Consider the following 144179-nt stretch of genomic DNA (forward strand, 5'->3'; position numbering starts at 1 on the left):
GTTTAGAAATAGAACATGTTTTATTCATATCGGAAGTTCCGATCGTCTGTGTGGAACTCCGACAGAGAAAAAAACAGGCATGCTCAGAATCAAGTTGACGCATGCTCGGAAGCATTGGACTTCATTTTTCTCGGCTCGTCAAAGTGTTTTACGTCACCGCGTTTTGGATGGTCGGAATTTGGTCTGACAGTGTATATTCTGATCGTGTGTACAGGGTATTGCAGTGTCTTCTGCATCCGACATGACCAGTTGGATGCTTGTCTCCCTTGCTTTACACCCTGTGGCTGCTATGTTAGTGCACTTCAGCCCCGAACCATTTGGCTGCCAAATGGCCTGGCTACTTTTTGCGATTATGAACTACGTTGATTTAACAGACAATTGCGCGGTCGTGCAACGCGGCTCCCAAACAAAGTTGACGTCCTTTTTTTCCCACATATAGAGCTTTCTTTTGGTGGTAGTTGATCACCTCTGTGGTTTTATTTTTTTTTGCGCTATTAAACAAAAATGGAGCAACAATTAAAAAAAAAAGCAATATTTTTTACTTTTTGCTATAATAAATATCCTCACTTTTCTTCTTTTTTTTTAAAAAAAGCTAATTTTTTCTCAGTTTAGGCTGATATGTATTCTTCTATATATTTTGGTAAAAAAAATCACAAAAAGTGTATACTGGTTAACAAAATAGGGGGTCGTTTTATGGCATTTTTATTATAATTTTTTTACTTGTTATGGCGGCGATCTGAGATTTTTTTTGTGACTGCGACATTATGGCGGACACATCGGACACATTTGACGCTTTTTTCAGATTCCACCTAATGGAGTGATAACGATACCAGCCCAGTGAGCGCTGCCGAAGCTGCTTGGATTCAGGAAGCAGGTTGCAGAAGTGGTCACCCTGACTTCATTTGGATATTGATATGCTCGTTTTTACACACCTAAATGTGAGTCCATATACTATATGCTAATTAAAGTGTTTATCCAACGTCTACTCTTAGAGGCGCTTCTCTTCTTGTTGTTTGACGCTATTTTTGGACCATTTACATTTATACACCTATCAGTGATATAAAAAAAACTGATTACTGTATAAATGTGACTGGCAAGGAAGGGGTTAACCACTAGGGGGCGAGGAAGGGGTTAAATGTGTCCTAGGGAGTGAGTCTGAGGGACTGTCACTGACGTCACTGATCGCTGCTCCCTATGAGAGGGAGAACACGATCAGTGTCCTGTCACTAGGCAGAACAGGGAGATGCCCTGTTTACAAAGGCATACCCCCATTTTACCGTTCCGTGACCCGATCGCGCACGCTACCTGCCCCAAGTTCAAAGCAACGTATATATACGTTGCTTTGCCTGCCCGTGCCATTCTGTCTACGTAAATGTGCGTGAGCCAGTCGGCAAGCAGTTAACCTCCCTGGCGGTATGATTCTGTCTGGAATTATGTACCAAAAGCGGTACAATTATTTGCAAGGAAATTTGGTGTTTTATACTATAGGCCTGTAATTTTTAGGAATAACTCACTTAAATCTGACCAAACAAGAATCTAATAGGCATGAGTATGACATTTTTTTAAAAACAAAATTATAAATTATAATATAATAAATAATTATAAATAATTATAACAAATAATAATCTAATTCTAATAAAAATTATTCAATAATGTAATCAAATCAAAATCACTGACATTTTCTCAGTTGCAAAATTGTCGCTGTCATTATTTTTATTTTTTTATGACGAATTTCCCCACAAATCGCTATCGCACAATTCTGCAAGTGATTATAATTTATTATCGCTGTTTTTTAGCTGATCTAAAACCATTTTTGACATAAAGGGACACTTTTGGTTGCTATGGACAATCTACAGTTTGCAGACAGAAAGAAAGGTTTTTATTATATAAAAGTACATGTAGGGCACTGGCAGACCACTAGGGATAAGGGGGGTGTTTTTTTACATACAGTACTGTAATCTATAAGATTACAGTATACTGTATGTACTGTGTTTGTTTACGTTTTTGAATTTGGCGCCGATCTCCGCTCCCGTGCATGGTAATGTCTCAGGGAACGGAGATCGGCGGCACAGGAGGACGCTGTGTGAATCGAGCGAGGTCCCGCTTGCTCACACAGCACGGTGACATCGCTGGATCCAGGACAAGGTAAGCCAGCGCACGCTGCAGGCTCTGCATAGCTTACCCCGAGCGTGACTCGGGGTTACCGATTTCAGCATAAAAAACCCACCCCGAGTCACGCTCGGGGATACCGCCAGGAGGGTTAAGAGTAGTTTTTAGCTAAAAAAATGCCTGAACACTCATAAAATGCTCATAAAACTGAATAAATTGTTGTTGCTATATAAGTACCTGTAATAAATAAATACATTTAGCTGGAGCCTGGTTTTCTAGATCAATCTTTGGCTTCTTATGTGTTAGTAAGATTTCCTTCCGTAATTCTTGACTTTGTTCCTGTTTGTGTGACCAATAATGGTGGCCACACTAAATATTGACACTTTGGACATTTTCACTTAGGGGTGTACTCACTTTTGTTGCCAGCGGTTTAGACATTAATGGCTGTGTTGAGTTATTTTGAGGGGACAACAAATTTACACTGTTATACAAGCTTTACACTCACTACTTTAGCAAAATGTAATTTATTCAGTGTTGTCACATTAAAAGGTATAATAAAATATTTACAAAAATGTGAGGGGTGTACTCACTTTTGTGAGGTACTGTAAATCAATGGGTCAATCTTGTTCAACCAATAAAAAAAGTGAAAAAAACATATAAAGAATCATTTGCTCACAGTTGATCCAAAGGAAAACAAAAAACCCTGTAAACCATGGTCCAATTTGATCCAGCAGGCGAACAATAACTTATTTTTTGAGCCTCCAGGAGGCAATTGGATATTCCATGGATTAACAATAACAGGTGTTATTATCCAGGTATATTTTGTGCTGTTAGTAATGCAACCAGCTCTTTTATAAAACAATCTACTGGGCTGGCCAGAACTAGTTCTTGAGGGAGTCTATACCACATTTCTACAGCTCTTACTGTGAAGAAGCCTTTCCGTATGTGAAGGTGTAATTTATTTTCCTCCAAATACAAATAGTGTCCCCTTGTCCAAATTGAATAAATCTACAAGTTCACTTTATGGACCACTTATGTATTTTCAATTGCCTATTTTCAGGAGAGAATACATTCAGTTCCTCTAATCTTTCCTCATAGCTGAGCTCCTTCATGTTTCTTACCAGTTTGGTTGCTCTTCTCTGCACTTTTTCCAGATCCTCAATTTATTTTGTGTGAACTGGTGCCCAAAACTGAACTGCATATTTCAGATTGGATGTTATAAATACATTGTACAGGGTACAAATTGTTTCACTCTCTCTGAAGTCTATAACTATTTTAATTCAAGGAAGTATTTTTCCTGCTTTAGAAACTTCATAATAGTAATTATCAAGCAGATTGGCAGAATTTACAGTATGTATGTAGCACTACCCCTGAAAGAGCTGCTGGTTTGTTTTGGGTGGCACGTTACCTCGTGGCTCCTCCGCCGTCTTAAGGGTGTATGGTGAATGTAGCAGTAACGGAATGTCCAGGACAGGTGTCTTTTTCTGTGCTCTTTATTACCCAGCTGGGTAAAAACAATAAAACTTGTGGTGAAGAGTAGAGATGAAGTAGAAGGAGAAATAGCAGATTCAGGCGTAACAATAGGGAAACAGTCCTGCCTCCAACAACACTTTGAATTCTTCGCCACTCTAGCCAGAGTGGGTATAGCATACCTGGACAGGCCTCTCTCACTGGCCTGGCAGCCAGAGTATCACTCGGAAATTAGAGGAAAAGTCTCTGCCACAGACCCTCCTTGGTAGCACTCAGAACTTAAGGGAAAAGTCTCTGCCACAGACCCTCCTGGAATGAAATTAGGGAAGCAGTCTCTGCCACAGAATTGTGATAGCGGAGATGATCCTCCTTAATAGATTCTTTTGCCTGGATCTCCTTCAGGTAGTTTGTAGGTTACCGACTGATAGGTGACCAGCCTCTCAGTGTCCGGTTACCTTGATCCCTGGTGGTTTGTCAAGACCCTATTGGATCGCCAGCCTCTCATTGGATCTCCTCAGATGGATACCCCACCGAACAGCTTCCTCGCTTGGGATCTTCAAGATTGGGAATCCAGTTGACTACTGGGCTCCCTGCCACAGCTTAAATGTTCCGGACCAACATGGTCCCGGAACCAGGAACACCACATGGCACGAGCACCTGGCCTGGAAGGCCATTATGCCGGGGCGCCGTGATACAGTCACCCTGAAGGTGGGTGCCAAACTCGAAGAAGAACCCAGACCAATGGCATCTGTCCCATAAATACCCTCCCCCAGCATGCACAACGAGGAAAACCCCTCCTGATAGGCTGCTGGGGAAGAGCACCCAAACCTCGACTCCACTCCTGCCATCTATCGCCCTGGGGTGGGAACAGCACCCCAGAAATCACAGAATGAGCCCAAAGCATAGCCAAGCTGAAACAGAGACCCAATTTTGAACATATCAATTGGATCAGAGTCAGTTAACACTCTGATCCCCCCTTAAAATTTAACTAGCACCGATAATTGGAAGTAACCAGGCGCTACATGTATGTTATTTTATCAATCAATTTGTTAGGCATTTTGACTACAAAAGTCTAATTACTTGAGAACATCTCTTGGAGCTCCTATTAGTGAGATCTCTGCACTTGACTTTCTTGATCTACAGGAACTATACAAGAATACAACAGAAAGAGATGGAACACAGAACACTGGACAGGAATGCCTGAAATGGGAACAAAGTCAAGAATTATGGCAGGGAAATCTTACTAACACATAAGAAGCCCAAGATTGATCTAGAACACCAGGCGTCAACTAAATGTATTTATTTATTACAGGTACTTAAAGCGGGAGTTCACCCATTTATTAAAATTTTCCCCTTTTCCCCTTAGATTCCTGCTCGTTCGGTCTAGGGAAATCGGCTATTTGTATTAAAATATGAGCAGTACTTACCCGTTTTCGAGATGCATCTTCTTCCGTCGCTTCCGGGTATGGGTCTTCGGGAGCGGGCGTTCCTTCTTGATTGACAGTCTTCCGAGAGGCTTCCGACGGTCGCATCCATCGCGTCACTCGTAGCCGAAAGAAGCCGAACGTCGGTGCGGCTCTATACTGCGCCTGCGCACCGACGTTCGGCTTCTTTCGGAAAATCGTGACGCGATGGATGCGACAGTCGGAAGCCTCTCGGAAGACTGTCAATCAAGAAGGAACGCCCATTCCCGCAGCCCATACCCGGAAGCGACGGAGAGGATGCATCTCGTAAACGGGTAAGTAATGCTCATATTTTAAAACAAATAGCCGATTCCCCTAGTAAAAACGAGCAGGAATCTAAGGGGGAAAAGTGCCCTCTAAGGGTGAACCACCGCTTTAATAGCACCAACAATTTATTCAGCACTTTTTACATATATGGTACATTGTATATTAACAACTGTCCTGGCCCTCGAGGAGCTTAAAATCTAAGGTCCCTAACCTACATTCATATCATACATACTAGGGCCACTTCAGACAGGAGCCAATTAACCTACAGGCATGTCTTTGGCATGTGGGAGGAAACCTATGCAGGCACAGGGAGAACATGCAAACTCCAGGCAGGTAGTGCCACAGTTGGGATTTGAACTGTAGCGGTTGGTTGCTACTAGTTACAAACATCCACCAAATCACCCTGCTGCTAGACCCCCATATATCACTTCTGAGACAATAAGCAGTCATTTGCGTTGTTTTGTTGCGTTTATTGCGGGATACAACTTATTTGGGGTAAAGGGAGATATGAGATGCCCATAGAACTTATTGAATTTCCATTACATGTATGGAGCATTGATTAGTAGAATTAGCCCTGAAAACAATGCACTTCTAACATTCACAGTCTCTTTCCCTGCATATCTACTCTCAGCCAGTCCCAACTGCAATTCCTGCTTTACCCGGCTGCAGCAATTTGCACTACTCTCTACAATCTTCCTCTTGCTCCAGTTCTCCACTGTAGTAGACACACTGACATTCTCCTGTCCCAAGTCCATGGTAGCAAACTTTATCCAGATACACATCTTAACAGCTCCTCGGGCCCTCCTCCACGTTCGGCGTGTCCCCCGCATGGGGACGCCCTGCAGCAGCTGCCTAAAACTCCATTCTTCTTTCTGCAGCCCGCCAGAATTCACCCTAGTAGCATGTGACCTCAGCTTATATGGGAGGTCTGCCCCCTGCCAATACCAAATGGGGATTGGTCAGATCTCCTTACATGAGCTGCCTGCCACTCCAAACTCAGGTCCAACCTCTGCTCCAGAACAATCTTCCTGTAAGCAGGGGTGGTGCCTTAGAGTCAAAGCACAGGTGATCACACCCACTGCTACACTAATCACTCCCAGCCCCAGATCAAGCAGGCCTAGCCCAGAGCACAGGCCTGCCCAAATTTGCCTGCACTGATAGCTTAACCCAGAAAAATCCCATTCTAGCACCTACCTAAAGGTAAAGGGTGCTACAGAACCAACAATCCTAGTGCTGCCAGGTGGAAGTTCTAATCACGTAGCCACTATACTGCCCAGAAATGTCACTTTTGGTGGCTTTAATATGGTTCATAACTGGGCATAAAACTTGCATTTCAGTATAAGCTGCAGTTCAGGATATTGAGTTCTACATTAACCTGTATTCTTATTACGTCAACTCCCATTGCATTTTGAAGCAGATCAATGAACTTAAGGTGTCCAATGCTGTGGTTACTGCTGCCTAATTGCAAAGACATGGGATGTACAGATGGTTAAGTAGTGAGTATTCCATCTTCTTTGTATCTGCACAGGCTAGAGCCTTTTTTCTGTGAAGATTACCTGTGTCATCGCATATTAATGGAACAGAAAAGGGCTTAAAAAGCACATTTTAAATATTAAATATTCATGTCAAGGTTAAATGCAGAACAAGACTGGTCGGATTCATCGGTACATCTTGTCAGTATGACCTATCAAGACTCTAATATCAGATGATATCTTCATCACTAAATCTCAGCTAGATTAAATGATGCCTAAAATATGTCCAAAGCTGTAGAACCACTGAGTAAATCCAGGCTTAATTGCTTTATTACCCCACAGGCTACCCTGGAGAATTCACAGGAATATCATTCCCTCCTGTCAGTATGGTCTTTTTCTTTCTCTTCCTAGGTCCACTGAAAATTAAATAAACGACATATACAGTACATAAATACAAGAACATGATATTGTCATTACTCAAAGCTTCATATAAAATGTTAGAATTTATTTTTAACCTTTTTTCACAAACAGGTCTCACAGCTTTTATACATGAACAACACTTAGAAATGCAGTATGTGTATCATATAGGATATTCAATGTGTCATGGGTTTTTGTAAATCCTCTTGTCCCCAAAAAAAGGTTGGGGCTCCCCCAATGCATAAAGTCTATGAAGAGTCCAGTGTTTGTTAGGGTGGTTTAGATTTCACTGCTTGCCGCTCCCTGCACACAGTTCATGCGATAACCCTTCTTGCGGTAGATTGTAAGTTGGTGGGCGACCAAAGAACCAGATCATAATGGAAATGTAAAGTCTGTAAACAGTGGCATTATTCGTCCCATTCCTTCCGCATTGGGGCTGCCACAGAGGCAGTTTAAGCACATAGGGCGTTGGGAATCTGACCGGTTTAAGCTTTATCTTCACCCTCACTTGGTTTAGGTGGGTTTTTCGTCAGTATTGCAATGTTCTGTGCTTAGTTGTTAGTTGGGTGGTGGTTTGTTCTATGCGCCGTATTTTTCTTTCAGATGGTGTGGCAGGTCTTGTATGGATATTGCGACACTCCTATGTCTTCTGGGGGGCCAAAAGGGTGGACGTCCGGCCAAACGGACAACAGTTGGGAGTTCCCAAGGAGACAGCCAAGGTTCGGTGAATTGGAGTTCCGGGCATGCTTTGGAGCAAAGTGCTTCCGGAAATTCATAACTATGCCCCGGTTTGACCGGGCCCTGGATGTCTTGATCTTACATGTTGGGGGTTATGACCTTGGGGGTCGGTCCATGTGTCATCTGATTAGGGATATCAAGTTCGATGTCCTGCGGATCCGCATGGATTTTCCTGAGACTGTGGTGGTATGATTGGACATTGGTGGCCGTACGTCCTAGCATTGGGCTAGATCGGTGGAGAAAATTAACAAGGCCCGTATTAAAGTCAATAAGGAGGTTGGCAGGTTCGTGGTGTGTAATGGTGGTCTAGTTATTCGCCATCAGGACCTGAAGGTGGATACTAGTCGGTATCTCAGGGGGGATGGCGTTCATCTTAACGCTGTGGGCATTGACTTCTGGTGCCTAGGCCTGCAAGATGGTATTAACAGAGCCCTGTGGTGTGTGGGGCATCCACAGGTGTAAGGTGTCACACCTGTGGGCCGTGGCGGTTGGGGATCTTCGGAAGGCAGTACAAATTAAGATCATTATGGCTTAAGTGGGGACCCATCACGGTATGTGATCCTCGGTGGATGCCGTTAACCGAGGTTTAACTGGCATTGGGAGATGGGTATCAGTGTTGGAAGGTAGTCCTTGAGTCGGCGTGCTGCGACTGTGGACCTGGTGTGGCCACGCTGATACGATAGAGAAAGTTTGGTCAGTGACTTTGATGATCCTCAACATTAGTAGTGACGTATCTGGGTTAATATTTGTGTTAAATAATGTTAAGGTTAAAATGTTTAATAAAATGGCCAGTTCGGGCAATTTAATCTAAAATGGGTGTCATTTGTTTATTTAATAATTATGCAGGGTTATAGTAGTTGTGTCAAGCTGTTGGCATCTGCGTGCCATAGTCAGGAGAAGCCCGGAGTGAGACGCAGGCTAGGCGAGGGCTGGCATGACAGGGCAGCAGGGAGGAAGCCGGCAAGGATAGGGTTTAAACCCAAGGGAGGATGGCTGGCCAGGGTAGGGGGTGGCCTGTTTTGTCACTTGCTGGGGGTAGGAGGGGCCAGGGTCCGGTGGTCAGTCTCTTGCCACTGGAATAAGGAACAGCTTCCACCCTCCCTCTGTATTTTGGTTGTGTATTGTGCAATTTGGGGTTGGGGGTAGCGGTTGGGGATCTTCGGAGGCAGTACAAATTAAGATCATTATGGCTTAAGTGGGGAACCGTCACGGTATGGGATCCTTGGTGGATGCCGTTAACCGAGGTTTAACAGGGAATTGGGAGATGAGTATCAGTGTTGGAAGGTAGTCCTCGGGTCGGCGTGCTGCGACCATGGACCTGGTGTGGCCACGCTGATACGATAGAGAAAGTTTGGTCAGTGACTTCGATGATCCTCAACATTAGTAGTGACGTATCTGGGTTAATATTTGTGTTAAATAATGTTATGGTTAAAATGTTTAATAAAATGGCCGGGTTTCGGGCAATTTAATCCAAAATGGATGTCGTTTGTTGATTTAATAATTATGTAGGGTTATAGTATTTGTGTCAAGCCGTTGGAACCTGCGTGCCATAGTCATATCCTATCCACACAGTTATGAATGCATGTTTATGTATAGGTTTATGGCAGGGTTGCCAACCTAATGCAGCATTTTTTTACTGACAAAACAGAGCACTTTTTTTTACTGACAACCTGAGAACTCCTATTGAAAACTAACACAGTGAATATGTGAACAGTATATGATATGGAAACACTGACAATACCTATAGCAAAGTCATTTGCTCGATTTACACTTTAAAAGTCAACACAGCATGAAATTATCAGCCCTGATATTTACTGGCAGTTCACAGATGTTTACAAACGGTCAGTAAATTTACTGGCAGTTGACCACCCTGGTTTATGGTATTCAGAATGCAGATACTGCATTCCTCCTCCTCTTTTTATATTGTATTGACTATTTTGTGTTCTATTATAGAGACAAAACAGAACACACATCTTTACTGATATCTAGATTAAACCAAGCATTATCCAGTTGAAAACCATGTGCCTCACTGCCTTTAAAAAAAAAAAGTGGGCATATTTTCAGGCCCACTCCCTTTGAAACATAATCATAATTTTTCCTGAGGCCTCCACCCCCACACCTTTGTAGGTCTGCGCCTGTGTTAAGAGTACAGGACACATGGAGCCAATGTGCAACATCATTAGCAATTTAAATATTTGGAATTCTCCTTTGAATCCTATCTCTACCGCCCCCACCCCAGCCAACATACAGAGCCGCAGCAATTAATCATCACACAGCCTGCCGCCTCCCTCTCCAACAGCACTGTGTTTGCACATGTATTGTGTGCCCAAGACAAAGGGGCCATGTGTCCCCAGGTCATGCATGTATACACACACACACACACATGCACACGGAAACACGTTCACGTAAATGCATGAAAAGAATCCTATTGCGTTGGCATGTACACTCTGATCTGCAACCTCTGCAAAACAGCCTTTGCCGTCTCCCCTGCCAGGTGTAGTGTAATTACATTTCCAGTTCTTTATATATAGAGATGTTCTCAGCCTTTGTTGTTTATAAGACACTGATTCAGAAGGTGATACATACAAATAGGAAAGTCTATTCTGCAGAGGCTGCACTGTTATTCTGTGATTCACCTGAAAGAATCTTCTCTCTAATCTGCTTACTTGGCAGAACGGAGGCATTCTGTGTCAAGCGGAAGCCAGAGTTGGCATACAGCGGCCTTATCAAGCGCAGTTGCTGCCCTCTGCTATCAGGGCGAATGGAAACATATTACAATTTTGCGATGCGTCCTAAAAAGACAACAATGAAATTTAGGGCTGGAAGGACCTTTGTATTTTTACCCTTGCCCATCCTCCGTCTGTGTTGATTACTATTAATTCATTAAAATCTTATCTAATACTTTATTGCACAAAACATAAAGGGGCAGATCCACAGAGAGAGTACGCCGGAGTATCTACTAATAGGCCGGCGTACTTTTTAAATTTCCCGCGTCGTATCGTTGTTTTGAATCCTCAAAACAAGATACGACAGCATTTGGGTTAGAGCCGACAGGCATACGTCTTCGTACGCTTTCGGATCTAAGATGCAATTCTTCTGCGTCCACTGGGTGGCGTTCCTGTCGTTTTCCGCGTCGATTATGCAAATTAGCTATTTACGACGATCCACGAACGTACGAGCGGCCGGCGCATTCCTTTACGTCGTCTCTAGTCGGCTTTTTTCGGCGTATAGTTAAAGCTGCTATTTGGTGGCGTACGCAATGTTAAGTATGGCCGTCGTTCCCGCGTATAATTTAAAATTTATTTTTTTGTTTGCGTAAGTCGTTCGTGAATGGGGCTGGACGTCATTTACGTCCACGTCAGTACCAAAAGGTACTGATAAGGGGGCACTGATGAGATAACACTGATAGGCACTGATAGGTGGCACTGAAGGGCACTGATAGATGGCACAGAAAGGCACTGATAGGTGGCACTGATAGGTGGCATTGATGGGCACTGATAGGTGGCACTAATAGGCACTGGTAGGTGACACTGATAAGCAGCACTGATAAGTGGCACTGATGATGAAGCACTAATAGGTGGCACTGGTGGGCATTACTTAGCAGTACTGATATGCACTGGTAGGTGAGATTGGCGGGCAATGGTAGGTGGCACTGGTGGGCACTGTTTGGCTCTCTATTTTTTTCTCCTTGCGCTGTCGAGGTAGGCGAGTATAAAATGGATTAACTATGGTAATAATACAATTTAGCAGACAAAGTGATTAACAGTAAAGACTAAGCATAGGATAACATTTGGCATGCAGATCAGCATAAACAGTAGCAAGGCCACATCAAGTGCAGCACTGAGCAGTAGTAAAGTTTAGTCTAAGTGATGGAACTATACTGCCAGAGCACATTGATGGAGGCGATGCTAGTCCTAGACCAACTGAGTATGCAACCCAGCAGGAACTGCCTGAGGTTCTGAAGCATGAATGGGCAGGCAGACATCCCCAAACTGTTCCCACAAAGTTGGGAGCATGAAATTGTCCAAAATGTCTTGGAATGCTGACGTCTTAGCAGTTCCCTTTACTGGAACTAAGGGCCAAGCGCAACCCCTGCAAAACAACCCCACGCCATAATCCCCCCCTCACAAATGATTTGGACCAGTGCACAAAGCAAGGTCCATAAAGGCATGAATGAGCGAGTTTCGGGTGGAGGAACTTGACTGGTCTGCACAGAGTCCTGATTTCCACCCGATAGAACACCTTTGGGATGAATTAGAGTGGAGACTGTGAGCCAGGCCTTCTTGTCCAACATCAGTGCCTAACCTCACAAATGCGCTTCTGGAAGAATGGTCAAACATTCCCATAGACACCCTCCTAAACCTTGTGGACAGCATTCCCAGAAGAGTTGAAGCTGTTTAAGCTGCAAAGGGTGGGCCAACTCAATATGGAACCCTACGGACTAAGACTGGGATGCCATTAAAGTTCATGTGTGTGTAAAGGCAGGTGTCCCAATACTGTTGGTAATATAGTGTATATACACTGTCAAGATTTTGTTTAATGCTGTCTGTATACCTATATAATAAAATTGTTCTTACTTCCTGTTCCACAGACACCACGACAGGAAGTTAGTGGATATCTCCCTACTTATGAAACAGGAATAACAACCTAAAGTAGAATTCTTATCCTTCCTTCATTTAGCTGGAGAGTTTCCCTTTACTAAGGAGATAACATATGGAGATAATATTTGTGGCATTTACAAGGATTATGTGAGATTACCCAGACAGCGTTAATATAATCCATATCACTGATGGCAGCATCACTGTCTATACAGGCACATGTAGAGAACATAGTGTGAAAAATATCCACATATTACATTTCTGTAAATGGAAAAACTAACTTGCACCCTTCTGTGTTTTTCATTAAGCGAAGAGCAGGTACAGCGTAGGCATCATTATTGTACTCATTATTTTATCTTGCATAAACATGGCTTGGCAGCATCTCAGGGGCCATTCCCGGAACATACTGGTTAATTAAAGAAACATTAATATTTATCAGTCTTACTCTGGAAGGAATTACAGGCATCTCTTAGGACAGTGAGGTTAAATACTTTTAAGTAAAGCAGGTCAGCCTGGCACAGACGCCAGGCAATATCACTGACACCCTCATAATATTATGATGAGATGCGAATCTCGGTTATGATTGTATATTGTAGTCTGCTGATCTCAGGTGATCTGATGTTATTAAAGGGAAACTATAGCTATAGCATATTTATTTTAGTTGCACACTATGGCCCGGATTCACAAAGACTTACACCGACGTATCTAATGATACGCCGCGTAAGTCCACGGATGCGCCGTCGTATCTATGCGCTTGATTCTGCAAAGGAGATACGCCTGAATTTCGGCTCCATCCGACCGACGTAAGTCTCCTACGCCGTCGTATCTTTGGCGCAAATTTACGCTGGCCGCTAGGGGCGCTTCCATTGATTTACGTATATCTATATATAATATGTAAATGACCTAGATACGCCGATTCACAAACGTACTTGCGCCCGTCGCAGTAAGCTACGCCGTTTATGTAAGGCATACATCCGGCGTAAAGTTAAACCACCAAAAAGTTGGTCTAACATGTAGGGTATGGACGTCGGAACTGCCGTCGGATTTTACGTTGTTTACGCAAGTTGTACGTCAATGGGGCTGGGCGTAGGTTATGTTCACGTCGTAGGCATTGAGCTGACGTATCTTAGGGAGTAAATTCAACGTGATTCTGAGCATGCGTGCGCATGCGCCGTTCGTTCGGCGCTTCATTTACATGGGGTCACGCTTCATTGTAATACATCACGCCCACTACCTGCCTACTTTGAATTAGGCGGGCTTATGCCGGCCCATTTACGATACGCCGCCGTAACTTAGGGAGCAAGTGCTTTGTGAATACTGGTCTTGCCTCTCTATGTTACGTCAGCGTAGCGCATATGAGCTGCGCTACGCCCGCTCAAAAATACGCCGATGTATGTGAATCTGGCCCTATGAGATTATTGTAAAGTAAAATCAAGTTTATATACTTGCACTGACATATTTCTTTTAAATATTTGATTGAAGTATTTTATACAATAGTACCTTGGATTATGAGCATAATCCGTTCCAGAAGCATGCTTGTAATCCAAAGCACTCGTATATCAAAGCGAGTTTGCATATAGGAGTTAAAGGTGGTGGGGGTGCCGGTGTATGCAGTACTATATGTGGCCAGAGGTGCGAGGGTGCTGGTGTATGAAATACTGTATGTGGCCAGAAGTGCGGGGGTGTATGAAGTACTGTATGTGGCCAGAGGTGCGGGGTGCCGGTGTATGCAGTACTGTATGTGGCCAGAGGTGCGGCGGTGCCGGTGTATGCAGTACTACATGTGACCAGAGGTGGGGGGTGCCGGTGTATTCAGTACTATATGTGGCCAGAGGTGGGGGGTGTCTGTGTATGCAGTACTATATGTGGCCAGAGGTGGGGGGGGGGGTGACGGTGTATACAGTACTGTATGTGGCCAGAGGTGGGGGGGGTGATGGTGTATGCAGTACTGTATGTGGCCAGAGGTGCGGCGGTGCCGGTGTATGCAGTACTACATGTGACCAGAGGTGGGGGGTGCCGGTGTATGCAGTACTGTATGTGGCCAGAGGTGGGGGGTGCCGGTGTGTGCAGTACTGTATGTGGCCAGAGGTGGGGGGGGTGCCGGTGTATGCAGTACTATATGTGGCCAGAGTTGGGGGGGGGGGTGACAGTGTATACAGTAATATATGTGGCCAGAGGTGCGGGGGTGCCGGTGTATGCAGTACTGTATGTGGCCAGAGGTGCGGGGGTGCCGGTGTATGCAGTACTATATGTGGCCAGAGGTGGGGGGGTGCCGGTGTATGCAGTACTGTATGTGGCCAGAGGTGGGGGGGGGGGGGGGTGACGGTGTATGCAGTACTATATGTGGCCAGAGGTGGGGGGGTGACGGTGTATACAGTACTGTATGTGGCCAGAGGTGGAGGGTTCCGGTGTGTGCAGTACTGTATGTGGCCAGAGGTGGAGGGTGCCGGTGTGTGCAGTACTGTATGTGGCCAGAGGTGCGGGGGTGCCGGTGTATGCAGTACTGTATGTGGCCAGAGGTGGGGGGGGTGACGGTGTATGCAGTATTGTATGTGGCCAGAGGTGCGGGGTACCAGTGTATGCAGTACTGTATGTGGCCAGAGGTGGGGGGTGCCGGTGTATGCAGTACTGTATGTAGCCAGAGGTGCAGTGGCTTGAATCCCGCTCGTATTGAAAAATTCTCGTGAACCGCATTACTCGCAATCTGTGGTTTCACTGTATATGCATTCATAGGTGCTCTCTCTAATATCAGACAGTGCAATCAGCATCGTAGATATAAGTTACTAACTGTCTTCTTGTATTCAGTGAAGCATTATGGATAATCCGAATATTTGCATTGCAATACAAAATGAATTAAAGTAAAGGTAAAGTGCAACAACACTATGGAGAAAGCAATGTTTATTTACGTACCGAGTCAACCTGGCTACGCAATGTACTCATGCATTTATAGCTATAAACTATACATACTGTACATACAAACATTAACACATGCAGTATAAACACAACTACATACGTATTAAATCTATAATTAGAAACGCATGTAGGCTGACCTCTTCATCTGAAAATGCTAATTTCCTGGATGTTATGTTGAAGCTTTGGCTTTATTACTTTCTGACTCACTGCCCCAGGACAAGTTTAGAGATAATGGGGTTACTTTACTAGAGGTAAATAGACTGTTCACGTTGCAATTAAATTGTCCCTTAGCTTACTGAATGTGGTGAAAATCCACTTTGCAAAGAATACCCAATCATGTACAAGAAAAATAAAAAAAAAACAGATACAGGAATTCAGTAATGGTGGCTTCCATAGTTCTTTAATGACAGGTGTACTTTAAAAAAAAGTCTGTAGATCCCTTAAACAAGAAATAAAGGCAGGAGTTTTTCAATCAAATTATTCACTTTCACATTAAAACTAGCATTATGAGTCACCCACCGTGTGATACATAAATGTCCAAACAAAATGTCAGTTTATTACTCACACTTTAGGCCCAAATATTTGCTTTATGGGGAAGTGCACTTGGAAGTGCAGTCGCTGTAGATCCGACGAGGACATGCAGGGAAAATAAAAAACAGCATTTTAGCTTGCACATGATTGGATGATAAAATCAGCAGAGCTTCCCCTCATTTCACATCTACCCCTCAAATCTACTGCACTTCCAAGTGTACTTTCAGTGCAATTTCAAGTGCACTTTGCACTAGTAGTTTGCACTGGATTTGCCTTTTGTAAATACCCCCCACTATCTTTTACTTTTTGCTACAATAAATATCCCACATTTAAAAAAAAAATGTCCTCAGTTTAGGGTAATTTTTTTTTTGCAATAAGCGTATATTGATTGGTGTGGCCAAAAGTTATAGCATCTACAAAATAGGGGATAGAATTATGGCATTTTTATTATTATTATAATTTTTTACTAGTAATGGCGGTTATCTTTTATTGGGACTGGGGGACACATCAGAAACTTTTGACACATTTTTGGGATCATTCACAATTTTACAGCGATTGGTGCTATAAAAATGCACTGATTACTGTAAAATTGTCACTGACAGGGAAGGGGTTAACACTAGGGGGTGATCAAGGGGTTAATTGTGTTCCCGATGCATGTTCTAACTGAAGGGGGTGGGACTTACTAGGGGAAATGACAGATCGCTGTTCATACAATGTATGAACAGACGATCAGTCATTTCTCCTCTTAGAGAACTGGGATCAGTGTGTTTACACACACAGATCCCGGTTCTGGCTATGTCACGTGCCATCGAGGGTGCCCGGCGGGCATCATGCCTGGGGGCATGCCTCCGGCAGGGCGCGTGCCCCCCTAGTGGCCACAGGGCGAAGCAACGTAACATAACGTGGCTTCGCTCAGCCAAGCCATGTTGCCACAGTAAAACTGCGGCGGCTGATCAGCAAGTGGTTAATGAATATATCACCGTGCCCTCAATCATGGGGCACCTTTTCTAAAAGGGATTGATCATGCAAATATTCTGTCTGCATATGTACATATTTCTGGCTCATAGAACCTAGGGTCATTGGTTCTAATTACAACCGGGGCACTACTGGCATATTTTGCATGTTGTCCCTGTGGATGGTTGGCTTTTTACTCCCACACTCCAAAGACACAATGATGGGTTAATTGGCACCTGGCTAACTTGGTCCTAGTATGTGTGCATGTGAGGTAGGAACCTTCGATTGTAAGCACCTTGAGGGCAAGGACTGATGTAAATGTACAATATGTAAAGTGCTGCATAATTATTTTATTGTAACGCTGCAATATATATATAAAATCTCTGTTTGACTATTTATAATTCTTTTTATTATTCTGTTACTAAAAAATTTAAGAACCCGAGTATCGACGTCTAAAAGGTGAATGCCGCCCGCCATATAGCAGAATAACGGCGGCAAAGTGGTTGTGATATCCTGACCGGACGTCATATGACGTGATCAGGATATCACAGCCGGTGATCTGCCGATATGGTTCCTCCTATCGATATGGTTCCCCCCTTGACTGCGCAGGCAGGAAATCAACGAACCTGATCAGCTGTTTTCAGGTGTAGCAACAGGTCCAGGGCGACGTGGAATTTGCTGTAAGTGGCCAGTCGGCCTCCTGGCTGCGCTCGCTCGGCCTCGCAGATCTTTTTTTAACATCCTCCAGGTCCACAGGGATGGTAAGGAATGAGCCTGGATGCCATGCATGCGCCATGTACACCTGAAGAACAGCTGATCAGGTTTGAAGATTTCCGTGGACTTCGTCTACGCCTGCGCAGTCAAGCAGGGAACCATATCGATAGGGGAACTAGCTTGACAAGACACCAGCGCGCGCCCTCAGGGGTGCGCAGCGCGGCAATCGGAGGTGCTGTGTGTCAGTCTGACACACAGCATCTCCGATCTTGGTATGAAGCCTCTGACAGAGGCTTCTTACCACGTGATCAGCTTTAACCAATCACAGCTAATCATCGTGTGACCAATCACAGCTGATCATCACGTGAACCAAAAAGTTCGGTAAACAGCTTTCCTCGGTTTACGCTGACAGGGAGAGCCAATCGCCGGCTCCCCGGAGGTCTGTGCTGATAATCAGCACACTGATTATCAGCACAGCCTCCATAAAAAGGTGCCAATCAGTGCCCAACACCTGCCAGCCTGTCCCCTAGAAAATGCCTGTCAGTGCCCACAACAGTACCGATCAGTGCCCACAACAGTGCCAATCAGTGCCCAAAAAAGTGCCAATCAGTGCCCTATCAGTAATGTTTGTCAGTGTCCCATCAAATGCCACTCAGTAATGCCTGTCAGTAGATCCTCATCAATGCTACCTATCCAGTGCCACCTACCAGTGCCCATCAGTGCTGCCTATCAGTGCCCATCAGTGCCACCTATCGGTGGCCATCAGTTTTTGTTCTTCAAATTTACGATTTGTTTTGTTTATAGAGCGAAAAATAAAAACCGTAGAGGTGATCAAGTACCACCAAAAGAAAGCTCTATTTTTGGGAAGAAAATTATAAAAAATGTGTTTGGGTACAGTGTAGCATGACGGCACAATTGTCATTCAAAGTGCGACAGCGCTGAAAGCTAAAAATGATACTAAGCAGAAAAGGGGGAAGTGCCCAGTATGGAAGTGGTTAATTAAAAAAATGGTGTTTAGGACTTTACTGTCTATTTAGTCTACTTGTTCAAAACGTATACCTATCTACATATTGTAGAAGAACTAATCCAAAACAAACGCTTGTCCCCTAAGAACCTGCGATGTGTGATGCATACAGTACATGTCAAAAAAATGACTATCTGCACTGTATAAGGTAATATTAGACTGTGTACAGTACAGTAGGTGACCGCGATATTGTGTCAATCTCGCTTCTTTTCTCGGCGAGATCGACCACCTATCAGCCCATTCGCGGGAGCCAGCGCCGAGCTGGCTCGCCGGGAAGGGAAAAATGTGTTGAAGCCGACATACGTCCGACTTTCAATGAACGGGGATCCAACTTGGATTCCCGCCAATACCAGGCACTGTGTTTGGTATGAATCATGAGGGGGGACTCCACGCCAAATTTTAAATAAACAACCGGCATGGGTTCCCCTCCAGGAGCATACCAGTCCCTTAGGTCTGGTATGGATTTTAAGGGGAACCCCCCTACGCCGAAAAACATTCCCCCTCATGATTCATACCAAACACAGTGCCTGGTATTGGCAAGAATCCAAGTCGGATCCCCGTCGCTTCTTTCTCGCGCTCGCTGTAATGTTTTTTTCCTATTGCAGCCAGCTCGAGATGTACAGTACCCTGTCGCCGAGAACCAGCGCAATGCGATCGCGCTGGAAACACATTCTCGTGGGCAGGTACTGTATTTACCATTTTGGATCATTATATCTCTACCTAATAGATAAACTGCTGAGCAAATTATTCCCAAAGGCCAATCCTGCTGATACAACTGGGGGCAACAGATGGAAAGCTTTTAAAAAACATTGCTTGGCATGCTCTTTAACAAGGGGTCAATTCCCTCCTATAAAAACATTTCCTGATAATCACACCTCCTCAAAGCTTTAACATTTCTATTTCCATGGCATCAATCCTTGTTATTGGAAACACATGCCCCTCTGCTTCTGTAAGGGCCTACAAGGCATTTATGGGACAGCAAAGAGGTTAACTACAGCATCGCTTTAGAGCCTCAGCAAGGCCCTGGTCCTCCTGAACAGCTTCCTGTAATGCTCTCTCACCCCGTTCCCAGCGCTATTCTTAGGACACAAATTTGTGCATGTGTATGCATTTTAAACTCCAATTACAAATCCCATCTGCAGGCAGAGGCAGACATGAAGAGGTCTGGTGAGTTAGCAGACACCTCTTAATATTAATCAACCCCTCCCTTCACCACATCCTTCCCTCCCAGCCTCACGTCATCCTCTCTTTCACCCCCTTCTGCCTCTTCTTTTCCTTCCATTGCAGGATGGAGCAGATGGAACATAGGACAATAGGGTCCATATTCCCAGCAGAAGGCTGGCGTGGAGCTCACACCTAATATATTCCTCCTGATCCTTCTCCAGTCTTTGCATAAAATCAATGCCAGGGCACAAGGCTTAAATATTTTATGAAGACACTGCAGCCTGAATGCAGCAAAGAAAGTAAACCAAGTATCTGCCCTCCGTAAAAAGTCTGTGATAACTCTTAGTTCCAACTGTGGCAATCTCTAGTCTTTAATGGTAAAATGTTCTCAGCACTTCTTAAAGGACAGCTACTCATAACATGCAAATGAGTTGAGCTTTGCCTGTTTCAGGGTTTCACCCGTAATAAACATTTCATATAAAGGAAAACGTTTTTGGGGAACATTTTGCTGCATGCAACTGGTGATCCAACATGCGAGTATCTACTACCTTATAAATAATTACTTTGGAGTGAACATGGCCTTTAACCTCCCTGGCGGTATGATTATTTCAGATTTTAGGTGCTGAAAGCGGTACCATTATTTGCAAGGAAATTTGGCGTTTTATACTGTAGGCCTGAAATTCTTAGGAATAACTCACTTAAATCTGACCAAACAAGAGTCTAGTAGGCATCCCGGGTATGAATTTTTTTTAAAAAACAAAATTATAAATGATAATATAATAAATAATTATAAATAATTATAACAAATAATAATATAATTATAATAAAAAATATTCAATAATGTAATCAACTCAAAATCACTGAAATTTGCTCAGTTGCAGAATTGTCGCTGTCATTACTTTTATTTTTTTATGACGAATTTCCCCACAAATCGCTATCGCACAATTCTGCAAGTGATTATAATTTATTATCGCTGTTTTCTAGCTGCTCTAAAACCATTTTTGACATAAAGGGACACTTTTGGTTGCTATGGACAATCTACAGTTTTCAGGCAGAAAGAAAAGTTTTTATTATATAAAAGAACATGTAGGGCACTGGGCAGACCACTAGGGACAAGGGGGGGTGTATTTTTTACATACAGTACTGTAATCTATAAGATTACAGTATACTGTATGTAAGGTGTTTGTTTACCTTTTTGAATTTGGCGCCGTTCTCCGCTCCCGTGCGTCGTAACGTTGCAGGGAACGGAGATCGGCGGCACAGAGAGGCACTGTGTGAGCGAGCGAGGTCCCGCTCGCTCACACAGCGCGGTGGCATAGCTGGATCCAGGGACAAGGTAAGTAAACACTCCCTGTGGATCCAGCAAGGCAAGCTTGAGTCTGACTCGGGGTTACCGATCGTAGCTGAAAAATTTAACCCCGAGTCAGACTCGGTAATACCGCCAGGGAGGTTAAAGAGGAAGTAAACCCTCTCTTAAAAAAAAAAACCTGCAAGACAAATGCATAATGAGCTAGTATGCATAGCATACTAGCTCATTATGAATTACTTACCTGAGAACGACGCCCGAAGAATGATTAATTATGCAATTGGTATCTTGCATACAGGAACCTAATAGATTTACCTCCTACTGTAATCACCCTGTATAATGTAGTTTTCTGGTAGATCATAGGGTAAAAGGGGAAGCTAATCTACATGGGTCGAATTTCAAAAGAATTTTCTTTCAAAAATCTAACAATTTTTCGTTTGTATTTCGCACCATTAGTGGGCTGCAGCAACAGCCAATTTTCGTGTAGCCATTGAATTTAAAAAATTGGACATTTTTTTTTTTTAAACTATTTTCTAATCAATGATGGTAGAATCGTGCGAGAAATGTAATCGAAAAAATAAATGCGCATGTGTAAGAAAAGAAGATTCCCGGAAAGAAAAGAAGATTCCAAAACACAAAAATTATTTTCTGTAGGAACATGATATGAAATTGAAAGCTTGGTTGGTCGAATTTCGAATTCAATGGTGGCACCATCGGATCACAAAACGCACACATTTTCTGATTTTTCAAAAGAAATTCTTTCGAAATTTGACCATGCCTAAGTGAGACTGAAAATGGATTTTGCACTGACAGGTCACAAAGTGAAAAGCAGAGGAAGGACTAGGAGGTATGTGTATAATGGATTTTTACATTGGCTGGGCAGAGACCGAAAGGCAGTAGCATGGATGCTAAGATGTAGAAGATGTACAAACAGTCAAGAAAAAAAAGATTTTTGTGCAGGCAATGGGATTTACATAATCGTGTTATTTGTGTACTTATTCTGATGTCCTAACTTTGTGAGTTGAGCCTGTTAGGGTCATTTAAAAAAAAGTCAACAGACCAGGATAAGTATCCTTATTAAAAAAAAAAAATTACAGTTTATTTCAGTTGAGTCAAATAAAATTTGAGAAATTGGTCACCTGGTTGAACAAAGGCTACTGTGGGTTGAGTTAGGGCTCATTTACTTGCTAAGGCTTCAACACACAATAACGGCTAGTTTACACTCCTGTTTACACCTGCTTTTGCTTTGCTTCGGCTTTGGTTCAAAAATTATAACCCATCTAGCTTTAGTGGTGCTTCAAAGCGTCTTCAAAACCTCCATAGAAGTCTATGGCAAAGCTCACATGAAGACCCACTGAAGCCCCAGTGAAACCTCATCCAAACCCCACTGAAGCCTCACCAAAGCCCCACCGAAGCCTCATCGAAGTCCCACAAAGCCCCACCGAAGCCTCATCGAAGTCCCACAAAGCCTCACCAAAGCCCAATCAAAGCTCCACCAAAGCCTCATCAAAGCCCCACCGAAGCCTCATCGAAGCACCAAGCAAAAGCAGGTGTAAACAGGACCCTAAAGGGGTTGTAAAGGTACAATTTTTTTTTCTAAATAGCATCCTTTACCTTAGTGCAGTCCTCCTTCACTTACCTCATCCTTTGATTTTGCTTTTAAATCACTTAAGGACCGCCTCCTGCACATATACGTCGGCAGAATGGCACGGCTGGGCACATGTACGTACAGGTACGTCCTGTACTAGTACCCAGCCATGGGTCTCGGCGGCGCGCGCCCGCGACGCGGTCCGAAGCTCCGTGACCAGGACCGCGGGACCAGTGGACCCGATCGCCGCTGGAGACCCGCGATCGGTCACCGGAGCTGAAGAACGGGGAGAGCCGTGTGTAAACACAGCTTCCCCGTTCTTCACTGTGGCGGCTGCATCGATCATGTCATCCCTTTTATAGGGGGACACAATCGATGATGTCACACCTACAGCCACACCCCCCTACAGTTGTAAACACACTTCAAGGAACACATAACCCCATCAGCGCCCCCTGTGGTTAACTCCCAAACTGCAACTGTCATTTTCACAATAAACAATGCGTTTTAAATGCATTTTTTGCTGTGAAAATGACAATGGTCCCAAAAATTGGCCGAAGTGTCCGCCATAATGTCGCAGTCATGAAAAAAAACGCTGATCACCGCCATTAGTAGTAAAAAAAAAAAATTAATAAAAATGCAATAAAACTATCCCCTATTTTGTAAACGCTATACATTTTGCGCAAACCAACTCATAAACGCTTATTGCGATTTTTTTTACCAAAAATAGGTAGAAGAATACGTATCGGCCTAAACTGAGTAAAAAAAAATGTTTTATATATTTTTGGGCGATATTTATTATAGCAAAAAGTAAAAAATATTGCATTTTTTTTCAAAATTGTCGCTCTATTTTTGTTAAAAGCGCAAAAAATAGAAAACCGCAGAGGTGATCAAATACCACCAAAAGAAAGCTCTATTTGTGGGAAAAAAAAGGACGTCAATTTTTTTTGGGAGTCACATGACATGACCGCGCAATTGTCAGTTAAAGCGACGCAGTGCCGAATCGCAAAAAGGGGCAAGGTCCTTTAGCTGCATTCTGGTCCGGGTCTTAAGTGGTTAAATGTCCTTATTTCTTCTGAGAAATCCTCACTTCCTGTTCTTCTGTCTGTAACTCAACACCGTAATGCGAGGCTTTCTTCCTGGTGTGGGGAAATCCTCTTGAAGGGGAGGGGGAGAGCAGGCAAGTCAGGACCCTCTCTACTTTGCAGATAGAGAAAGGAGCTGTGTGTTAGTGGGCGTCCTGACACTCCTGCTCGCCCCCTCCCCCTCAAGAGGCTTTCTCCACACCAGGGAGAAAGCCTCGCATTACGGTGGTGAGTTACAGACAGAAGAACAGGAAGTGAGGATTTCTCAGAAGAAATAAGGACATTTAAAAGCAAAATCGAAGGATGAGGTAAGTGAAGGAGGACTGCACTAAGGTAAAGGAAGCTATTTAGGGGGAAAAAAAATCCTTTACAACCCCTTTAACCTCTTGCCGACCGCGCTATAGCAAAAATACTGCTACAGCGCGGTCGAGTTACTGTGACAGGACGTCCCTGGGACGTCCTCGTGCACTTCCGCGTTTGCGCGTCCCCTGGGGCGCGCTCGCGGAAGTGTCCGTGCTCGCCGGGTCTAGAAGACCCGGCGCATCACGGATCACGGTAAATTGCCGCGAATCGCGGCTGTTTACCACGTGATCGCTCCGTCAAATGACGGAGCGATCACTTGTAAACAAACCGGCGTCATTTGATGACGCCGGTTCCTCCCTCTCCTCTCTGTACCGTTCGGTACAGTGCGAGAGGAGAGGAGAGGAGGGGGGGGAGCGCGGGGTGTCAGCAGCTGCTGTGGGCTGGATCTGTGACAACTGCAGTCACAGATCCAGCCATCCCTCCCTGTGCAATACTCTGCAGTACCATCAATACTCTGCAATACCCCATACTCTGCCATCCCTCCCTGCGCAATACTCTGCAGTACCATCAATACTCTGCCATCCCTCCCTGCGCAATACTCTGCCATACACCATACTCTGCCATCCCTCCCTGCGCAATACTCTGCCATACCCCATACTCTGCCATCCCTCCCTGCGCAATACTCTGCCATACCCCATACTCTGCCATCCCTCCCTGCGCAATACTCTGCCATACCCCATACTCTGCCATCCCTCCCTGCGCAATACTCTGCCATACCCCATACTCTGCCATCCCTCCCTGCACAATACTCTGCCATACCCCATACTCTGCCATCCCTCCCTGCGCAATACTCTGCCATACCCCATACTCTGCCATCCCTCCCTGCGCAATACTCTGCCATCCCTCCCTGCGCAATACTCTGCCATACCCCATACTCTGCCATCCCTCCCTGCGCAATACTCTGCCATACCCCATACTCTGCCATCCCTCCCTGCGCAATACTCTGCCATCCCTCCCTGCGCAATACTCTGCCATACCCCATACTCTGCCATACCCCGTTACTCTGCCATACCCCGTTACTCTGCCATACCCCGTTACTCTGCCATACCCCGTTACTCTGCCATACCCCGTTACTCTGCCATACCCCGTTACTCTGCCATACCCCGATACTCTGCCATACCCCGTTACTCTGCCATACCCCGTTACTCTGCCATACCCCGTTACTCTGCAATACCCCGATACTCTGCAATACCCCGATACTCTGCAATACCCCGTTACTCTGCAATACCCCGTTACTCTGCAATACCCCGTTACTCTGCAATACCCCGATACTCTGCAATACCCCGATACTCTGCAATACCCCGATACTCTGCAATACCCCGATACTCTGCAATACCCCGATACTCTGCAATACCCCATACTCTGCAATACCCCATACTCTGCAATACCCCATACTCTGCAATACCCCGATACTCTGCAATACCCCAATACCCTGCGCAATACTCTGCAATACCCCAATACCCTGCGCGATACTCTGCAATACCCCAATACTCTGCAATACCCCCAATACCCAAATACTCCGCAATACCCCCAATACTCTGCAATACCCAAATACTCCGCAATACCCCAATACTCCGCAATACCCCAATACTCCGCAATACCCCAATACTCCGCAATACCCCAATACTCCGCATATATAATGTTTTGGGGTTCTATGTAATTTTCTAGCAAATAAATGGTGATTTTTCCATGTAGGAGAGAAATGTCAGAATTGGCCTGGGTGCTCCAGAACGCCTGATGGCGCTCCCTGCATGTTGGGCCTCTGTATGTGGCCACGCTGTGTAAAAGTTGCACACATGGGGTATCGCCATACTCGGGAGGAATAGCAGAATGTGTTTTGGGGTGTCATTCGTGGTATTCATATGCTGTGTGTGAGAAATAACCTGCGAATATGACAGAAACAAGTTATTTTTTTTTTTTTTTACAGAATTTTCGGTCGTTTTTCTTTTATAGCGCAAAAAATAAAAAACCCAGAGGTGATCTAATACCACCAAAAGAAAGCTCTATTTGTGTGAAAAAAAGGACAAAAATTTCAAATGGGTACAATGTTGTATGACGGAGTAATTGTCATTCAAATTGTGAGAGCACCGAAAGCTGAAAATTGGTCTGGTCAGGAAGGGGGTTTAAGTGCCCAGTGGTCAAGAGGTTAAAAATAATGCCGCATACACACCATCACTTTATGTGATGAAAAAAAACGACATTTTCTGTGAAGTAAAAAACAACGTTTTTGAAACATCAATTTTCAAAGACGAAGTTGCCTACACACCATCGTTTTTCTCACAATGTTCTAGCAAAGCGAGGTTACATTCACCACGTTTTTCCATTGAAGCTTGCTTCATAACTAGCTTCTGGGCATGCGCGGGTGTAAAAACGTCGTTTTAAACGACGTTTTTTGCTACACACGGTCAATTTCTGTGAAGTAAAAAACGACGTTTTGAAAAACGACACATAAAATTAAAGCATGCTTCAATTTTTTTTGTCGTTTTTCAGAAGACATAAAACGACGTTTTCCCCCACACAAGTCATTTAAAGTGACGTTTTTAAAAACGTCGTTTTTTTTCATCACATAAAGTGATGGTGTGTATGCGGCATAAGACTCCAACAAGAATTTCTTTACGTTTGATTAGGGTCAATCAATATCAATAATACCTTTCTTAGTGATTGGCACTCAAAATGACGGTATAGGGAAATCTTCAGGGCAGGGACAAGTACACCAATATTAAAACCTCACATATATTCTACGCTTCACTAATCTATCCAAGCACAAAAAAATAAGAAATTGGGCTTGAGTTTCACTTTAGTGTTAAGACTGAGGTGACCTTTATACCAAATGTGTTGCCGTCCCAAGGAAATGGACACGCATGCAAACACCACCAAAATGGTTATCAAACCGCACATTTCTGAATCTGTGGTTTCCTAACTCCAAAGGAAAAAGAAATAAATGAACAATGTGTTTTATTTCATGCAGACTATTCATTTGAAAAGACAGATGGAGATGGTCTGCAAAGGATTACACAGTAAGAATTTAGGATATGAGCGTGTATATCTAACATCGACGTGCACACCACTCCTCTGTCTGCTTGTGTTTGGAACACCTTCCGCGTCATTTGTCACACATGGGATCAAATGTTCAGCACTGTTTTACCTACTGAAGGCATTCACAGTACATTTATTATATACCATATCCGACTTAGACTCCCCAAACATAGCTAACCGCACCTCTGCATTCATTCACCAAGCCCATAAATAATGCTTTCTTCTTTTTACTGACTTGTGGTCTTCTCTGAATGCTCACACAACATCTACTTTTTAAGGCATTTGTTTCTTATCTAATAAAAAATATATATTTTACCAGACTTCAGACATAGATTGAAACATGTTTCTTGTTTGAGCTTTGCAAATACATTAAAAAGATGTTTTAAACAAGCGTTTTTTTTCTGATGAGTGCGATTGCCCTTTTAAAGACAAGCAAATGATTGCTCCATTGACCTCATCACTGCTAGACAGCAGTTTGCCGAGCATGCAACATTTGCCCTTGTAACTGCTTACTATAGGAGGCTGCGGTACAGTCCCCGAATCCCTTGTGCTCTCTGTCTACTGCAATTATTCTATAGATAAATATTAATCTTGATCTTGGCTTGACTTAGTGAAAGCAGCCAATTAGGAGAATTCCTTGCATGAAGGAATAATAGCGATTTACTGGATTCTGTCTCAAAAGGCACACAATCAGATTTAGTCAAAGTGCTTGGATACCAAATCTAAATGGAGGAAAAAAAATAAAAAATCAGTGTCACTTGTTCTGTGTTTTGAGATGATGTCAGTACAAATAATTGTTCTATGTAGCCTCTTAGGTTTGCTGAATTTTTTATTTTTTTTAAGCCATTTTAGATAAGGCTTTGTTAGATGAAGATGGATTTATTGGCACGGATTCACAGACATTGGCGCACATTTATGCCGCCGTAGCGTATCTCCTTTACGCTACGCCGATGCAGCGCAGAGAGGCAAGCACTGGATTCACAAAGCCAGTGCTGCCAAAACTGCGCTGGGTTTCCTAGGTGTAAGCCGGCATAGGTGGAAGTGGGCGTGAGCCATGCAAATGAGGCGTGACCCCATGCAAATGATGGGCCGAGCGCCAGACAGATACGTATAATGAACGGCGCATGCGCCGTCCCGTGGACATGTCCCAGTGCGCATGCTCAGAATCGCGTCGGAACTACTACCTAAGATACGTCGGATCACTGCCTACGGCGTGAACGTAACCCACGCCTAGTCAATTGTTCTATGTAGCCTCTTAGGTTTGCTGAATTTTTATTTATTTTTTTAAGCCATTTTAGATAAGGCTTTGTTAGATGAATATGGATTTATTGACCCGGATTCACAGACATTGGTGCACATTTATGCCGCTGTAGCGTATCTCCTTTACGCTACGCAGCGCAGAGAGGCAAGCACTGGATTCACAAAGCCAGTGCTGCCAAAACTGCGCTGGGTTTCCTAGGCGTAAGCCGGCAAAGGTGGAAGTGGGCGTGAGCCATGCAAATGAGGCGTGACCCCATGCAAATGATGGGCCGAGCGCCAGACAGATACGTATAATGAACGGCGCATGCGCCGTCCCGTGGACGCGTCCTAGTGCGCATGCTCAGAATCGCGTCGGAACTACTACCTAAGATACGTTGGATCACTGCCTATGGCGTGAACATAACCTACGCCTAGTCATATTCACGTCCTACGTAAACTACGTAAAATACGTTAGCTTGTGTTCCCTTTGCATGGATGCTGCTGAGCTACACCTCCTTTATGAGGCATAACTTTAAGCCAGACGTATGAACGGACGGACGTACGTTCGTGAATCGGCGTATCTCCCTCATTTGCATATGTGAATAAAAAATCAATGGGAGCGCCAAATACGTCCAGCGTAAATATGCGCCCACTCTACGCCGGCGTAGGCAAGTTACGTCGGTCGGATGAAGCCTATTTTTAGGCAAATCTTAGTTTGTGAGTCCGGCGCATAGATACTACGGCGCATATTTGCACTTACGCTGCGTATCTGGAGATACGTCGGCACAAGTGCTTTGTGAATCCGGGCCATTCTGTCCTACATAAAACTAGAGCAGATGCCCATACGCGTTCTCAGGCTTCTTTTAATTTTAGTGTGCGCATGTGCATTTGTGTGCATGTGTGTAGGTGAGAGGTTGTAAAACAAAGCTAAAATCAGATTGGCTGCTATGAGCAATTTTTGTTGTACATATGAAAAGTTAGGTGGCTTATATAAAATTTTAGTTTAAAGCAGGATTTTTTTTTTTCCATTTCTTTAGATAAGGATATGTTAGAAATAGAAGCATAGAGCAGATACTGTTCTCTTGACCATATTGTATCATTTGTCTAAGATCTCAGAAAATAATTCAGACTCTCTTGGAGGGGCATCATACCTCCCAATATTTTGAGATGGGAAGGAGGGACACCTACTTGCAAACGTATGTAGGCATAGAACACGCCTCCTGCCACACCCCCTTAAAGGAGAATTAGACCTTCAAAAAAAGGTTAATTAAATCCACAAGGGCTTTTTTTTACCACTACTATTCCTTTAATTGGCTTTTAAAATTTACAAATGCAGTAATTTAGAATTTGGATGAATGATTTAGCACTGGGGAACACTTTTTGAAAGATTAAAAAGTGCATTTTATATACAACTATATAGATCAGACCAAAATGAGGGACAAATAAGGGGAAAGAGGGACAGAGGGACATTACTCCAAATCAGGGACAGTCCCTCGAAATCAGGGACAGTTGGGAGCTACGGGGCCCCCATTTATTGAGGTCTAGGGAAATCCAGTTTGGCCTAATTTTTAAAACGACCCTGAATCACATACAGTTACATCACAATTTACCTACATTTAGAGGCACCCTAAAAAGCTGCAAGGTTCTGTTGTTATCCAGAATGGGGTCCTGTATGTCTCATAGGACAACCTTCCATGGTCCCTTCTAGACCGAGAAGAAGTTTTCAGTGCTGCAATTTTTGTGCTGGTATTCCTCTGTCAGGAAGGGATTGGGCATTGACATTTTTGGCACACGGTATCGCTCAATAGTCCATGTCATAATTTAGATTTAGGGCAAGGGTGTCGAACTCAATTTCATTGTGGGCCACATCAGCATTATGATTGTTCTTAAAAAGGGCCGGTTGTATCTGGAAGATTAGATGTCCAGCGCATCCCTTTCCCTTACATTAGATGTCAAGAGCCACCCCACCATCAGAAGTTGAGTCCCCCACTCTCCCTTACATCGCAGTGCACCCCCTTTCCTTATGCTGCTCCTGGGAAGAAGCTGGATTGCTTGAAATCAGAAAGTAGGTCTGGAGGAGGACCAGAGGAGGGCTGGAGTTCTCCTGCAGCTGCAGGAGAGGTGTGAGGGCCACATGAAATGGCCTGGAGGGCTGGAATCGGCCCGCAAGCCTTGTGTTTGACACCTGTGATTTAGGGGCAGCACCGTGACTAAGTGGTTAACACTTCCACTGGCAGCACTAGAAGGGGTCAGGAAATTCAAAATATTACAATTGTTAGTGGTACTGGAGGAACTATTCCAACGGTGACACCTGTTCAAGAGGGGATTTCCTCTCACTTTAGTGAGATTTATACCCACTTCCTGTTGTCTTCCCAGGACACGGGTTAAAGGGAAAATTCACCAATGATATCCACACAGTAAACAAAAGAATAAATGGCAAGTTTTAATAATTTTCTCTTCTAAAACTAAAGGTCTATTTGTAGAGCAGAGAATAGGACTTTCACCAAAAATCCTCTAAAGGGGAATCTTCCAGGTCTATTTTTTAAATATGCCTTTATAAGTCTTTATCGAATTTAGAATGTAATAAAGTACAGACAATGAGGTCACACTGCATTTATATAAAGAGGTGGTTACAGATACATATACTTCAAACCAAATATAGCATCACCAGAAGACAGAATATTATTGTAGCCGCAATAATATTATGCTTCATAAGAATCAGATGACTTCATTAAAAGAAAAATTAAAAATAAATAAAAAGGGTGGGGTTAAGGGAAAGGGAACGAGGGAGCCGAGATCTAGGAGGCGGTGGGTGGGAGGTGAAGAAGGGGGGGATAAAAATACAATATACAAAAAAAGACCCATTAGGGTCAACAAATACCAGTCAATTCAAGTAATCTGGAGTAGTGCAAGTCAACAGTCTTAAACAGGAATTTATGATGTAGCCACAAAGACTTATGCCGCGTACAGACGGTCGTTTTTTGTGATGAAACAAAACAACGTTTTATGTGATGAAAAAAAACGACGTTTTTGAAACTTCATTTTTAAAAACGACGTTGCCTACACACCATCGTTTTTCAAAATGCTCTAGCAAAGCGCGTTGCGTTCAGCACGTACGACGGCACTCTGTTCCATTGAAGCTCGCTTCATAACTTGCTTCTGAGCATGTGCGGGTTTAAAAACGTTGTTTTCAATGTCGTTTTGCCCACACACTATCATTTTAATTGACACAAAAAACGACGTTTTGAAAAACGACACAAAAAATTCGAGCATGTTCGAATTCTATTTTTTTGACGTTTTTCAGAAGACATAAAACAACGTTTTCCCCACACCCGGTCATTTTAAATGACGTTTTCAAAAACGTCGTTTTTTTTCATCACAAAAAACGACCGTCTGTACGCGGCATAAGAACAGGCACATTTTTCATATGTTAAGTTTTTGCATGCCAGTCACCTCTTCATTTCACATTGGTGAGTAAGGTTTTTAATCATGTTGGTTAAGGTCTTTTCACAGTCTAGTTAGATTAAGTTTAGCTGCAAGTAATAAGTGGATGATAATGATTCTGCAGTTGAGTGGCAGCCTCTATATATCTATGTGTAACTAAGCAAGGGCTGGGGCGATGATCCCCATGACTAAGCTCCAGGGGGCAGAGTGAAATGCATTGGGGGGCATGGCCTGGTCAGAGTCCAGGCTGAGGTTGCTACTCCATTCATTGCAGCAGTGCGACGTCCAGGGGTCACCCTTCCTTTCTTGAACCTTTGCAGGAGCTAAGACAGGCTTTATCCCATGTCAGCACTCTAGCAGCAGCTGCGGATGCAGTGTCCACATACCCCCTCCCTATTGAGCCTGAGCGACCCGCACACTTTTCCCAAGTCACAATGGCTGGGTTGAGTTGGATTTGCGTGCCCGTTATGTCGGAGGTGGGGGGGCCTAATTCCAGTATGATCGAGCAGATTTGCAATACCACAAGACGTGGGAGAGAGAGCCTGTTTCTCCACATTGTATCCAGTTTCTCAAGGACTGGGTTGGATATAGTTTAGACATTTTTTAAGGGGTAAGATTCAAGTAATTTTTTTTTTATACAGTTCCCAGTGATTTGTGCAGTGGGAAGTTTTATAGGTGGAAGTAAAAGCTTTTGTCCACATGGATTCCTTTAATGTCCCACCCAACTCTAATGCCCCGTACACATGATCGGAATTTCCGATGGCCTAAAATCCAATGGAATTTTTCGTCGGAATTCCGTTCAAGCTGTCTTGCATACACACAGTGAGGCCCCGTACACACGTCCGAGAAACTCGACGGGCAAAACACATCGTTTTGCTCGTCGAGTTCCTTGTGAAGCCGCCGAGGATCTCGGCGAGCCGAAATTTCCCATTGAACAACGAGGAAATAGAGAACATGTTCTCTATTTGGTCCGACGAGATCCTCGTCGGCTTCCTCGGCCAAAAGTGTACACACGGCCGGGTTTCTCGGCAGAATACGGCTCCGATCGAGATTCTGGCTGAATTCTGCTGAGAAACTCGGTCGTGTGTACGGGGCCTCATACCAAATTCCGACTGTCCAAAATGTGGTGATGTAAAACATTACAACGAGCCAAGGAGAAATGAAGTTCAATGCTTCCGAGCATGTGTCGACTTGATTCTGAGCATGAGTGGGTTTTTTTCTCCGTCGGAGTTGCACACAGACGATAGGAATTCCCTATCGTTTTTTAAAACATGTTCTACTTCTAAACACTGATGGAAAAAAGTCAGACGGGGCTCACACACGATCGGAATTTCCGATGAAAAAAGTCCATCGGATAATTCCCACTTGCACACTGTTTTGGTTTTGAAATCAGTGGTCTGGTTGTTTAAAAGGGTGTAGAACAAAGAGATCCCCTTCCTTAGTAGCTGTTAAAGGGTGACTAAAGGAAAAAAAAATTGCCTAAAATTAATGTCTGCAAGGTAGACAGACAGAATAGTGTAAAGATTCTGTAAAAAAACAAGTAAATACCTATTAAATTCCTTCATCTATATCACCTCCGGCATTCTAGTTTCTGTTCTCTCATTCACTTCCTGGTTTGCATCGCTCGTTCATGTAAGAACTACATTTCCCAGTATGAATTGCGGCACGCCCAGTAATTCACACCTCCTTGAAGTCTCTAACACGTAGAGAGCGTCCTGCCGCACAGATGTAGCTCCCAGGAGGGGGCGAGCACGTTACTGACCACCGCAGTAAAGCCTCCCATCACGGTGGTGAGTGAAATCAGACAAGCAGGAAGTGAACAGAACAGAGAAGAAATAGAGCAACTTCTGAGCAAAAACCAACAATGAGGAAGTGAAAAGAGGAATGTCTGCAGGTAAAGGATGCTTATTATGAGAAAAAAAAGTTTCCTTTATAACCCCTTTAAGGATAGGTGTATAGATGCAGATTTAGATACATGTATGGGGATCTTGGTTGTCTGGAAGAGATGTTGAATACAAAAGTAGGTAAAGTAATCTGACGGAGTTAGGGAGAACTTGTGCATAAACGTTCGAAAGGTTTTATATTCCGATTCAAGGAGAGATCATTTAGAAGTGTAATGAGATGGGCCTTCCAGTGGTGTATACTCAAATCAGGTATATGTTGGTGTAGGAGGTCTATGGGCAGGAAGGTTTTATGGATGGGGAGAGTTTGGCATGGGTGAGAAAGGGATTCTGCCCATATGTTAAAAGAAGCCCTGAATGAGGGATAATCCTTTATGGGCAGAAGTGTTATGACGCGTACACATGACCGTTTTTCATGACGATAAAAATGCAATTTTTTTAATTGGTCATGAAAAACGATCGTGTGTATGCTCCAGAGCATTTTTTTCGACTAAAAAATGGCTGAATTTTTTTTAGAACCTGCTCTATTTTTTCTTGTCGCTTTTCACGTCGTTCTTTTTCACGTCATGAAAAACAGTCATGTGTACACTTTAACGAGAGGGAAAAAAACGTGCGTGCTCAGAAGCAAGTTATGAGACAGGGAAATTAGCAAAAGCAGCCCAAAGGGTGGCGCCATTCAAATGGAACTTCCCCTTTATAGTGCCGTTGTACGTCACCGTGCTTTGCTCAAGCATTTTATTCACGAACGTGTGTATGCAAGGCAGGCTTGAGAGGAATCACGTCGAGAAAAACGTTTTTTTTTCATGACTTGAATAACGGTCGTGTGTACGTGGCATTAGTCTGTGGCTATAGGATGGGATTAGTCCACCAATGGGAATAACGCATTACTGCAGTGCAACATTGTGAAGCCATTTTACTCATCCAAAACCCAGAAAAGGTATCCTAGCTGTACAAATTTGTCACCAAGCATCCAAGCACCACCTATTCTTGTACAAGCTAGCAAGCTGAGTTTATGCTATTCACCCCGCAAGTTGTAGTTTAGTAATCTAATCAAGCATACATTTGCAAGCATACTGAAAAATATCTGTCCGCAAACAAAGACTGTCCTAATTTTTAAGTGTCAATTATAGCTTGTTCTTGACTTAGTTAAAGAGGATGTAAACCCACTCTCATCCTTTCCAAACTACTGCCATAGTGCTGATCTATAAGGATATAGATGCCTCCTGCATGTATCCTTACCTGTCAAATGTCTTCCCTCTGTCTGTTATAAGAACTGAAAAACTGCAGATTTTGTGGGTGGGTCTGTTGTCTGGGGCTCGGTGGGTGGAGTCGTGATGTCAGTAGACTCCCCGCCCACCTCTACACTCCCCTTGTCAACATGCATTTTCTCCAGTGTATTCCTTATGCCGCGTACACACCATCATTTTTCGGCATGAAAAAAACGATATTTAAAAAAAATGTCATTTAAAATGATGGTGTGTGGGCTTCACATCATTTTTCGGGTTCTGAAAAACAACAAAAAATGTTTGAGCATGCTGCATTTTTTAACGACGTTTTAAACAATGTAGTTTTTCGGGTTGTAAAAAATTATCGTGTGTGGGCTAAAACGACATTAAAAACCCGCGCATGCTCAGAAGCAAGTTATGAGACGGGAGCGCTCGTTCTGGTAAAACTACCGTTCATAATGGAGTAAGCACATTCATCACGCTGTAACAGACAGAAAAGCGCAAATCTTCTTTTACTAACACGGAATCAGCTAAAGCAGCCCCAAGGGTGGCGTCATCCGCATGAAACTTCCCCTTTATAGTGCCGTCGTATGTGTTGTACGTCACCGCGCTTTGCTAGAGCATTTTTTTTAAAACGATGGTGTGTGGGCAACGTCGTTTTAATGATGAAGTTGGAAAAACGTCGAAAAATTTCCTTTTTTTTAATGCCGAAAAATGATCGTGTGTACGCGGCATTACACTAAATTCTGCTATGATCACTAACATCCAGTTAAAATCCAGAAAAGTAACCATATGACTTCAGAAAAGGAGTGGGGGTGGGAATTAAAAAAAATGCCTGTCTCAGGCTAGTGCATGAGATATTATTATCATTATTATTATTATACAGGATTTATATAGCGCCAACAGTTTGCGCATCGCTTTACATCAGGGAAGACAGTACAGTCACAATACAGATCAATACAGGAGGGATCAGAGGGCCCTGCTCGTTAGAGCTTACAATCTAGAAGGGAGGGTCAAGTGGAACAGAGGGTAGTAGCTGTGGGAGATGATCAGATGGACTCAAATGAAAATACAGTTGTTAGGTGTGGGAAGGGTAGGCTTCTCTGAAGAAGAGGGTTTTCAGGGATCCTCTAAAAGCTAATAGAGAAGGAGATAGGCGGATAGATTGGGGTAAGGAGTTCCATAGGCTTGGAGAGGCTCTGGAAAAGTCCTGGAGACAAGCATGGGAGCAAGTGATGAGAGAGCTAGAGAGTAGGAGGTCTTGAGAAGAACGAAGAGAATGATTAGGTTGGTATTTAGCGACTAGGGGGCAGATCCACAAAAGGAGTACGCCGGCGTATCTATTGATACGCCGGCGTAATTTTAAAATTCCCACGTCGTATCTTTGTTTTGTATCTACAAAACAAGATACAACGGCATCTCGGGTCGATCCGACAGGCGTACGTCTTAGTACGCCGTCGGATCTTAGGTGCATTTTTTCCGCCGGCCGCTAGGTGGCGTTTCCGTCGAATTCCGCGCTGAGTATGCAAATTAGCTATTTACAGCGATCCACGAACGTACGTCCGGCCGGCGCATTGTTTTTACGTTGTTTGCGTTTCACTTTATCTGGCGTATAGTTAAAGCTGCTATATGGTGGCGTACTCAATGTTAAGTATGTCCGTCGTTCCCGCGTACAATTTTGAATTTTTTACGTTGTTTGCGTAAGTCGTTCGCGAATAGGAATTTGCGTAGAATGACGTCACCGTCGTAAGCATTGGCTTGTTCCGGTTAAATTTCAAGCATGCGCACTGGGATACCCCCAGGGACGGCGCATGCGCAGTTAAAAAAAAACGTTGTTTAGGTCGGGTCACGACGTTTTTACATAAAACACGCCCCCATTACATCCATTTGAATTCCGCGCCCTTACGCCGCCAGAGATACACTACACCACCGTTACTTACGGCGCAAATTCTTTGTGGATTCGAAATAAAAAAAAGTTAAGGCGGCGTAGTGTATCTTAGATACGCTGCGCCCGGCGTACAGATGCGCCACTGTACGAGGATCTGCCCCTAGGTCAGTGATGTAGCTGGGGGCAGAGTTGTGGATGGCTTTGTAGGTAATTGTTAGTAGTTTGAATTAGTAGTTTGAAGTAGATATGTAAAAAATCTGTCATTCACAGCAAGGGGGAAGAACTGACAAAAGTTTTCTCCTGTTTGTCCATTTGTCTCACTGAAAAAAGAAAAGAGGATTGCTCAGAGCTGGATTAACTCTTTGTGGCAAGACTGGGCACAGATGATAGGAAATCTTATGCTCTAAAAAAAAAAAAAAATTGGTTTTACATCCACTTTTGGAATTGAATCTTGCATTATTTGTAGAAAATTGTATGCTGCATGGCCATTGTTACATATACTCGCCATAAAAGTGTACATAACATATCTTTAGAAATATGATAAATAAAAATTGCAAACATATCCAATGAAAGTTGAATCAAGTGGCTCCCCAAACCTGATGTGTAACTATAAGATGGATTAGCTCATTAACATTCACTAATTAACATTCAGCAGTATGTTATAATTAGTTGTTCTCCTTTGTTTAAAAGAAAAAACCGCACATGCACATTGCTTATCATGGGAATCATTGAGCTTTACCAACAACGCTGCACTACAAGTCCCATCATTAACAGTCAGATGAATGCCTGATTATAATGAAATCCATAAGGCCCTAGTTAGCTGGGCATGTTTGCAGTTCTGTAACAAATGAAGCGTTTTTCTAACCCTGCCTTACATGTTGTCAAACAGGAATATTATACTAATCTGTCTATGGGGGCAAAGATCTTCTAATTGCCAGATGTTTGAGTTCTTAGCACATCCTAGAAGACCCTTCAGCTATAATGTACCATTATCCTTGAACTGAATCCCATTCATTGCAATGCTTGCCAGGAAAACGGCTCAATCCCAGTGTTTCTATTGCTCTATTAAGTTTGCCTTGGCTGTCATTTTTTCCTCTTTCTTGGTACTGTTTTTCTAAAGAAAAAAAAAAAAGAGGAAAGGCTAAAACACAAGTTGTTCCTGCATGAAAGAATATATTGTTGATGTAAAAGACGTAATAACTTCACGTAAATTCAAATGACCTGAAATCATTTTGTGTGCTGTTTCTTGCAGACTCGTGTGGAAGTCATTTCCTTCGCCATTCATCAGTTTGTGATTTCTTACAGGAGAATTTCACTGTAATTACAATAAACCCATGGCTCTTGGCATTGTTTTTACAAACAGCCAGCAAAGCAGAAGGGGATCGTTATCATTTACATTATTATTGAAATCGCTTTGGGTTAAAGGAGAACTCTGATGAAAACATTAGTCCCTATTCACACCTGAGTGTATTGAGGCATATTGTTTGCAGAAGCGTTTCAACACTTGACACTTAGATTTCCAAGTTATTCTATTTTGTCCGCTCACGTCTGAGCAATATGCTGTCACTCAATGCTCGTAAAAGGTATATCTAGTAGCTTCTTTGGAACAGGTTCCCATTTTTTGGCACTAGCTAGGGTTGCCACCTGTCCAGGATTCCCTCGGACAGTTCGGGTTATGAATCATGTGTCCGGGTTTCAGATCACCTGAAACCCGGAGACATTATTCAGACTGGACCATGGCTTTCCAGCAGGATTTCTGGCTGCAGTTGTCTAAGTCGAGAGTGTCTGTTAGGCCCCGTACACACGACCGAGTTTCTCGGCAGAACTCAGCCAGAAACTCGATCGGAGCTGGATTCTGCTGAGAAACTCGGTCGTGTGTACACTTTTCAGCGAGGAAGCCGACGAGGAATTCGTTCTCTATTTCCTCGTTGTTCAATGAGGAAAGTTGGCCCGCCGAGATCCTCGGCGGCTTCAACACTGAACTCGACGAGGAACTCGATGTGTTTGGCACGTCGAGTTCCTCGGACGTGTGTACGGGGCCTTACACTCTCTTTTACACTGCCCAATGCCAGCACTAATCTCCCCCCCCCCCCACAAACACATACAGATGGGAGAGGAGAGAGGGCTTGATCTGCTCCTCTTCCTCCCGTCCCTATCCCTCTGTGTCTGCTCACATTAAAATCCAATAAGAAAAGGGAAGTGGGGGAGGGACATTTAAAGCCCAGCAGACGCAGATACATTTGGATGAGAGGTGCTGACTGCCAAGGGGTGAGTGAGCTCACCATCCATCCCAGTCTGTGACTGTCTCCTGCCTCTGAGTGAGTACACTAAGGTAAATCAGGGTTCTCAGAGCACCCCTTACATCAGAGTTCCCCTTTACACCAGAGGCCACCGTGTTCCCCCTTACATCAGAGTCCTCACCGTACATCAGAGTTCTCAGTGTTCCTCATTAAAGTGGAGTTCCACCTGTTTTTTTGTTTTTTGTTTTACCTACAATCTGAAAAAATTGTTTTGTTTTTTTATATACTCACCAGAAAGGGCAGTTGCTATGCGGAAGTAGCTGTTCTGCCTCTTCCTCCACCGCGGTCCTCTTCTCCTTCGTCCTCCGTTGCGGTGTCTTCTGGTAAATGGGGCGCGCTGCCTTCTGGGAGTCGCGCATGCGCAGTAGGAAACGCAGTAGGAAACGGGCAGGCTTCACTGCCCTAGTCTGGATGGATGCGCCGGACCGAGCGATCGCAGTCGGGGGCCCATCATCGTGGGCGCCTAGGACAGGTAAGTGGGGGGACCCCCCGTTTTACTTACCTGAGCCAGTTCACCTGCTTTGTGTATCCATGCCGTCCTCTGATCCACAGAGTCTCGGCGTTGATTGAATAGATTGAAAGCAGCACAGCCATTGGCTCACGCTGCTGTCAATCAAATCCAATGACACGGGCACCGGGGGCGGGGCCGAGTCTTACACTCGGCGGCTATGGACGCCGACTTTATGACACTGGGGGGCTTTGACGAAATATCAGGGGTGCTGCCTATTATTTATTATTCTTGGGTGTTTCTTAGGGAAACCCAATCTATGGTTTCAGAACCTTTATTTATGTAATTAACCCCTATGCAATGATGTTGTGAATTGGGTGTCCATTACCTTACCTTTTGTTTTACTAGTGTAAATGCACTAGCAGATTTAGATGCACTGGAATAACAAATTTAACTCCAGCTACTACCTCCTAAGCAGTTACATCAATATATATATATATATATATATTTTCTTTTGGGATAAAGATATTACATATTGAATAAAAGATGACCATTGTAAGCACCTTTGTCAGTGTTAAATGGCTTGTCTCAACCCTCTAACTGCCACTTTGTCTGGACAGCTTGGCCTGTTAAAGTGGTAGTAAACTGCAAAAAAAAATTCCTGCACATTAATGTCATAATGCATTGCATACTAGCACATTATGAAAGACTTACCTGAAAAACAAAGCCCTCCAGCAGCGCGCTGTCATCGCTGACAGAGAATCCATCTTCACCCAGTCTTTCTTCAGGGTTCGCGGTCAGACTCTGTTTGAGTTTAAATACGCTTACATCAGATAACATATGTGGCCAACAGTTTTAAAAATTATATTGCTCAATAAAGCCTTACATTATAATGTCACAATGGCAATAATTTAGTACTTCCATAGCCAAGGCTATAAAAAGTATAACAGTAGCTAATAGATAAGAATAATAATATTAAATCAGTTTATTTGGAATCTGCAAACAATATATATTTTGATTTACAATCAGCTAGAATTGAAAAGCAACAAAGTACATTCAAAGATGGGGAGCAGAAAAGATAGTTTAGAACAGATGTGAAAATATAGCCTGGGGTCATATAATAAACTCCCACAAAGAACAGGACGATGACATAAAAAAAGGGCCAATCAGGGCATGCCAGGAGGATATGACGTCTGAGGCCCCTTACACACGACCGGATCTATCCGCTGAAACTGGTCCGACGGACCAGTTTCAGCGGACAGATCCGGTCGTGTGTAGGCCCGACCGGACAATTGTCCTGCGGATCGGACAGTTTCCAGCGGACAAAAATTTCTTAGCATGCTAAGAAATCTGTCCGCTGGAAATCTGTCCGTCGGACATGTTCGGTCGTCTGTACAGACTCACCGGACACGTCCGACCGACCGCCATCCCTCGCATGCGTCGTACTGATTCGACGCATGCGTGGAAGCATTGAACTTCCAGGGCCACGCACGTCGCCGCGGCCACGTCGCGTCGCCGCGTTTGTTTTCCGCGGGGATTTTGGTCTGATGGTGTGTACAGCCATCAGACCAAAATCCGGCAGCGGACATGTCCGATGGAAACGGTCCGGCGGACCGTTTTCATCGGATAATCCGTCCGTGTGTACGAGGCCTGAGGGTAAAATAGGCAATATGACAAATAAGATCTCAAGGCAAACACACAAAATGTCACATGAAAAGTAAATACATAGTTCTCTGTTTTGTCTTTTTGGCTTTGGATGCGATATATGTACAAATCTGTTCCATGTTTTTATCCTGTAGAAGGAATTGTAGTCTTCTTCAATACAGTCTATATAAAAATGCAAGATTAAGGGCCAGTTCACACCACAAGCAGTCCAGTGCGCTTTTTTTTCTGCATCAAAGTAGGTTATATGGTTTCCAATGGCATAGTTCACACCATTGCTTGTAGTTCCAGTGCGTTCCAGGAAAAAAGTAGAACATGCTGTATTTTTCCTACACTGGACTGTACTGAAACGGTTTAAAACGCATTAAAAACACACTGGAACGCAGCTTAACGCACTGGAACGCACATGTCCTTATTTAACCACTTGCCGACCTGCAGGGCCGATCCTAGGCAGGGTGCACAGGGTGCTTTGCACCCAGGTGCCTGCACAGGTGGGGGTGCCAAAGTGGCAGAGTGCTCGCCTCCCTCCTTCTCTCCTTGTTTGTGTTTGTCCAGAACTAGTGTTCTGAGCATAGGTGTGTGTCCGTCCAGAACTGATGTGTCTCTGACCATCTCTTGTACTATGTCTGCAGTCTCTGACCATCTACTTTACCATGTCTGTAGTCTCTGACCGTCTCCTGTACTATGTCTGTAGTCTCTGACCATCTCCTTTACCATGTCTGTAGTCTCTGACCGTCTCTAGTACTATGTCTGCAGTCTCTGACCATCTCCTGTATCATGTCTGTAGTATGTCTGGCGGCTCTTTCTAACAGACTCTCTAACAGAAGCCCTTTCTGTGTCCATCAGAGAGGCCCCCTCTAGGTCCCAATAAAGTTCTCTGCTTCTCTTCCTGTATTTTGTTTATTGTTAAGAGATCATGTAAGGATTAGGGATGAGCTTCGTGTTCGAGTCAAACTCATGTTCGCCTGTTCGTCGTATTAAGAAAGTTCTGGGGTGTCACGGCCCATAATTCACTGCGGCATCGCAGTGCATTGCTGGCTGATGATTGGCCAAGCATGCACTATGACCCACATGCTTGGCCAATCACAGCTTGCAAAAAACAAAGAGCCATAATTGGCCAAAGCCAGGGTGGCTTTGGCCAATTATGGCTCAGGGGGTTTAGTACACGCCCCACACTATAAAAGGCCGCCTGCAGGTCTGCCTTGTGTAGTGTGTTGCGGCGGTGGTTAAAGGTAGAGACAGAAAGAGAGAATGCCATTTTTTGTAGGTAGATAGAGCAGGCAGGCAGGCTAGTCAGTTAAAGTTACAGTGTGTAGAGGATATATATGCATCCCAGGTGTTGTATATATATTTATACACTGTATAGTTTAGCTAGATCCGCTCTTCCTAATTTACTGACAGGCAGGCAGGTGATTGTGCTAGCTGCAGTATTCTCACGTTGTTTACTGCCTGTGTCCTCTGCAGTGTGCACCTAAAGCTACGTGGTGTGTACTGCCTGTGTCCTCTGCAGTGTGCACCTAAAGCTACGTGGTGTGTACTGCCTGTGTCCTCTGCAGTGTGCACCTAAAGCTACGTGGTGTGTACTGCCTGTGTCCTCTGCAGTGTGCACCTAAAACTACGTGGTGTGTACTGCCTGTGTCCTCTGCAGTGTGCACCTAAAGCTATGTGGTGTGTACTGCCTGTGTCCTCTGCAGTGTGCACCTAAAGCTACGTGGTGTGTGTACTGCCTGTGTCCTCTGCAGTGTGCACCTAAAGCTACGTGGTGTGTACTGCCTGTGTCCTCTGCCGTGTGCACCTAAAGCTACGTGTTGTGTACTGCCTGTGTCCTCTGCAGTGTGCACCTAAAGCTACGTGGTGTGTGTACTTCCTGTGTCCTCTGCAGTGTGCACCTAAAGCTACGTGGTGTGTGTACTGCCTGTGTCCTCTGCAGTGTGCACCTAAAGCTACGTGGTGTGTACTGCCTGTGTCCTCTGCAGTGTGCACCTAAAACTACGTGGTGTGTACTGCCTGTGTCCTCTGCAGTGTGCACCTAAAGCTATGTGGTGTGTACTGCCTGTGTCCTCTGCAGTGTGCACCTAAAGCTACGTGGTGTGTGTACTGCCTGTGTCCTCTGCAGTGTGCACCTAAAGCTACGTGGTGTGTACTGCCTGTGTCCTCTGCCGTGTGCACCTAAAGCTACGTGTTGTGTACTGCCTGTGTCCTCTGCAGTGTGCACCTAAAGCTACGTGGTGTGTGTACTTCCTGTGTCCTCTGCAGTGTGCACCTAAAGCTACGTGGTGTGTGTACTGCCCGTGTCCTCTGCAGTGTGCACCTAAAGCTACGTGGTGTGTGCACTGCCCGTGTCCTCTGCAGTGTGCACCTAAAGCTGAGTGTCCAACTGCAGAGTTCATGAGCATCATTGGTAGTTTCAAAACATCTGGAGTGCCAAGGTTTGCCATCACTGCCCTAGGCAAAACCTCATTTTGCCACCCCCCCATTGGCTTCACCCCTGACTCCATCACCTTTGCCCTGCCCATGTGAGAGGAGTTGGTATTGGCTCTGCTTCCTCTGGTGCTGGCTCCAGTGCTACGCTGCACCTCTAATTACACTTACCGGTCGGACAGAGCAGCTGCCTGAGACTGAGTTAGTTACATACTGCAGCCTGCAGACGCGGAGGGAAACCCGCGGCCAGGCACCCCTAGGCAGCAGTGCACCCTAGACGGCTGCCTGGCTTGCCTAGTTGTAGCACCGGCCTTGGTTGGCTCACTAAAGCCTCATACACACGATCGGATTTTCTGCGGACAAAGCGTAGGACTTTTGTTCAAAGGGCGTTGCCCAGGAACTTGTATTGCATACAAACAGCAAAGAATTGTCGGGCAGCAAACACAAAACTTTGTGGTTTTTCAGCTCTTTAGCACCACCCTTTGGGCAACTTCTGATAATGTTGTGTTATGGTGAGCATTGCTTCTGGGCAGGCATGTTTGTACTTTGGAGTTTTGCCCAACAGACTTGTGTACACATGATTGGATAATCCGACAACACACATTTGTCGGCAGACAATTTTAAAGCGTCCTATCCCACATTTGTTGGCGGAAAATCCGACAACAATTGTCTGATGGAGCATTCAAACGGTCGGATTTTCCGACAACAGCCTGTCATCACACAATTCCCGTCGGATAATCCGATCGTGTGTAAGAGGCTTAAAGTGGTAGTATACTCTGTACTACCACTTTCACTTACAGGTAAGCCTATAATAAGGCTTACCTGTAATGCCCCATACACACTATCAGTTTTCCTGATGGTTTTCTCTTCAGGTTTACCAAAACCATCTAATATGAGGTCAAACCTTAAGCGTTTCAATTTGAATGCAATCAGGCAGGTCCTTGTACTACATGGTTTTGGTAAACCTGAAGAGAAAACCAGCAGGAAAACTGATAGTGTGTATGGGGCTTAAGGCTCCATGCACACTGAAGCTGATAAACTGCAGTTTATTGGCGTTTTTGGCTTTTTTTTTTTTAAAGCCCATAAACTGAACTCTATGTTAGCCTATGTGCCCATGCACACCTGGGCGTTTTTTAGTGTTAATGAGCTTTGGAGTTTATTGGCTTTTTTCTGAACGCCCGAAATTTGCGTTCAAAGTGCCGTTTTTTTGCGGAAAAAAACGCTCAAAAACGCTCAAAAACGCCCGTGCCAGCTTTTTTTGCGTTTTTTAATCCATTGAAAAAAAAAAGTAAAAAAAAAAAAAGCTACTCTGAAAAACGCTGATTAACCACCCTGGCGGTATTCCTGAGTCTGACTCGGGGTTAGATTTTTGTGCTAGGATCGGTAACCCCGAGTCAGACTCGGGCTCGCCTCGCTGGATCCACAGACTGTGTTTTCTTACCTTGTCCCTGGATCCAGCGATGTCACCGCGCTGTGTGAGCGAGCGGGACCTCGTTCGATTCACACAGTGTCCTCCTGTGTCGCCGATCTCTGTTCCCTGTGACGTTACGACGCACGGGAGCGGAGAACGGTGCCAAATTCAAAAACGTAAACAAACACATTACATACAGTATACTGTAATCTTATAGATTACAGTACTGTATGTAAAAAATACACACCCCCCCTTGTCCCTAGTGGTCTGCCCAGTGCCCTACATGTACTTTTATATAATAAAAACCTTTCTTTCTCCCTGCAAACTGTAGATTGTCCATAGCAACCAAAAGTGTCCCTTTATGTCAAAAATGGTTTTAGAGCAGCTAGAAAACAGCGATAATAAATTATAATCACTTACAGAATTGTGCGATAGCGATTTGTGGGGAAATTCGTCATAAACAAATAAAAGTAATGACAGCGACAATTCTGCAACTGAGCAAATTTCAGTGATTTTGAGTTGATTACATTATTGAATCATTTTTATTATAATTATATTATTTTTTCTTATAATTATTTATAATTATTTATTATATTATAATTTTGTTTTTAAAAAAATGTCATACCCGGGATGCCTACTAGACTCTTGTTTGGTCAGATTTAAGTAAGTTATTCCTAAGAATTACAGGCCTACAGTATAAAACGCCAAATTTCCTTGCAAATAATGGTACCGCTTTCAGCACCTTTTTTCTGAAAGAATCATACCGCCAGGGAGGTTAAAGCTATTGCAAAAACGCTTAAAAACGTTGAAAGGCTCCCTGCAAAGCTACTGGCGTTTTTTTATCGCTTTTATCAGCTTCAGTGTGCATGGAGCCTTAGTATAAAGAATATCTCCTCCACTTGACCCTCCCCTCTAGATTGTAAGCTCTAACGAGCAGGGCCCTCTGATCCTTCCTGTATTAAATTGTATTGTAACTGTAATGTCTTCCCTGATGTTGTAAAGCGCTGTGTAAACTGTTGGCGCTATATAAATCCTGTATAATAATAATACTAATAATTATGGCGTTTGCTTTACAGGTATGAGAAAAAAAAACAGCAGCGGCTTTACTACCGCTTTAACAGAAGTTAGGAGAACACCGGATTTCTGGCGGATCAGCAAGTATTTTATTTTTTTTGGTATTTGGAGCATTTGTAAAGAGATACAACATGGAGAAATATGAATGTAATGCAGATATGTACTAAATATATTCCTTTTTTTTATTTTTGCCTAGACATACACTTTCTGAACTCTTGTATACTTGTTTAAGGGCAATGCTGATCAGTCAACATCCCAAATCACTTAATGCTGACTAAAAAGCTCTGTGTTACCCTTAGCTGGCAGCAAATCACACAATGGAAAAACAATATCACATCCTCACATGTTACCCAACATTTTATTGAACATTCTTCTACTTAATTACAGTGCTGGTATGGTCATAGGTTATATATATATTCATTAGTAATTCCTATTTATTTTTAATTGCAAAGGATCAAAAAGCCTCTGGAGCACTCTGAGCTATGAGGATAAATATTTTTCAGGCTCGTAACATTGACACTTTCCCGCTAGAGCTGCCTCCCAGCCTTAGAAAGTTGTTACTCTGCAGATAACATGAACGCCTCGCACACAGCGCTTTGTCATTTAATCTCCCATCGAGGGAGACAGGAGCTGGATGACATTTTGATCCTGGAGTGAAAGCTGGCATTTCAAAGTGCTGAAGCCCTGATTTGTACTTTAATTCCGCTGTACTGTTCTAACAAAGTAAAATCGTTTTCTTCTGTCCATGCCTTAGGTTCCCTTAGTAGGCCTAGTGTGAGAACATGGGGAAATGTCCGGCAGTTTTACTAATACATACAGTATACAGTATGACAACCTACTTATTAAACTCTCACATAAGCTTTAATATCTTACTGGAATTTTAAAAGTCATTTTCTTTTTTAAAGGGGTGTTCCAGTCATTTTTAATGTTTATTAAAAGTCAGCAGCTACAAAAAGTGTAGCTGCTGGCTCTTAATAAACATACACTCACCTGCTCCACGTTCCAGCGACGCGCCGGCCGGGGCTCCGCTCCTCTACCCCCCTCTCCAGCCAGCGTCTTCATTCCAAGTGTGGGCACCCGGCCGTGACAGCTTTCGGCTTCACGGCCGGGCACCCACTGCGCATGCGCGAGCGTCACTGCGCCATTCAATTGGACAGACGATCGCCTGGGACCTGTCACGTGTTCCAGGCGATCGCCTACAGGGAGGGGCTGCAGAAAGGCGATTAGACTATTCGCCTTAGCAGCCCCTTCGCCGGAAGGAGGGAGTGCGACAGGAAGTCCCACTCCTCCTGAAGCCCCCACTCCCCGCCCAAAAAAATTACATGCCAAATGTGGCATGTAAGGGGGCGAGGAGTGGATTAAGCGGAAGTTCCACTTTTGGGTGAAACTCCGCTTTAAAGAGGAAATAGACTCCCTTTATCAACATTGCCTAGGTATAGTCTATTTACACATTTTAAACTTTTTTTGTTGTACTGCTTCAGTTGCTTCCTTGTTTCTAGCCTAGGCCAAATGATGTCATACATCTCTGGAGTGTTCATGGGCATTTTTTGTCTCTTTCATTTAGAGGAGGGAAGAAAAAGCTTTCTAAGCTAAGCACACCCTGCATGCCTGAGCTTAAAGTGGATGTAAACCCCAATATATATATTTTTTTATGCTGTCATAATGCAGAGTATAAGATTTTCTATCATCTGTGCCCAATCTTGCCACAAACAGTTAATCCAGCTCTGAGCAATATTCTTTTATTTTTTCAGTAAGATAAACGAACAAACAGGAGAAAACTTTTGTCCGTTCTTCCCCCTTGCTGTGAGTGACAGGTTATTAACATATCTCATGCTCTAACCTGAGACAGGCATTTGTTTTTAATTCCCACCCCCACTCCTTTTCTGAAGTCATTTCTGGATTTTGACTGGATGTTAGTGATCATAGCAGAATTCATTGTAAAAAAAAAACAGTAGAAAATGCATGATGACAATTGAAGTGTAGAGGTGGGCGGGGAGTCTACTGACATCACGACTCCACCCACAGAGCTCCAGACAACAGACCCACCCACAGAATCTGCAGTTTTTCAGTTCTTATAACAGACAGAGGGGAGACAATTGACAGGTAAGGATACATGCAGGAGGCATTTATATCCTTATAGATCAGCACTATGGCAGTAGTTTGGAAAGGATGAGAGTGGCTTTACATCCACTTTAACCACTTCCCGCCCGGTCAATAACAGATTGACGTCCAGGAAGTGGTTCTGAAATTCTGACAGGACGTGGGGGCGCGCAGCGCGGCGATCGGTTATGCAGGGTGTCAGTCTGACACCCTGCATCTCCGATCTCGGTAAAGAGCCTCCAGCGGAAGCTCTTTACCACGTGATCAGCCGTGTCCAATCACGGCTGATCACGATGTAAACAGGAAGAGCCGTTGATGGCTCTTCCTCACTCGCGTCTGACAGACGCAAGTAGAGGAGAGCCGATCGGCGGCTCTCCTGACAGGGGGGGTTCGCGCTGATTGTTTATCATCGCAGCCCCCCCTCGCATGCCCACACTGGACCACCAGGGAAGGGCAGAAAAAAAAGGGCAATAAAAAAAATAAAAAAAGGGCAGTAATAAAAATAAAAAAAAGGGCAGTCAAAAAAATATAGAATAGATGCCAATCAGTGCCCACAAATGGGCACTGACTGGCAACATGGACCCCTCAGTGATCATCAGTGCTACCCCTCAGTGTCAATCAGTGCCACCCCACAGTGTCCATCAGTGCCACCCCATCAGTGCCGCCCTCGATGACTGACAGGCGTCTCAGCCAATCAGGTTACCGGTAGCCAGAATAGGCCAATTTGATTGGCTGAGACGCCTGTCAGTCTTATCCAAGGAGCGCATCCCTAGTGCGTTTCTTGTATAAGCTTCCGGGACCCGAGGGCTGTACTCGGAAAAGCCTATCAGAGCCAACCAGCTGCCGTTATTCAGATGGCCGAACATGAGCGCCGACCATCTGAATAGAACAGCAGCAGCGGCGATAATAACATAGATTCGTGCAATGCATGAATCTATGTTATTAGACTCAGTGGCGGTGAGAGCCAGAGGGGGCGGTGCTCCAGCGCCCTCTATGGACGAACCGCCACTGACTACAAGTGCAAACTACAAGTGTAAATTGCACTTGAAATTTCACTGAAAGTGCACTTGGAAGTTCGTGTAAATCTGAGGGGAAGATCTGAAATGAGGGGAAGCTCTGCTGATTTTATCATCCAATCATGTGCAAGCTAAACTGCTGTTTATTTTCCTTGCATGTCCCCCTCGGATCTACAGCGACTGAACTTCCAAGTCCACTTTTAGTGTATTTGCCTTTTGTAAATAACCCCACTAGTGTCCCTGTGATATGTATGCTTGGGGGAATCTGAAAAATCCAGCAATGGATTGTGATGGCTTTTTCATGGGGAAGGTCTTCTCACTCAGTGACTTTGTTCTGTGTTCATAGAGTATTTTATGAGTCGCAATTTTCTTTCTCCAACAACTTCTAACTGAGAAATAACTAAAGCCTCGTACACACGATCGGTCCATCCGATGAGAACGGACCGATGGACCGTTTTCATAGGTTAACCGATGAAGCTGACTGATGGTCCGTCACGCCTACACACCATCGGTTAAAAAAACGATCGCGTCAGAACGCGGTCACGTAAATCACGTACGACGGCACTATAAAGGGGAAGTTCAAATCCAATGGCGCCATCCTTGGGGCTGCTTTAGCTGATTTTGTGTTAGTAAAAGACGATTCGCGCTTTTCTGTCTGTTACAGCGTGATGATTGTGCCATCTCCATAACGAACACTAGTTTTACAAGAACGAGCGCTCCCGTCCCCTAATTTAGTCTAAACATGCGTGGATTTTTAACCAATGGTCGTGCCTACTAACGATCCTTTTTTTTCTATCGGTTAGGAATCCATCGGTTAAATTTAAAACAAGTTGTCTTTTTTTTTTTTTTTCGATGGTTAACTAACCGATGGCGCCTACACACGATCGGTTTGGACCGATGAAAACGGTCCATCAGACCATACTCATCGGTTTAACCAATCGTGTGTACGCGGCCTAAGGGTTCTTTCACACCATGCATGAAAACTGTACAGATTTCACTTGCAGAGACACAAGTTTACATCAGGCCTCGTACACACGACCGAAGGAACTCGACGGGCAGACAGTACAGTTACAATACAGTTTAATCCAGATATATAAAATTTTATATTATCAGTGCCCTTCAGTGCAGACTCACCAGTGCCCATCAGTGCAGCCTCCCAAGCCCATCAGTGCAGATCAGTGTCGCCCATCAGTGCAACTTATCAGTGCCCATCAGCTCAGCCTCACCAGTGTCCATCAGTGAGGGCTCATCAGTGCAGCCTCATCCATGCACGTCAGTGCCGCCTATCAGTGCCCATCAGTGTAACTTATCAGTGCAGGCTTATCAATGCCCATCAGTGCAGCCTCATCCATGCACGTCAGTGCAGCCTATCAGTGCCCATCAGTGTAACTTATCAGTGCCCATCAGCTCAGCCTCACCAGTGTACATCAGTGCAGGCTCATCAGTGCCCATCAGTGCAGCCTCATCCATGCACGTCAGTGCCGCCTATCAGTGCCCATTAGTGCAACCTCATCAGCACACATCAGTGAAGAAGAAAAATTACTTATTTGCAAAATTTTATGACAGAAACTAAGAAAACATTTTATTTTTCAACATTTTCTGTCTTTTTTCATTAGTTTAGCAAAAAATAAAAAAGTGTAATTTGGGTAAAATTATGCATGACTGCGCAATTGTGATTCAAAGTGCGACAATGCTGAATGCTGACAACTGGCCTTGGCAGAAAGGGGGTGAAAGTGCCCAGTATTGAAGTGGTTAAATTATAGCCACAATAAAATATAAACACAAATTTTGTAAACTGTAATAGCTGGATTCAGGTACATTGCCGCATCTTTGCGGTGGCGTAGCGTATCGTATTTACACGCCGTAAGTTAGCTAGGCAAGTACTGTATTCACAAAGTACTTGCCTGCTAAGTTACAGCGGCGTAGCGTAAATGGGGCCGGCGTAAGCGCGCCTAATTCAAATTAGGCTGAGGGGGCGTGTTTTATGTTAATGAGGGGTGACCTGACGTGATTGACGTTTTTTACGAACGGCGCATGCGCCGTCCGTGTACATATCCCAGTGTGAATTGCGGCAAAGTACGCCGCAAGGACGTATTGGTTTCGACGTGAACGTAAATTACGTCCAGCCCTATTCACGGACGACTTGCGCAAACAACGTAAAATTTTCAAATTTCGACAGGGGAACGACGGCCATACTTAACATTACTAGTCCAGCTATTTGATGGAATAACTTTACTCCTGAAAATGCCTTACGTAAACGGCGTATCTTTACTGCGACGGGCGCACGTACGTTTGTGAATAGGCTTATCTAGTGATTTACATATTCTACGCGGAACGCAATGGAAGCGCCAATTAGCGGCCAGCCTAAATATTGCACCCTAAGGTATCTTAGATAGGTTTAAGTGTATCTCAGTTTGAGAATACACTTAAACTTAGGTCGGCGCAGATTCCGAGTTAGATCGGCGTATCTACTGATACGCAGGCCTAACTCTCTCTGAATCCACCTATCTAACTTCGTCTGTATTTATACACCTACTCCATGATCAATCAAAGTACTGACAGCGCTCCCTTCCCTGATTATAGTAACACCAGCACAGCGACTCAAAGTGCATTTCAGAGACTTCTTACTTGGCCATTTTCTGACGGATGTCTCAGCTCTGCTTTTTCAGGTATTTATGAAGCGTAGAAAATTAGACCTGCAAAGCTAAGAAGCTGATCACAAAATCTGAGAAGTGAAGTTGGAAGATTTGATAAACTTAATAGAGAATTTAGAGAAGAACCTACAGAATATAGAAGAGGAAAAGCAGAGAATTCATAGAGTGGTTATGACACAACGTTTAGAATTCCATTGTGCCTCCACATGTTGGTGATTCAGGAATCTGGTGGACACATGAATTTGGGGGAAGCACTATGACCTATGAATGGAGGATCTGTAGACAAGCCCACTCTATTCATAGATCAGGCTGTAGTATGGCTTCTATAAAATGAAGCAGCTTTGCGGAAAGGCGGGGCATAGTTGGGCACTCTTTTTTTTTATGTCACATGGTAGAGAATAAGATTTCCTATCATCTGTGCCCAGTCTTGCCACACAGAGTTAATCCAGCTCTGAGCAATCCTCTTTTATTGTTCAGTAAAAATGACCAGACTTCCAGATAAAAACCTGTCTAAATAAAAAGTCCTTTCCATCCCCTTGCTTCGACTGACATACATTACCTCTCACAATGAACTGTGGATCACCCCCATATTATGATAAACATCCAGGAATGTGCATGTGTCCAAGCTAGTGCACGAGATATGTAAAAATCCTGTCACTCGAAGCAAGGGGACGGAAAGGACTTTTTATTTAGACAGGTTTTTATCTGGAAGTCTGTTAATTTTCACTGAACAATAAAAGAGGATTGCTCTGAGCTGGATTAACTCTGTGTGGCAAGACTGGGCACAGATGATAGGAAATCTTATTCTCTACATTGTGACATAAAAAAAAATGTTTTGGGTTTACATCCACTTTAAGCTGCACCAAAAGATTGAAGATTACAGCAGCAGGGGTGGGGTGGGGGGGCATTGAAGGACGGAAACTTTCTACCAAACTAGAAGACAGAAGCACAGGGGACACATCTCACTGAAGGTAAGTAATGTCCCTTGTGCTTATTTTGTCATTTATTTTGTATGTAAACTTGTGTTTTAATGGCTTGGAAGGTACCGTATTTATCGGCGTATATCGCACACTTTTTCCCCTTAAAATAAGGGGAAAATCGTGGGGGTGCGCGATATACGCCGATAGCCGCTTCCCGCGCTCAGTTTGAAATACTGCGCCGACATATACCGAGTGCAGTACACTCGGGTATATTCGGCTAGGCTCGGCTTCGCTCGTGCTCACGCATAAACGTCACAGAGCGTGAGCGCGAGCGAAGCCGAGCCTTGCCGAATGTACCCGAGTGTACTGCACTCGGTATATGTCGGCGGAGGCGTTCGAACTGAGCGCGGGAAGCGGGGATTCGACTTAAGGCGCACGCTGGAGAAGCCAGGAGGACACCACCGAGGCCGCAGACGGATGCCGGACCGGACGATGGACGCTGGGAAGACACCACAACTGTAAGTAATAAAATCATATAACATTTTTTTTTACAGGAATTTCGGGGGCAACTTTAGGGGTGCGCGGTATACGCGGGAGCGCGCTATACCGCGATAAATACGGTAAATTGTATATTACAGCACTTTACAAAATTCTCCCTCAGTCTGTCACTAATGCCTCGTACACACGATCAGAATTTCTGATAGAAAAAGTCAGACAGACTTTTTCCATTGGAATTTCTGACCGTGTGTATGCCCATCTGACTTTTCCCATCGGATATTCTGAGGAATTCCGTCAGAGTTTACATAGAGAACATGTTCTCTTTTCCTCCGATGGAATTCCTTAGAAATTCCGACGTGTGTTTGGTCGGGTTAAAGCCTGATCGTGTGTACAGGGCATAAGGCAGGCTTTACACTGACATGCTGTGGTTAGTCGCAGACTCGCAGCGCAGATGTGTGTGTGGTTTTAGCCATGGTCCCATTGACAGGTTGCCTGTTTTTGCAATGTTTTATGTTAGCGTACCAAAAGTCCCTCATGCTGCATCTTTGGTGCGCGTTCAGATAACGTAACTAAAATACACGGCTTAATTAAAGTCAATGGGACCATGGCTAAAACTGCGGGGAAAACACACATAAAACACACACACAGGCTGTGCTGTGGCCAAACCCAGCCTTAGGGGGACAGACTGAGGGACAGTTTTTTTGTAAAGTGTTGTAACCTACAATAACCCCGTACCTTAAGGGTCAGTTCACACCACATGCAGCCCAGTGTGGAAAATAGGTTTATATGGTTTCCAATGGCACAGTTCACACCAGTGCAGTAAGTTCCAGAACGTTCCAGTTCCGGAAAAAAAGTAGAATATGCTGCATTTTTTCTGCACTGGACTGGACTGAAATGCGGTAAAACGCATCAAAAACGCACTGGAATGCACTGAAATGCATTTAAAACACACCAGACCCCAGTACAGTGGTGAAAGAAAATTGGAAAAATTAAGAAAAAAAGTATGTGGAATGCATCCAAAAATGCATCATAAATGCACCAAACGCGTCAAAAACGCATCCGAATCAATTTTGACTTCAAAACTGGAATTACCATTTAAATCACTGCCATTTTTTTAAGCCACATAATTGTATAACAAATTATATACTTTGAATGGTAAATCTACATGCCTAGATGATTTCATAGTTTATTAAAAGGGACAGCACTGTTTGATTAGACCAGAAGACTGCTTTGGCACTACTCCATTGAAAAAATGCATCAAACACACATATTTGTTTTTGGTGCATCTTCTGGTTGCCTGACTCCCAGCATGCACCTCTAAAACATGGACATGTGACTCAAAAAAATGGATAGAGGGCCAGTTCACACCCCAAAAACTCACTTTTGGTGCATTTTTGCTTACAGATCACACCACAAAAACGCACTACTTTATCGATGTTTTTTTTTTTCACTGCGTTCCAACATGTTTTTTCCCCCTCTTGTTTTTTTTCTTTTTTTCCTAAGATATCTTGGATTTTTTTCTTTCATGTGATGCGTTCCAGTGCGGTTTTGATGTATTCCAGTACATTCCAGTGCATTTCACGTATGCTGTGTCCCAGCACAGTTCTGTGCAAAAAAAATAATGCTGCATGTTATACTTTTTTATAAAAAAAATTTGCACTGAAACTCATATGAAAAAAAAAAGTAGAACATGCAGCATTTTTTTTTGCACATAACTGTGGTGGAACACATTGTCCATGTGTTTTTCATGCAGGGAAAATGAACTTGGCTGCATCTGGTGTGAACCATCCCTGAAAACGCAGCTGCTTCACGTTTTTCACCTATTTTCTATTCATTTAGATCGAGAGCTGCGCTTTTGGCGTGGTTTTGAAAAACGCATAAAAAAAATGCAGCAATCAGGACTTTAAAAAACACAACTGACCGATGTGAGGCATTTCACAGGATTTAAAGGGATGCATTTTTCATGCATTTTTCTTCCTCTTTTTTTTTTAAAATGGAAACACTGATGAATTGTCCTAAGACAATCCCTGGGCTCCCATCATTGTATTTATTGGTGATGGTTGGGATTTGTCATGTAAGGAATATTATTGAGGGGGGTCCTGGGCTACTATAATTGTATTTATTGGGGATGGTTGGGATTTATCATATAAAGAATATTATTATGATTATATTGGGAATATTATTGAAGGGATCCTGGACTCCCATCATTGTATTTATTGGGGATGGTTGGGGTTTGTCATATAAGGAATACTATTGATGATTATATAGGGATATTATTGAAGGGATCCTGGACTCCCATCATTGTATTTATTGGGGATGGTTGGGATTTATCACATAAAGAATATTATTATGATTATATTGGGAATATTATTGAAGGGGGTCCTGCACTCCCATCATTGTATTTATTGGGGATGTTTGGGATTTGTCATGTAAGGAATATTATTATGATTATATTGGGAATATTATTGAAGGGGGTCCTGCACTCCCATCATTGTATTTATTGGGGATGGTTGGGATGTGTCATATAAGGAATATTATTATGATTATAATAGGAATATTGGTGAGGGGGTCCTGGGCTCCAATTTTTGTATTTATTGGTGATGGTTTTGATTTGTCATGTAAGGATTTAATATTATGATTATATTAAGAATATTATTGAGGGGGTCCTGTTATCATTGTATTTATTGGTGATATTAGGGATCTCTCATGTAAGGAATATTATTGAAGGGGTCCTGTGCTCCCATCATTGTATTTATTGGGGATGGTTGGAGTTTATCATGTAAGGATTATTATTATGATTATATTAGGTATATTATTGAAGGGGTCCTGGGCTCCTATCATTGTATTTATTGGTGATATTTGGGATCTCTCATGTAAGGAATATTATTATGATTGTATTAGGAATATTATTGAAGGGGTCCTGTTGCTCCCATCATTGTATTTATTGGTGATATTTGGGATCTCTCATGTAAGGAATATTATTATGATTATATAAGGAATATTGGGGAGGGGGTCCTGTTATCATTGTATTTATTGGTGATATTTGAGATCTCTCATGTAAGAATATTATTGAGGGGGTCCTGTTACTCCCATCATTGTATTTATTGGTGATATTTGGGATCTCTCATGTAAGGAATATTATTGATGACAGCAGCCCGGGCTCCCCATTGTTGACGTTCTATAAATAGAAGCCAGCGGTGTTTCCTCTACTTATCGCTTATAATAGACTTCCAGAGTGCGCGTGTTCTCCCTCCATCCCCCCTGGCTATTGGCCAGCTCCGGGTCACGTGTGTGGCTGGCAGTAGCTCGGGTTTCAGCAGTGCTGTGGTCTGGCTGCCCGGCGGCTCCGGGGCGGACTTGTGCCATATCGCTGTGTGTGATGACCGGGGTGGGCAGCAGGAGAATCGGGACAACTCTGCGGATGGGGGCGCACAGGGATCTCATATATTGGAGGAATACAGAACTTACTGCATCCGATCAATGACCTTTATACATCGGATTCCCAGCACAAGATCTACATCGCCTCCATGTATGGGGTGAGGACACCTTCCTGGGCGATCTGCGACTTGGACTTCACATTTAGGACGCAGCAATATCAGGCTGATGGGGGCTGAGAGCAAAACTTGGAAGGGAAGTTCCGTCTGGTACTTAGGAGTGTGCCCATCCAGGGAGGGCACCAAAGTTTATTGGAGGAAACAGAAAATCAGGTAAACATGACTTCTTCTTATAGATTGATCTAATCATCACTGAGATGTATCATCATCATCATCATTGTTATTATTATCATCACTATTAATAATAATAATAATAGTAATACTACTACTAATAATAATAATACAATTAGTATTTATTATGATTATATACTAATAATATTATTATTATACAGGATTTACATAGAAATAACAGTAGTTATAATAATAATAATAATAATAATAATATTTATGATAATGATATAATATTATTATATAGGATTCCTATAACAGTTTGCACAGAGCTTTACAATATAAAGGGACAGTACAGTTGGGCTGGCCATACACATTACATTTTCACATAAATCCAATCACTTGAGTGATTTGGCCAATCACTTGGCCACCTACGGCTGTCAGAATACCCAAATACTGGCTGTATACGATGCAATGCAGGTGCTGAGTGCATGAGAATTTCCTGCCCAGCTACTTTGGCGATAAGAAAAATCAACTTTTGTGAAGCCGGGTGATGCCAACAGGGCCAACCATATGACAAATGTTGGCTGAAGGGTTTTTTGCCTTCCTCTGGATCAACTGTGGGTATAGACAGGGACGTCTTAATGAGAGGGCACACCTGGGCACTGCCCAGGGGCCCCAACTGCATGGGGGCCCCCTGCACTTTCCCCAAAGCAGCTGGTCCTTGAGCCCACGCTTCCCCGAAATTGGGGGCCCCATGATGACACTGAGAGTGATAGATACAAAGGGGAGGCAGTCTGCCTCCTACCTACTTGATGTCTGTTTACCTGCACTGTCATCATTTTAGGGGCCCCAGAGCATTACTTTTCCAGGGGCCCATTATGCTATTAAGACAGCCCTGGGTATAGAATTGGGTATATATGGGATTGTACGATATTTTTTATTTTATTCATTTTTAGGGTTGAACTAGATGGACTTGTGTCGTTTTTCAACCTGACTAACGTAATGTAACTATGAATTTGCTACAATGCAGTCTATGTATGGGCCAGCTTTACAATACAATTCAAGAGGATTGGGTTAGGAGGGCCCTGCCCGCTGGAGTTTACAATCTAAAAGGGAGGGGCAAGTTATACAAAAGGTAATAACTAAATGGAGAAAGTACAGTTTCAGGCAGGTATTGATGAAATACTATGACATTTATCGTGTACAGATCAATGATACAATGTAGCGACCAGCCAGCTTTTATTCTGACTATGGTGAACTTTTGAAGCAGAATTGTGATTGGTTCCATGGCTCAGCACAAATAATGACACTTATGTCTTAATAAACTAAACCCCAGTGGGTTTGATTAAAGAGCTATATGTGACGTTGCCTTCAGCAATGCTCTTTTATAAGAGGTCATTTAGAGAAATAGTGCATTTTGCGCTGCTCATAACTGCCAACATTCCCATTGAAATCGCAAAAAGAATGGTGGTGCATTTTGTGTTCTGCCTACTACAACTTGTATGCTACCTAATAAGTGTTTCTTTTGAAATGATGGGGCGCAAAACTGGGGACACTCCTGCCGAAAGTGGCACGAAGGGTGACTTTAAGGCTAGTCATCAAATGCTAAGGCAGTGGACTCCAAAGTGTGGTTTGGGGGCCAGATATGGCCCTTTGCTTACCCTTATCTGACCCATAGAGCTCTATTCCACAAACTGACACCAATAATAGAGCGCCATTCCCTCTAAAGACACCATCTATGGGGCACTATTCCACAAACTGGCACCATTCCCTCTATAGACACCATCAATGGGGCACTATTCCACAAACTGACACCAATAATGGAGCACCAATCCCTGTATAGACACCATCTATGGGGCACTATTCCACAAACTGACACCAATAATGGAGTACCATTCCCTCTATAGACACCATCTATGGGGCACTATTCCACAAACCGACACCAATAATGGAGCACCATTCCCTCTAAAGACACCACCAATGGGGCACTATTCCACAAAATGACACCAATAATGGAGTACCATTCTCTCTATAGACACCATCTATGGGGCACTATTCCACAAACCGACACCAATAATGGAGCACCATTCCCTCTAAAGACACCACCAATGGGGCACTATTCCACAAAATGACACCAATAATGGAGTACCATTCCCTCTATAGACACCATCTATGGGGCACTATTACACAAACTGACACCAGTAATGGAGCACCATTCCCTCTATAGACACCATCTATGGGGCACTATTCCACAAACTGACACCAATAATGGAGCACCATTCCCTCTATAGACACCATCTATGGGGCACTATTCCACAAACTGGCACCATTCCCTCTATAGACACTATCTATGGGGCACTATTCCACAAACTGACACCAATAATAGAGCGCCATTCCCTCTATAGACACCATCAATGGGGCACTATTCATATCGTTTACATCAACAATGGGGAACTATTTCTCACCATTGAAACCAATGATGGGGCACTGATGCCGTGGCATTTTCTACTCTCACTGGCCCCAATCCAGCCCCCCAAAAGCCTGAAGGACAGTAAACTGGCCCTTTGCTTGGAAATTATGGAAACCCCTGTGCTAGGGGAATCTACTGATCAATCAGTAGTTTCCCTCATCCATGATGTTTAGGGGAATCCCCCCTTTTCGGCTATTTTAATAGCGACTGCATCTGATTGGTTGCGATCACTGGTAGGGCGAGCTGATTTTTAAATTGAAGTTTGTCGTGCCGGGTGGTGCCATCAAGGTCACTCACTTTTCGACTTTCAGCCAATTCAGCAGGAACTGGCCTAAATTCAAGTCATATAGGGCCGGCATAATTTTACTTGCACTATTGTGTGTGCAGTTCTAGTGCTTGGAATGGTACTGAGCATGCGCGCTACGTTTTTACACAGACGCACATTTGTGGCCTGGTTATTTTAAGGAAAAGCGTGTATTTTTGCATCTCACTACACTAAAATAAACGGAAATGCTTTAACACGACCACACTAGGCACGTAAAGCATGTAAATGATCAGAATAGACCCATCAATGCTTTTACAAACAACGTCAGCATGCTTCCACTTGCTCCGGAAAACCACTCTGGTTTGAACAAGTCCTGATAGCTTTGAATGGATGAAATATGAGCAGTGGTTGGTTGCTACGCACCCTATCGTTGATGCATGCTATCTTTTATTTTTAGACACGCTTTATGTACCCATTATGAAGATGATACAGGAGCAACTAATATTGCTATCCAATATTTATATGGTGCCAACAGTTTGCACATCGTTTACAAAATAAAGAGAGTACAGTTATAATACCAGGCTCTGCTTCTGAAAGCTTACAATCTAAATGCATCTATTGATGTATTAGGCGCATACTGTGAGCACAAGTGTAAATAAAGTCTAGGCGGTGAGCGCAGCAGTTCCACTATTAAAGATTATACACACTTTGCCCGCTTTACCGTGTGTCTCTGATAAAAGCTAACCTTGTTCCAGATACGATTACATTGGGAATGGAAAAATTAGATTAGTGTGATAATGGCATTTCCTTCTCCCTTTATGGCAGTAATGATGTTCAGCTCCATGTGTTAGATTTCTTTGTAGACAACAGCTTTAAATGAAAGCCTAGAAAGCATATGGAGGTTTAACTCTCTGAGTGTCAGGAGATGAGCTGCACTGCTAGGACTGCTGCATGGTATTACAGTGGAGGTTCACCCGGAAATGTACATTTTTAACATTAGATTGAGGCTCATTTTGTCAAGGGGAATCGGGTGTTTTTTTAAAAACGAAGCAGTACTTACTGTTTTAGAGATAGATCTTCTCCGCCGCTTCCGGGTATGGGCTGCGGGACTGGGCGTTCCTATTTGATTGTCGGTGCGCAGGCGCCGTATAGAGCCGCACCGACGTTAGGCTTCTTTCGGCTACTCGTGACGCGATGGATGCGACCGTCGGAAGACTGTCAATCAAATAGGAACGCCCAGTCCCGAAGACCATACCCGGAAGCGGCGGAGAAGATCGCTCTCTAAAACGGTAAGTTCTGCTTCGATTTTAACCGTTTAAGCCCCGGACCAATATGCTGCCTAAAGACCCAAGGGTTTTTTACAGTTCGGGACTGCGTCACTTTAACAGACAATTGCGCGGTCGTGCGACTTGGTACCAAACAAAATTGGCGTCCTTTTTTCCCCACAAATAGAGCTTTCTTTTGGTGGTATTTGATCACCTCTGCGGTTTTTATTTTTTGCGCTATAAACAAAAATAGAGCGACAATTTTGAAAAAAATTCAATATTTTTTACTTTTTGCTATAATAAATATCCCCCAAAAACATATATAAAAAAAAAAATGTTCCTCAGTTTAGGCCGATACGTATTCTTCTAACTATTTTTGGTAAAAAAAAATCGCAATAATCGTTTATCGGTTAGTTTGCGCAAAATTTATAGCGTTTACAAAATAGGGGATAGTTTTAATGCATTTTTATTTTTTTAATTTTTTTTACTACTAATGGCGGCGATCAGCGATTTTTTTTTCATGACTGCAACATTATGGCGGACACTTCGGACAATTTTGACACATTTTTGGGACCATTGTCATTTTCACAGCAAAAAATGCATTTAAATTGCATTCTTTATTGTGAAAATGACAGTTGCAGTTTGGGAGTTAACCACAGGGGGCGCTGTAAAATTTAGGGTTCACTTTGTGTGTGTTTACAACTGTAGGGGGTGTGGCTGTAGGACTGACATCATCGATCGAGTCTCCCTAATAAAAGGGATCACTCAATCGATGCGCCGCCATAGTGAAGCACGGGGAAGCCGTGTTTACATATGGCTCTCCCCGTTCTTCAGCTCCAGGGAGCGATCGCGACGGGGCGGCTATAAACGAATAGCCGCGCCGTCGTCCCGGATCGCTCCCCGAGGCTTACCGACCGCCGCATGTACGGGGGGGGGGGTCCCGATCGGGCCCCCGACCCACGTCAAGCAGAGGACGTACAGGTACGTGCATGTGCCTGTCCGTGCCATTCTGCTGACGTATATTTACATGAGGCGGTCCTTAAGTGGTTAAAAAAAAACACCCGATTCCCCTTGACAAAATGAGCATGAATCTAATGTTAACATTTTTTTTTTTAGGGTAAACTCCCGCTTTAATGCATGTCAGTGACATTGTCAGAGTGTCAGCCTCTGGACACTAGACATCAAGAGGGGTCTGTAGAGTGTTTGGGTTGGGGAAAGTTTGTTTGTATGCTGATAATCCTCCCCAGCAGGGTGTACTTTGCTAATCCCATGTAATCGTTTGTAAAGATGCTCTTTGTAAACTCTGGAGCTGTTAGTTAAAGCAGAGGATTACAAGATATCATTAGCTGCATTTCACATGCTAATTCTCCCGGCTGGTCTGGTCCACACAATGGGAGAGGGATAAGTGTTGCTGTGATCAGTAGCCACTTCTGTTAATTGATGCTAAGTACTTTTGAGAAGAGTCACTTCTGTTCTCTCTATATAAACTGTATCATGTTCTATAATTATATACTGTATAATATCTACAGCAGGGATCCTCAAACTACAGCCCTCCAGCTGTTGCGGAACTACACATCCCATGAGGCATTGTAAAACTGACATTCACAGATATGAGTAGGCATGATGGGAATTGTAGTTCCTGAACAACTGGAGGGCCGTAGTTTGAAGACCCCCGATCTACAGTATATTTACTATTTGTGAATTTTCAAGAAGTGGAAGTCCATGCAAAAACGAATATTCCTGCATCTATAGACACCAGCGATCTAACAACCTCTATCCCTGTAAAAAAAATTACTATACATACTTTTTTCGAGCTGATCCGACCGGATCCCACGCTTCGCTGTCAGTGGCGGATTCCCTGTGTGGGCGGGTGCAGAGAACACAGATGACAATGGAATCCTCATAGTAAGTCTATGGGTGACATCACTTCCCATTCCTTTCTTAGCCGTTGTCGGCCACGTCCTTTGCAGAGCTTCCGCCGCTGGAGATCGAGTCAGATCGGATTTAAAAAAGTTTGTATATTTATTTTTTCTTTACAGGGCTAGATAGGTTAGTGTGATGAAAAAAAACAACGTTATTGAAAACGTCATTTAAAATGACCGTGTGTGGGGAAAACGTTGTTTTATGTCTTCTGAAAAACGACAAAAAAAAAATTCGAACATGCTCAAATTTTTTGTGTCGTTTTTCAAAACGTCGTTTTTTGTTTCCCAAAAAATTACAGTGTGAGGGCAAAACGACGTTTTTAAACCCGCGCATGCTCAGAAGCTAGTTATGAAGGGAGCTTCAATGGAAAAGAGTGGTGAACGTAACCTCGCTTTGCTAGAGCATTTTGGAAAAACGATGGTGTGTAGGCAACGTCGTTTTTGAAAATGAAGTTTCAAAAACGTCGTTTTATTTCATGATTTTAAACGTCGTTTTTTTTTTCATCACAAAAAACGACCGTCTGTACGCGGCATTAGATCGGCGGTGTCTATAGATGCAGGGGTGTTAGTTTTTGCATGGACTTCCACTTTGAGTTCTTTACCAGATTAAAGTGGATGTAAACCCTAATGCCGCGTACACACGATCATTTTTCGGGTTGTAAAAAATTATGTTTTTTTAATGTCATTAAAAACGACCGTGTGTGGGCTCCAGAGCATTTTTCGGGGTCTGAAAAACGGGCAATTTTTTTTTTCGAACATGCTCTATTTTTTTAACGACGTTTTTAACGTTGCCGTTTTTCAGGTTGTAAAAAATGGTTGTGTGCTAACGACGTGAAAAATCAGCGCATGCTCAGAAGCAAGTTATGAGACGGGAGCGCGCGTTCTGGTAAAACTACCGTTCGTAATGGAGTATGCACATTCATCACGCTGTAACAGACAGAAAAGCGCAAATCGTCTTTTACTAACACAAAATCAGCTAAAAGCAGCCCAAAGGGTGGCGTCATCCGCATGGAACTTCCCCTTTATAGTGCCGTCGTATGTGTTGTACGTCACCGCGCTTTGCTAGAGCATTTTTGTTTTCACGATCGTGTGTAGGCAAGGCCGTTTTAATGATCAAGTTGAAAAAAAACGTTGTTTTTTCTAGAGTCTGAAAAACTTTTTACAACCCGAAAAATGATTGTGTAAGCAGCATTACGGACCACTTTGACCTACATGTAAGCCTAGATTAAGGCCTTAGGCCTTGTACACACGGCCGAGTTTCTCGGCAAAAACCAGCAAGAAGCTTGCTGGGTTTTTTTTTTTTGCCGAGGAAACCAGTCGTGAGTACACTTTTCGACGAGGAAACCGACGAGGATCTCGTCGGGCCAAAAAGAGAACATGTTCTCTATTTCCTTGACGGCAATGGGAAAATTTGTCTCGCCGAGATCCTCGGCGGCTTCACAAAGAACTCGACGAGCAAAACGATGTGTTTTGACCGTCGAGTTTCTCGGCCGTGTGTACGGGGCCTGACTGTATGTCCAAGAACTATCTTCTTAAAGCGGATGTGCCATTAAAAAAAAATATTAAAAGCCAGCAGCTACAAATACTGCAGCTGCTGACTTTTAATATAAGGACACTTACCTGTCCTGGAGTCCAGCGCTGTCCGCAGCAGAGGATGAGCGATCGCTCGTCTCTCTGCTGCTCCCCCCGCCATCCTCAGTGAGGGAACCAGGAAGTGAAGCGCTCCCGCTTTACTACCCGGTTGGCTCACACGCTGTGTGCTGGGAGCCGAGGGTTCCCAGCACACAACGGGGGACAGACGGGAAGTCGGGAAAAACCCGTCTTTTGCCCGAGACGTGTGGCCGGAAGTGGGTGCAAATATCTGTCTTTAGACAGGTATCTGCACCCCCCTCCCCCCTGAAAGGTGTCAAATGTGACACCGGAGGGGGGGCGGGTTCCGATCAGCGCGAGTTCCACTTTAGGGTGGAGCTCCGCTTTAACCTACACGGTTAAGGAGATATTTCCAAGAAAGACACCACCAATGTCTACGGCGCATTCGCACTCAGCGTGCCGCTACTAACGGCATCATGCCGTTAGTGGCGGCTCCCATGTGTATGCGTGAGAGTGACGTCCTCGCTGCTCTGGCCAGTCACAGCGCCGGAGCAGCGATACCTGGAAGTCACGTCAGGTATCATGGCGGCGGCGGAGGGCGCTATGCACACTTGCTCATTATGCCTTTGTCTTGCAGGGTTTATTTTTTTTTAAGAGAGGGTTTACTTCCTCTTTAAAGCATTAGTTCAAACCATTGGTTCTTGAACTAGAAGTTGCAGATTGCTTTTCCATCGTCTTTTCTTTTTCCCCCAGGTCTTTGCTGGGCAATGTCTTATGGTGCCCCATAGGCATTACTTTGACACACAATTGTCAGCCAACAAACATGAAACAACTTGTTTTTTCAGCTCTTTAGCATCACCCTTTGGGCACCTTCTGCTAATGTTGTGTTTGTTGAGCATTGCTTCCGAGCATGCGTGTTTGTACTTTGGACTTTTGTATACGCGATTGGAAAATCCGACAACACACAATTTGTTGGCGGAAAATGTTAAAGCATGCTATCCAACATATGTTGTGTTGAATGGTTCCATTTCTTGAGTATTTCCAGTTTGGGGAGACACGGCTCACAGTAGGCCCCAACGACCATGGAGAGAAATGTATGCTCCTGGGGTATAGAGTATTCATAATTGCTGTGTTCTAGAAGGAAGGCAATGTTTACTGCACGATCGTATGATTTAGGTAGTTGGGTTAGTTAAAAGCTGGTATATTGTATGATCTTGCGAATTATAATCAATTTGAGGTTGCAACCAACCCTGAGCATGTGCATAGTCAGATTTCCCAGCATCCTTTGAAATCTTGTTCAGCAAGTGTTTAATAAGAAAACTGAGCCGTTCCTTCACTGTGCCAAAAAAATAATAATTGGACAAGTCATTATGAGCAGCATGGTTGCAGAATATGGAGATGCATGCAGTTGACATTAAAGAGGAGTTCCACCCAAATTTGGAACTTCCTCTCAATCCACTCCTCTCCCCCTTACATGCCACATTTGGCATGTAATTTTTTTGGGGGGGGAGTGGGGGCTTCAGCACGAGTGGGACTTCCTGTCCCACTTCCTCCTTCCTGTAGGCGACTAAGCTTAGTCGCCTTCAGGAAGTGGCTGCTGTAGGCGATCGCCTAGGACACGTCACAGGTCCTAGGCGATCTCCTGGCCAATTACACGGCGCGGCGCCGGGCCGCGCCGCTCGCGCATGCGCAGTGCCGCGCCGCTCGCGCTCGCGCATGCGCAGTGGGTGCCCGGCCGTGAAGCCGAAAGCTGTCACGGCCGGGTGCCCACACTGAAGATGAAGACGCCGGCCGGGGAGGGGGGGAGAGGAGCGGAGCCCCGGCCGGCGCGTCGCTGGAGCGCTGGAGCAGGTAAGTGCCTGTTTATTAAAAGCCAGCAGCAACACTTTTTGTTGCTGCTGACTTTTAATAAACATACAAATGGCTGGAACTCCCCTTTAAAGATGGCTGAATTACCAGTGTGTGGCATTCCTGCCCTTGCGGTGGAAATAGTTCTACATACAATGACACTTGGTATTATTTGCAGAAGGGGCACTGTATGCATGTTCTAACCATGTTTGTTGGAGGTTCCTCTGTTTGATCCATTTGCCTCTTATAAACCAAAATCAAGTGTCCTATTAATGCTAAAGAAATATGGATAGGAGCAGGGTGGTTGGACTTCCATTGAGGTACAAGAAGTCTGCATTACGTGGTGTGCAGTGTTTAGGAAAAGGTGGCGTGGTGGTAGATAACAACTGCACAGTGATTATCTCAAAGTTGGGGGTTACAGGCAGTGGCGGTGCATCCATAGTGGGCGCAGGAGCGCCGCCCCCTCTCTCCTGCACCGTCACTCAACAATACATAGATTCATGCATTGCATGAAAATATGTATTGTCACCGCTGCTGCCCACTATTCAGGTGGCCAGCCTCCTGTTGAGCGCCGGCCATCTGAATAACAACGTTGGGTGTGTTTTGGAAGTGTCTATCAGAGCCAGCCTGTGGGCTCTAATCGTCTTCCAAATGGTTAACCAGAGGGCGCACAGGGTGTACGTTCCCTGGTTAACACTGACACGCGTCTCAGCCAATCAGGTTCACTGGGTCTGGTTACCAGTCACCTGATTGGCTGAAGCGACATCGAGGGCGGGAGAAGACATCGAGGGATTGTGGAGGGAGGATGGCTGACCCGAGAAAGGTAAGTGCCGGGTGGGGGGGCAATCTGGCAGCATTTTAAGGGGCAATCTGGCGGCATTTTAAGGGGCACAGTGGTGACAATTGATGGGCACAGTGGTGACAATTGATGGGCACAGTGGTGACAATTGGTGGGCACAGTGGCTGCGTTTGATGGCACAGTGGCGACAATTGATGGCACAGTGGTTGTGTTTGATGGCACAGTGGTAACAATTGATGGGCACAGTGAGGCTGCAATTGCTGTTTTTTTTTTGTTTTTCTTTTCATTTGTTTGCGCCCCCCCAAAAAATTTGGAGCACCAGCCACCATTGCAGGCAAGTGTTGACTATGACCACACTGCTAGGGGTAAGGAGGGCAAGGAGGAAAAAATAAGCATAGGAAAACGTATTTATCCTTAAAAACTGAACTCCAGGTATGATCTTTATTGCGTATTTACATTGCTCCAGCTTGGACCTATGAAAGTATGCATATCTTGTACCCAAGGGACCACTGGGGAAGTTAACAATCACTGTAGTAGTTGACACCACTACAACTATAACTACAATCTTCTAGGTTCCCCTCTACACACTGACCATAGGTGGTCACTCTCTCCGCACTGCTGGCATTTACAAAGCGTATTGGATTTTTCCCTGATTAGACAAGGTGGAGTGAAGGGGTTGTGACATTACAATCTATATCTTGAGAACTTTTTGTATACATTGAAAAAAATTCAAGACATTAGGTGAATGGCATCCGTCCCGAGCAAACAGCCCCTTGTGATCAATGTACAGTGGGGCAGCCAATGGGCTCCAGGCCTGGAAGACCACTGTCACTGTAGTAGGGCCGACTACTACAGTTATTGTAGGCTTTCCCAAAAGCCCATCAGGTTTGCAAACTTGCATGGGTCCAAGCTAGACCATAATAAATGTGCAATAAAAGATTAAATGTGGATTTTAGCCTTAGGACAAAAATCTAGATATTGGCCCTGATTCTTAAAGCACTTACGCCGACGTATCTTTATATATGCCGCGTAAGTGCACTGATGCGCCGTCGTATCTATGCGTCTGATTCTTAAAGCTAGATATGCCTGAATTGTGGCTTCATCCGACTGACGTAAGTCTCCTACGCCGTCGGAGCCTGGGCGCATATTTACGCTGGCCGCAAGGGGTGCTTCCATTGATTTACGCGTCAAATATGCAAATTACCGAGATACGCTGATTCACGAACGTACTTGCGCCCGTCGCTGTAATCTATGCCGTTTATGTAAGGAGTACGTCCGGCGTAAAGTTATTCCACATAAAGCAGGTGTAAGTCATGTTAGGGTATAGACCAGGAAACAGCCGTCGTATTTTACGTAAGTCGTACGTGAATGGGGCTGGGCGTAGGTTACGTTCACGTCGTAGGCATTGAGCCGTCGTATCTTCGGGAGTATATGCAACGTGATTCTGAGCATGCGCACGCATGCGCCGTTCGTTCGGCCTTTCATTTGCATGGGGTCACACTTCATTTTAATAGATCACGCCCACTTCCTTCCTACTTTAAATTAGGCGATTTACGTTGCGCCGGCGCAACAAAGGGAGCAAGTGCTATGTGAATACTGGCCCGGATTCAGGTAGATTTGCCCCTTATTTGCGGAGGCGCAGGGCGTTTTTGCCCTGCGCCCCCGCAAATTTACTGCGCTACCCGTGATTCACGGAGCAGTAGCTCCGTAAATTGCGTGTGCACTGTGTAAACTTGCCCTGCGTAAGGGCGCCTAATCTAAATGATCCCGTAGGGGGCGGGAATCATTTAAATTAGGCGCGCTCCTGCGCCGAGTGTAGAGCGCATGCTCCGTCCGGAAACTTTCCCGACGTGCATTGCGGCAAATTTGCTTCAAAGTGCTTCAAATTTGCTTCAAAGTGAACGTGAATGGCGTCCAGCGCCATTCACGAATCACTTGCGCAAATTACGTAAAATTCGAACGTCGCGACGCGGGAACGACGGGTATACTTTAGCATTGGCTGCCCCTGCTATTAGAAGGGGCAGCCTTACGCTAAACACGCCGTACGGAAACTACGTAAATTGCGTACGCAGGGCTCGCGCAACATTGTGAATCGGTGTTGCTATGCAATTTGCATACTATACACTGAGCACAATGGGAGCGTCCCCTAGCGGTCATCCCTAGAATGCAGCCTAAGATATGCGTGGCATAAGAGCCTTATGCCAAGCAGATTTTAGGCTGCAGTCGGCGTTACGATGTTCCTGAATCAGGAGCATTTGTAACGCCGGGGCAAGTAAGCAATTGCGATTTGTAACCTATGGTTACACAGGCGCAATTGCTACTTGAATCTGGGCCACTGTTCTTGCCTCTCTATGTTACGTCGGCGTAGCGCATATGAGATGCGCTACGCCGCTCTAAAGATGCGCCGATCTACGTGAATCTAGCCCATTGTGTTCTGTAGCAACCACTCAGAAATTATTTTTGCTAATTAGTTGCTATGGGTTACCTCATCAATGTTGACTGCAGCACTGCTTTATTGGCGGTCGTATCATGGCATTGTTTCTGTATTACACATGAACAGTGACAGGGTTGGTAGTATATAGTGTAGTAACAATGTAAACGTAAAGATCATCAATCTTCAGCAGCTCAGGGACTAATAATAAAGGAATAAACAAACTGCTTTTCCATAATAGTATAATAATTCATGTACAATGAATAATATATAAATAGATACATACTGTAGATCAGATAAGTTGAACTATGTAAGAAGAGATATAGTGGATTCCAAATGTCAGTGGGACTGTGAGTGTTGAGGATTAACCCCCTGCCAATCTATAAATAGGAAGAATTAAGTGATTTTGCTAATTAGTTCTTGGGATTAGAAAGTGAATGAAGGGGCAGATAACAGGAAGATTAGTTATACAAATGCCTGCAGGCTGTGTGTTATTAATAAAACATAAATACATTATACCATAAAGTGATTTACTACCATGTGTCCCTTCCAACTCCGCAATGGCATCCCAGTAGTGTGGTCAGCTGTTTGTGCTATCCTCTGGCAATATGCTTCCAGAAATTGGATCTTATGGCTGAAGGCTCCTGGAGAAATGGATTACATTGCATTCTAATGCATAGTGCAATATCTTAGCTGCAATGACACATGCACTTTGATTATAGATCGCCAAATTCAGGACTCTGTCGTTTTCAGGTGTTGCAGTTCTGTTTGTTATGACCAATATAGGTGATAAAAAAATACAAATGTCTAGCACACGGGACTGCGAGCAGCACGCTAAAACAATAACCCAAATATAAATGTCTTTTTTTTCCCCCACAAATAGAGCTTTCTTTTGGTGGTATTTGATTACCTTTGCGGTTTTTATATTTTGTGCTATGAACAAAAAAACGGCCGACAATCTACCGAAAAACAAACATTTAGTATTTACTTTCTGCTATAAAACACATCCAGTAAAAAAAAATTTAAAAATTCAATTTCTTCATCACTTTAGGCCAATATGTATTCTGCTACATATTTTTAGTAACAGAAAATCTCAATAAGCGCATATTGATTGGTTTGTACAAAAGTTGTAGCGTCTACAAACTATGGGATAGATTTATGGACTTTTTTATTGTTTTTACTAGTAATGGCAGCGATCGGCGATTTTTAGCAGGGCCGCGACATTGCGGCTCACAAATCTGACACTAAGTGACACTTTTTAGGGACCAGTGACACCAATAGAGCGATCAGTGCTAAAAAAATGCATTGTCACTGTATAAGTGACACTGGCAGGGAAGGGGTTAACATCAGGGGCAATTAAAGGGTTAAGTGTGTTTCTTGGGACTGCTTTCTAACTGTGGTGGGGGGATGCTGACACTGGAGGAAAACAGAGAAACATAAGATCTCTCCATTTTCCTCCCTTACAGAACGGCGGTCTGCCTTGTTTACATAGCAGCAGCGTCCATTTATGTTTATGTGTTTTTTTTTTTATTACAAATGGGGCTCCATTCACACCTAGGCGTTTTATACGCCCGACGCTATTGCAGCCTGAAATACGCTGGATGGGTGATTTAACATTGTCGGCTATGGAGATGGTTCACATCTCCACGCCGAACGCCAAAACGCTGTACGCCTGAAGCTCAAAACAAGTCCCGGACCCTTTTTTTTCAGGCGGCTTCGGCGTTCGGCATAGCCGACAATGTTAAATCACCCCTCCGGCGTATTGTAGGCTAAAAAACGATGTGTTTTGTCGCGGCAAATCGCGGGACAAAACGCTACGTTCAGGTGTGAATGCAGCCTAAGACTATTCGTACACATAGATTTACATTGTTCATAACAGGTCTAATTGTTGAAATAAAAGGCATACTGTGCTTTTATATGATCTGGCATTATATATCGTAATAGCCCCTAATATATGAGATTCCATTTTCCTCAGATATTATGTAATGTTTTTTTAATTTATTTAATTCATTTATATAGTGATGATAAATTCCACATAACAGAATACCTAGATCAGCCATAAATAGGTCCCTGCTGATAAATAAAAGGTCCAATGTATGTAAAGGCGCCATACAGATATACAGTAAAACCTTGGTTTGAGAGCATTTTGCAAGACATTAATTTTGACTTGATATACAAGCGATGTCTTTATATACAAGTAGCGTCATGTCACAACTGACTATAAAAGAAGAGAGAGGAGCCTCTAAGTGGCGTTTTTCAGGTGCTTTAGCACTAAAAATAGCGCCTGAAAAAAGCATCATCTGCAATCCCAGTGTGAAAGCTTGAGTGCTTTCACACTGGCCCGCTGCGCTGGCAGGACGTCCAAAAAAAGTCCTGCAAGCAGCTTCTTTGAGGAACTTTAGGAGCGTATACACCTCTCCTAAAATGCCCCTGCCCATTGAAATCAATAGGAAGCGCCTCAGCAGCAGCGTTTTGCGGGCGCTTTTAACCCTTTATTCGGCCGCTAACGGGGGTTAAAAAAAGCACCCCACTAGCGCCCGGAAAGCGCTGCAAAAAAAACAGTAAAGTGCTTTACCTCCGACACCCGGGCGCTGGCAATGTGAATGGGCTCTTAGAGGCGCCTCTCTTCTCTTTTATACTCTGTAGCTCCTGCTGGATTTTTCTTCTAATCCCCTTGTGGAGGCTTCTATTTGTGGATGGACATTTTATGGTTGCACAACCTGTCACATTACTATAATCTTTTTATATGGACTATAAACTGAAGGACCTATGAATAAATGGTTGTGGAACGAATCATTTGAGTTTCCATTATTTCTTATAGGGAAATTTGCTTTGATATACAAGTGCTTTGGATTGCAAGCATGTTTCTGGAAGGAATTATGCTTGCAATCCAAGGTATTACTGTACTCAGGGGCGGACTGACCATTGGGACTTTCAGGCACTGCCCGAGGGCCCCATGCCTCTAGGGGGCACCATCAGGGTCGCCAGGCTCAATAAAACCAGGGACAGTATGTACAAATCTGTTTTTATTACATATGTCCCTGCTATGTCTTAAACCGACATGCTTTTGATGTGAAAATCCTGAAATTTTAGCTGCCCCGCCTCTGCACTGCCTCCTGGCGTGGTGGCCATCTGTAAGCCCAGGGGCCCCATAATCTTCTATTGCCCGGGGGCCCCATGGGTTGTCAGTCCACCCCTGACTGTACTTTACATACCCCATAATTGCTCTGGGGTTTATCTTGGTGGGATACAGTTATCGTACTCGTATGTTTTTGGGTTGTGACAGGAGGCCATAGAACCCACACAAAAAACAAGTTGAGCGTAATAACTTCTTGCAGATACAATACTTAAAGTGGTTCCCCACCCTAAAGTGGAGTCCCACTGATCGGAACCCTCCCCCCCTCCGGTGTCACATTTGACACCTTTCAGGGGGGTGCAGATACCTGTCTAAAGACAGGTATTTGCACCCACTTCCGGCCCGGCATTCACAGGCAAAAGACGGGCATTCCGTCACATCGTGTCGCCCCCCCCCCGCCCCCCCCGTTGTGTGCTGGGAACACTCGGCTCCCAGCACACAGTGGGAGCCAATCGGCGGGCGCGGCGCGACTCGCGCATGCGCCGTAGGGAACCGGGCAGTGAAGCCACAGCGCTTAACTTCCTGGTTCCCTCAGCGTGGCTGGCGGGGGGAGCAGCAGAGAGACGAGCAATCGCTCATCCTCTGCTGCGATCGGCGCTGGACTCCAGGACAGGTAAGTGTCCTAATATTAAAAGTCAGCAGCTGCAGTATTTGTAGCTGCTGGCTTTTAATATTTTTTTCCCATGGCACATCCGCTTTAATTGGAATCATTATCATGGCGTGTCTCATACAATTACTGTCTGCTTTGGCAGCATAGTCATATTGTAGCATTCCAAACAATATAATTCAGACTTTTTAAAAAATGAATTATGTTTCTTTGGAGACAAATAATGATTTCCATATTTGATTAAAAGTACACAGCCTGAGTTAGAATCAATTGTATTTTTTACACTGATTGAATCATATAAGAGAAGATAACACACCATCATTATTACTTGTATTATGGAGATAATGGATATCCGTCAATGTGCCATTTCGCTACTCATTCATTACTGCAGGGATAACTTTTTGAAAGAGAAGATCGTCTACTCCCCTTAAAGGGACAATTTTGTTAAAGGACGCCTGTCAAGTAAAAAATCGTTAGACTGCTATAGTTGACTTCCTTAAAATGCTTGGGCATGGCTGCCATGTGTACCCTCTTGCTCCAGTACTAAAAGTCACTTACCCAGAACATACCGGTATATGTAGATGAGAACCACTGAGCTGTTGTGTTACAGATCCGTGAAATTGGTGCAAGCAGTGGGACAACACAACAGCCAAGCAAGTAGTATTTTCAAAATTAGGTCAGCTATGTGTGAATCTTGGGTGAAAACATTGATAAATAAACCTCTCAGAAAAATCCACTCAAATCTGACAGGTAAAGTGATGTTAGAAGAGTTCTTCTCACATTTGTGGCTTTAAGTCACGCTGTTAGTTAAAGTAGAACTATGAGCAAAACTTTTGTTCTCATTTTGGATTAAGTAGGGGAGGGTTTTAACCCGTCAGATTTTTTATTTTTGCTGCCAATGCCATCCGTGTCTCATTTGGGAGATTTCCCTTCACTTCCTGTCCCATAGCTAAGTAGGAAGTGAGTGGAAATCCCTGCAAATTAGGGGAGTTTCTTGGGAACCCCCAGGTCACAAGAACTAGTGTCCTCACTGGAAGATTTCCCCTCTGTTACATTTCTGAGGACAACCCAAAATGTGGGATTTTATTTCACTTTCACTTTAAATGATAATAGTAAACGGGACAAATAGAGAGGGTGAATCTTCTCAACGGAGGCACAGACAGCAAAAAAAACAAAGGCGTGTTCTAATCCCATCCCAGTCTCTGTCCAAAACTAAAAAAAGAGTTTTTCCTTTAGTTATGCTTTAAAAAGTTTCAAAATCACTTAAAACCCAACTCCAGGCACAAACAAAACAAACAAAACACTGCTTTATTCTATGTGATGGAAATGGATCGAGGAAACCTGCTGGAGCAGGGAGTCTGGTAAGAAGTATGCAACCTCCTATACGTAAAGTGGTCCTAAAGTCAGAAGGTTTTTTACGCAGTTGGGTAAAAAACCTTCTGCATGCATCTTCCCCCACAGCCCCCCCTAAATAATACTTGTCTGTGTCTAATCTTGATCCAACGATGTGTACGAGAGGCGAGGCTCTCTCAAGTGTCTTTCTCCACATTGGCTCAAATACAGCAGCAGGAGCCGCTGTCAATGAGAGTCAGTGAGGAGGAAATGAAGGGTGGGGCAGAGTCCTGTGCTCTGTGTGTCTTATGGACACCCAATGCAGGGCTCAGGAGCGAGCACGCATGCAAGGATCCTAAAAGGGCGGGGAAACTCTACACAGATGCACGTGATTCTCAAACAAAGTGGATGCTAACGGTTGCTATGACAATGCGGCCACACGCTGATATATCAGATACAGACTGTCAGCTTGCCCTGGATCCAGCCTGGAATCCTAAACTCTGGAGATCCACTACAGCCTAAGCTTGTCTAAATTAATACAATGTGAGTGTTTTTAGTGCCTTAATCTCATAAAATCTAACAGTTGGACCCCTTTCACACTGGGGTGTTTTTTCAGGCGCTTTTGGGCTGTAAAGTGCCTGAGACACGGCTCCGCTGCAGTCTCAGTGTGAACGCCCGAAGCTGGCAGGATGTTAAAAAGAAAGTCCTGCAAGCAGCATCTTTGGAGCTGTGTATACCGCTCCTCCACCACTCCTGCCCATTGAAACGAATGGGCACTGCTCCTGAAGCGCCTGCAAAGCGCTTCTGCAGTGGTGCTACACAGGCGCATTTAACCTCTTCATCGGCCGCTAGCTGGGTTATAAGTGCCCCGCTAGCAGCCGAATAGCGCCTGCCCGCTCCAGTGTGAAAGCAGCGGAGTTCCGCCGAAAAAAAATATTAAAAGACAGCAGCTACAAATACTGCAGCTGCTGACTTTTAATATATGAACACTTACCTGTCCTGGGCGCCCGCAATGTCGGCACCCAAAGCCGATCTCTCCCTTGGCTCTCGGGTGCTGCCCCGGCCATCTTTGGTAAGGGAATCAGAAAGCAGGCACAAAAACAGGTAATTCAAACTTTTGGACGAAGAAAAAAAAAAAGGGCCAATTTTACTGTTTTGTTTTTTTTTTATATTCATTAAAGTGTATTTTTTCCCCAGAAATTGCTTTTTAAAGACCGCTGCGCAAATACCATGTGACATAAAATATTGCAACAACCGCTATTTTATTCCCTAGGGTCTCTGCTAAAAAATATATATATAATGTTTGGGGGTTCTAAGTGATTTTCTAGCAGAAAATACAGGATTTTTAATTGTAAACAACAAGTGTCAGAAAAGATTTAGGCCCGGATTCAGAAAGAGTTTACGTTGGCGTATCTATTGATACGCCGCGTAAATTCTAGGATGCGCCAGCATATCTTCTTTCTGTATTCAGAAGGCAACATACGCCGAAATTTGGCTAAGATACGACTGACGTAAGTCTCTTACGCCGTCGTATCTTAGTTGCATATTTACGCTGGCCGCTAGGTGGCGCTTCCGGAGATTTACGCGTAGAATATGTAAATTAGGTAGATACACCGATTCAGAAACTTACGTCCGCCCAGAGCATTTTTTTACGTTGTTTACGTAAGGCTTTTTCCGGCGTAAAGTTACCCCTGCTGTATGAGGCGTAGCCAATGTTAAGTATGGACGTCGGGCCAGCGTCGAATTTTGCGTCGTTTGCGTAAGTCGTTCGCGAATAGGGTTTTGCGTAAGTTACGTTCACGTCGAAACCAATGAGGCTTTGCGGCGTAATTTGGAGCATGCACACTGGGATACGTCCACAGACGGTGCATGCGCCGATAGTAAAAAACGTCATTTACGTGGGGTCACCATTCATTAACATACAACACGCCCACTGCCTGGATAATTTGTATTACGCGGGCTTACGCCGGACCACATACGCTACGCCGCCGTAACTTAGGGCGCAGGTTCTTTCTGAATACAGAACCTGCCTCGCTAAGTTGCGGCGTAGCGTATCTGGGATACGCTACGCCCGCACAAAGTTACGTTCGGGCTTTCTGAATCCGGGCCTTAGTCTTTAAATGGTTAAACTGAGAACTTCTACACATGGAGTTCAGTTTATTGATAAGTAGAAACTTTGTATTCTTTTCTCAAACTTGGCAGGCTGCCCAGAGACAAGTCGCTCCACGGGGAAACATCAGGCAACTTGCAAATGACTTCTGTATCATAGAAGTCAATGCAGATAGCGCTGAAGTAAATCGGCTTTTTTTTTTTTAAAAAAACAATCGGCCAATGCCGATTAATTAAAAAGTGCCAAAAATTGGCCGATATATCGGTTGACCTCTACTTCACATACATATATCGTTTAGAAAGATCAGATCATCTTAGATTTTCTATTCCTGGTTAACACAGAGTGTGATGTCTGGGCATACAGCCAAGATAGCTAACATTGCTGATTGGAGGAAAGGCACACACCCTCTCTCATCATAGGCAGAGACTCTCAGAGGTGTTTTGTAACAGGGCCAGCTCCCTGCTAATCTATTAATAGCAATCTACCCTAACAGAAATGTCAGGCAGCTTTTATCTGATGTGCCACAGAATTTGTCAGGAGTTATCAGGCTGATAACAGAGGAACAGTTGAGAAGAGAGCTACAGGACTTAGCTCTTTGAAGAGAGATAACAAAATACTGCAGATAATATGTGCCCAGCTCAAATTTCATGAATTGGCACTTTAATGTGTTTCTCGCCCGAACAGTTTGCACTGGACTTATGTGACAAAACTAACGAAAACCGGATTTATGTCAGTTGAAAGATTTATCGATCAAATTTCGGTCATTATATGATGGTAAAATCGTTTGCTCTCAGGGCCATGTGTTTGTTAAAAACTCGTTTGAACACTTTTGACAGGTGTAAGGCTAGCATTAGAGTAGACTCTTTTTTTTTTTTTTTTTTTTTTTGCCTAAAATGCCAAGAGCCTTGTGCTGAGTTTATATAGTGCCAAGATCCTGGTGCTGTGCCAATTTTAATGGTTACAATATGAAGTAATGGGAAGGACGGGGTCAACCTTGAGGGTCAAAATGGAGCGGAGCTGCTTCTGTATTAATATTTTGGAGAAAAAAATGATGCTTTGGTTCAAGGAAATCATTGGTGAATGATTTTTTATATATATATATATATATATATATATATATATATATATATATATATATATATATATATATATATATATATATATATATATATATATACACATATACATATATATAATTATATCATTAAAGTCAAAAAGAGACTTGAGTTTATATAATAAAAGAACAAATTTTAAAGTGTTGAAACTGCAATTATTTTTCAAAATACCCACTGGTACATTTATACACATATGCCAGCGTTTAACTAATGCCTGGAAGGCTTTGGTGTAGAAAGATGTGTGAAGCATCCCAGGATAACTTGCTTCACTTCATCAGTGCTGAAAATGCTGACCTCCGAGGATCTCTTTTAGGGGTCCAAACAGGTGGAAATCCCTGGGAGTGAGGTCTGGGCTGTACAGCAGAGTTGCTGTATTGTGCACGTAGTTCAGTGAGTAGTATAAGGTTGTGCATTGTCCTGGAGAAACAGGACGCCCTTAATGATCAAACCAGGCCATTTTTTCCACATCACTCAGAACAGGACAGTAATAGTGGCACCACGGGGTAGGGAAATCCACATGAATAATGCAACGTTTGTCCCAGAAAACACATGCCATCAGTTTATCTGCAGACGCATTTGTTAAAATTTCTTTGGTGGTGAGTCTGTGGTAGAGCTGTTCTATGCACACACTAACACTGTTTTCTGCCCCTCTTGATTAACTGTCTCTGGACTGGCCCACGACATGTGTGCCGCCTATCAGTAACAGGCCACACTTGCCACTTACTACTGCACGTAGTACCGCCGCGCTAGCATCCCTAATTATACCATGAAATGTAAAAGTCCTGGTTTAACTTGAATGCCCCTTGTGTATTTATATGTATGTGTGTGTATATTAGGGCTCTACAAACCCTAGGAGCCTGGTCGCATTGGCGATTAGAATTATCGGCCTGGTGCCTGGGCTACACTGCTTCAGGTGTCTTGTCCCCATGCGGCCCCCGCTGGTGCGCGGACTAAGATGCCGCACTGGCCGGTAGTTGAGGTAGTTGGCTTTGCAGCCTGCTGGAGTGAGATGCTTCCATTGGGGAACTGGCGCCCTCTTGTGGTGGCCGGAGCTGTGACAAGCAGTCAGCAGGTTTCCCCTGCCTGTTCCCACTGCCCGTCCATCTCCTTCCCAAGAGAAGAGGTTGAAGGAGTTGGGGCTTGATCCGGTGCACTATCCTTAACGGTGAGAGGACAGGGAGTGTTGGGAAGCTGGTTGAAACGGCTGCAGTTCCATTTACACCCCCAAAAATTATTATTCTAATTTTTTTTCATAATTTTTTTTTATTTATTATTATTTTTCATTCTCTCCCGGTCATGCCACAGCTACACAGCCGAAGAGGCCCTTTCACACTGACTGATCAGGTCCACCTGTCAGTATTTCAGGCGGACCTGATCAGACCCTCCAGTCTCCTCTATGGAGCAGCGAATATATGTCGACGCCATCTGATCCTGTCTGCCAAAAACAGACGGATGGTGGTGATATTTTTCATCTGTTCAATGGATCGGATTGGAAATGGGCAAGCGGACAGTTTCCATCTGATTGCACTATAAAGGAGAGTGCAACGCAATCGCACGCCGTCCATGCGATCTGCGGCGTGTGTCAATGTTAGATTGACGGCACCCCGAAACATATTGCAAAACTTGGTGCGATTGGCAGAATTGCATGGCATGGGTGTGAACACCCATGTCATGCGATTCAAGTACGGGGGAAAAAAAAGGGTCCTGCAGCATTTTGGTGCAGAAGCGATGCGATTTGAGCCATACAAAATTTATGGCTCCAATCGCACCACACACACATTGCATGTGATGTGCACAGGGATGTGGTGCGATTCCTTTGTGAATCACATGCAGTGTCTAAATCGCACAAGTGTGAACCCAGGCTGAAGCCATCAAATGGCTGGTGTCATAGCTGATCACATGTGTAGCATCATGACAACTGCAGATCAAACTTGGAAAATAGTTAGGGAGGGGAGCTTTTATAAAGTGCAATTTTACACCATGAAACTAGCAGATGCGCACAGGGCGTAATCTACGCCGCACACACTTAATTTTGTGGATCGCCTTATCTCCCTCATTTGCATCTTTGCCTATCAAAACAGTGGTGTGTCTAGCGTATTTTGCGCTCGAAGAAGCACCGGTGTAATTCTTTTAGGTAGGACGGAAAAAAATGGATTTCAGGCGCATTTTTCAATTACGCCGCGCATCTCGAGATAAGTCGGCGTAAGTGCTTTGTGAATCTGGCCCGGTATGTGCAGATAAGGAGAATTCAATCAACGATGTTAATCCAGGTATCAGATCTCACATCCCATCGAATATAGAAAAGAAATGCCGCAATAGTATAATACCGTTTTTATTAAAATCAATAAAAAAATATAGGACAGCCAAATGGCTCCTTACTTGATCCGGTGCCAAAGTCCCGGCACTAAGGCTGCTGTGCGTGTATCTCTGTGTGTGGCGTGCATACCACCTCCACCAGCATGGACCCGGGAAAGTAGCGTGCGTAAGCGTGACCAGTGTGCGCCTTGACGTACGTTTCGTAATAGATTACGTCATCAGGAAGCATCAAACTTGGCAGATCAAACTTGGCTGTACTAGCAGGGGTCTCAAACTGATGGCCCTTTAGCTTTTGTGAAACTACAAGTCCCATGACACATTGCAGTGCTGACAGTTACAAGCATGATTCCCACAGGCAGAGGCATGATGGGACTTGTAGTTTTGCAACAGCTGGATAGCCGCCAGTTTGAGACCCCTGCAAGTGTAAAGGATAAGAGGGTTTAGTTCCGCTTTAACTGTACAATAAAAATGCACACCCAGCTATCATCATATCACGGCACAATGATGCAGGACCTGGCATAGTGAAGGTGGCACTGCCCACATATTTGCTATCCTAGCCACTGTACATAGAAGAATAAGGGCATGCTAGTTCTGCAATATATATTTCTCTTCCAGTGAATCCGCTTCCCATGTTGCTAATGGCATCTCGTTGAACAGTTTAATTTCCAACTCTTACAACTTCCCTGTCCTCCAGTACTTGGCATGAGAAGATGCTTCATAAAATCCCAAGCCACCAGCCACAATTGGCTCATACATCTCTTGATCCAAAAGGATTTATTCTGCCCCTTTCCCACAAATAACTCTACTAGGAAAACATTTCCCCGCTTATATGTCCCAGAAGACCACTTTGGGGATGGAAATTTAGCCGGCAATTATATTTATCTATATGCTGCTTAATTTGAGGATGGTGTTAAATAACACACGCGAGTGGCCTGCTGTGTGTTAGGAAAACATTTCTGCTATAAACAGGGCTTCTTACACTTTTCACTAAGTAGTAAATCTGAATAATTTTTTATTTATTTTTTCATCAGACTTTTTCCTTTAAAATCCGCAGTTGTTTTATTAGATTAACACTTCCAGTGTCAGAGGCGCTAGCACGTGTTACAATGTGGATCGCCTAGGTACACAGTGTAGCTGCCAAAACTTGAGAAGGATTAGAACTAAACTGGGTTATTCAGTGAGGGAAAGAGCAACATAATAAATTGTAACAACTCGCTGCAACTGATCGGGAACCGCGTTCAGTGAACTGAATTATGATTGGGTGCTGCAGGTCAAGTAGGTTCCATAACCACTTCAGCCCCAGAAGGTTTTACCCCCTTCCTGACCAGGCCATTTTTTGCAATACGTCACTGCGATACTTTAACTGACAATTGTGCGGTTGTGCGACATTGTACCCAAATAAAATTGATGTCCTATTTTCCCCACAAATAGAGCTTTCCTATTTAATCACCTCTGGGTTTTTATTTTGTGCACTATAAAAAAAAAGGCAGACAATTAAAAAAAAATATATATATATATATGTATTTTTTACTTTCTGCTATAAAAAAAACAATAAAATAATGTAAAAAATCTAAATTTATTCATCAGTTTAGGCCGGGGGTCTCCAAACTGCGGCCCGAGGGCCAGATGTGGCCCTTTGCTAGCTTCTATCCGGTCCTTGGGTAAGGTGACCAGATTTTTAAAATGAAATCCGGGAACATATTTTTTTTACTTGAAATGGCAGCAATCCGCGACTCTCTGCCCGTCGCCACAGCCGCCCGCCTCACGGCCTTTCAAGTTTTACTCTCCGGGCTCCGGCTACTACTGGGTGGGGAGCGGAGGAAGATCACTCTGCCAGGGAAGGCAAGGAGATAAGCAGGCAGGCAGCAGGCCTGTACTTGAACCAAGGCAGAAGAACATCTGAGCGGAACTGGATGGGCACCCGAAACTGAAGAAATATTCCCTCTGCTCCGACCAGCACATGATCATCAGAAAGGGGCACAGATAATGGAAAAAATACACCCCCCAAGCTAGTAGGAGGGGCAGAGCGGGGGGGGTGTAATTAAGAATTATAATTTTTTTAATTCTGCACTGACTGTCTTTGAAATTACCCCAGCCCCTGTTCAAATACAATCTGGGTACAAAACTGGGGACAGACTTGGTCTGGGGACAGTGTCCTCAATCCAGGGACTGTCCCCTGAAACAGGGGATGTCTGGTCACCCTACCCTTGGGGCACTATTCCTTCCACTGATGTGAGGCACTATTCCTTCAACTGACAGCAACAATAGGGCACTCTTTCTTCCACTGATACCAATGATGGGATACTATTCCTCCTATTAATAGGGGCACTACCCCTCCTATTGACCACCAATTCTGAGGCCATATTTTTTCTCAATGATGCTGAAATTTTTTGCTGGCCACAATCCGGCCCTCTTAAAGTCTAAAGGACAATAAACTGGCCCTTTGTTCAAAAAGTTTGGAGACCCCTGGTTTAGGCCAATATGTATTCTGCTACATGGTCTTTGGTGAAAAAAATTCCAATAAGCGTATATTGATTGGTTTGCGCAAAAGTTATAGCGTCTACAAACTATGGCCATACACGAGGGACAGATGACCGAGGCATTAATGCACATTGCGCGATATAGATGGGGCTCAGGTAAGTATTAGGCAGGCTGAGGGAGGCAGAAGTTTTTTTTTTTATCTTAATGCATAGAATGCAATAAGATAAAAAAAAAAACTTTTGACTTTACAACCACTATAATGCTAAGTTGTTTTATAGTGTGTTAGGCATTTGCATGCATAGAACATACTGCTAGCCCATAGAGGCTGACATACTGACATCATGCAAAATTCTAGTCTAGTAGCTGTCTTGCTGATCTAGTGGGGGTGATTTACTAAAGGCAAGTTCACTTTCCAGGGGAACTTGCCCCAGAGCTTAGTGAATGAGGTGACATTCTGCTGACTTCTATCATCCAATCGTTTGCAAGCAAACATGCTGTTTTCTGTTTTGTTTTCCTGGCACGTGATTGGGTATTCTTTGCAAAATTGAATTTGACTGCATATGCAAATTTCTGAGGAAAACTCCTATGGAAAGTAAAGTGCAACTTCCTTTGCAGAATGAACAGCCTATTTGCCTTTAGTAAATCAACCCCAGTGTCTTCAGTACTTTGAGATACCCAATCCACAGGCACAAAGAAGGCCTCGTACACACGACCGAGGAACTCGACGGGCGAAACACATCGTTTTCCTCGTCGAGTTCCTTGTTAGGCTGTCGAGGAACTCGACAAGCCAATTTTCTCCATTCTCGTCAAGGAAATAGAGAACTTGCTCTCTTTTTGGCTCGTCGAGTTTCTCGACAGTTTCCTCGACGAAAATGTACACACGACCGGTTTCCTCTGCAAAAAAATATCTCCCAGCAAGTTTCTTGCTGTTTTTTGCCGAGAAACTCGGTTGTGTGTACGAGGCCGAAGAAGTTCTGAGTCTGGTTGCTGCATCGCATGCTTGTTTGGGTTCAATATCTCAAAGTATATAGCCAGAACAGCCCCCCGCGGGAGACGAATGACAGACCAGGGAAGGAGGTATCGCTTCAAGCACCCATCTCCCCCCCCCCCCCCCCCCGGGTGGCAGAAACTAACCTTAGGAGGCAGGGGGAATGAAGAGCTGGCCCTTTCTCCTCTCTGTTCTCCTCTGGGCTGAACAGGAAGTGTCCTGAAACACGATTGCCCAGTGTGTCCTGAGACATGATTGGCCAGTGTGTCCTAAAACACGATTGACTCCCTGGCCAATTGGGTCTTGTCTGGGAGGAGAATCAGGAAGACCGTAGCGAATATCCATTCGCTATTGTCACACATGTGGGTGTGCTCAGGGCACAGTGATGCGCTCATATGCATAATTACTAAACCGCATGTTTTTTCTAAATCCTGCAATAACTCGTGGCAGACCTCCGCAATGTCTCCTGGGAACAATGACAAAAGCTCCCAGGAGACATTGCGGCATCGAGGAAGTGACGGAATACCCGCACACTACCTGATGAATCCATATACAGGAAGCGGCCAGTAACATAAAGGATCACTAAGGTTCGCCTGCCCCTGACAGTCACTCGAGCTGGGCATCGCCGCTTAGTGAAGGATTGGCTCGGGCGGCTCGGCTGCGCTCGGCTGCTCTAGTCCTGTAAAGGGAACCGAGTTCCTGCTATGAAAAAAGTGCAGGAACTCCGTTCCCACGCGTTCCCGCAGGACTTGAGCCCTGGGCCCAACACTCTCTCAGCGCAAGCTTGGGGTCAGAAAAATTCAGAGTCCAAAACTGCAACCACAGAACAGGGGAACCGTACAGAAGCTGTAGAAATGTCATCTTGAGACGGCTTGCCAACGAATCATACTTCCCCCAATATCTTCCCCCCGGAGAACCAGTAATTTAATCAGCTCTACTTTCTGTGAGGTTTAATATAACAGCTTGCACTATAGATTATCTGTGATAGTAGTAGGTGTCACTGTAAACCCCAAAGTCACCATGCTGTGTTGCATATAATTTATGATGCCATTGTGATGTGTTTCTGCTTAGTGTTGTGCGCAGAAGGGACCCATTACCAGCAGTATGAAATCCAAATGGCTTTAAACCAAAGACAGAGCAGTTATCAAGCTGTGATACTGTAACTATTACCATGAGCTGATCATGTATTACATTTGTACGGCAACATGATGCACTTCAGAGTCTTCTTTCTCGCTGTTATGTCACACTACAGCCGTGCTTAGAAAATGCATGTATAATTACATGTGCAAAGAAACAGTTTATCATTTTAATGAGGCAACTAACCCACCTATTTCAAGGATAATATAGGTGCTAAACCAAAGATAAATCTACAGAATAAGGTAGTTAGTGCATGGAAATCACTGGTAATTAAAATACAGAGCATTCCAATGATATTTGAAAGCATTAACCAAAATGCTTCTGCGTATGTGGACTATTTACGGCTACAGAGAATGGGCAATTTACTTAGGCAATACAGTATGTAATTACACTACCTAAGAAAAAGGCAGGTAGATCGACAGACAGACAGACATGTACATAGACAGACAGACAATTGTGCGTCTGTCGGTCTGTATTCTGTACAGGAAGCAAGAATTAGACTAAGCTTAGGTAGTAGGGCTCTGCTACATGACTTAAAGCGGAGTTCCGGCCACAATTTCACTTTTTAAATATAAATACCCCTGTAATACACAAGCTTAATGTATTCTAGTAAAGTTAGTCTGTAAACTAAGGTCCGTTTTGTTAGGTTGTTACAGCATTTAGACACTTTATAAAATAGAAATTGACTGGGGCCATCTTAAGTGTGTGCATCATGAAGCCAGACTGTATGACTTCCTGGATTTCAGCCTTGCAAATCTCGCACATGCTCAGTGCTGCACAAGCAGTGTCGGATCAGGTTTCAGCACCTGTGCTATCCAAGTCACATGATTCTTTGAGACTGGGGAATGCACAGACTCCTAGAAAGTTACACCCACTACATTCCCAGGAGTCTGTGCGGTGTAGGTTAGGAAGCATTAAGCACCTAGGTGCAGGAAGTGGGAAGATTAACTATTCTGCCTAGCAACAACACTTTGAAGGCATCTAAAAAAAGAAAAATAATTCGTAAAGGATTAATGACATTTTTTTTAAAACTACTGATGTAATGTTATATTTATGGGTGGAACTCCACTTAAAATTTCAGGAGATTAATGATGAATTTGGCAAAATTGGAGCCATGCGTGCCCTTATTGTAATCCCCGGCTTGACAAAAGTTGACTGAACAATCGACTTTTGTCAAAAGAGCCGATGAATAATTGCCGGCCGACCACTTATTGCATCTAAACAGATGATGAGCTGCCGAATACAAGCCAATTGGGACCAAGCAATGAAGCTGTCCACATTTTGATGACTTGAAAAAATGTCCAGCGCCCCTTTTGGAGATTACAATAGGAGGCAGGGAAGATCTGTCTGTTCACACTATTTAGAATGGATGGAGAGATCTGTTAGATTTTTTTCATTCGGTCCATAGTCCTAAAATCTTTAAAGGATAAGTCCACCCTAATGCCTTGTACACACGATCGGAATTTCCGATGAAGTCAGACGGAATTTTTTTCATCGGATATTCCAACCATGTGTGTGCCCCATTGGATTTTTTCCATCTGAAATTCTGACGGACTTAGAAAGAGAACACGTTCTCTTTTTTTCAGATGAAAAAAATTTCTATCGCAAATTCCGATCGTCTGTGTGGAACTCCGACGGAGAAAAAAACACGCATGCTCAGAATCAACTCGACGCATGCTCGGAAGCATTGAACTTCATTTTTCTCAGCTCGTCGTAGTGTTGTACATAACCGTGTTTTGGACTGTCGGAATTTGGTGTGACAGTGTGTATGCAAGACAGCTTGAACGGAATTCCGTCGGAAAAATCCATCAGTTTATCCAGCTAGAAATTCTGATCGTGTGTACGGGGCATTACACTAATTAATATATTAGATTAAAGCTATTGCATTGGTCCCCGTACACCACTGTGACCAGTGACATGTCTCCCGGGGTTTGGGGGCTCCTTCGCTGTGATTGGCTGGAGTCGCGATAACTTCACTCCTGCTCATGCACGCGCAGGTTTTTTTTTTCTCAGACAATAGGTGCAGGAACTCCCCCTTTCCGAGTCACCCCTTGTCTCTGCCCCCTACCCACCTCCCAGTACTGCCCCTTTTAGACAATATAGAACCAAATATCATTTTGTGGTGCTAAGTAATTTATATGGAATTTGGTAATGATATCAAGAAAAGCAGTAAAATAGATCCCCTGAAGCCAGCAACAATAGATCCCCCTAACAACAATGGACCACCCACAACAACATTTCCCCACCAGCAACAATAGACTCACGGAAGCATCAACAAATCTCCATACAGCCAGCATTAATAGACTCTCTGGCTGCCATCAACAATAGACCCCTCCCCCAACAGTAGATCTCTTTCAGCAACAACTGACCCCCCCAGCAACATAAGACCCCCCTAGAAACAATAGGCCCCCCTGCAAAAATAGATCAACAGCAGTGAGCATCAATACCCTGCAGCACACCCCAGCATCCCTTGCTATTACATACAGTCAGTTCAGAAGGTGCCGGAACTGCGTTCCCCCGCGTTCCCGCTGGAAAAAAGCCCTGTCCGCGGGAGCCACCAGTCATGGCACGGCTACTGAAGAAACGGCAGGAGCAAGCTGTTTCTTCAGTGCACATGTGCCGATGACGTCGGCACATGCGGATACAGTGAATATCTCATAAACTGCAAGTTTAGGAGATAATAATGGTACCTACAGGTAAGCCTTATTATAGGCTTACCTGTAGGTAAGCGGTAGTACAGGGTTTACTACCAATTTAAGTAGTGGATGTGCATGGATTATTTTTGGAGAATAAAAATAGTTTTAACCCATTATTTTGCGTACATTATTAAAAATCTCTGACAATTTTGTAATGTTATCTGCTCTGGAATAATTAGTTACAATCAGTCAATCTGCAATGTAGACATCCCCCCTCTAGTTTCTATAGAGTAGTCTGATTGTGTACTGCACACCAGCAGAGAGCCGCGCTCCCCCAGCACATGGTTTGTATGCTTTGCTCCTCCACTTGCTGGCGGTTTAGATGATGCCATCATTCAGAAAGAGCAATGATGGCACAGCTCACAATCAATGCTAGAACAGTCCACAATCAATGGGATTATCAAATGAGAGACATTGCTTACAAGTTTTGCAGCAGTGAGCAGCTTGTTATATGGATGTGTCCATGCAGGCCATGGAACAGCTACTGCAAAATAAACAGAAACACTGGATTAGTAATAGCTACAAAATCCAAAAAAGCACAACGAAAATATCTCTAATACTGTCACATGACCACCTTCACCGCTATTTATTGGTAGGTGTGTGGGGCTGTGGTCAGGGCAGAACAAAAGACTTCTGGGGAAATGCCGGAAATGCAAAAATCACTATTACCCAGAAGCCCCTAATCCTTTTTGGAGAGGGTGTTCATAATATTAATACCAAATAAAAATGATGACTTTTAATGAAATCCTATTATAAATGTTTTAGGTTATGTCCATGCATATAACTGTATTCAAGTACATATATATATATGTGTGTGTGTGTGTGTGTGTGTGTGTGTGTATGTATGTATATGTATATGTATATGTATATATATATATATATATATATATATATATGTATGTATGTATGTGTATATGTATGTATGTATATGTATGTGTATATGTATATGTATATGTATATGTATATGTATATGTATATGTATATGTATATGTATATGTATATATATATATATGTGTATATACCCTTAATAAATATTCAGAATGCTAAAACACTGTCGGGGTACATCAGTGCAGCCTCGTCAGCGCGCATCAGTGAAGGAGAAAAAAATGACCTGTTTGCAAAATTTTATAACAGACTATGATTTCTTTTTATTTTTACAACAACTTGTATGAAAAAGTATACTATTTTCTTTGTATAGCTTCCTTTGTGTGAAATCCATGGTGTTCCTGTCGGTCCCTTTTGCTTTCTTATTAAAAACTGACCACACCTAGGCTACTTTCACACTGGGGCTCTGCGGCGTCAGCGGTAAAGCACCACTATTTTTAGCGGCGCTTTACCGTAGTTTTTGCGGCGATATTCGGCCGCTAGCGGGGCGCTTTTAACCCCCGCTAGCGGCCGTAAAAGGAGCAGTTCGGCCCTGCTTCCCATTGATTTCAATGGGCAGGGGCGCTTTAGGAGCAGAGTATACACCACTCCTACAGCGCCTCAAAGATGCGGCTGGCAGGTCTTTTTTGAGCATCCTGCCAGCGCACCGCTCCAGTGTGAAAGCCCGAGCTTTCACACTGAAGTGAGAGAAGAGGCTCTTTCAGGGCTCTTTGCAGATGCTATTTTTAGCGCTATAGTGCCTGCAAAGTGCCTCAGTGTGAAAGTAGCCTAAGCAGGTGCACACACCATGATTGGCTGACAGCTGATCACATGGTAAAGGGCCGCTGTGATTGGTCTCTGATCAGCTAAGTCCGAAGGACTCAGCGACCACAAAGCATGCCGCCCGTGTACACTCTCCCAGCAAAGGATGCTCACGCTGTAGCTGTCTTTTGGCTATAGCGCGGGTGGAAACTGGTTAAAGTGAAAGAAAAGCCTCATGCCTTGTACGTCAATAACGCGGTGACGTACAACACTACGACGAGCTGAGAAAAATCAAGTTCAATGCTTCCGAGCATGCGTCGACTTGATTCTGAGCATGCGTGTTTTTTTTCTCCGTCGGAGTTCCCTACGCACAAATTTAATTTCCGATAGACATGTTCTCTTTCTAAATTCCAATGGAAAAAAGTCCAATGGGGCACACACACGGTCGGAATATCCGATGAAAAAATTCCGTCTGACTTTTTCCATCGGAAATTGCGATCGTGTGTACAGGGACATAGGTTTAACTATTCTTACACATGTTCCCACCTCCTAACTATACTGCCTAACCTGTATAAAAAAGATCTGTGTACTTACCTGTTTTTAATCCATTCTGGTCATGTGACGTCACCCATAGACTCCCATGTCCCAGCCATTGTTGGTGCTCCGTCCTCTGTCCTGCAGTCGCTGCTTGATGACACAAGGGAAAATAAAATAGCTGTTAAACAGGGTTTAACTTTTTTATCCATTAATGCATCTCAAGCCTCGTACACACGCACAGTTTTCTCGGCCAGAAACAGCAAGAAAACTGCTGGCAGAGCTTTCTTGCCGTGCGTGTGTACGAGGCTTTGAGGTTTCGAGTTAAGAAAACTGCCCAGAATCTAGACGAGAAAAATGGAGAACCTGCTCTCTATATTCTCGTTGTGATTCTCGGCAGTGTTTTCCTGCCGAGAAACCCGAGTGTGTGTATATACTTACCTGTCTCCATGGAAACCTGCGCATGCTCAAAATGACTTTGACGCGTGCGTGGTAGCTTCCAAGGCATAGGTAGGGTCAAGCAAGATGGCGGCGATGGCATCGAATGCATCACCGTGTTTGTGCCATTTAAAAGAACGGCGGTTCTTTTTGAATCGTACGTGTGTACACTCGGCTGGCAAGAAAATGCAATTTTTTTTCCTGACGAGAATCCCGGCTGTGTGTACAGGGCTTAAAGGATCACTAAAGGAAATTTTTTTTTTTTCGCTAAATAGCTTTCTTTACCTTACTGCAGTCCTGGTTTCATGTCCTTATTGTTCGTTTTTGCTTTGAAGTAGCTGTAATTCTGCTGTGATCTCCACACTTCCTGCTTGTCTGGCTCCTTATGAAAAATCTCATGGCAGATTTTCACTGAGGTCCAAGCTGTGTGTCTAAAACTCCTCAGAACCAATCAGATTCATTTTAAAAACAAAACACTGCCCTGGATTTGTTTGTTTTTGTTCTGTGTCTCTCTCTACTTCACAGAAACATGAAACCAGTTTAAAAACGAAAGTGAAACTGCAGGTACATTATATGATTGAATTTAATCTATTTTTAATCGTTTTTAAAAGGAATCAGTTAACTTTTATGTCTCTATACCCTGTAAACAGTCATTTCAGCAAAAAAAAAATGTTTCCTTTAGTGACCCTTTAAGTTCTGATCTTCTGCAGTCTCTTTGTGGTCCTGTCTACGTGTACTCTGGCGATGGTAGGGTGCATTTTTTGATGGTGAAAAATGTGGACCACGTCTGCATAATGTGTGGTACAACAGCCACTTGTAGTCGCAGTCTAGGGTGCTTGTGATGGGGTGACAATGGAGGAGCACACAGGGACAGGGCGATCTAGTCCTGTAACAAGAAGTACCTGCACAAGGACTTTTCATGGAAGGACCACCAGTTGTTGTTTCAATGAGAGCTTCAGAAATAAAAAATGATGGACAATTACTTTTGAAATAACATTAACATCATAAGTTCAGTTTAAAGCTTATTTCAGATTTTAATGATTGGGCTTAGCTCTACTATAAGCATTTACTTTCTATTTTATTTTTAACCCCCATTGTACAAAAATTGAGCCAAAACAAAAATCACCCATATTAACATTTACTTATTCCTTGTTTCCATGCAGTTCATGATTACAATGGTCTCTGGAGAACACAGAATGTAACACCAGGATTACTCTACACATATGACCTTGATGGCTGCACTTTGTCGTAAGTTTCCCCTAAAATTCTGTAATTCCTCTGGTTTTGAAAATCAATATGTTACCACAGCTATACTCATATACTACTGCAAATAGGCATTGTTGTCCTGTTCTGGGGCTCGTTCCATTGGCACCCCTAGAACAGTGACTGAGCTGTAACGGACAACTCGCGCTCAACTATCAATGATTGGGAGCTGGTAGGATGGCCTTCCAATGGCGTCCGCACTGTGAAGTCAATCCCAGTGACAAACCACTGTATGTACTGGAACGGTCTATAGAAGTATTAGATAAACATAGCTGTAGATAATCTGAACTGTACAAATATTTGTATACATATAAAAATACACTCACCAGCCACTTTATTAGATACACCAATTCCGTTGCTTGGTAACACGAATTGCTAATTGAAAAAACGTTGCCTGGTCCGATTAATACACTTCAGCTCTGACATTCAGATGGTAGGGTCAGAATTTGGCATAAACACTATTTAATCACCACTGGGTTTTTTATTTTTTGCTAAACAAACAAAAAAAAAAAGAAAAAGAATGAAAAAAAAAAAAAAATTTTTTCATTGTTTGATATAAAAAAAAAAAAAATTCAACCATTTAAAGTTTTACAAAGCTACTAAAGTTAGCTGTTCACTACTATTTAAAAAAAAACTGCCATACAAGGCTTCAAGGGTGGATCCAGAGTCTAGTCTCGGGAGGGGCACTGCCAGAAAATAAGGTGTTGCTTACAGAACTCAATTAGGTGTCCGGAGTGTCCGCTGCAATGTTGCAGTACCGCTAAAAAATTAATGATCGCCGCCATTACTAGTAAAAAATATTTAAATACTAATGCCATAAATCTATCCCATAGTTTGTAGACGATTGTCAGGGACTGCAGACATGGTACAAGAGATGGTCAGAGACTGCAGACATTGCACACGGGATGGTCAGAGACTGGAGACATGGTACAAGAGATGGTCAGAGACTGAAGACATGGTACAAGAGATCAATGCAGCCTTATCAGTGCCCATCATTGCAGCCTCACTGTACATATGAATGCAGCCCCACTGTATATATGAACACAGCCCCACTTTTGTATATAAATGCAGTCCCACTTTTGTATATAAATGCAGTCCCACTTTTGTATATAAATGCAGTCCCACTTTTGTATATAAATGCAGTCCCACTTTTGTATATGAATGCAGTCCCACTTTTGTATATGAATGCAGTCCCACTTTTGTATATGAATGCAGTCCCACTTTTGTATATGAATGCAGCCCCACTTTTGTATATGAATGCAGCCCCACTTTTGTATATGAATGCAGTCCCACTTTGTCTATGAATGCAGTCCCACTTTGTCTATGAATGCAGTCCCACTTTTGTCTATGAATGCAGTCCCACTTTTGTCTATGAATGCAGTCCCACTTTTGTCTATGAATGCAGTCCCACTTTTGTCTATGAATGCAGTCCCACTTTTGTCTATGAATGCAGTCCCACTTTTGTCTATGAATGCAGTCCCACTTTTGTCTATGAATGCAGCCCCACTTTTGTCTATGAATGCAGCCCCACTTTTGTCTATGAATGCAGCCCCACTTTTGTCTATGAATGCAGCCCCACTTTGTCTATGAATGCAGCCCCACTTTGTCTATGAATGAAGCCCCACTGTGCATGGCACTCACCATGGCATTGCCTCGATCACACACAGCAGGTATCTCCTCTCCCGACGTGTGTCATGGAACAAACAGGAGCTGTAGGTCTGTGTTCGGCAGGGCAGTGTGCTCTAGCAAGGTCCCCCCCCTAGACGGGCTTGTGTGATAGACAAAACACTGATTCAGTCAGTGTTCCATCTACTATCACACAAGCAGGTCTAGCACAGGCAGCACAGCCGAACACAGACCCTGCTCTCACACACAGCGAGAGATGCCCGGTGTCATACATGCAGGAGAGAGGGGGAGCGCTACAGTCAGCTACAGCTCAAAGCAGCCTCAGGACAGGCAGCCTACCGGGCTGGGCCAGTCTGGCCCTGGTGATGAGAGAGAGAGAGAGAGAGAGAGCGAGAGACTCGGCAGCGGCAGCTGCAGGCACCGCAAAGCAGTTTAAAAAAAAAATATAAAAAAAAAAAAGCCAATGTGACATGATTGTCTTGGGGGGGGGGGGGGGCAATTGCCCTTTTGTCCCCCCCCCCCCTTCTGGATCCGCCGTTGCAAGGCTTGGATATCAGACAATTTCTGATGAATCGGACAAAATTTGAGCCATGGTTGGTACCTCAATCCAATAGCTGGCAGGGGAGATTCCTCCACCTTCTCTCTCTTCCCACTATATTAAATCAGCCCATATTCTTTGTGGACATCAGATGTTAGATTGAGATAGCACTTGCTCTCCTTTCACATGTTAATTGGTAATAATAATAATAATATATTTTTTTTTCTTTTTTTTTTTTCTTATAGGACTAATTCTACCTTTTGACTTTCGTGAACAGAGTCCAATGGACGACATTCAGTACATTGATTGTGAGATATACAGAAACTGTATTCCAATGGATGGTAACGTGTACAGGTTTGATATCTTCCCACTAGCTGCCCAGGATCACTTTTACAGAAATGCCAGGAGCTTGCTGCATAATACTGCAAAACAAGCTCACATGAGTTAAGAATGCTAACTTGAATATAATTTTATTTTTAAAACCAGAGTTTAGTATCACTTTAAGGGCTTTAATTCTGGAACGATTAATTTCTACGATTTCAGTTAGGAACTTTGGGACACTTCAGACAGTACTGCCACCTTCTGCTCTTTGTGGCACTGAACTTACAGTGCTAAATCTAACATCGGGCTCCTACCACCAGAACAAGATATACTGGGCGTAATTTACTAAACCTGCTCCCTATAAATAAGAGTGAAACAGTCATTAGTGATAAACCAATAAATTTTCACCGCAGCGCAAACAAATTGTCAAAATTGATGGAAAAAGGTGTAAATATAAAGCGCACAAAATTGTCTATACAAGGTAAACTCCCAAAAATTGAAATATATATGTATATTAAAATTTTGGGAGTTTACTTTGTATAGACAATTTTGTGCATTTTATATTTACACCTTTTTCCATCAATTTAGAAAATTTGTTTCTGCTGCTGTGGAATATTTTATCACTATGACTGTTTCACTTTTATTTATATGGTTTATGTAGCACTAGTATTATTTAATTACTATAACCTGTGCTCGGTGGAACACATTTACTATATAATTTTTTAAGACTGCACCATTAGCGCAGCTGGCGTGTTTTTTTTTTTTTTTTTGGGGGGGGGGGGGCGGCAAATGACCCCACCCCCGGGCCAACCGGAGGAGTCGCACCAGCACAATTTATAACTGCCAGCTATCCCACTAGCCCCCCCTTCCCCGTGGCATGGCACGGCACTAACACCCCCCCCTGTCCTTACCGTGGAAGCGGGCACTAAGAGCAGTGGTCAGAGCTGTTGTGACCATCTCCCAACGTGGAGGGCTCCGGTGTGCTTTCCTAAAGTCCTCTCCTCTGCTCTTCTCGGCGCTAGGTGTCCAATAGGATCGCCTGATGTTCTGGCCAATCGGGAAACGTTTTTTTTTATACCTGCTTCCCGATTGGCCGTGAGAAGATCAGTGTTGCAACAGCGAATATTAATTTGCTGTTGCAACACACCTGGGTGGGCTCAGGACGCATGCCCTATGACCTGAGCCCAAGCTATTTTGAAACCTTTTAGAGCCTGTGGCTCTAATCAGGTGCTTAAATTAAAAACCTGGCCGCTGTAATTTATGTACCCGGTGACCTCAAAGGGGCCAGACACATGAATAGGGGGTGGCAGCAGCGTCCCTAATGGACGGGCCGCCACTGGACTGCATCCTGCACAATCCGGTGCAGCTCTGCATAGAAACCAATCAGCTTCCCAGTTTTATTGTCAAAGTTTAATTGAAGTTAGAAGCTGATTGGCTACCATGTACAGCAGCAAATGGTCATTTAGCTTAGTGGATAAAGCAAATCTGTATTTACATTATCGAATCCTATGAATGCTAAAAAAAAACACTCAAGTGGTTAAATTTTCTCCACACATGGATGATTGAAGTGAATGCAGATTTACCGTATTCTCTAAGTTAAACGAACATTCTCTTCTTTAAAAAAAAATCAACCCCATGGTGTGATTCACATTTGTAGAACAATGCATTTCGATGTGTGAGGTTATTTAATTGTATTTGCATTGCTTGTACTTGTATTCCTCTATTACAAATAAAGTATCAGCTTGTCATGAAGTGTCATGATTTATTCTTCACTGAGACATATGTAGTTACAGGAAATGTGCTCTTTTGTTCATGTTCCTTTTGGATTACCTGGTTACAGCACATATAACAATTACAAAACCTATTATAAATAAGTATATGGAGTGAGACTATTTGGGGTGGAGAAAGCTTGATTATGATGCCCACACCCTTTATTCTATCCTGTAGATCAGGGGTGCCCAACCTTTTGAAGAGCGAGGGCCACTTAAGCGACTTGGTAACTGGTCGTGGGCCACAATCAGTGAAGCGGGCGGATGGCAGGTCTGTGTCCGCTCTGCATATGCAAAGCGGACACAGACGCAGCCGGATCGGATTGTAGGTAGGACACAAGTCGGTTTACATCTGCTACACCTAAGAGGTGAATTGAGGGCCCAATTGGGTCAGACTGACTGTCTAAAAGGGGTCAATGGCTGCTTTCACACTGATGCGCTGCGGTTTAACCACACAGCGGTGCAACGCAGTGTACCTTTGGCTTTTCTGCACTTTGCAATAGACTTCTATTATATTTTGCAGGTTTGGTGCACTTTCAGAAAGCTCGAACTTGCAGGTAATAACAGAAGTCTATGACTCTGCATCTGTGGATTAGTTTGAAAGCAGCCCAGTAACCACTGCAGAACAGATATGCCCATATATACACTGTGATTTTAGTAATAAACTGACCTTTAATAACAGTATTCTATTCCATCCCAGAACAGGAGGTCGTGGGCCACATCAGAGGGCTCTGCGGGCCACATGTGGCCCCCGGGCCACAGTTGGGCACCCCTGCTTTAGATGCTGCTTGATGTTAATCTCTCCATACGTACACAACGGCTTTGTGCAAGCTTTAAGTAGCCTTAATAGTAAAGGTAGCAAAAATATAATAATAATAATAGAAGCTTTTGGTGGTAAAAGCAGCAGGAGTAAGTTTGCACTGAATATCTTTGCTGCTTCTAGGCCTCACAGAAAGCAATTAAAGGGGTTGTAAAGGTAAAAAAAAAAAATCCTAAATAGCTTCCTTTACCTTAGTGCCGTCCTCCTTCACTTACCTCATCCTTCAATTTTGCTTTTAAATGTCCTTATTTCTTCTGAGAAATGCTCACTTCCTGTTCTTCTATCTGTAACTCACCACCGCAATGCAAGGCTTTCTCCCTGGTGTGGAGAAAGCCTCTTGAGGGGGCGAGCAGGAGAGTCAGGACACTCTCTACTTTGCAGATAGAGAAATGAGCTGTGTGTTAGTGGGCGTCCTGACACTCCTGCTCGCCCCCTCCCCCCTCAAGAGGCTTTCTCTACACCAGGAAGAAAGACTCGCATTACGGTGGTGAGTTACAGACAGAAGAACAGGAAGTGAGGATTTCTCAGAAGAAATATGGACATTTAAAAGCAAAATCGAAGGATGAGGTAAGTGAAGGAAGCTATTTAGGGAAAAAAATGTTTCCTTTACAACCCCTTTAAGGTAATATTTCTATAGCTTTTAGATCTGTTTTGGCTGCTACTTCCACCAGGCATATTACTGCTTAATAAAAAATAAGGTGTCACAGCCAAAATGACATAAAATTTTTTTTTTTTTTTTCAAGCTGAAATGGACCAGATTAGGGTCCTGCTGTTGAATTCAAGCCAAGCTAAATGTATATATAAAAAATAATCAATTACACATCCAAACTATGTAATGCCAGAATATGGCATCTCTGACGTTGTCTATTAAAATCTGCCTCTGGTAATACTACATACAACAAAAGGCATCGCCTAAGCATGTCTTTTAAAGAATTGCTGTTTTTCTAATGTTCCCCCTAAAATCACATTAAAAGAATCCTCTCCCAGCTACCTATTTTTATTTTTGTTTTGCTAAATGACCCCCCTCACGACAATGCCCAGCTCCCTGGGCCTTTTTTAAAAATAGCTTATCTATTCGCCTTAAAATTGGCCAGCATTTAGTGTCAAGATTCACCTCCAAGAAGTTCAGTGAGGTTCAGTTTTTCAACAAGCTCTCTGTAGATTAAACCAAGGTAGATTTGCTCACCCCTACTGCAGACCCTTGGGGCACAATTCATCCGAGATGGTAATGGGAGGTAAAATGTGTGTATTTTAAATAGACACTGTCACTTTTAGCTGAGCTAAATAAGGTGGCAAGTACAGTGGCGTCACTAGGGTTGGTGTCACCTGGTGCGGTAAAACATGGTGTCACCCCCCCTCTGTCTAGGCTGCCCAGCACCAAGCAGGCAGCGCACAGGGCACACCCCAAACCAGCCCCTGTAAATGATAGTATAGGGCAGTATAGTGGCAGGTTAGGGTAGTATAGAGTGGTATAGTGGCAGGTTGGTGTAGTGGGGTGGTATAGGACAGGTTAAGGTGGTATAGGGCATGTTGGGGTGATATAGGGTAGTTTGGGGTGGTATAGGGCAAGTTAGGGTTGCATAGGGCAGGTTGTGGTGGTATAGGGAAAGTTAGGGTGGTACAGGGCAGGTTGGGGTGGTATAGTGCAAGTTAGGGTGGCATAGGGCAAGTTGGGATGGCATGGGAAAGGTTGGGGTGGTACAGGGCAAGTTAGGGTGGCATTGGGCAGGTTGGGGTGGTATAGGGCAAGTTATGGTGGCATAGGACAGATTGGGGTGGTACAGGGCAAGTTATGGTGGCATAGGGCAGATTGGGGTGGTACAGGGCAAGTTAGGGTGGAACAGGGCAAGTTGGGGTGGCATGGGAAAGTTTGGGGTGGTACAGGGCAGGCTGTGGTGGCACAGGGCAGGCTGTGGTGGCACAGGGCAGGCTGTGGTGGCACAGGGCAGGCTGGGGTGGTACAGGGCAGGCTGGGGTGGTAAAGGGCTGTTTGGGGGGGTACAGGGCAGGCTGGGGTGGTATAGGACTGTTGGGGGTGTACAGGGCAGGCTGGGGTGGTACAGGGCAGGCTGGGGTGGTACAGGGCTGTTTGGGGGGGGGTACAGGGCAGGCTGGGGTGGTACAGGGCTGTTTGGGGGGGTACAGGGCAGGCTGGGGTGGTACAGGGCAGGCTGGGATTGCACAGGGCAGGCTGGGCATGTCGGCTAAAAAAAAACAAAAAAAAAACGGGATGGTGTCACCCCTCTAGCGGGTGTCACCCGGTGCGGACCGCACCCCCCCCCCCCCCCCCCGCACCCCCCTAGCAACGCCTCTGGGCAAGTATGAATATTTTATAGGTAAACCTGTACAGTGGAACCTCGGATTGCGAGTAACGCGGTTTACGAGGGTTTCGCAATACAAGCAATTTTTTCTTTTTAAATCCTGACTTGCTTTGCAAGCATTGTCTCGCAATATGAGCAGGATTCAAGCTGCTTGGGTGTGCTGTACCATAGTTGGCCAGAGGTGCGTTGGTACTGGTGACGCTCAGTCACTCGAAGTCACTCAGAGATGCTTGGAAACACTCCATCTCTGGACACATGCGGTACTGCATAGACAAGCAGTGGCTGTGGAATGGATTATCTGAGTTTTTATTATTTCCTATGGGGAAACTCGCTTTGATATACAAGTGCTTTGGATTACAAGCATTCTTCTGGAAGGAATTATGCTTATAATTCAAGGTATTACCGTACATTTATTATTTACCGTATATACTCGAGTATAAGCCGACCCGAATATAAGCCGAAGCACCTAATTTTAATATAAAAAAATAGGAAAGCGTATTGACTCGCGTATAAGCATAGGGTGTCCATCTGCATGCATCGCTTTGCCTCACTGTCCATGTGCATGCCTCACTGTGCCCATACCTCGCTGTGCCTCACTGAGTCCATGCCTCACTGTGCCCATGCCTCACTGTGTCCATGACTAGACTTACGTTTAACATGGGAGTATATGGAAGGGGTGCCCGGATTTGAAAAATCGGTGCTCCCCGTCTGTAGGTTCCCTAGACAGCAAACCTTGCACACTTGTAGAAGAGAACTGGGGCTACATGTGTGCCAAGTTTCGGGTCCAGGGGACATACGGTCGGCTGGTATCGGGTCCCCAAATTTACACAAGAAATTACCGTTTAACATGGGAGTCTATGGAAGGGGTGCCCCGATTTTAAAAATTGGTGCTCCCCAACCGGAGACCTACGGCCGGCCGGTACCGGGTCTTCAAATCTGGAAGATTAGGCACAAAAAGGTAACTCGAGTACAAGTCGAGGGGGGCATTTTCAGCTCAAAAAAATGTGCTGAAGAACTCGGCTTATACTCGAGTATATACAGTATCTTATTGCATAAGTCCAGTTGTGACATGTTCCCTTTAAGGGGATTGCAGAGAACCCACACCTGGGCTGGCACTACATAACAACACAAGTTCATTCTCTTTTGCGGTAATGGGGGGTGTAGAGGCTTCATGTTATCTGAAAATTTTCTTATGCACAAACACCAATGACTGATTCCAATGACAAATTCCAATGACTTTATTATTGCCAGTGGAGTGACACCATCACAGTGCTAGAGCTTCAAATATTTAGAAGGAACATCACTCCTTCAGTCCATCCCGGACCACTCACACGCTTATGGATCCTGGCTCTCATGAGTACACAGGTTCCCCACAGGGGCCATTTTCCCACCTTTATGTAGGGCATCAAACCAACCTTACCTGCCTGGGACCTGTCTCTATTGGTTGTCGCTACCCTTTCAGACCACCACAGCGCTCTGAGATGGAGCTTAGATGTGCACTGGCGATTCCCGCTGGCACGCCCCGGTTTGCAGATACTTAAATTCCATGGTTTATGCTCCTGATGAGCGGCTATCAGGTCGCGAAACGCATAGAGCCATTAATTATAACCATCAACTGTTACCATGGACCTTTTATTATACTTTTTATGACCGTAACCATGTTTTTAACTGTCTGCTAGTCGAATCATGCTATCTCTGTATTTGTTATGCAAATGTATATCAAATTATGTACTCTCATGTATCTGTTTTATAAACATTTTAAATATTTATGGTTTAGAGGCTGTATGCCCAATATATGCTATAAGTGATTGTACTATACAAAATAAATTCAATTTTCTTACTTGCTTGACTTCTCAATTTACTGCTGTGAACTTCATCTAAAGTCCCACTTCTCACTCTCCCCTCCTTAACCACTTCCATACCGGGCACTTACGCACCTTCCTGCCCAAGCCAATTTTCAGCTTTCAGCACTGTCGCACTTTGAATGACAATTGCGCAGTCGTGCTACACTGTACCCAAACAATTTTTTTATCATTTTGTTCCCACAAATAGAGCTTTCTTTTGGTGGTATTTGATCATCTCTGCAGTTTTTATTTTTTGCGCTATAAATAAAAGAAGAGCGTCAATTAAAAAAAAACACAATATTTTTTACTTTTTTTTATTTAATAAATATCAATTTTTTTAAAAAAAAATCTTTTTTTCCTCAGTTTAGGCCGATACGTATTCTTCTACATATTTTTGGTAAAAAAAAAAATCGCAATAATCATATATTGATTGGTTTGCGCAAAAGTTATAGCGTCTACAAAATAGGTGATAGATTTATGGCATTTTTATTTTATTAATTTTTTTACTAGTATTGGCGACGATTTGCGATTTTTTTTTTTTTTTTTTTTTTTTACTGTCAGCGTCACATTGCGGTGAACACATCGGACACTTGACACTTTTTTGGGACCATTCCCATTTATACAGCGATTAATGCTATAAATATGCATTGATTACTGTGTAAATGTGACTGGCAGGAAAGGGGTTAACCACTAGGGGGCGTTGAAGGGGTTAATATGTTCCCTAAGGTGTGTTATAACTGTAGGGGGGAGGGGACTCTCAAGGGGAGGAGACCGATGTGTGTTCGTCTGTACTGGGAACACACATTGGTCTCCTCACCGCTGACAGGAGGTGGATCTGAGGCCCTAGATCGGCCGGGATCGAGGAGGGGTTCCTGCCGCCGTCATTTTACAATGACGCGGTATGGATGTGGTTAAAGGAACACTAAAGTTAATTTTCAATTTTTTTTTAAGTAACAAACATGTTATACTTGCCTCCACTGTGCGGCTCGTTTTGCACACAGTGGCCCCGATCCACATCTTCTGGGGTCTCTCGGCGACTGTCATGGCTCCCCCCCGCAAGAGCTTTCCACCTTCATGCCTGCGCTGCTTTCAATCCATCCAGTGTAGCCAATCAATGGCCAGGCTGGGAACCGAAGAGGATGACGGGGACGAGTGAAGGACCTTCGAGGGGACAGGTAAGTAAAACGGGGGCTTGGGGGGGGGGGCTGGTACTGTCGGATGTTTTTTCACCTTAATGCAGGCGTCTCAAACTGGCGGTCCTCCAGCTGTTGCAAAACTACAAGTCCAATGAGGCATTGCAAGAATGACAGTTACCCACATGACTCCCACAGGCAGAGGCATGATGGAACTTGTAGTTTTACAACAGCTGGAGGGCCACCAGTTTGAGACCCTTGCCTTAATGCATAGGATGCATTAAGGTGGAAAAACATTTACCTTTACAACCCCTTTAAGTAATTTTGATAGGGATGGAGGCAGTTACTCCGTTGGTTCCTGCCTCATCTAAAGTGCCAAACATTATTTTCCTTTTTTATACCATTTAGAAGGAACATAGTTAGCCATGTTCTGTTACATAAATATACAAGATTGGAAATGTGGCATTTATTGGCTCAATTTATAATACTGCTTCTTGTCAAACAGCCGTCTCACCTTGATTGTAATATAAAGCCATTGACCTGACCTTTGTAAACATATGATTGTTATTTTGTAGAAAAGAACATAATTAAGACCGAAAAGTGAAACCAAGGGAAAGCAGAACCGCTGTAATAATCCACAATATTACATTTTCATGATGATTGAACGTGTTTCATGATGGTTGCTGTGTAGGTTGTGATCTATTTTAATGAACCAGCATAACAGAAAAACACTCTGCTCTACAGGCGCCTCCACATACTTCTTCATCACTGATGAGTCCAAATTAAACAGGCCTTGGAGCTTTTTGGCATTCAAATAATTTTCAAATTTTTGCTAAAAAAAAAAAATTGTAGAAGGTCTAACAATTGTAAATGTATTTATTTTACATTTCAAGAAGGCAGTGATCCATTAAAACGTATTCATTGAAGCATTTCCTTAAGATTTCCCATGCTTATGCTATAAATGATACAAAAATATCTCTTAAATTCACTGGATGTTTTCCATTCTTGGTTATAATGTTATTATAATTCTGGCACAACTATATGAGGTTGACTGATTTTTGGTAGCAATATTCATCCAGAGGATTAGATGAGTATTTCAAACTATAAGAGCTGTTGCCTGATGCTGACATCATATACATTTGAAGTGGAACTCCAGATAAAGCATAATATTACTCGTACAGTATAAATCACACTTGTATTCTTAGACCATGCGTTTTATGTTTTCAGCTGATTGGAAACTGGCAAAAAAATAGGAGTATGCCATACAACCATATAATATATAAAATCTTTTTACCATCTGAACATTTGATATATTTGGACAAAACAACTAGGAAAATATGAAATGTTGGTATTTAATGGCATCTGTTACTTTTGTTATCATCCTTACATAAAGTATTATATGTATTCTTTTGTATTCTTTTGTATGTACTGTATTTATGTTGATACTTTATACTACAAAACTTGCTTTTTCTGATTAACACTTGCCCTCCGGAAGATTTAACCCCCCTTCATTACCAGGCCATTTTTTTTACGATACGGCACTGCGTCACATTAACCACTTAAGGACCGCCTATACGTCGGCAGAGCGGCACGGCTGGGCATAAGCACGTACAGGTATGTTGCCTTTAAAGGAGTTGTAAAGGTAAAAAAAAAATCCCCTAAATAGCTTCCTTTACCTTAGTACAGTCCTCCTTCACTCACCTTATCCTTCGATTTTGCTTTTAAATGTCCTTTATTTCTTCTGAGTAATCCTCACTTCCTGTTCTTCTGTCTGTAACTCCACACCGTAATGCAAGGCTTTCTCCCTGGTGTGGAGTGTCGTGCTCGCCCCCTCCCTTGGACTACAAGAGAGTCAGGACGCCCACTAACACACAGCTCCTGTTTGGGAGCCACGTCGCACATCAGTTAAAGCGATGCAGTGCTGAATCGCAAATAGGGCCTGGTCCTTTAGCAACAAAATGGTCCGGGGCTTAAGTGGTTAATTAACAATTGCACAGTCATGCGACACCATACTTAAAAAAAAATTGTATCATTTTTTCCCCACAAATAGAGCTTTCTTTTGGTGGTATCTGATCGCCACTGCGTTTTTTATTTTTTACTAGGGGAAGACAATGATCCATGTTCCTGCTTTGCAAGAACATAGGCTCAATGCCTTCCCTACTGACAACAGCGATATGCCTTGTTTACATAGGCAGATCGCCATCCTGGCTCTCTGGCTAATGATCGACAGATGCCAGCGGACATTGAGTCCACAGTACCCGCAGATCAGCTCCCACTGTGTCTAATCACAGCGGGAGCAGGTCGCTGGCGGTGTGCGTTCACCGGAAGTGACGTATTATGTACTAGTTACGTGATTTGGTGCTGAGCAGCCACACTGCCATAGTACATGTACTGTGTGTGGTTTTTAAAGTGGTTAAGACGTTTTTATAATTTGTTTTGAAAGTTTATATAACTACATATATAAGTCTATTTTAATATATTACCATTTTTATTACAGATTCAACAACAAATGTTTTTCCAACTATCATCTGATTATATTATTGGTATATGATTACTTCAATATAAATGGTGTGTGTGTGTAGTATATATGTGTGTGTAATATATATATATATATATATATATATATATATATATATATATATATATATATATATATATATATATATATATATATATATATATATATAATTTATTATGTGACAGCAGTGCTGATCCTGACCTCCTTGGGGCCCTAAGCAAAATAAAATGACATGTCACATTAAAGTTGAGAAGCCGAAAATGCGGGGGGGGGGGACATGTGGGGGGGAATGACATCTTACATTAAAGTGAGAAGCAGGGGGTTCTTACCCTCTTCTCCCATGCAGCCAGCGAGTTGAGAAGCAGGGTGAAGGGCCAAAAATGACTTTTCAACAGGCGGGGGGCCCTCCGCAACTTTGTGGGGCCCTAAGCGGCTTGCATAGTGAGCCTATAGGGCGGATCGGCATGTGTGACAGTATAGTTCCCTGTCATGGTGTATGTCACCCTAGACCAGTGATGGCGAACCTTGGCACCTCAGATGTTTTGGAACTACATTTCCCATGATGCTCAACTACACTGTAGAGCATGGGTCTTCAAACTACGGCCCTCCAGTTGTTCAGGAACTACAATTCCCATCATGCCTAGTCATGTCTGTGAATGTCAGAGTTTTACAATGCCTCATGGGATGTGTAGTTCCGCAAAAGCTGGAGGGCCGTAGTTTGAGGATCCCTGCTGTAGAGTATTATGGGAAATGTAGTGCCAAAACATCTGGGGTGCCAAGGTTCGCCATCACTGCCCTAGACTCTCAACTAGGTAGCTTGAGGGGCTCCAGGATGCTTGTTTTAGTTCGGAGGAAACTGCTTTCTCAGTTTCCTTGGTGGTTGGTAAAATACGGTTTGGGATCTGGGTGGGATGAAATCTCCAAACCTGGGACCAGGTTTTGGGAATAGCCAGCACACTGTGTTCAGGTCTTTTTGTAGAATCAGGACCGGTGTTCTGGGCTCCACCCTCCCGAGGTGTCCTGGTGGGTGCAAGGGAGTAGCCACAAGGGTGCATGTCTACACAGAGAAGTCTGATAGAACATACAGAGGGCACAAGCCTCAGGGCAGGAACAAGTGCCAGCAAAGGTACAGAGTGTGCACGGCACGGAAGTACAAGGACACTGTTTACATGGTGAAGAGGACCGAGGCACAAAGCCTGCAGTGCTGACCAGAGAGCTAGGTGGCCCGATATGTTTTTGTTAACATTGTTGCTGTGTAAAGTTGAAACCCCTGTGTGGGAATCCTGGATGTACTGTTAATTTTTGTTTAACAAAAGTGGGCCAACAAGCCCTTAAACTGCAGAACGGGTGCAGTTCCCAGTGTAAGTGATTATCAATAAACGCGGCGTGCCATTAGGATTAATGTCACCTGCATGCATCGTTGTGGTGTTTTCTGTGCAGGTGGTTGCGGTTGTTTGTGCAGGCCCACAGAGGTAACCAACCGCACAGATGTGAACAAGGCCTTAAAGTGTTGCTAAACCCAGGACCCTGCTTTCACTATATCTGGTCTCCTACAGTACACAGAACATGGAAATGCATGAAATGTTTTTGTAAATATAAACTGCTAAATACCCTTTCTCATCAGCAATATATAGCAGTCTTGGCTTCTATCTGTGTCTGGTTAAAGCTTGTAGAAGGAGTTTTCATTCTACTCTGGCTGACCTATGAGGCTGCGAGACCCCCGATGCTGATTGACCCTGTGCTGATCACATGCACCCTCCCAAGAAAGAAAAAATAGCAATACACACCAAACTGAGCATGTGCAGAGGGACTCCAAAGGACTCCATCAGGAGATGGATTGGGGACAGTGGAAGAAGGGGAGCATCAGAGAAGACAGGATCAAACAGCCTTTTTACACAATGATTTAACCCCTTAGGTCCCACTGTGTGTATAGCAAATTCACACTGATTGCACTGTTATGGGTTTAGTAACACTTTAAGGTGTGTAAGGCCTCGTTCATATGGTGCGATTACATCTGTGCCCAGCGCAGGGCCATGTTTTACCAGCACAGGTGTTCCATGCACCCCCATAGCTGCCTATTTGGCCACACAAACACAGCTACAGCTCAGAATGTGACATCAGTGCGGGTGCACGACCCTGAATGCACCCTGGATGTCATATTGGGAACAGCGGCTGTGTCCGTGCAGCAAATGACAGCTATAGGACTGCCTGCTATGTGCCTCCCTGTGCGGGTAAAACATGGCCCTGAACAAGGCCCAAGCGGGGATGATGTTTTGACAGCGACTCTCCGCCATGGTTAGTAAGCTTCAGGGGAAATGAGGGAGATTTTACAAAGCAGAGAGGATGAGGGGAGGAAGTAGGCGAGGAAACACAAATCCAAGGGCCTCACTAAAAGTACACCTTCTGTAATAAATTGTAACACAATGTTAGAAGAATGAAACAGGCAGTGTGATTGGAGAACGCATGGGTCAGACACAGTGTGAGGGTGATCGTATATAGCTGTAAATATTATTAATAGCCAGTTTAGGGTCCTTTGTGTCCACAATTTACAGCCTAGACTGTAGCTATCGGTTCTCAGGATAAACCGAGGCCTCGCACGTTGCAAGTAGATGTTTATATGTGCACTTAATTACAGGTATTTATGGCAAAGAGCGCTTTAACATATCTCAGGCCCCAAGCGCTGTTCCCAGTATTTCATTGTGTTTCTCTTGTTTGCATCTGCCCTCTATCTGCTTGTTCAGTTCACTGTGTTCATCTGTCTCCCCTCCCCCACCACCTTCCCTTCTCCTCTTCCTGGGACTGACACCTCTGTGCCTCCGGAAAAACAGACTTGTGTCCTCAGGTAATGCTCAGGTACGGAGTTCCTTTGTAGGTAACCATGCAATCCAGCTGTTTTGTTTTCCTGTTTAATAACCTGGCCTGTTTAAGGCACTGAATAGTTAATGATGTTAATATGCAACCAAAGCCTAAAATGTTCTGCTGACATCTAGTGGTGAGCAAAATAAATGCTTCGGAGCTCCTCGCTGGCTGCATATTAGCTGTAACTATGATAGCCTGCTCCACGCTCACTGAGCTGAGCGGTCTGCTGTAGGAGAATGCAAAGTGACACTGACTATGATGACAATCTCTTCATGCGTTTAGCTGCACCAGAAATGCACAAGTACAGACGCTACACTATCACAGAGAAAAAAACGATATATATAATTTTTATTTTATTTTTTTATTTCAGGTACTTCTATAGATCTGTCAATTTATGCAGCGCTTTACATATATATATTGGACATTTACATCAGTCCCTACCCTCAAGGAGCTTACAATCTAAGGTCCCTAACTCACATTCATACATATACTAGGGCCATTTTAGACAGGATCCAATTAACCTACAAACATGTCTTTTGGAGTGTGGGAGAAAACCGAAGTACCCGGAGGAAACCCATATATATATATATATATATATATATATATATATATATATATATATATATATGAAGTAGCATTTGTTAACAAATAAACTCAAGCAATAGTAACAGGGTGACTCCTTAGGCTAGCCTTACACATATAGGCCCGGATTCACAGACACTGGCGCATATTTATGCCGCCGTAGCGTATCTCCTTTATGCTACGCCGACGCAGCGCAGAGGCAAGCACTGAATTCACAAAGCACTTCCTCCCAAATCTGCGCTAGGTTGCTCAGGCGTAAGTCGGCGTAAGTGGAAGTGGGCGTGAGCCATGCTAATGAGGCGTGACCCCATGCAAATGATGGGCCAAGCGACAGACAGATACGTATCGCCAACTACGCATGCGCCGTCCCGTGGGCGCATCTCAGTGCGCATGCTCCCAATCACGTTGGAACAACTGCCTAAGATACGTCGGATCACTGCCTACGGCATGAACGTAACCTACGCCTAGTCATATTCACGTCCTACGTAAAATACGTCGGCTTGTGTTCCCTGGTGCAGCCCTTTGCATGGATGCTGCTGAGTTACACCTCCTTTATGGGGCATAACTTTACGCCGTACGTACAACTTACGCGCACCAGTCGTAGCCTGCGTCGGGCACAAGTACGATCGTGAATTGACGTATCTCCCTCATTTGCATATTTGAATAGAAAATCAATGGAAGCGCCACATGCGTCCAGCGTAAATATGCGCCCACTCTACGCCGGCGTAGGCAAGTTACGTCGGTGGAATGAAGCCTGTTTTTAGGCGTATCTTAGTTTTGTGGATACGTCGGCGCAAGTGCTTTGTGAATCCGGGCCATAGAATTCTTTGGTTTAGCACGGGGACTGAACAAGAGACATCTAGTAGAACCCTCTATTATCAATACTATATAGACTGGGTGCTCAACCTGTGGCCCTCTAGCTGTTTTGGAACTACACGTCCCACCATGTCTCTGCCTTTGCAAATCATGCTTGTAACTGCCAGCCTTGCAATGCCTCATTGGACTTGAAGTTCCACAAAAGCTGGAGGGCCACAGGTTGAGCACCAATGCTATAAAGCATGCATGAAGGAATCTCCCCTGCTGGTTATTGTACTCTGGCAGCAGGCTCCCATGGCTGTCAGAATACCAAAACAGTGACTGTATCTGTTAGGACTGCTCAGCCGACAATTTTCAACCTGGCTTCCTTGATAAAAGTCAACTGAAAAACTGATTTTGACGAGTCGGGTGGTACCAACAGGGCCACCCACAGACTGAATTTCAGCCAATTAGATAAAATAAAGGGAATGGGCACACTCAGGTGTCAATAGAAATGCAAAGTATGTAAATAAAAAAGATGAAAATCCCAACGCCAGGAGTTGCAAAAAAATCTATCTATGCAGTAGGGCCCCCTTGCACTGACAATCTATCTATGCAGTAGGGCCCCCTTGCACTGACATTCTATCTATGCAGTAGGGCCCCCTTGCACTGACAATCTATCTATGCAGTAGGGCCCCCTTGCACTGACATTCTATCTATGCAGTAGGGCCCCCTTGCACTGACATTCTATCTATGCAGTAGGGCCCCCTTGCACTGACAATCTATCTATGCAGTAGGGCCCCCTTGCACTGACATTCTATCTATGCAGTAGGGCCCCCTTGCACTGACAATCTATCTATGCAGTAGGGCCCCCTTGCACTGACAATCTATCTATGCAGTAGGGCCCCCTTGCACTGACAATCTATCTATGCAGTAGGGCCCCCTTGCACTGACAATCTATCTATGCAGTAGGGCCCCCTTGCACTGACAATCTATCTATGCAGTAGGGCCCCCTTGCACTGACAATCTATCTATGCAGTAGGGCCCCCTTGCACTGACAATCTATCTATGCAGTAGGGCCCCCTTGCACTGACAATCTATCTATGCAGTAGGGCCCCCTTGCACTGACATTCTATCTATGCAGTAGGGCCCCCTTGCACTGACAATCTATCTATGCAGTAGGGCCCCCTTGCACTGACAATCTATCTATGCAGTAGGGCCCCCTTCCACTGACAATCTATCTATGCAGTAGGGCCCCCTTGCACTGACAATCTATCTATGCAGTAGGGCCCCCTTGCACTGACAATCTATCTATGCAGTAGGCCCCTCTTGCACTGAAAGGGGTAAATTCTCAGTAAATCTAGGGGATACAGGAAGAGGCAGAATTACCCTATGCCCCATTCTGGCATTGCTCTCTTCTCCCAAAAGTTCCAGTCTGTGGGCGGCCCAAGGCTATTAACTCTACCTTGTACATGGTGGATGCGAGTGTGCGACCATGAAGGCTTAAATAGGAGGCTGTGGGAATCAGTCAGACCACTAGGGGGAACCCCCAGGAGTTCAGAAGGAGGCATTTTTCCTTTTTCTGTCACCCCTAGACATATTAAGCATTTAACCCCTGGCACATGAATGGGCCCAATTGCAAGGTTATATATTTTTCTGATTCCAGGAGTTAGGCTTTAACTGCTTAAGATTTACTGCAGACGGGTGGCATGGGCAGGTTAGATCACGTACATATGTCATCCAGCCTGTTCCAGGTTCGAGGCACGCAGCGCGCTGCTCCTGCGACCGCTGTGTCCGAAATGAATGAATTTCATAACAGCTGCGATTCCTATAGTGATGCTGTAATTGGCCCACAGCTACATTATACCGGGCCCATTCACAGCACCCTATACCATGTGCTATCTGTGGGCCAATCACAGCACATAAAAGTAATCGCAGCTGTTATAAATGTAACCCATTCATGATAGTTCAAAACATTGCTATTATTTATGATCATCACTGTAACAGCAATCAGTGTAAAAAAAAATCCTGATTACCCCCCAGAGTAGTACGCTATGATGACACTGAACTACTCTGATGAAAGTATGTAAAAATAAATGGTAGGAAAAAAATGTTTAACCCCTTCATGCCTAAGCCTTTTTCTGACACTTGTTCCTTACAAGTTAAAATCAGTATTTTTTTTCTAGAAAATAACCCTCAAACATTATATATCGTTTTTTAGCAGAGACCCTAGAGAATAAAATGAAAATCGTTGCAATATTTTATGTCACACTGTATTTTGAACAGCGGTCTTTCAAATGCAATTTTTTTTTAAGAAATACACTTTCACAAATTTTAAAAAAAACAAAGCAGTAAAGTTAGCCCATTTTTTTGCATAATGTGAAAGATGATGTTACGCCGAGTAAATGGATACCTAACATGTCATGCTTTAAAACTGCACACGCTCGTGGAATGGCAACAATCGACAGTACCTAAAAATCTTCATAGATGGCGCTTAAAAAAAATTGTCGGTTACCAGTTTTGCATTACAGAGGAGGTAAGAAGTATTGCTCCTACGATTGCGGCGATACCTCACATTTGTGGTTTGAGCACTGTTTACAGGGAGTGCGTTCCTTGGATAAGACTGACAGGCGTCTCAGCCAATCAGGTTCACCGGTTCTGGTTATCAATAACCTGATTGGCTGAAGCGTCATCGAGGGCGGGAGATGTCATCGAGGGACGTGGGAGCACTAGGAGGATGGCCTACTTCCAGAAAAGTGCCGGGGGGGGGGGTCATTTTACAGGGCACAGTGGGGACAATGGGCACAGTGGTGACAATGGGCACAGTGGGGACAATGGGCACAGTGGCTGCAATTAAAGGGCACAGTGACATCAAAGGCACAGTGGCGACAATGGGCACAGTGTCGACAATTAAAGGGCACAGTGGTGACAATTGGCACAGTGGCGACAATTGATGGGCACAGTGGCTGCGTTTGATGGCATGGCACAGTGGTGACAATTGATGGCACAGTGGCTGCGTTTGATGGCATGGCACAGTGGTGCGAATTGATGGCACAGTGGCTGCGTTTGATGCCATGGCACAGTGGTGCGATCTGATGGCATAGTGGCTGCGTTTGATGGCATGGCATAGTGACTGCATTTGATGGCATGGAACAGTGGTGACAATTGATGGCACAGTGGCTGCGATTGATGGCATGGCACAGTGGTGCGAATTGATGGCACAGTGGCTGCGTTTGATGGCATGGCACAGTGACTGCATTTGATGGCATGGCACAGTGACTGCATTTGATGGCATGGCACAGTGGTGACAATTGATGGCACAGTGGCTGCATTTGATGGGCACAGTGAGGCTGCAATTTTTTTTCTTTCTTTTTTTTCGTTTGCGCCCCCCCCCCAAAAACTTTGAGTACCAGCCGCCACTGATTTCTATTAATTATAATAAAATCAGGTTTTTTTAAACTTCAACCACTAGCCACAAAGCATAAAGGCCCGGATTCAGAAAGGACTTACGACGGCGTATCTCCAGATACACCGTCGTAAGTCCAAATGAACGCCGTCGTATCTATGCACTGCTTCATATAGGCAGTTATGCCTGAATTTGGCCAAGATGCGACCGACGTAAGTCTCTTACGCCGTCGTATCTTGGGTGCATATTGACGCTGCCTGCTAGGGGCGCTTCCGTAGATTTACGCGTCGAATATGCAAATGACCTAGATACGCCGATTCAGAAACGTACTTGCGCCCGTCGGATTTAGCTACGCCGTTTACCTAAGGTGTCGGTCCGGCGTAACTTTACCCCTCATAAAGCAGGGGTAAGTCATGTTAAGGTATGGACGTCGGAACAGTGTCGTATTTTACGTCGTTTGCGTAAGTCGTACGTGAATGGGGCTGGGCGTATGTTACGTTCACGTCGACAAAGCATTGATCCGACGTTTCTTAGGGAGTATTTGCGACGTGACTCTGAGCATGCGCCCTTCGATCGGCCATGCATTTACATGGGGTCACGCTTCATTACAATACAACACGCCCACTGCCTTGCTACTTTGAATTACGCGGGCTTACGCCGGCCCATTTACGATACGCCGACGTAACTTTGGGAGCAAGTGCTTTCTGAATACAGTACTTGTCTCTCAATGTTACGTTGGCGTAGCGCATAGGAGATGCGTTACGCCCGCTCAAAGATACAACAATGTATCTGAATCGCGGCCAAAAAGTTTAATATTTATCAATACGTTTTCATCTTTCGCCCATGAGACGTTCATAACAAGGACTTGTTTTACTTTGATTCTGTGTCTGGGGATATCAAATCCACACTTGATTAGGTCGGGTTCACATGTGTGTGCTGCATTTTAGCTACAATCCAGGTATAAAAACGTTTTACAAGCAGTTTTGTGCACTCTTATTGACCTCGATTAGAACACACAGTTTCACAAATGCGCATCAAAGTCCTGCATGCCGCATCTTCGATGTGATTTCATGAATAAACTGCAGCAAAAACGCAGCGCACACATGTGAACCCGGCCTTAGGATGTGATTTATTAGGGATGAACACTGGCACATTAATTTTGCACGAGCATGCAAATTGTATCCTCATTGGATTTACTACGTCCTGCTATGCATGGAGACACATGGGCACAGGCTCCAGATTACATGTGGTGAATTTACTAATAAGTGTGGTTATCCATGGAATGTACGCCTCAGCATCCAAATGTTCTCAGGCTATATGGTGGTGTGTCAAAAATAAAAATATTATTTTTCTCTAATGTTTATGGGTCTATGTGACTTCTGTTAGGGACTTTACATGTGCATCTCATGTAGGAACACAACCACACAAAGTGTTTATTGATATCATTAACCACTTGAGTACCAGCCTGTGTAAACCCCACCATTAATAGGACATTTTCAGTTCTCATTGTTTAGAATAGACATGTTCATACAACACTGTACCCAAATAAAAAAAAAAAATATTTTTTTTTTTTAGATGGAGCTTTATTTTGGCAGCATTTAATAATCACTGTTTTTTATTTTATTATTAAATAAAAGAAAACAATTGGAAAAAGAAAACTTTTCCCTTTTATGTGAAAAAACATATTAAATAAAAATGCCAGAACAGTAAAAACTCACTCAAATGGCCTTTTTTATTTAAAAAAAAGTAGATACTCCAAAGTGATCAACTTTTTTGCCAACATTTTAGGAATGAAGAAACCTGCTGGTATTGAGGTGCTTATAATATGGAGCTTGGTAATGGTGTACTAGATGCTCTGCATCATTAATGTATAGGTCATTAATGATGGGGAAGCAGATGAAGGGGGTTAAAGTGGTGTTAACCTCCCTGGCGGTATGATTCTTTCAGAAAAAACATGCTGAAAGCGGTACCATTATTTGCAAGGAAATTTGGCGTTTTATATTGTAGGCCTGTAATTCTTAGGAATAACTCACTTAAATCTGACCAAACAAGATTCTAATAGGCATCCCGGGTATGACATTTTTTTAAAAACAAAATGATAAATTATAATATAATAAATAGTTATAAATAATTATAACAAATAATAATATAATTATAATAAAAATTATTCAATAATGTAATCAAATCAAAATCACTGAAATTTGCTCAGTTGCAGAATTGTTGTTGTCATTATTTTTTTTTTTTTATGACGAATTTCCGCCGCAAATCGCTTTCGCACAATTCTGCAAGTGATTATAATTTATTATCGCTGTTTTCTAGCTGATCTAAAACTATTTTTGACATAAAGGGACACTTTTGGTTGCTATGGACAATCTACAGTTTGCAGGGAGAAAGAAACGTTTTTATTATATAAAATGACATGTAGGACACTGGGCAGACCACTAGGGACAAGGGGGGTGTGTTTTTTTTACATACAGTACTGTAATCTATAAGATTACAGTATACTGTATGCAATGTGTTTGTTTACCTTTTTGAATTTGGCGCCGTTCTCCGTCCCCGTGCGTCGTAACGTCGCAGGGAACGGAGATCGGCGGCACACGAGGACGCTGTGTGAATCGAGCGAGGTCCCGCTCGCTCACACAGCGCGGTGGCATCGCTGGATCCAGGGACAAGGTAAGTAAACACTCCCTGTACATCCAGCGAGGCAAGCCCGAGTCTGACTCGGGGTTACCGATCCTAGCCCAAAAATCTCACCCCGAGTCAGACTCGGTAACACCGCTCAGGAGGTTAAAGCTTTGTTTAAAAAAACAAACATGTTATACTTACCTCCTCTGTGCAGTGGTTTTGCAGAGAGCAGCTCCAATCCTCTTTTTTTTTTTTTGGGTCAACGATCAGAGAACTTGGCTCCTCCCACTCAAGCAGTGCCCCCAGAAAAAGTTGCTTGCCCTGGGGGCACCACTGCGTGCTTACTCCTGAGCTGCTGCTCTATGCGTCGATAAGACACATAGAACCATGGCTAAGCCCCACTCTCTCCTCATTGGCTCACTGGCTGTAATTGACTGTGAATGGGCTCCCGCTATTGTCTCAGTCAATCAGGATGGAGAGTCACGGGACAGCCGAGGCTTTCGTTAACATAGCTGGTTTGGAGAAAGCTCAGGTGAGGATTGGGGGGCTGGGGAGACGCTGCACACAAAACATGTAAAAAACCTTCAGCCTTTAGAACCACTTTAATGTTCGGGTCACATACAGTGGGAAGTTGGAGAAGAGAGGGTTAACATACAGGAAAGGAAGGCAAAGGCATTCACATACATGTCACATACAAGGACAGAATGGAGATGAGATGCATAGGAGGGATTTGTGTGAAAGGGTTAAAAAGCTATCCCGCAATGAAGTCAGTTACATGCCCACCTCCGTCCTATGATCTCTTCATTCAATCATCTCACAACAGAGAAAGGGGCGGGCTCTCAAAGGTAAACAAAAACAGTGTTTACATTTGTTATTGCTGTGATTGGCCATCACAGGGATCACAAGGAGCAGAGCTACTCTGATTGGCACTTTGCATTGACCTGTGATCTACACTGTCTAACGACAGCTTGATCACATTCAATCAACAAATGCAATGGCCACCTGTGCATGTTTTCTGCACCGTTTATAAATGATCATAGCTTATTGCGAAAATAGAGCAGCATTACTAGTATCTATACTGTTCTCAAAGCCTTAAAACTTGGCCATAGCCCTTTAAGGGTTGGTTCTTCATTGCTGCCCCCCTGAAAAGTGATTTGTGGTGGATTGATTTTCAGAAGGTGTTTAAGAGGCAGTGAGAATATGCACCCCCTCAATGCCTGAACCCCTGTGCCGCAACCATATGCATTGCATGCAGTTGCAGTGTGGGCCCTTAAATGAATCGTGTTCAACAAGCATGCAAGATGTGGTTAATTTTTTTATGGCATGTGTACAGCCCTGAGTAGCTGCATGCCCTTCTTTAGGTGGATGCCCTTCTATGGCTGAACCACCTGCTTTTGCGCCCCGGCGGCCGCCCGTGTAAACAAGCCTTAATTCTCCCCAGCCCTATTGGTCACCGTAGTGATGAACAGCCTCAATGAACAACAGGAAGATGCAAGAGGTGGGAGCGGGGCCAAGCTCAATTTTTACAGAACACATAAGTGAATAGTCACACACAATATACATAAGCATTTCCTGAAGTTACCCCTAATAATCCATAAATATCACCCTCAATACAATAATCAAAGACTGGTTAGTATAGCTTAATGGAACTTTAGACCCCTTAGGCCTAGTACACACGAGAGGATTTATCCGCGGATAAATCCTCTCGAGGATTTCCACGGATTTGGATCCGATGGAGTGTACTCACCATCGGATCGAAATCCGCGCCAAAATCCCCTCGCGATGACGTGTCGCGCCGTCGCCGCGATGATGACGCGGCGACGTGCGCGACGCTGTCATAAAAGGAATTCCACGCATGCGTCGAATCATTACGACGCATGCGGGGGATCCCTTCGGACGTATCGATCCGGTGAGTCTGTACAGACCACCGGATCGATCCGCGGGAGCCAATTCAAGCGGATAGATTTGTAGACATGTCTACAAATTTTTATCTGCTGTAATTGGGAAATTTCCGCAGATAAATATCCGCAGGAATGTACACACCATAGAATCTATCCGCTGAAACCGATCCGCTGAGATTTTTCAGCGGATCTATTCTATCGTGTGTACGGGGCCTTACACACTGGTGCGCTTTTGCTGTGCTTTTCCAGGATGACAAAAGTGTGTGAAAACTATTCCCCCTTAAACCCTATGCAACTGTTTACAATGCATGTGTGCTACGACGTGGGCTATTGCCGAAACGCGTCAGCATTATTGTTTTATTGTCACTCTGATGTACCAATAAACCACACTTCAAGGGTTACAGTCTTGCCAACTCTTCTTACTACTGTTGCACTTTGAAAAGTCCTGCATGCTGCTACTTTGGTGCCGTTTTTCAAAAGGGCACCTTCCATTGTAAGTCAATGGGAATGCATTAAAGTGTTTCTAAACCAAGGACCCTGCATTCACTATATCTGGTGTCCCACAGTACACAGAACATGGTAAGGCAATTATTTTAGTGAATATAAACTGGCGCTACATAAATCCTGTATGGTAATAATAAATACCTTTGCTAATCAGCAGTTCGAACTTGTGACTTCTATCAGTGTCTGGTTAAAGCTTGTAGGAGGAGTTTTCATTCTCCCCTGATTGTCCTATGAGGCTGCATGACCCCTGGTGTGTGCAGGGCCGGTGCTACCACTAGGCAACCGCCTAGGGCGCCCTGCTGCCTAGTGCACCCAGCCACTGGTGTTCCTACTCTCTTTCTGCAGCAAGCAACTAGTCTCAGCATCAGCAGGCAGCCGCCGTTCCGATCGCACATATTGTCAGGACTGTGTCTGTGTCCCGACTCCTGAATGAATGAAAGCAAACAAACATTCATTGATGGGCGCTGGTGAGGCTGCATTTGATGGGCACTGGTGAGGCTGCATTTGATGGGCGCTGGTGAGGCTGCATTGATGGGCGCTGGTGGCTTGCATTTAATGGGAGCTTCATTAAAAGGTGGAGTATACATGGGCAGGGAAAAGGGGGTGGAGCCACGGGGTGGCAAAATTAGGTTCCGCCTAAGGCCCCGTACACACGGTCGGACCGAACCGATGAGAATGAACCGAAGTTCAGTTTCATCGGACCAAACCGACCGTGTGTATAGCCCATCGGTCTGTTTTCCTTCGGTCCAAAATGTTAAAACATGCTTCAAAACCGAACCGATGGGCCGCTGCACTATCGGACCAAACCGATGGTTAGTACAGAAAAGCATCGGTTCAAAACCGGCACATGCTCAGAATCAAGTCGACGCATGCTTGGAAGCATTGAACTTCGTTTTATTCAGCACGTCGTGTGTTTGACGTCACCGCGTTCTGACCTGATCGGATTTTGGACTGACGGTGTGTACGCACATCAGACCATCAGGCCACTTCAGAGGTGAACCGATGAAAACGGTCCGACGGACCAGTCACATCGGTTTGGTCCAACCGTGTGTACAAGGCCTTAGGTGTCAAAAATCCTTGCACCAGCCCTGTGTGTGTGTGTCTACATATATATGGTCCTGGCACATGGATCTCCCAGCTGCCACACAGAGTGATAATGCTAATGCACACTAGGTGATTAGGGTGTGCCCAGGCACACCTGGCACACCCTGTGTGCACGCCTATGCCGGGGACCCTCTGTCTGGACAGTGCTGATTGGCCTTGTGCTGATCTCCCAAGAAAAAAAAAAACTTTTTAGCAATACATACCAAACTGAGCAAGTGCAGCTTGCCCCCATGGCTCTGTTCTATCAACAGATGGCTTGGGGACAGTGGAAGCAGGGCAGGAACAGAGAAGGATCAAGCAGCCTTTTTACACAATGCAGATGATTAACCCCCTAGGTTCCACAGGGAGTATAACAAGCATGCTTTACTGCATATACAGACTGATTTTACTATTGTGGGTTTAGTAACACTTTAAAAAGGCATCGGTGTGAAAGGGATCTAAGCTGTAGAAAAGTGCATCAGAGTGAAAGGGCCCTAAGTTAATGCACTTAGCACAAAGCATGTTTGGTTTCCATCAAATCATTGTGCTTTGGGTGGGGAGTTAATAGTAATTTGATTAGATATAGGCATGGTTAGAAGGATTAGGGTAAGGCAGTAAAAATATTGACAAGGATAGAACACGACATGACACTAGATTCAGTCTGTGCTCTTCATTATCAACAGATACAATTCTGGAAGAAGAAAACCAATGCACAGAGTGCACAAGGTAGCATTTCCATATCCTTGGACTGATCAGCAATCAATTTGCTTCTTCCCTCACCAGCCAACCTTATATTTCTAGGCACAAAGATCTATAATACCTTATGCTTACTCACACGTTTCAGTGCATTAACCTCCTCACTCCACTTCCCTTGCAACAAGCAGATCTCCGAGGTCTTGTGCTGAAACAATACTTTCCCTAACCAGTCACTCTGTATCCTTGACTTCAATTTTAACACACTTCTGTTTCAGATCATAAATGATCTCTGTTGAAAGAAGGGCACTAAAACGGCTCAGCTCACAAAATCTGCACTTGACTTGCATAATAATTGTAATATATTACCCCGTGCGATCCAAACCTGGACTGGAAGAGCCATTTCCTCCGTCAGTCTAGCTCCGTCCTCTCACTGACAAGTGAGACTGCTGGACAGGTTTTAGCCATATTTCAGGCAGTAGAGTATGTCTCATACAGGGATATACAGAACCCACCAATAAATTAAGTTGTGAAGGTTCACTACTACAGAAAGAATGATATTTATTGTTCATAATGGACACGTGACCCCATAAAAAACACCATCATCTAAATTGTGTAAACCTTTTTCATGATTTTCAAGTACTACGAGACAATAAAATGAATTTATGTAGATGATACTTTTGTCAAACATGATAAGAGGCTAAGTAGGGCTCTCCTGGGTAGTCTCTGGTCGTTTCATTAGCCTATCCAAAACTGATTACAACATGTCTTCGGTTAAAATGATGCACCAGAAATGTTGGATTTTAGTTGATAAGTTCTGCCACTGAACAAACATTGTTATGACCAGTTGTAGTCAGTAGTGTATTCAGGTTTTGTGCTGCCCTATGCCTAACTAATTTAAATATGACCCACCCCTTCCTGTCAAGGCCACACCCCGTTTTGTTTAAGACCCTCCCTCCAAATTTATGAGCAGGGAAACTAGTTCTGAGAACCTGAGGCAATGGATTCCCTTAATTTGCATACATTTCCTTTCACTTCCTTTTTGGCTATGGGGCAGGAAGTGCCCACCCCTTGTCCCATCCCTGCATACAAAAAAGAAATGGAGGCAACACTTTCAAAATCCCACATTGCAATAAATTCTATTGAGCTAAGAGTCTGTACATAATTGACCTGAACTCCTGTCTCTTATTCATGAGTGAACGTGCTAGATGGAATAGCCCATTTGGGTTAAGAGTGGTGCAGGGCCAGACTAGGAATGAAAACCAGCCCTGGAAATTATTTCATACCAGCCCCATAGCATTATTATACCAGCCCAACATCACAACGTCATGCGCATTGCTGGCGGTATAGCTGCAGTGCCCATTAATTTCAATGGGCAGGAGCGGTGTAGGAGTGTGAGGAGCGGCTCTTTCATAGTTTCCTCTCCATCGTCCATACATGTCTGACTTGGAGGAGGTCAGAGGCTGCGCATGGTACAGGGGAGGTCAGAGGCTGCGGATGGTACAAGAAAGGTCAGAGGCTGCGGATGGTACAGCAGAGGTCAGAGGCTGCGGATGGTACAGGGGAGGTCAGAGGCTGCGGATGGTACAGGTGAGGTCAGAGGCTGCGGATGGTACAGGGGAGGTCAGAGGCTGCAGAGGGGGGGACAGGAGGTAAGAGGCTGCGGATGGTACAGGGGAGGTCAGAGGCTGCAGATGGTACAGGGTAGGTCAGAGGCTGCGGAGGGGGGGACAGGAGGTCAGAGGCTGCAGATGGTACAGGGGAGGTCAGAGGCTGCGAATGGTAGAGAGGAGGTCAGAGGCTGCGGATGGTACAGGGGAAGTCAGAGGCTGCGGATGGTACAGGGGAAGTCAGAGGCTGCGGATGGTACAGTGCTGTACTGGAAAAAAATGGCCTGGTTATTAAGGGGGTAAATCCTTTCGGTCCTTAAAGGAGTTGTAAACCCTCATGTTTTCTCACCTTAATGCATCCTATGCATAAAGGTGAGAAAACTTCTGACACTGACAGCCCCCCATTTTACTCACCTGAGCCCGTTCGTTCCCTGGGTTACCTTGCGGGTGCATTTGCGTGCATAGAAACAGAATGCTGGACTCGACCTCGCCCCCCGACACCCGTGTCATTGGATTTCATTGACCGTAGCGGAAGCCGATAGCTGCGCTGCTATCAATCTATCCAATCAAGAGCCAAGAACCCCCTGTTTGGATAGATTGATAGCATGCTCTACCTCTCTTGGCTCTTGATTTAATAGATTGATAGCAGCGCAGCCATCGGCTTCCGCTACGGTCAATGAAATCCAATGACGCGGGTGTCGGGGGGCGGGGTCGAGTCCAGCATTCTGTTTCTATGCACTCAAATGAGTGACTCGGGGGCGCACCCGCAAGGTAACCCCCAGTGAGGACGCTTCTGCTAGGGGATTTACAGATGCGAGGAGGAGCCGCGAGCGCTGCCGGGGGACCCCAGAAGACGAGGTTCAGGGCCACACTGTGCAAAACTAACTGCACAGTGGAGGTAAGTATGATATGTTTGTTATTTAAAAAAAAAAAAAGTTTGCAATCACTTTAAGTGGTTAAGGCTTAACATATTGGGCATCAATTTACTCATTGCGGCCTTCTCTTCAGATTTTTTAAAAATAGAGGTAATATATCATGTTTGTGTGCACTAAAATTAACTTTAGCATATCCTTTACTAAAAATTTGTATTTGATAAATGTGTGTGCTAAAATCATATGACATAAAAAAAATGCTACTACCATAATTTTATTCTCCAGGGTCAGAAAATATATACTGTTCTGATGGGGGTTTAACTAATCTTCAGGCCTAAAATTTGCATTTTAAAGGGGGGAAAATGGCCGCTCCAGTAGACAAATGGTTAAAAGCTGCTATATGCAGCTGAAAAACTGTTTTACCGTTCCTTTCAGCCAAACCTCTTATGTGAGGAGAAGGATGCTGAAAGGGGTGTTTCACTGCAAAAGTGAGAAATATGACCTCATTTCCTCAATTCATACAAAATAAGGTAATGAGGGTCACTTTCCCAGCAGTACACAGCCATCACTGGTGTTATTTTTAGTAATAGCGCTCGTTTAACCCCGCTCAAAGCATGTCTGGCTTTGCGAACAGTCCAGAGGACAGGACATTGAGGATTCGCACTGTGTAATGTGCATTGCATCAGCTGCGCTTCTATTACACATTACACATACTGTGACTACAAAGTCATCCTATTTCAGCTCTTGCTGGCGACATGAATTTGTGAATTCCCACAATATTGTAGCTTTGTTGTAAAATCCATACATAGGGCCTACTCTTTCCCTCACCCCTGACCTCCTGACCCCTGGCTGGCCTCAGGACAGGTCTGACCTGGTCACAGGCTGACCCCCCCCCAGCCAATAAGACGCCCCTTATTATCATAAAACATGGGATGGGTGGCAGGTTGACAGATTAGAACTTGGGCGTTATTACAGGCACTGCACAGGAACATGGGATAAATGGTTAGGCCAAGGATTTTAATATCCCTCAGGGCTTGTGCTATGCTGACTACTAAAACCAGCACTGACCTATAATACAATAAGATGTATAGATGATGGGGTATGATCAAGTATCATCCGCGGGGGGAACAAAGGCAGCTGTGAAAAGAAGAGCGCGTCTCTGCACCTGCACTTCCTCCTCCATGTAAACAAATTACCTTTCATGCGGTCAATGGAATCAACCAATTATGCAACAGTTTAAGAAATGCAACTTACTATATATACACAATTTTATTAAAATATGCAGAGAAATATTTTATGATATATATATATATATATATATATATATATATATATATTTTTTTTTTGTGTAACGCTTCGTTTTCCTTTTAGTCTTTTTATGGCAGCAATTTGCCAGTAGCAGGGTTAGTCATCTATAACCCAGTGATTAGCAGTCGTCAATATTTTCTTCCTTGTCGTCTCTGCTCTATATACATACGCTTTTGAAGCCATCAAATTAGCATTGTAGCTTGGTTGTAAATGTCTCCCTTGGTGAATGCCAGGGATCATTTATTATATACACAAGACATGGAGATTACAAGGTGTTCTGGGCTTTGGCACTTCATAATCCAGGCCCCCTTAACCATTTTGCAATTTTCTGTGTTTAGCCGCTCTGCAATGGGGTTTATATTGTCAGCCATGACAATATTAGACTTCACAGTGAGCAATTGCTACATTGAATATCTATCTATCTATCTATCTATCTATCTATCTATCTATCTATCTATCTATCTATCTATCTATCTATCTATCTATCTATCTATCGATTATCTATCGATCGATCTATTAAAGCTGATCTCCAGGATAAAGCTGACTATACACTGCATACTGACATGCAATTTGATCAGAACAATCAAATCTGCAAACAATTGAATAGCTATAACTTCCCTTGTGATCAATTTAAATTGGATTTGATCGGCCAAATCGATCAGCCAGGGCAGAAAATGATTGATCGTTTTAATCGGCAGCAATTAAATACTTTGTTTATGAATACGATCATATTTCGATGATGAATTTACACGATGGAAACAGATGCGATCGATAACTTACAAATGTATCTTAACCACTTAAGACCCGGACCATTATGCAAGTAAAGGACCGGGCCCTTTTTTGCGATTCGGCACTGCGTCGCTTTAACCGACAATTGCGTGGTCGTGCAACGTGGCTCCCAAACAAAATTGGTGTCCTTTTTCCCCACAAATAGAGCTTTCTTTTGGTGGTATTTGATCACTTCTGCGGTTTTTATTTTTTACGCTATAAACAAAAATAGTGACAATTTTGAAAAAAAACAATGGGCCAGATTCACGTAGATCGCCGCATCTCTGTGGCGGCGTAACGTATCTCATTTACGTTACGCCGCCGCAAGTTTTACGGGCAAGTGCTTGATTCACAAAGCACTTGCCTGTAAAAGTTGTGGCGGCGTAGCGCAAGCCCGCCTAATTCAAATGATCCGGGTAGGGGGCGTGGATCATTTAAATTAGGCGCATTCCCGCACCGATCGTACTGCGCATGCGCCATCCCTAAAATTTCCCAACGTGCATTGCGCTAAATGACGTCGCAAGGACGTCATTGGTTTCGACGTTAACGTAAATGGCGTCCAGCGCCATTCACGGATGACTTACGCAAGCGACGTTAAATTTTCAAATTTTGACGCGGGAACGACGGCCATACTTAACATTGGCTACGCCACCTAGGGGGCAGCTTTATCTTTACGCCGCGTATCTCTTTTACGGAAACGGCGTAAATTTACTGCGACGGGCAAGCGTACGTTCGTGAATTGGCGTAACGACTCATTTGCATATTCTACGCCGCCCGCAATGGAATCGCCACCTAGCGGCCGGCCTAGAATTGCAGCCTAAAATCCAACAGTCACTTACACCTGTCGGATCTTAGGGAGATCTATGCGTAACCTGATTCTATGAATCAGGCGCATTGATACGACCGTCGGAACTCAGAGATACGACGGCGTATCAGGACATACGCCGTCGTATCTCTTTCTGAATCCGGCCCAATATTTTTTACTTTTTGCTATAATAAATATCCCCAAAAAATATATAAAAAACTTTTTTTTCTCCTCAGTTTAGGCCGATACGTATTCTTCTACATATTTTTGGTAAAAAAAATCGCAATTAGCGTTTATTGATTGGTGTGCGCAAAAGTTATAACAAAAATTGTCTCTGGACAGCCGCACTCTGAACAAATTGTAGCCTTTATTAAAAGAAGGACAGCACTACAAGTCACAGCAAAATGAAATAAAAACCTGACTGTTAGCAGTCAGGTTTTTATTTAATTTTGCTGTGACTTGTAGTGTTGTCCTTCTTTTAATAAAGGCTACAATTTGTTCATAGTGCGGCTGTCCAGAGACAATTTTTGTTCCTGCTTTGCTAAGTGCATTGCCTGCACCTGAGTTATCTGCAGCTATCTGAGTTATCTGCAGCGGAGGATATTCATCTGGGTTCCCACCTAGAGCGGCTAGTCCCTTTTCCCTTACACATTAGACACTTTTGACACATTTTTGGGACCATTGTCATTTTCATAGCGAAAAGTGCTATACAAATGCACTGATTACTGTGAAAATGACAATGGCAGTGAAGGGGTTACCCACTAGGGGGCGCTAAGGGGTTACGTGTGTCCTAAGGGAGTGATTCTTACTGTAGGGGGGCATGGCTGGATGTGTGACGTCATTGATCGTCGTTCCCTATAACAGGGAACAGACGGTCAGTGACAAGCCACAGAGAAGAACGGGGAAGGTTTGTTTACACTCACCTCTCTCCGTTCTTCAGCTCCTGTGACCCGATCGCGGGACACCAGCGGTGATCGGGTCCATTGGTCCCGCAGGCGCAGTCAGGGAGCTTCGGACCGGGTCATAAGTGCGCCGCCGGCTGCGTGTGCACGACCCACGGCTGGGCACTTAAAGGGCAACGTACCTGTACATGCCTGTGCTCAGCCGTGCCATTCTGCCGACGTATATCAGCAATAGTCGGTAATCAAGTGGTTAAAGGGTAACTCTTTTGTTCGGAAAAATAGCAAATAAAGAAAAAATTATATAGCGCATATAATTGCGACACTAATCATATTGTAATTGAATGTTATTAAAAATTACCTTTGCTTTTCAATCTGCAGCTCAGTAATTTTCTGTAAAATGCAATATGGCTATCTGGAGTTGTTCTGTACACAGAATGTGTACTGACCACTCCCCAGAAACATACTGTAATTTCAAATTAGGTGTTTAAGCTATACATGGGTGGTGTGATTCACTCTTTAAATTTAGGCCTATAGTCTTGCAGCCCTCCTCAGAACAATGGGTATTCTTGGAACTGGAACATTGTGCATTACCAATGGTAAAATATTTTATTAAAAACATAAAAGCAATATTTATACTCACAAACGAGGATATAAAAAGGCTTGTCAATTCATCAGACTGCGTCCCTTGACACCTGCAGACAGTACCTGATGTGGAGGGGATCAGATGGTACCCCAAATGGCTGACGTGTTTCAAGGGCGTACCCTTTTCCTCAGAGACCAGACGGTCAATTGCTCGTCCCTCCTAGTTGTCCCTATATGTATCCATGTATCCACACCCCAGGTGACACTTACCCAGATAGGTCATGCCCATCTGCGTGACCCAGCTCCACATAGTGAATCGAAATTAGTCAATAAATAAATAAATAGATACACAGTTTGATCAATTGATAAATATCAACTATCATCAAGACTTAATTTATGTATATTGCACTGGGATTGGTGAGGGTGTAAGTCCCCCCAATGGTGAACCAAATCTTATACTGGGATTAATGTGGATATGGGTCACTCCAAATAGGAGGCTAAACCTTACCTCCATAGCCCTCTCCCCACAAGTCAGTAGGAGGAGGGGGGTGCGATCTTACCAGGCGGTAAATGCCATCCAATATGCATAGTGTGGGGACCCAGACTCCCCAGGTGCGCCGGGTGGAACACACGCCGTCCTATAGCCAGGAAGTGTGGGTGTTGAATTGGCTCACCATTGGGGGGACTTACACCCTCACCAATCCCAGTGCAATATACACAAATTAAGTCCTGATGATAGTTGATATTTATCTATTTATCTATTGATCGAACTGTGTATCTATTTATTTATTTATTTGTTGACTAATTTTGATTCACTGGGTGGAGCAAGCTCACCCAGATGGGCGTGACCTATCTGGGTAAGTGTCACCTGGGGTGTGGATACATGGATACATATAGGGACAACTAGGAGGGACGAGCCATTGACCTTCTAGGCTCTGAGGAAAAGGGTACACCCTTGAAACATGTTAGCCATTTGGGGTATCATCTGATCCCCTCTACATCAGGTCCTGTCTGCAGGTGTCAAGGGATGCAGTCTGATGAATTGACAATGCTCATGTTCATTTGTGAGTATAAATATTGCTTACCATAAAATATTTTACCATTGATAATGCACAAGGTCAGTGCGCCCTCCTTTTTTTATTTTTTCCAATTTTATGACTGCATACAACCACAGAAAGAACTGGAAGAAATCCTTGCCCACTACCTGGGAAAACCGAGGAAGAGGAAACTGAGCTGCTCTGGGTTGTGGGAAGGACAGAGCCTGCAGGGAGGAGCTATGACTTGTGGGGAATGTAGTTCCCAGAGAGACTGAGCCTGTAATACAAATTGGTTTTGGGGCTACATATCCTAGCATTACCAGAGCTCTGTAGGAAAAAAAAGTAAAGACTGCCTTGGAACTCGGTGAAGTCTCCAAGAGGGCATGGCTGAGTCTGTTGTCACTGCTTGAGCCTGGTGTGGATGTCATTGCAGCTGACATGCTTGATCCCCAGACGGAGATAAGGAGAACAAAGGTCATCCAGAAGTGTATTTAGGTTTTGTGCTGCCCTAGGCCTGATTAAACTCATGCACCCCCTAATTTAAATATGACCCACTCCTTCCTGTCAAGGCCACACCCCTTTCTGTTTAATACCCGCCTTGACATTTTTGAGTGGGGACACTGGTTCTAAGGGCCGGGGGGGGGGGGGTGATTTCCCTTAATTTGCATAGATTTCCTCTGATTTCCTGTTTGGCTATGGGGCAGGAAGTGAAGGGAAATCTCTGCAATGAGACGGGATGGTAAAAAATAAACCTTACATGGGGCTATAATACCCTTCTTTACTCTATATAAATGAAAAAAAAAAAGTGTTGCCTATAGTTCTACTTTAAGCACAAATTTCTGATAATTGAATGGAGAGGACTGATGCCACGTACACACGATCGGTTTGTCTGATGAAAACGGTCTGATGGACCGTTTTCATCAGACTAACCGATCGTGTGTGGGCCCCATCGGTTTTTTAACCATCGGTTAAAAAAATAGGAACTTGTTTTAAAATCATCTGATGGTTAACTAACCGATAGAAAAAAAAAACAATCGTCTGTAGGAACGTCCATCGGTTAAAAATCCACACATGCTCAGACTAAATTAGGGGACGGGAGCGCTCGTTCTGGTAAAACTAGCGTTCGTTATGGAGACATTCATCACACTGTAACAGACAGAAAAGCGCAAATCGTATTTTGCTAACACAAAATCAGCTAAAGCAGCCCCAAGGGTGGCGCCATTGGATTTTAACTTCCCATTTATAGTGCCGTCGTATGTGGTTGACGTGACCGCGTTCTGACACGATCGTTTTTTTAACAGATGGTGTGTAGGCACGACTGATCATCAGTCAGCTTCATCGGATAACTGATGGAAAAATCCATCAGACCGTTTTCATCGGATGGACCGATTGTGTGTACAGGGCATAAGAAGATATAACCATGCCAATGGGGCAGCAGAAAACATATAGCACAGTGAGGAAGGTTTGTGGTCCAGAATGATAAGACAGTCAAAATTAGAAGCAGTTGTGGAATGCCGCCCGCCCGCATACCGGAAGCAGTGCGGCTGCTTTACTAATTTGCCTCTAAGCCCAGTCTGCCCCATAATTTAAATAACATTCTTTTGGGGTGCCCTAAACATGCTAAACCTGCTAGTGAAGTTTTTGAGCAGGAGGATGTACTTCTTTAACCACTCAATCTCCTGAAAGTTTTACCCCCTTCATGACCAGGCAATTTTTTTGGGGCAATTGTGTGGTCATGCAACACTGTACGCAAATGAAATTTATATAATTTTTTACAAACAAATAGAGCTTTATTTTGGTGGCATTTGATCACAACTGCGTTTTTTGCAAACATTTTTACTCATGGAAACAGACCAGAAAATTTTAAATATATATATATTTTCTACGTTCTGTTATAAAACATATCCAATAAAATAAAATTTCTTCAAAAACGTAGACAAAAATGATTCTGCTACATGTCTTTGGTAAAGAAAATTCCCAATAAGTGTATATTATTTGGTTTGTGTGAATCTACAAACTATGGTATACAGCAGACCTCAAATTCCACTCGCATTTTGCCAGCTGCACCCCGCGAGGCTCTTTTGAAAAGGTGAGAGAGGGCAGTGGAGGAAAGGGGGGGCATTTGCAGAGAGGCAGCTTCGGGGAGGTTAGAGGTGTAGTGCCAAGGTGACAGCTGGGGGAGTGGGGAGATTTGTTAAAAGGTAAGAGCTGTGAGAACTGTGAAAAAAGAGGGGGGATTTGTGAAGCATGGGGGGGATTTATAAAGAATGGGGGAATTTCTGAAGTGTGGAGGGGGAATTTCTGAAGCATGGAGGGGGGAATTTATAAAGAATGGGGGAATTTGTGAAGTGTGGAGGGGGGTTTATAAAGAATGGGGGGAATTTATGAAGCATGGAGGGGGGAATTTGTGAAGAATGGGGAGAATTTGTGGAGGTGGGGAATTTATAAAGAATGGGAGGAATTTGTGAACAGAGGAAGAAGAGGTGAGCTGTATACAAGGGGAAGAGGAGGTGAGCTGTGGACAGAGGAAGAAGAAGAGAGCTGTGGACAGAGGAAGAAGAAGTGAGCTGTGGACAGAGGAAGAAGAAGTGAGCTGTGGACAAGGGGAAGAGGAGGTGATCTATGAACAAGGGGAAGAAGAGGTGAACTGTGGACAAGGGGAATAAGGGGTGAGCTGTGGACAAGGGGAAGAAGAGGTGAGCTGTGAACAAGGGGAAGAAGTGGTGAGCTGTGAACAAGGGGAAGAAGAGGTGAGCTGTGGACAAGGGGAAGAGGAGGTGATCTATGAACAAGGGGAAGAAGAGGTGAGCTGTGGACAAGGCGAAGAAGAGGTGAGCTGTGGACAAGGGGAAGAAGAGGTGAGCTGTGGACAGGGGGAAGAGGAGGTGATCTGTGGACAAGGGGAAGAAGAGGTGATCTGTGGACAAGGGGAAAAATAGGTGATCTGTGGACAAGGGGAAGAAGAGGTGAGCTGTAGACAGGGGGAAGAGGAGGTGAGCTGTGGACAAGGGGAAGAAGAGGTGAGCTGTGGACAAGGGGAAGAAGTGGTGAGCTGTGGACAAGAGAAAGAAGTGGTGAGCTGTGAACAAGAGGAAGAAGAGGTGAGCTGTGGACAAGGGGGAGAAGAGGTGATCTGTGGACAAGAAGAAGTGGAGGTGAGATGTGAACGAGGGTTGTGGAGGTGAGCTGTGAATCGGAGGCACAGAGATGTGGAATAGATGGTTACCTTGGGTAGGAATATGTAAATGCAATGGTGGGCACAGGTGAGGCTGCAATGGTGGGCACAGGTGAGGCTGCAATGATGGCCCCAGGTGAGCCTTCATTGATGGGCACAGGTGAGGCTGTACTGAGGGGAACTGATAAAGTTGTTAATATTTATTTTTGTAACTTAATTCTGCATAAAATATTTAAGTGTCATTTCAGGAGATAATTTATGAGGGTGTGATTAGTGGCAGAATTAGGGGCAGAGCATAGTAGGGGTTGGGCGGGGAAACTGGTGGCGAGTAACCCTTGAGGCCTGGCTAGTGGCTCAAGGCTTGAAATTTTGAGCCCTGGTATACAGTATATATATTTGAAAACAAATAATTTCTGATGTACTGACAATATATCACTTTTTTTGAGGCTCTTAAAATGCCAGGACAGTAATAAATTCCCCCAAATGACCTCTTTTTGCAAAGTAGACAGTCTGAGGTATTTAGTAAGAGTCGTGGCAAGTTTTTTAAAGGTTACATTTTTGGACACAATTTTTTGGAAAATTAAGAAATTCAATAACTAAGTATTCACATTTTTTGTACATACACCAGTGCAGTACAGCATCATCATATGACTAGTGTGGGGGTGATCTAGGATACTGACTGGTGACAGTGGGCTAGATTCAGGTATGTCAGCGTAATTTTGTAAGTCAGAGAGGCAAGTGCTGTATTCACAAAGCACTTGCCTCCTGAGTTACGGCGGTGTAGCGTAAATGGGCCAGCCTAAGCGCGCCTAATTCAAATGTGGAACAGGGGGGCGTGTTTTATGTAAATTATTTGTGACCTGACGTGATTGACATTTTTTACGAATGGCGCATGCGCCATCTGTGGACATATCCCAGTGTGCATTGCTCCAAAGTACGCCGCAAGGACGTATTGGTTTCGATGTGAACGTAAATTACGTCCAGCCCCATTCACAGACGACTTATGCAAACGACTTAAATTTTCAAATTTCGACGCGGGAACGACGGCCATACTTAACATTGACTAGGCCAGCTATTTGTTCGACTAACTTTACGCCGGAAAAAGCCTTACGTAAACGACGGAAAAAATGCGCCGGGCGCACGTAGGTTTCTGAATCGGTGTATCTAGTCATTTGCATATTCTACGCCAAACTCAACGGAAGCGCCACCTAGCGGCCAGCGTAAATATGCACCCTAAGATACAACGGCGTAGGAGACTTACGCCGCTCGTATCTGAGCCTAATTTAAGCGTATCTTAAATTTACGACGGCGTAGATTCAGAGTTACGATGGCGTATCTACTGATATGCCGGCGTAACTGTACCTGAATCTAGCCCAGTGTGTTCAAAAAAGTTTGAAATGATTTTTATTACATTTTTTAAGCTTTTCTTAACATTTTATTTGCTTTAGAATTTCTAAAAATGTTTTTACTGTTTTTTTCCCAATATAAATTTTATTTTACATTTTAAGGTATGGTACTGTTCAAATAACACTGTGATATAATACCAACTTATGAGCTGAACATCTCCACATCATATTATGCCTTCAGTAATTAGCGTCAGTAGTGGTCATGAAAATCTTATCATTAGCATAGAGTGTATATTACAGAACCTAGTATTAATGTCTCTAGACTAGGGTGACCAGGCATCCCCGGTTTCAGGGGACAGTCCACGGATTGAGGACACTGTCCCCGGACCAAGTCTGTCCCCGGTTTTGTCCCCGGATTGGATTTGAACAGGGGCTGGGGTAATTTCAAAGACATTCAGTGCAGAATAAAAAAAAAAAATCTGAATTACACACCTCCACTCTGCCGCTCCTACTAGCTTAGGGGGTGTATTTTTTTCCATTATCTGTGACCCTTTCTGATGATCATGTACTAGTCGGATGGAGGGAATATTTCTTCAGTTTCGGGGGCATGCCCATTCAGCTCCACTCGCATGTTCTTCTGCCTTGGCTCAAGTCCCGGCCTGCCGCCTGCCTGTTTATCTCCTTGCCTTCCCTGGTGGAGGGATCTTCCTCCGCACCCCATCCAGTAGTAGCCGGGGCCCAAAAAGTAAGACTTGACAGGCTGTGAGGCGGGCGGCGATGGGCAATGAGTCGCTGATTGCCGCCATTACTAGTAAAAAAAAAATATGTCCCCGGATTTCATTTAAAAAATTTGGTCACCTTACTCTAGACCCCAGTCGAGGTATCACCCATTCTTCCTACAACAAAAGGCATATCTGAACTGCCCAAACCCCGAACATTATAGAAACAAAAAACACAGAAAAATAAGAATAAGAAGCAAGGGACCCTAGGCTTTCCCAGAGAATAATGAGGGATAGAAGAGGGTAGTAGCTAGGTACCAGAAATGGGGAACTGAAAAAAAATGAGAAGGGGGGTAGAGAAAGGACAAAAAAAGGAAAAGGGACAGAAGATGGGTGGACCCCCCATACCACCTGGAGGAGAAGGAGGTGCCCCTATGACCTAGAGCCAAATGTTCTATATTGACTCTCTGTTCATGAGCCCAGTAGAGACGCACCTTCAGTAGACAAAATAAACATATTCCATAGTCTCCATGCCTTAGTATGTTTTTCTTGTTTATTGTGGGCCGTTAGGACTAGGTCTTCCAATTTTTTGATTTCTTTCCACCCTACGTGGCCAGGTCCCTACAGAGGAAGGTGTGGTTTTCTTCCACAATAATGGAATACAGGCCTTGGCGGCATTCAGTAGGTGTCTTAGAATTTTGATAGCGCTGCACTGGGATTGTGGTGTCAAGGAGTAAAAGGAAAGTCGGGTCGTCAGGGATCTGGTGATCTGTAAATTTCTGGGTAACCGTCCGAAGGGTCGTCCAGAAATACTTAAGGAGAGGGCAAGCCCAGAAAATATGGAGGAGAGTTCCCCTGCCCTCCTGGCATCTCCAGCATCTGTCAGAGGTATTTGGGAAACATTTGTGTAGCAGCTGTGGTGTGTAGTACCATCTGGTCAAGATCTTATAATTAGATTCATGTGTCTTTGTACACATTTAGGACTTTAAAGAAAATCTAATTATATTTTGTTTTTGGTTCGGAGTATAAGTGCGTTGTAGGTCTGCTTCCCACTTCTGTAGGAAAGGTAAGTGTGGTTGTGCTGACGGAGTATTAAGTAGAGCGTAGGTATTGGATAACACTTTTGGTAAGGTACCCTCGTCCAAACAGTAGTCTTCGAAGGTTGTCAGGGTGCGGTTGAATTGGGCTGGGTTCGCCAGAGAGCGTAGAAAGTGATGGATGCGTATTGCTTTCCAGAAAGGGAATCTAAAGACGCCTGTTTCTTCAGTCTACTGTTTTTTTTTTAACTGCTGTCAGCTGATGTCGCAGAGCTGATCCAGGCTCTGAAAAGATCCCTACTCTATGGTCGGGATTCCGCCCAGGTACCTGGATTAACAGCTGGCTGAGCCTCTCAATGAGCTGCTGAGAGGCCGAGCCAGCCATTCCCTGCACTCTCCTCAGCCCGGTGCTCCAGTGATCCCTGGACATGCAGAGCAGAGAGCTGGCCCAAGCTGAGTGATCAGCGGTTTTGAGTGCTCCGCTCTTTGTCTTAGAAATGGCGGGGGAAGGCTGCAGCTGGGATCTCTGCTGCAGCTATCTAGGTGAGTATGATTTTTTTTTTAATTCACATACTTCTCTTTTAATATAAATAAATTAACATACGTATAGTTGATTACATTAGCTTTACAAATTATATTTGTATTATTTAACCATTACTGATATATATCAGCCTTTTTAATGTACGTCTGCCCTTACTAAATAAACCCGTTCTACTCTAATGGGAAACTGCTGAGGCAGTGTCAAGAAACATAAGTCTTGTTAAGCAATAATTAATATATTTTTATTACACTGATTTGTATACAGGATTACCCATAAAACACTCCTGTCATTATTAACAGTTTCCCTTTGTCATTTATTGCCTCAGGCACAAGGATGTAAAGTTGCTTGTCCAAATTCTCAGCAAACAGAAATATTCAAGACTGATCTATTGCATCCAGGTCATTCTCTACTGTAGATGCACCAATACTGATTAGCCATAATTCAGTCAGACTGGCTAGGGCCATTGCATAGTGTGCCTATGGTGCAGAAGGACAGGACATTATCACTGATGTGTCAGTCACTTGTTTGAGGAAGAACAGAATGGTACAACCACTGACATCTAGGTTTTCATGGAAAATCTTGGACTAATCAGTATTTCAGAACTAGTGCGGTGGGCAGAGAAGGGCAACCAAACTGATAAGGTGCATGGAGGAGCTCAGCTATGAGGAAAGATTAGAGGAACTGAATTTATTCACTCTTGAGAAGAGGAGATTAAGAGGGATATGATCAACATGTACAAATATATAAGGGGTTCATATAGTAAACTTGGGGTTGAGTTATTCACTTTACGGTCAACACTAAGGACAAGGGGGCACTAGACGTAAAGACGTCTAGAGGAAAAGAGATTTCATCTCCAAATACGGAAAGGTTTCTTCACAGTAAGAGCTGTGAAAATATGGAATAGACTCCCTCCTGGGGTGGTTCTGGCCAGCTCAGTAGATTGCTTTAAGAAAGGCCTGGATACTTTCCTAAATGTACATATTATAACTGGGTACTGACATTTATAGGTAAAGTTGATCCAGGGAAAATCTGATTGCCTCTCTTTTTTTGGCCTTCCTCTGGATCAACTGTGGGTATAGAATTGGGTATATGGGATTGTACAATATTTTTTTTTTTTTTTTTAATGGTTGAACTAGATGGACTTGTGTCTTTTTTCAACCTGACTAACTATGTAACTATGTAACTAAAATGGCACACAAATGACAAAAATACATACTTCTTGTATCATTAGGGTCCAAGGAGAATATTTTTACCTTTATTTGGACACTGCTTTCTGTCTGTCGTTCACCTTGACGCATTTCATGGTGTCCAAGGACTGCACTTTTGTAAAAGTCCCATACTCCTGTGACACAGTGGGGGTTATTTCCGAAAGGCAATTTCACTTTGCACTACAAGTGCAAACTACAAGTGTAAAGTGCACTTGAAATTGCACTGAAAGTGCACTTGAAAGTTCAGTCGCTGTAGATCCGAGGGGGACATGCAAGGGAAAAAAAACAGCATTTTAGCTGGCACATGATTAGATGATAAAATCACCAGAGCTTCCCCTCATTTCAGATCTTCCCCTTAGATTTACAGCGACTGCTCTTCCAAGTGCACTTTCAGTGCAATTTCACTTTGCACTTGTAGTGCAAAGTGTATTTGCCTTTCGTAAATAGTGGGTCCACTAACCATGACAATGACAGGGGTGTACCATCTATTATCAGGAAAACCTGATTTTGCATCTTGAAAATGTAATGCATCCTGTAAAATAATAAACTTCACATTCTTGTGCCTGTTCTATTTAAAAAAATCACTAACAAAATGTTGCTAGGTTTTAATGCCTAGGTGCTAAAACTGGCATTGGTTTTGTAATTCTAATGTTCCCCAGTTCAAATGTGCTCACTGCTTACAGATGAGCATGAAGGATTTGCTTGAGGCGCAACGTTTTACATTTCAAAATTAGGACTTGGCATACCAGTTGGATAACCAACATCGGCTTGTGCACATCTTACCTAAATGCACCTAAAAACCAGAGGACCTTGAGATCCAATTAAACCAGATTAAGTTATGCAGATTAAGTCAATGGTAAATACGCAATTGTGTGTATGCAAAGTAATAAAGATTTTATATACCTAATTAATGGCCCCAGGAAACTACCATGAATTAGTAATTACATGTTTATAACACAAATTAGAGATGACTTACACCTGACATATGCAACAGCTTCATGGCATGCTATTATACGAACTCTTGTTGGTTAACACTCAATTACTTAACATTATTTTTGGAATTGTAATAGATGCCTATATATCATAAAAATCAAGATGGTTGTAAATATTACTTGTTATTGTTTCCCTGTTTTTTTTCCTCTTGTATATGGGTCTCCTTAGTATATGCAAGAAAGCTCCCCCTAGTCCCCTTCAATATTGATGGCCTAAATAATAATAACAATTGTATTACAATGATAGTAAAAAATAAATTAATAATAGTAATTATAAATATTAACACTAACATAATGACGATAATTATTTAAGCAGACACACAAATACACACACATGAAAATTAATAGTGTAAATACGTATATATTTTATATATATATATATATATATATATATATATATATATCAAAGCTCAATTTTTTTTTGCTCTGCTGCAAAAAAATACTATGTAAAAGCCATTATTACTGTTACTATTAGTATCCTGTAAGCTGCCCCTGAGGACCGGAATTTCCCACACCTGAATGATACCTGTAAGCATTCTATGAATCCCATTTTATAATTCATAGGTTCAGTCTGTCATTGTGTCATTATATAAAACCAGATTGCCTTTGATTTATAGGCGCAGGCTCATTCAGACTTGTTGCCTGTCAATGCGGTAGGAAAAGGATTCTCTTCTACACTGGACTCCATATTCTCAGTGACCTGTGCATTAAAACAATTATAACATAAACAGCTTTTTTTTATTTTTTAAATGTACTCAGTCCATGGCATATGTTGTCAACAGTGATGATCAAATCTTGAATATTAGCACTTCAATGACCCTTAATTTAATTAAATATTTGCACTCGTTTTCATGAGTATGAGTAAGTTAATTACTCCCTGTCCTATAAAATGGAAAAGCAATCTTTACCTGTTCAGTAAAAAGAAATGCATCAATGTGAAATAAAGATCTCTATTTGTCCACAAAAAATTATTTCTTGTACTTTTTAGATCCTCTTATTGGTATGATTGACTGAATAATATTTATTTTGTTATGATACTGATTGCCATAAACAATAGGGGTGTTTGCTTCATAATAGGGGTGGCTGCATGTCCCAGCGTGGATTTACTGATTGTGGCAACAGTGGGCCAGATCTGGGCAATGTATGTTGAAACAGCCAATTTCAGTCTCCATCGGACAGTGAAAGTTCACCTTAACCACTTAAGACCCGGACCAAAATGCAGGTAAAAGACCAGGCCCCTTTTTGCGATCCGGCACGGCGTCGCTTTAACTGACAATTGCGCGGTCGTGCGAAGTGGCTCCCAAACAATTTTTTTCCCCCCACAAATAGAGCTTTCTTTTGGTGGTATTTGATCACCTCTGCGTTTTTTATTTTTTGTGCTATAAACAAAAATAGAGCGACAATTTTGAAAAAAAATCAATATTTTTTACTTTTTGCTATAATAAATATCCCCCAAAAACATATATAAAAAAAATTTTCCTCAGTTTAGGCCGATACGTATTCTTCTACCTATTTTTGGTAAAATAAATCGGAATAGGCGTTTATCGATTGGTTTGCGTTTACAAAATAGGGGATAGTTTTATTGCATTTTTATTATTATTATTTTTTTTACTACAAATGGCAGCCTTCAGCGATTTTTTTCGTGACTGCGACATTATGGCGGACACTTCGGACAATTTTGACACATCTCCCCGTTCTTCAGCTCCGGGGACCAATCGCGGGACTGTAGCGGTGATCGGGGCCGCGAGTCCTGTGGCCGAGGTCACGGAGATTCGGACCAGGTCGCGGGAGCCCGCTGCGGGCGCGCGCCCACGACCCACCGCTGGGCTTTATACAATCACGTACAGGTACGTGATTGTGCCCAGCGGTGCCATTCTGCCGACGTATATCGCCGTTAGGCGGTCCTTAAGTGGTTAAAACTAAAACCTATAAATCTACTTGCATCCACAGTCTAAAGCCTCATACACACCTCCAACTGACTTTTCCCTGGATTTTGCTCCAAATGGGCGTTGACCGTGAACTTGGTATGCATACACACGGCAGGACTTTTTAAGCCAACAAACATTAACGTAGTGATGTTATAGACATACTACATGGTTTTTCTGCTCTTTACCGCCACCCTTTGGGCAACATCTGCTATTGTTGTCTGATGTTTAGCATTGGTTCTGAGCATGCGTGTTTGTACTTTGGACTTGTGTACACACGATCGGATTAGCCGACGTAGGACATTTGTTGCCGGAAAGTTTGTCTGTTCTCACAGCGAACATTTGTCCGATGAAAAAGCGAAAAAGTTTGGACGCTAATACAGGTCCGTCTGAAATTTTTTGTCAAAAAGTCATGTGTATGGTCCTTTATATGGGGGATGCCAGTAGATTTACAGATTTTAGTTTTTAGATTTTAGTTTTAGGGTGAACTTCTACTTGAACAAAGGCCTTCCTGGAAAGATCATCAGTTATTATTTTAATGTCCATTAAGAAATGCAAATTTATAGAAATGTAAATTTGTCAAAATATATTATTTTTGAAATTACGTTCACATGGTAAAGCTTATATAAGTTTTTTTTTGTGATACATATTAACATATATTTTTAATGTTGGGCTAACTGTTCCTCATTGCTCCACTGATCTCCGCTGAGCCGGCGGATGACAGGGCGGTCCCCACTCACTGTGCAGGGACCGCCCTGTCAGATCTCCACTCTCCCCTATGGGGGGATCGGATGAACACGGACCGTCTGTCCGTGTTCACCCGATCCGCTCTGCAGACAGATGGAAAAATAGGATTTTCCTCCATCTGCAGAATCGGAGGATTGCGGACACTGATGAGATCGAGAGCCAGCGGATGTTGATCCGCTCACACCCGCTATCTCATAGGGATCAATGTATGTCTTTTTTTCATCCGTAAACGGATGGATGAAAAAGCGGACATACGGGCATGTGTGAAAGGGGCCTTAGAGTTTCCTGGATCCATTCATTCAAAAACTGTTTACACTCTGAAGATTTTTTAAACAGGAGGAGGTCCTGATGAAGGATAAAGAAAATAAAGCTCCAATGGATTACATTTACAACTTTTTCTTTGAAGATTTAAACCCTAACTGGGTGTCATTTAGTTTGCTGAAACAATTGCTATCTTTTATTCCCCGTACACACGATCGGAAATTCCGACCACAAAAGTCCGATGTGAGCTTTTGAACGGAAATTGCGTGTGTATGCTCCATCGGACTTTTGCTGGCGGAATTTCCACCAGAAAAAGATTGAGAGCTGGTTCTCAAATTTTCAGACGGAAAAAAATCCTATCTGAAAATCCGATCGTCTGTAGCAATTCCGACGCGCAAAATTCAGACGCATGCTCGGAAACAATTTGATGCATGCTCGGAAGCATTGAACTTCATTTTCTCGGCTCGTCCTAGTTTTGTACGTCACCGCGTTCTTGACGGTCGAAAGTTCCAAGAACTTTTGTGTGACCGTGTGTATGCAAGCCAAGCTTGAGCGGAATTCAAGGTTTTTCCGATGGAAAATCCGATCGTGTGTACGGGGCATAACAACTGACTTTTTTTTATTTTTATAAAATACCTTTTTTTTACATGTTTTTGCATTTTGATTATGCTGATCTCAATCAGCCCCTTTTGGCCACTTCCTGATTACATGGACTCATTTGGTTTCATTCCATTGGTGTTGACTGGCTTCCTAATAGAGAAATCGGTGGAGAAGAATTGAGAGACATTTGTTACCCCAGGAAATGCCTGAAGAAGGATTTTCATTGCAGGTTCACCACATAGTTTTTTAATAAAAATGTAATACAGTTGAACCTCGGATTACGAGCATAATCCGTTCCAGGAGAATGCTCGTAATCCAAAGAACTTGCATGTTAAAGCAAGTTTTCCCATTGAAGTTAATTTAAACGAAAATAATTTGTTCCGCATTGACTTCAATGGGATGCAATACCGCATGCGGCCAGAGGTGGGGGGGCACCGGAGAGCCTTTATAAATGGCCGGAAAGGCCAGAGGACACGTCGGCTGACCTCGGCAAATGTCAGAAAGGCTCGGAAACTGAGTATTTACAAGTATTGGCAAATGGTGCCGATTGGCCACGAACGCCGCTGTTCGTCTCTGCTCGGCTCCAGCGCCCCCGCACCTCAGGCCAAATGCGGTACTGCAGGCCCTATTAGGTTGAATTCTGCTCGTCTTGCGAGACAACATTCTCAAACCGAGTCAGAATTTAAAAAAAAGTTGCTCGCAATTCAAGAAGCTTGTTAACCGCGTTACTCTTAAACCGAGGTTCCACTGTATTCAAAAAGACCCAAAACAACTTGTGAAATTATTTGAACATGTAAAAATAGGCAAATAGTAAAGGTTTGTCTTCAATAGCCTTCTTGATTGGCCACCACTGCTCTCTGCCTCACACAAGGGCACAAGGCGACCAATCATGTAACAGCCCAGTGTAGTCTTCAGTAGTACAGTGGAGTATGGGTGGATCCTTTGTGTGGATTTCTCCACCCATGAACCCCCATCTGTTTTGATGGGCAGTTAATACAAATCAGACATTTCAGTCCTGCCTGTGACAGCAGCTAATGGAGGAAGTGACAAAAAGAAGAGAACTCCCCTGTCACTGCCTACAGTGTGGCTCACAAATCTTTATTGTAACATCTGGCACAACACATAGAAACCTCTTACCTGTGTCTGGTCATAGCATGGATTTAGGTAGCTACTTGTGATGTCACAGGTAATTGAAACTTCTTTTTGTCCAATTGGATAATTTTTTAATTAAAAATGTTATGATTTTAGACTCTGCTTTAGGAAAGCAAGGCGTGGGAGTATTTTAAGGAAAGCCTGGAGTTGTGCTTTAAAGTGGAGGTTCACCCGAAAAGTTAATTTTTAAGATTAGATTGATGCTCATTTTGTCTAGGGGAATCGGGTAGTTTTTTTTCGAAGCAGTACTTACCGTTTTAGAGATGCATCTTCTCCGCCGCTTCCGGGTATGGGCTGCGGGACTGGGCGTTCCTACTTGATTGACAGGTTTTCCGACAGGCTTCCGACGGTCGCATACATCGCGTCATGATTTTCCGAAAGACGTTCGGCTTCTTTCGGCTACTCGTGACGCGATGTATGCGACCATCGGAAGCCTGTCGGAAGCCTGTCAATCAAAATAGGAACGCCCAGTCCTGAAGACCATACCCGGAAGCGGCGGAGAAGATCGCTCTCTAAAACGGTAAGTACTGCTCGGATTTAAAAAAAAACTACCCGATTCCCCTTGACAAAATGATCAATCTAATCTTAAAAAAAAAAATTCGGGTGAACTCCCGCTTTAAGTGATTAGATCTCTTTTACATAGGGAACGAAGGTAGGGTTGCCATCTTTTCTTCGAGCCAAACCCGTACACTTTAGCGGCACAGGGCTAAAAAATGTTTTTACGTAGTATACACTATAGGATTATAAAATACCTGGGACACCTTTGGGTGCACTCAGGAGAGTAGTAACTATGTGCACTGCGGCAAACAGTGGGTGTGGCCAAACTGCATTTTCTGACATCATCGCCCCGGCCCCAGTGATGCCAAACCTGCCCCCAGACAGCCGCACACAGCTCCTGTATGAAAAACAGATTTGTGTGTGACTATTTCGGTTACTTGGGGAGTCACAGCCTTTTCTGAATAATGTGTATGGGTTTTAGGCAGACCGAAACATTGACACATGATTCAAAACCGGGTGATTCCTGGACAGGTAGCAACCCGAACCAAAGGTGATATGGTATTTATATTAAGTATTTTTTAAGCATCAGTGTCTTGCTATTTAGATCAAAGATATAGGGTCCAAAGCATTGTTTTATCAACTGTGTGCAGATTTCAGTTTGTGAAATTCTTACCTCCCCACTGCAGTGGTCTGCTATATCTCTGACTTAATTTCACATGTGCTGCAGGCTTCTCTGTTCACCTATGAGTGTTGCCTGCTCTACTGTGAATTTATATATTTTTCTCTTCCATTACTGCCTGGGTCGCCTCTTTGTTTGCTTCCCTATGTAGCATTACCCCCAGTGGAGCTGCAGGATTTTTTGGAATGTCCACGACAGGTGCTCTTTTGCTGTGCTCTTTATTACCCAGCCGGGTAAAAAAAATAAAACTTGTGGTGAGGAAAGTAAAGTTGAAAGGAGGAAGGATAGCAGATTCAGGCGTAATGATAGGAAACAGTCCTGCTCCCAAATGTAACACTTCTCTGCGCCACTTCCGCCGGAATGGGTTTAGTGTACCCGAACAGGCCTCTCTCACTGACCTGGGAGCCGGAGTATCACTCGGACAATTATAGGAATAAGTGTCTGCCACAGACCCTCCTTGGTGAACTTGAACTTGAACCCCAGGTCCCCTCTGGGTAGAATTCTTGGAGATATGCCTCCTTGGTTGAGTTACGTCTGGATCTCCTTCAACTTGTCGCCCAGGTACCGACTGACAGGTGATCAGTCCCGCAGTGTCCAGCTACCTGTGATCCCCGGTGGTTTCCTCCAAGCCCTATTGGACCGCCAGCCTCTCAATGGCGCTCCTCAGACCGACTCCCCACCGAACAGCACCCAGTTTGGGATCTTCAAAAGAGGGAACCCAGTCGCTCACTGGGTCCCCACCGCTGGTTCAGATGCTCCGGGCCAACATGGTCCCAGAGCCAGGAACACCACGTGGCACGCACGCCCCGGCCAGGTAGGCCATAACGCTGGGGCACCGTGATGTGGCCACCCTAAAGGTGGGTGCCACACTCGATGAAGAAGAACCCAGAACCAATGACGTCTGTCCCATAAATACCCCTCCCCAGCATGCACAGCGAGGACAAACTCTCGTGATTTTCTACTGGGTAGAGCACCCAAACCTTGACTCCACTGCTGCCACCTGCAGTACCGGGGCTGGAAGAACACCCCGGTACAGCAGAATGACCCACAGCACAGCCAAGCTGAGCCAGAGGCCCTATTCTCACACCTAACAATCAGGATCAGAGTCTAACTATACTCTGATCTATACTTAAATTTGACTTGCACCAGTACTATAAAGTACATGGGCGGTACACCTATAAACTGGGACTGCAGCATTCCCTGCCTAAGCAACTTCACAGTTCTCTGAGCTCCTGCTCCCTACCATTTTGAGTATTCTGGCCCGGATTCAAGAAGCAATTGCGCCTGTGTAACCATAGTTACACAGCGCAATTGCTTACTTGCCCCGACGTAACGAATGCTCCTGATTCAGGAACCTTGTTACGCCGACTGCAGCCTAAGATATGCGCGGCATAAGGCTCTTATGCCCGCATATCTTAGGCTGCATTCTTGTGATGGCCGCTAGGTGGCGTTCCCGTTGTGCTCAGCGTATAGTATGCAAATTGCATACTAACGCCGATTCACACCGTTACGCGAGCCCTGCTTACGCAGTTTACGTTGTTTCCGTACGGCGTTTTTCGCGTAAGGCTGCCCCTGCTATTAGCAGGGGCAGCCAATGTTACGTATACCCGTCGTTCCCGCGTCGCAAAATTTCAAATTTTACGTGGTTTGCGTAAGTGATTCGTGAATGCCGCTGGACGCCATTCACGTTCACTTTGAAGCAAATGACGTCCTTGCGACGTCATTTGCCGCAATGCACGTCGGGAAAGTTTCCCAACGGAGCATGCGCTCTACGATCGGCGCGGGAACGCCGGGCGCGCGAATGCTTAAATAATTCCCGCCCCCTACGGGATCATTTAAATTGCGCGCGCTTATGCAATTTACGGAGCTACTGCTCCGTGAATCAAGGGCATCGCAGTAAATTTGCGGGGGCGCAGGGCAAAAACATTGCCCTGCGCCTCCGTAAAAAATGCGCAAATCTACCTGAATCCGGGCCTCTGTGTTTGACCTCCAGTGTACGGACCCCAGCTTGTTTACTGTCTGTGCCCGCCCTGACCTCAGCTTGTGTCTTGTATTCCCTTTCCATCTCCTGCCATTTGTACTCTGCATGCACGTGGTCTCTGCATTCTCAGCTGGGCGTGACCTGGTTCCAGCTTGCTGCAAGTTCATCCCCACCATCAGGGGCCCTGGTGAAGAAGCAGGCTGGGGCTTAGACTCTGGGGATCCCCGAGTTGGTGAAAAAAAATGTATGCTCCTGGACTTGGAAGGAAGGCGGAGTGAGTGGATTCTTCTGTTTCCTACCTCCCTCCTCCCCCCCCCCCCCCCAACACACACACTTTATTTTTTTTCTTCTCTCCTTTCTGCTACTTTCTGCCTTTCTGTAGATTGATGGTGTCTATTGTGTAAAATCCCACGCAGGGTGCAGGGACTCCCTAGTGCCTATTTTTTTCGGGACATCTTGTATATTTCCATTTCACATGCTTGACATTGATTTCCATGTGGGACATGGAATAACTGTGTGCTTAGGCTGTTATCTGCTTGCTGAGCCTCTTTATGCACATGCTATTATTTTAGATGTGTTTGTCCCACAGTTTCTGTACTTATCATGTCCTGCTTAAAAATAAAGTATTAAAAACAAAAGTACATCAATCCA

General features: G+C 43.9%; 1 long non-coding RNA gene across 1 annotated transcript; it reads left to right on the plus strand.

Annotated features, from left to right (window-relative positions):
• Positions 1-56687: 56687 nt before the first annotated feature.
• LOC120928544 lies at positions 56688-94352 on the plus strand. Its single transcript, XR_005747217.1, has 3 exons — positions 56688-57118; positions 91346-91430; positions 93855-94352. It is a non-coding gene; the product is annotated as an uncharacterized LOC120928544 (long non-coding RNA).
• The last annotated feature ends 49827 nt before the right edge of the window (positions 94353-144179 follow it).

This window comes from Rana temporaria, chromosome 2 (genome assembly GCF_905171775.1).
Source record: "Rana temporaria chromosome 2, aRanTem1.1, whole genome shotgun sequence".
NCBI classification, from domain to species: domain Eukaryota; kingdom Metazoa; phylum Chordata; class Amphibia; order Anura; family Ranidae; genus Rana; species Rana temporaria.